At 44.6% G+C, this 144,179-nt stretch overlaps 1 protein-coding gene across 2 annotated transcripts; it reads right to left on the bottom strand.

Annotated features, from left to right (window-relative positions):
* Positions 1–42,030: 42,030 nt before the first annotated feature.
* Positions 42,031–141,802, bottom strand: LOC124612358 (terminal nucleotidyltransferase 5C). 2 transcript variants are annotated; one of them, XM_047140515.1, is made up of 2 exons: positions 141,526–141,802; positions 42,031–46,121 (listed from the first exon to the last, which is right to left on the bottom strand). In XM_047140515.1, exon 2 carries the CDS (start codon positions 46,074–46,076, stop codon positions 44,805–44,807), a length of 1,272 nt encoding a protein of 423 aa, XP_046996471.1. In that variant the 5' UTR covers positions 46,077–46,121; positions 141,526–141,802; the 3' UTR covers positions 42,031–44,804. The 2 variants fall into 2 exon arrangements, with proteins under 2 accessions (XP_046996471.1, XP_046996470.1); XM_047140514.1 differs by lacking the exon at positions 141,526–141,802 and adding an exon at positions 49,941–50,231.
* Positions 141,803–144,179: the final 2,377 nt, after the last annotated feature.

Here is a 144,179-nt window from a genome sequence, read left to right as displayed (position 1 = left end):
CAAAAATGACTGACAAGGCACAATGCATCTTGTAGAGGGTATAGTATGGACGAATTTGAATAATTAATGTCGGGTGATGGTTTTAAAGTAATTCACATGAGGTGAAAACTTTGTGGAAACGCGTCGATTTACTGGAGGCTAGTTTATCCCAGGGAAGTATTCAGAGTTTACCGTGGCCAGCTGGGGACCAGCGAAGGAAAGCGACAATAGGCAGCTAAGGGCGGCTCAAGCTCTGAGAAAGCAGTAACGGGGCGCAGCATCCAGCTGCCTTAAGATGAGTGACAGTGAGTGGGTGGTTGACCTCATGCTGGTGTACCGGGAAGCAGACGGAGAACTTGTACGCCTGTTGATAAATGTCCACCGTCCTGTTTTCAGTGAAACATGCGAGAAAGACGCGCAAAGCTACGGTGGAGCGGTGAACAGAGGCCAATATATGCGTGTTCGTGACTATGGCAACTTCACGCTGAATTCACAGACCGCAGAGCCTGAAGTAAATCAGGTGAAGAGCGACAGAATGAAATACGCCGGCCTCCAATGGGAACGTAGGTCTGAGGAATTTGAAGTACTCTCCTGGGAGTCAGAATTCCGGAAAAATTGGTGTTTTGTGCAGACGCTAACCTTGATGGGTGGTCTGGGAGGAGCTAAATAGCAGAAGTTGAGAGGAAGGGAAATTCTGTGGGAATTTGTTCACTTCCCAGAGCAGGCATTGGTCGGCGCTGGGAAGCGACGCATAATTAACGCAACTTGTGCTGCAATTGGCGTAAGTGATTTTGCTGGAGGGGAAACTGAGGCGAAGAGCAGACTGGGAGAAGTCTCCATAGTGGGTCTTCCGTTCCCAGATTGCCTAGAGTGTGGATGTGGCGTTCTTTACTCAGCTTGCCTGAACTTGGAGATAGAAAGTTTTGGTTCAGCTATGTACTGAGCAAGATAGCTAGGAGTGAATAGAGCGCAGCCTTGCAGCACCACGAGGCCGGCCGACGTCCTCACGACGACGACGCCCCGCCACGCTGAATTCAGTGATATTGCACCTGCTCTGGCTTGAATTAGGCCACTGATTAATTTGTTGGATCACATCGGCAATGTTTCCATGAGGGTTTCATGGGCCGTGGATTGGGGAATTCTTCTCGCACTTCGCATTACGCCTGGGTCAGTCGATAGGAATTAATTTTGATGTATCGCGCTTTACTCCACGTAAACGCAATTTATTACCACTGCCTGATAGGAGAGTCATGTAATGTGATGATTGACGGTCGGGAGTTAAAATAAATTTGTGCTAATTGACTGTATCTGTTCTCAATCAAGTAGTTGAAATCCCAAGTCACTTTCTTAATTAATTTTATGTTCAACATTTGCATCTGGTGTTCAATAGCTGAATATAACATCAATGTGCACCCTTTTTTAATTAAAAGTGATCAATTCTCAATCAATTAATGTCAACACTGCCACCGCAGTTCAATCAGGAGTCACAGGGCCTTATTACTTTCTTTGTGTTATCCAATATTGTGGCAGTTTTGCACTCTCTGTTGATCTGTTAGTCAATTAGCTGGGCTGAACACACGCCAAAACCAGATAAGTGATGGGTGGGGTGTTACAAAATTTAGGTCGAATTGTAAACGTAATTTCTTTTTGCCTGACATGTACTTAGTCTTGTTTTCTCTTTTCTTTTCTCTCGTGGCAAATTTTAAATTAGTATTATTAGTCAAATAGCCGACTGAACCGGTGGCGCAAGAGAGCGAGAGGATACTGAAAATCTCGCCTGGAGCACATGCACTGTAACTTAGGCAGCATTCGTGGGGTAGCAATCGTGGGCCGATTTGGGTTTGATGATAGAATGAAGCCTTTCACGACCGGATGACATTGCTGCTGGTAAACCTTTGGGAGTGTAAGGTCGTGGTCCACGAAACCCTTCTGTTGCTAACGTTTCGTCCAGAACTGCGCCTGAGATCCTCAGAGGCATTGCTCCTCTGCTGTCTTGCCGACTGGCGGTCGGGCGTCTGAGAGCGACATACACTCCTGGAAATGGAAAAAAGAACACATTGACACCGGTGTGTCAGACCCACCATACTTGCTCCGGACACTGCGAGAGGGCTGTACAAGCAATGATCACACGCATGGCACAGCGGACACACCAGGAACCGCGGTGTTGGCCGTCGAATGGCGCTAGCTGCGCAGCATTTGTGCACCGCCGCCGTCAGTGTCAGCCAGTTTGCCGTGGCATACGGAGCTCCATCGCAGTCTTTAACACTGGTAGCATGCCGCGACAGCGTGGACGTGAACCGTATGTGCAGTTGACGGACTTTGAGCGAGGGCGTATAGTGGGCATGCGGGAGGCCGGGTGGACGTACCGCCGAATTGCTCAACACGTGGGGCGTGAGGTCTCCACAGTACATCGATGTTGTCGCCAGTGGTCGGCGGAAGGTGCACGTGCCCGTCGACCTGGGACCGGACCGCAGCGACGCACGGATGCACGCCAAGACCGTAGGATCCTACGCAGTGCCGTAGGGGACCGCACCGCCACTTCCCAGCAAATTAGGGACACTGTTGCTCCTGGGGTATCGGCGAGGACCATTCGCAACCGTCTCCATGAAGCTGGGCTACGGTCCCGCACACCGTTAGGCCGTCTTCCGCTCACGCCCCAACATCGTGCAGCCCGCCTACAGTGGTGTCGCGACAGGCGTGAATGGAGGGACGAATGGAGACGTGTCGTCTTCAGCGATGAGAGTCGCTTCTGCCTTGGTGCCAATGATGGTCGTATGCGTGTTTGGCGCCGTGCAGGTGAGCGCCACAATCAGGACTGCATACGACCGAGGCACACAGGGCCAACACCCGCATCATGGTGTGGGAAGCGATCTCCTACACTGGCCGTACACCACTGGTGATCGTTGAGGGGACACTGAATAGTGCACGGTACATCCAAACCGTCATCGAACCCATCGTTCTACCATTCCTAGACCGGCAAGGGAACTTGCTGTTCCAACAGGACAATGCACGTCCGCATGTATCCCGTGCCACCCAACGTGCTCTAGAAGGTGTAAGTCAACTACCCTGGCCAGCAAGATCTCCGGATCTGTCCCCCATTGAGCATGTTTGGGACTGTATGAAGCGTCGTCTCACGCGGTCTGCACGTCCAGCACGAACGCTGGTCCAACTGAGGCGCCAGGTGGAAATGGCATGGCAAGCCGTTCCACAGGACTACATCCAGCATCTCTACGATCGTCTCCATGGGAGAATAGCAGCCTGCATTGCTGCGAAAGGTGGATATACACTGTACTAGTGCCGACATTGTGCATGCTCTGTTGCCTGTGTCTATGTGCCTGTGGTTCTGTCAGTGTGATCATGTGATGTATCTGACCCCAGGAATGTGTCAATAAAGTTTCCCCTTCCTGGGACAATGAATTCACGGTGTTCTTATTTCAATTTCCAGGAGTGTATATGCTGTACCTTACTAGAAAGCAATTGATGCAGTTGGAGTAACTAACTGTCTGCCTCATTTTGAGAAATTCTCTATCATCAGAAGCCTCTATGGCGAGAGTTTCTCAAAATTAGTCAGACTGTAAGTTACTGCAAATGCATTTATTTCTTGCTAGTGTGGTATATGTCGCTCGCAGACGACCGACCCGTTAGTCGGGAAGACTCAACGGAGGAGGAACGCCTCTGAAGACGTCCATATCGTTAGGAACAGAAGTTTCGTGGATCGCGACCTTGTACCCCGAAAGGATTACCAGCAGCGATTTGAATTTGTTCCCCGGCTTGATAGACCGTAAGTGTACGGTATCGAATTGTTTGTCTCGACTTCCCCTAACCACTGTTCTTTTTTTTTTTAAGTCATTAGCCTTCTGAATGGTTTGACGCGACCCACCACGAATTCCTCTCCTGTGCCAATCTCTTCATCTCAGAGTAGCACTTGCACCCTACGTCCTTAATTATTTCCTTGATGTATTTCAATCTCTGTCTTCCTCTACAGTTTTTGCCCTCTGCAGCTCGTTCGCGTTCCATGGAAGTCATTCCCCGATGTTTTAACAGGTGTCCTATCATACTGTCCCTTCTTCTTGTCAGTATTTTCCAAACATTCTTTTCCTCTCCGATCCTGGGCAAAAGCTCCTCATTCCTTACCTTGTCAGACCACTTAATTTTCAACAATCGTTTGTTCTCAAATGCTTCGATTCCCTTCTGTTCCAGTTTTTCCACAGTCCGTGTTTCAGTGTTAAGCAATGCTGTGCTCCAAAGGTACATTCTTAGAAATTTCTTCCTCAAATTAAGGCCTATGTGTGATACTAGTAGACTTCTCGTGGCCAGGAATGCCCTTTTTGCCAGTGGTAGTCTGCTTCTGATGTCCTCCTTGCTCCATCCGTCATTCGTTATTTCGCTGCATAGGTAACAGAATTCCTTAATTTCATCTACATCTAGACCATCAATACTGATGTTAAGTTTCTCTCTGTTCTCATTTCCGCTACTTCTAATTATTTTCGTTTTTCTTCCATTTACTTTCAATCCATATTCTGTATTCATTAGGCTTATGATCCATTCTGCAGATCATATAATTCTTCTTCACTTTCACTCAGGACAGCAATGTCATTAGCGAATCGTATCATTGTTTTCCTTTCATACTGAATTGTAGTTCCACTCCTGAAGCTTTCTTTTATTTCCTTCATTGTTTATTCAATGTATACATTAAATAGTAGGGGCGAAAGACTACATCTGGGTCTTACACCTTTTTTAATCGGAGCCCTTCGTTCTTGGTCCTCCGCTCCTGTTATTCCGTCTTGGCTCTTGTACATGTTGTGTATTACCCGTCTCTCCCTATAGCTTTCCCCAATTTTCTCAGAATTTCGAACATCTTGCACTATATTACATTTTCGAACGCCTTTTGCTGGTCGACAAATCCTATGAACGTCTGTTGATTCTTCTTTAGCCACGCTTCCATGATCAGCTGCAACGTCTCTCGTTTATTTACCTTTCCTAAAGCCAAACTGATCGTCATCTAACACATTCTCTATTTTCTTTCCCGGTCTTCTTTGTATCATTCTTGGAAGTAACTTGGATGCATGAGCCGTTAAGCTGATTGTGCGATAATTTTCGCACTTGTCAACTCTTGAAGCCTTCGGAATTGTGTCTATGATATTTTTTCAAAAGTCAGATGGTGTGTCGTTAGATTCGTACATTCTACTCGCTAACTTGAGTAGTCAGTTTGTTGCCACTTTCCCCAATGATGTTAGAAATTATGATGGAATGTTATCTATCCCATCTACCTTATATGCTTTTAAGTCTTCCAAAGCTCTCTTAAATTCTGATTCTAATACTGGATGCCCCATCTCTTCCAAATCGACTCCTGTTTCTTCTTCTATCACATCACACAAATATACCCCCTCATAGAGGACTTCGATGTGCCCTTTCCCCCTACCCGCTCTCCCTTCTGCGTTTAACAGCGGAAATACCGTTGCACTCTTAATGTTACCACTCTTGCTTTTAATTTCACCGAAGGTTGTTTTGACTTTCCTATGTGCTCTGTCAGTCCTTCCGACAATCATTTTTTTTCTATTTTTTCACAGTTTTTTACGCAGCCATTTCGTCAAAGTTCCCTGAACTTTCTATTCATTTCATTCCTCAGCGACTTGTATTTCTGCATTCCGGAATTTCCCTGAAAATTTTTGTACTTCCTTCTTTCGTCGATCAAGTGAAGCATTTTTTCTGTTACCTGTTGTTTCTTCGCAGTTGTCTTCTTTGTACCTATGTTTTTCTTTCAAAATTCAGTGATTGCCCCTTTTTCAGGATCTCTATTCCTCTTCAACTATACTGCCTACTGAGCTATTCCTTATTGCTGTATCTATAAGCTGAGTGAACTTCAAGCGTATCTCGCCATTCCTTGGTACTTCCGTTTCCCACTTCTTTGCGTATTGAATCTTCCTGACTAATCTCCTAAACTTCAGCCTACCACTGTAGGAAAAGGAAAAGTAGAGTCCAGACTGAGATTCATAGGAAGCATCGTACGGAAATGTAACTCATCCACGAAAGAAGCGGCTTACAAGGCGCTTGTTCGACCGATTCTTGAATATTGTACGTCAATCTCGGACCCTTACCAGTAGGACTGCCAGAAGAGAGAGAGTAGGTCCATCGGTAAGTGGCGCGTTTCGTCACGGGATCCTTTAGTAGGTGCGAATGCCACGTCCGGCCATCCTGATTTAGGTTTTCCGTGATTTCCCTAACTCGCTCCAGGCAAATGCCGGGATGGTTCCTTTCAAAGGGCACGGCTGACTTCCTTCCCCGTCCTTCCCTAACCCGATGAGACCGATGACCTCGCTGTCTGGTCTCCTTCCTCAAAACCAACCAACCAAGGTGCGAATGTGTTACAGAGATGCTCCAGTGACAGCTGCTACAAGATAAGCGTTGTGCATTACACAGAGGCCTGTTGTTGAAATTTCTAGACAATATTTTCCAGGAAGAGTCGCAGAACATACTACTTCCTCCCACACACATCTCGCTAAACGATCACAAAGAGAAAATTCGATAAATTAGAGCCAATACAGAGGCTTACCGGCAATCATTCTTCCCACACGCCTTTCACGAGACGAAAAGGGAAGAAAGAGCGAGTACCCCCAACCACGTACCGTCGGATGGCTTACGGATTATTGATGTACATGTAAAGAGTTACTCTTACGTTCACAACTTATATGGTGCAACATGTGCATTAATTTATATTTCCTGACTGAGTCCGAAAATCGGGTAAAATTTCTAGGGCATAGTACGAACTTCGAGTTTCACAACTTTACAGACCATCGAAAGATAAACCGTACTAAATGTAGTGAATCTTTTGACCGCCGGCGAGCATACGGCATCAGGCAAGAACCTCTGCAGTGTTCACTGGCGACCTCGCTGTAGTCGTCGTGTTAAGGACTTCTCCTCTTGTTTTCGCCATCAGCCATATCATGTGTATTACAGTGTAAATCGAAACTCGAAAGCATCTACATTCTTAATGGTGCTTACTTTTAACGCCCAACCCCCTACAGCGTAAAGGAACAATGAAAAAACTTTACATCAGCCAAACCTTGGTATTGATATTGAGATAATTCAATGATTCGTTTTACTTTATTGTCTTCAGTATCTCCCGAGCCATGTGACGAAACATAAAAATTTGTCGTCTGTTTATGTGGGCATTGCTTTAAGTGACAGGCTAAAGTTTTGATACGAATTCCAGTTTCGTGAGATCTACATCTACATCTACATTTATACTTTGCAAGCCACCCAACGGTGTGTGCCGGAGGGCACGTTATGTGCCACTTTCATTACCTCCCTTTTCTGTTCCAGTCTCATATGGTTCGCGGGAAGAACGACTATCTGAAAGCCTCCGTGCGCGCTCTAATCTCTCTAATTTTACATTCGTGATCTCCTCGGGAGGTATAAGTAGGGGGAAGGAATATATTCGATACCTCATCCAGAAACGCGCCCTCTCGAAACCTGGCGAACAAGCTACACCGCGATGCAGAGCGCCTCTCTTGCAGAGTCTGCCACTTGAGTTTGCTAAACATCTCCCTAAAGCTATCACGGTTACGAAACGAGCCTGTGACGAAACGCGCCGCTCTTCATTGGATCTTCTCTGTCTCCTCCGTCAACTCCATCTGGTACGGATCCCACACTGATGAGCAATACTCAAGTATAGGTCGAACGAGTGTTTTGTAAGCCACCTCCTTTGTTGATGGACTACATTTTCTAAAGACTCTACCAATGAATCTCAACCTGGTACACGCCTTACCAACAATTAATTTTATATGATCATTCCACTTCAAATCGTTCCGCACACATACTCCCAGATATTTTACAGAAGTAACTGCTACCAGTGTTTGTTCCGCTATCATATAATCATACAATACAGGATCCCTCTTTCTATGTATTCGCAATACATTACATTTGTCTATGCTAAGGATCAGTTGCCACTCCCTGCACCAAGTGCATTTCGCTACAATTTTCTAATGCTGCAACTTATCTGTATACTACAGCATCATCCGCGAAAAGCCGCATGGAACTTCCGACACTATCTACTAGGTCATTTATATATATTGTGAAAAGCAATGGTCCCATAACACTCCCCTGTGGCACGCCAGAGTTTACTTTAACGTCTGTAGACGTCTCTCCATTGATAACAACATGCTGTGTTCTGTTTGCTAAAAACTCTTCAATCCAGCCACACAGCAGGTTTGATATTCCGTAGGCTCTTACTTTGTTTATCAGGCGACAGTGCGGAACTGAATCGAACGCCTTCCGGAAGTCAAGGAAAATGGCATCTACCTGGGAGCCTGTATCTAATATTTTCTGGGTCTCATGAACAAATAAAGCGAGTTGGGTCTCACACGATCGCTGTTTCCGGAATCCATGTTGATTCCTACAGAGTAGATTCTGGATTTCCAAAAACGACGGGAGCAAAAAACATGTTCTAAGATTCTACTACAGATCGATGTCAGAGATATAGGCCTATAGTTTTGCGCATCTGCTCGACGACCCTTCTTGAAGACTGGGACTACCTGTGCTCTTTTCCAATCATTTGGAACCTTCCGTTCCTCTAGAGACTTGCGGTACACGGCTGTTAGAAGGGGGGCAAGTTCTTTCGCGTACTCTGTGTAGAATCGAATTGGTATCCCGCCAGGTCCAGTGGACTTTCCTCTGTTGAGTGATTCCAGTTGCTTTTCTATTCCTTGGACACTTATTTCGATGTCAGCAATTTTTTCGTCTGTGCGAGGATTTAGAGAAGGAACTGCAGTGCGGTCTTCCTCTGTGAAACAGCTTTGGAAAAAGGTGTTTAGTACACTCCTGGAAATGGAAAAAAGAACACATTGACAACGGTGTGTCAGACCCACCATACTTGCTCCGGACACTGCGAGAGGGCTGTACAAGCAATGATCACACGCACGGCACAGCGGACACACCAGGAACCGCGGTGTTGGCCGTCGAATGGCGCTAGCTGCGCAGCATTTGTGCACCGCCGCCGTCAGTGTCAGCCAGTTTGCCGTGGCATACGGAGCTCCATCGCAGTCTTTAACACTGGTAGCATGCCGCGACAGCGTGGACGTGAACCGTATGTGCAGTTGACGGACTTTGAGCGAGGGCGTATAGTGGGCATGCGGAAGGCCGGGTGGACGTACCGCCGAATTGCTCAACACGTGGGGCGTGAGGTCTCCACAGTACATCGATGTTGTCGCCAGTGGTCGGCGGAAGGTGCACGTGCCCGTCGACCTGGGACCGGACCGCAGCGACGCACGGATGCACGCCAAGACCGTAGGATCCTACGTAGTGCCGTAGGGGACCGCACCGCCACTTCCCAGCAAATTAGGGACACTGTTGCTCCTGGGGTATCGGCGAGGACCATTCGCAACCGTCTCCATGAAGCTGGGCTACGGTCCCGCACACCGTTAGGCCGTCTTCCGCTCACGCCCCAACATCGTGCAGCCCGCCTACAGTGGTGTCGCGACAGGCGTGAATGGAGGGACGAATGGAGACGTGTCGTCTTCAGCGATGAGAGTCGCTTCTGCCTTGGTGCCAATGATGGTCGTATGCGTGTTTGGCGCCGTGCAGGTGAGCGCCACAATCAGGACTGCATACGACCGAGGCACACAGGGCCAACACCCGGCATCATGGTGTGGGGAGCGATCTCCTACACTGGCCGTACACCACTGGTGATCGTCGAGGGGACACTGAATAGTGCACGGTACATCCAAACCGTCATCGAACCCATCGTTCTACCATTCCTAGACCGGCAAGGCAACTTGCTGTTCCAACAGGACAATGCACGTCCGCATGTATCCCGTGCCACCCAACGTGCTCTAGAAGGTGTAAGTCAACTACCCTGGCCAGCAAGATCTCCGGATCTGTCCCCCATTGAGCATGTTTGGGACTATATGAAGCGTCGTCTCACGCGGTCTGCACGTCCACCACGAACGCTGGTCCAACTGAGGCGCCAGGTGGAAATGGCATGGCATGCCGTTCCACAGGACTACATCCAGCATCTCTACGATCGTCTCCATGGGAGAATAGCAGCCTGCATTGCTGCGAAAGGTGGATATACACTGTACTAGTGCCGACATTGTGCATGCTCTGTTGCCTGTGTCTATGTGCCTGTGGTTCTGTCAGTGTGATCATGTGATGTATCTGACCCCAGGAATGTGTCAATAAAGTTTCCCCTTCCTGGGACAATGAATTCACGGTGTTCTTATTTCAATTTCCAGGAGTGTATTTCAGCTTTACGCGTGTAATCCTCTGTTTCAATGCCATCATCATCCCGGAGTGTCTGGATATGTTGTTTCGAGCCACTTACTGATTTAACGTAAGACCAAAACTGCCTAGGATTTTCTGTCAAGTCGGTAAATAGAATTTTACTTTCGAATTCACTGAACGCTTCACGCATAGCCCTCCTTACGCTAACTTTGACATCGTTTAGCTTCTGTTTGTCTGAGAGGTTTTGGCTGCGTTTAAACTTGGAGTGAAGCTCTCTTTCCTTTCGCAGTAGTTTCCTAACTTTGTTGTTGAACCACGATGGGTTTTTCCCGTCCCTCGCACTTTTACTCGGCACGTAACTGTCTAAAACGCATTTTACGATTGCCTTGCACTTTTTCCGTAAACACTCAACATTGTCAGCGTCGGAACAGAAATTTTCGTTTTGATCTGTTAGGTAGTCTGAAATCTGCCTTCAATTACTCCTGCTAGACAGATAAACCTTCCTCCCTTTTTTTATTCTCCTATTAACTTCCATATTCAGGGATGCTGCAACGGCCTTATGATCACTGATTCCCTGTTCTGCACTTACAGACTCGAAAAGTTCGGGTCTGTTTGTTATCAGTAGGTCCAAGATGTTATCTCCACGAGACGGTTCTCTGTTTAATTGCTCGAGGTAATTTTCGGATAGTGCACTCTGTATAATGTCACTCGATGCTCTGTCCCTACCACCCGTCCTAAACATCTGAGTGTCCCAGTCTATGTCTGGTAAATTGAAATCTCCGCCTGAGACTGTAACATCCAGAGAAAATTTATGTGAAATGTATTCCAAATTTTCTCTCAGTTGTTCTGCCACTAATGCTGCTGAGTCGGGAGGTCGGTTAAAGGAGCCAATTATTAACCTAGTTCGGTTGTTGAGTGTAACCTCCACCCATAATAATTCACAGGGACTATCCACTTCTACTTCACTACAGGATGAACTACTACTAACAGCGACAAACACGCCACCACCGGTTGCATGCAATCTATCCTTTCTAAACACCGTCTGTGCATTTGTGAAAATTTCGGCAGAATTTATCTCTGGCTTCAGCCAACTTTCTGTACCTATAACGATTTCAGCTTCGGTGCTTTCTATCAGCGCTTAAAGTTCCGGTACTTTACCAATGCAGCTTCGACAGTCTACAATTACAATACCGATTGCTGCTTGGTCCCCGCATGTCCTGACTTTGCCCCGCACCCTTTGAGGCTGTTGCCCTTTCTGTATTTGCCCGAGTCCATCTAACCTAAAAAACCGCAAGGTCCACGCCACACAACCCCTGCTACCCGTGTAGCCGCTTGCTGCGTGCAGTGGACTCCTGACCTACCGAGAGAGGATTTCCTCCGATCCATAGCGACACACATTATTGGTGCCGACATGAGCTACCACCTGCAGATGGGTGCACCCTGTACCCTTCATGGCATCTGGAAGGATCCTTTCCACATCTGGAATGACTCCCCCCCGGTATGCACATGGAGTGCACATTGGTTTTCTTCCCCTCTTTTGCTGCCATATCCCTAAGGGGCCCCATTACGCGCCTGACGTTGGAGCTCCCAACTACCAGTAAGCCCACCCTCTGCGACCGCCCGGATCTTGCAGACTGAGGGGCAACCTCTGGAACAGGACAAGCAGCCATGTCCAGCCGAAGATCAGTATCAGCCAGAGACAGAGCCTGAAACCGGTTCGTCAGACAAACTGGAGAGGCCTTCCGTTCAGCCCTCCAGAATGTCTTTCGCCCCCTGCCACACCTCGAGACGACCTCCCACTCTACCACAGGTGAGGGATCAGCCTCAATGTGGGCAGTATCCCGGGCAGCCACAGTCGTAGTCCGATCGGGGGATGCGTGGGACGAGCTGGCCGTCCCCGACAAACCCCCATCCGGACCCCCACAGTGATGGCCATTGGCAACAGCCTCAAGCTGTGTGACCGAAGCCAACACTACCTGAAGCTGGGAGCGAAGGGATGCCAACTCAGCCTGCATCCGAACACAGCCGTTGCAGTCCCTATCCATGCTAAAAACTGCTGTGCAAAGAACGTCTGAACTAATCTACAGAGAGCACAAACAATTCGACACAAAATTTAAACGGTTATTAAAATACAAGATTGCCTAGTAAACGCAGTAATGTTGCTACTTGCGCACTGCTGACACACTGCTCGGCGGCGGAGGGAGACTACGCGATTTTACACTATTCAGGTACTAAAACGCGATGCTACAACTCTCAAATACTATAATACGTCTGAAATTTATGAATTAAACAATGCAAGTACCAAAAACACGCAAAGAAATTAAAAATTAAACTATGTAGCAAATAAGTGAGCTAAGAGTATACGACTTGCTGCTGGCAGCTACTTATCCAACGGCGGCAGGGATCGTAGGTTTCAGGTTTTGGTACTGATTTTGTAGCACATCGATTTAGGGTGCTCTGTTGCACTGACCAACAGTTGTAGGTTAAGTGTATTATCAGTGATTCGCACCGGTGCGTCAGCATAGCAGAATGACGATTCACTTTCCGCTTACCTTAACTCTCATTTCCACACATTGAAAACCCTACCGAATAACTGCTCCTGAATAATTAGACTGAAGAATATAATTCACTGAATGTAATGGAAGCCAACGACCGTGCCGCAGTGGTGCACCGGTTCCCGTCAGGTCACCGAAGTTAAGAGCTGTCGGGTGTGGCCAGCACTTAAATGGGTCACCGTCCGGGTCTGCCGAGTGCTGTTGGCAAGTGGGGTGCACTCAGCCCTTGTGAAGTCAACTGAGCAGTTACTTGATTGAGAAGTAGCTGCGCTGTTCACGAAAACAGACAATGACAGGAAAGCAGTGTGCTGACTGCATGTCCCTCTGATGACACCTAAGCAAACAAAGAGGCTAAAGCGCTACTTGTGTGAGCCATGGCATCGTTATGAGGTTATAGTTTCCCTTTACTTCAACAATGTCAGAGCGTAATTGTGGCACACTGTAATATTCTACATGTATTTTTATATATGTCATTATTCATTAATAAGCAGTGTTTGAATTAAAACTGTGTTCCATCAACTTGACGTTGTCATTGTCCAATCCCAAAGGAGATCACCAAACAGTAGTATACAGAAATTCAATTATATTTACCTCAGGAAGTGTAAGTTCAAGAGGAAGAGGTATACTTAAATAGTTTTGTTTTGGTTCACATCAAGAAAACTACTTATTTCTCCCTTCCTTCATCCTCCTAAAAAAAATTTTAAATAATTCTTTAATTTTCTCAGAATGAATCCTTTCACTCTCATCTCATTACAATTGTTTTTCTGTGCCTTATCTTCGTGAAAACCTTTGAATTTCTTGACTCCTAGTCTGTATTTGTCTCTTTTGAGTAGAACCACCTGTTCAGCCAGCATTTATTTCGAAGCCCTTGCCTTGCTTGCCCACCCATTTTCTTTACCTGTTTTACTATTTCTGAAGGATGTGTGGATTTTCTTTGTAAATTTGGTTTTATTCGTTCCAAAAGTGTAGCAAGTATTTTCGTGATCTCGTATGTGTTTCATAACCCTTGTAGTCGCCGCAGTGCCTGTTCCTTCAGACAAGCAGGTATGTCCCAACGACCACGGCATCGTATCTCTCAACAACACAAGCGCTGAAATATCGTATTTATCTGGCAACACAGAATATATGTAATGAATTTACGAGTTCTGGTTGTAGACACATAGCCGGCCGGAGTAGCCGAGCGGTTCTAGGCGCTACAGTATGGAACCGCGCGACCGCTACGGTCGCAGGTTCGATTCCTGCCTCGGGCATGGATGTGTGTGATGTCCTTAGGTTAGTTAGGTTTAAGTAGTTCTAAGTTCTAGGGGACTGATAACCTCAGAAGTTAAGTCTCATAGTGCTCAGAGCCATTTTTTTGTAGACACATGGTTGGCAATAGAAGGAAGTTTGAGTGTGGTCGTGAGTCGTGCTCGGACAGCCTAAATACCAAGGCGACCCGTCGCAATAAGCGGGAAATGCGGGTTTGAGTCCCGGTCCAGCACAAATTTTCACAGTTGTCATTCCATTATACAGCTGATGGTTGCCCATATTCGCAGCTGCGAATAAATTTCATGTATACAAAATTAGTGCCTCCGACACATAGAGGACCTCTGATTTTACAGCTACATTACAATACCTTAATTTAATATCTTTTGAAAAACATTTTTAAGTTCTCAGATTTCATGTATTCTTTCCATTTGTTCAGTTATGACTCTAACTGTGTCTTTTCACTTCTTATGGTTATATTTTCACCCACGTATTTAAATACGTTTAGAAGTTAAGTTATCTTTTTTCTCTCCCTCTCTCTGTCTGTTTCTCTATCTCTCTCTTTCTCTCTCTAAGGTGCCATATATTATCACGCGATCATCCGCAAAGGATAAACAATTTCTTGCTTCTTTCGATCCGCCCAGACAGTTATTCACTATTTGTTATTCTACGTCTCTTTCCCCTTTCCTATAACTTCTTCCAGCACATAACTGAATTTTAGTAGACTCCCTGTCTCTGTCCTGACACAGCTTGGAAGGAGTAGAAACTCTGTCAAGAAATTTAACTTCATACACAGTATTTGTGAGAGTTCGCTCACATATTTCCAATGTTTTCCTATCTATTGCAAATTTGTTCACGGTTGTGAGGAGGAGACCTCTCTTTATCGAATCATAGTCACACCAATATTCAAGAAAGGTAGTAGGAGTAATCCAATAAATTACAGGCCCATATCGTTAACGTCGATATGCAGCAGGATTTTAGAACATGTATTGTGTTCGAACATTATGAATTACCTCGAAGGAAACGGTATATTGACACACAGTCAACATGGGTTTAGAAAATATCGTTCCTGTGAAACACAACTAGCTCTTTAGTCACATGAAGAGCTGAGTGCTACTGACAAGGGATTGCAGATCGATTCCGTATTTCTGGATTTCCAGAAGGCTTTTGACACTGTACCGCACAAGTGGCTCGTAGTGAAATTGCGTGCTTATGGAATATCGTCTCAGTTATGTGACTGGATCTGTGATTTCCTGTCAGAGAGGTCACAGTTCAATGTAACTGACAGAAAGTCATCGAGTAAAACAGAAGTGATTTCTGGCGTTCCCCAAGGTAGTGTTATAGACCCTTTGATGTTCCTTATCTATACAAACGATTTGTGAGACAATCTGAGCAGCCTTCTTCGGTTGTTTCCTGATGACGCTGTCGTTTATCAGCTAATAAAGTGATCAGAAGATCAAAACAAACTGCAAAACGATTTAGAAGAAATATCGGAATGGTGCGAAAACTGGCAGTTGACCTTAAATAACGAAAAGTGTGAGGTCATCCACATGAGTGCTAAACGGAACACATTAAACTTCGGTTACACGATAAATCAGTCTCATCTAAAAGCCGTAAATTCAACTACATACCTAGGTATTACAATTACGAACAATTTAAATTGGAAGGAACACACAGAAAATGTTGTGGGGAAGGCTAACCAAAGACTGCGTTTTATTGGCAGGACACTTACAAAATGTAACAGACCTACAAAGGAGACTGCCAACATTACGCTTGTCCATCCACTTTTAGAATACTGTTGCGCGGTGTGGGATCCTTACGAGTTAGGACTGACGGAATACATCGAAAAAGTTCGAAGAAAGGCAGTACGTTTTGTATTATCGCGAAATACGGCAAGAGTGTCACAGAAATGATACAGGATTTGGGATGGACATCATTAAAAGAAAGGCGTTTTTCGTTGCGAAGGAATCTTCTCGCGAAATTCCAATCACCAACTTTCTCTTCTGAATGCGAAAATATTTTGTTGACACAGACTTACACAAGGAGGAACGATCACCAAGATAAAATAAGGGAAATCAGAGCTCGTACGGAAAGATACAGGTGTTCATTCTTCCCGCGTGCTATACGAGATTGGAATAATAGAGAACTGCGAAGGTGGTTCGATGAACCCCTGCCTGGCACTTAAATGTGATTAGCAGAGTATCCATGTAGATGTAGATGTAGATTATTAAAATGTACATTTATTAGTACTATTTTTTTATATTATCATATACCAAAAAACAGTATTAATATATGTAGATATAATATCTAGAACTACACCTAAATGCAGCTTCATGATCTTCAATTCGTTTATTTAATTAATTATTTAATACGTTCGTCAGAGTTTTCGGTTAAATTTTATATTCCAAGAATAGTAATTAAACCGCTATGTAATTATTGATATCTGTTTTGTCCTCTTTTTATGAAGTAGATGTTATTAGTGCAACCTTTTAGTTTCCGCGATTGTTTCAGTATCTCAGCTCTTATTTAGATTTCCTTTTATAATCGTGCTGCATAGATCTTTATTAGATTTTAGAATTTACGCTGTGAGGCCAACTTCATGCAGGGCTTTGTTGTGTTCTAATCATATCGATGTTCGGTGGTTTTTGAATTTTCATAGAATGAAGGCATTCACGACCGGATGACACAGCTGCTGGGCGGGACATCTTCAGCGGCATTCCTCCGTGCAGTCTTGCCGACTGACTGGTCGGACGTCCGAGAGCGACACATATCTACATCTACATTTATACTCCGCAAACCACCCAACGGTGTGTGGCGGAGGGCACTTTACGTGCCACTGTCATTACCTCCTTTTCCTGTTCCAGTTGCGTATGATTCGCGGGAAGAACAACTGCCGGAAAGCCTCCGTGCGCGCTCGAATCTCTCTAATTTTACATTCGTGATCTCCTCGGGAGGTATAAGTAGGGGGAAGTAATATATTCGATACCTCACCCAGAAACGCACCCTCTCGAATCCTGGACAGCAAGCTACACCGCGATGCAGAGCGCCTCTCATGCAGAGTCTGCCACTTGAGTTTGCTAAAAATCTCCGTAACGCTATCACGCTTACCAAATAACCCTGTGACGAAACGCGCTGCTCTTCTTTGGATATTATCTATCTCCTCTGTCAACCCGACCTGGTACGGATCCCACACTAATGAGCAATACTCAAGTATAGATCGACCGAGTGTTTTGTAAGCCACCTCCTTTGTTGATTGACTACATTTTCTAAGGACTCTCCCAATGAATCTCAACCTGGCACCCGCCTTACCAACAATTAATTTTATAGGATCATTCCACTTCTAATCGTTCCGTACGCATACTCCCACATATTTTACAGAAGTAACTGCTACCAGTGTTTGTTCCGCTATCATATAATCTTACAATAAAGGATCCTTATTTCTATGTATTCGCAATACATTACATTTGTCAATATTAAGGGTCAGTTTCCACTCCCTGCACCAACTGCCTATCCGCTATACATCTTCCTGCATTTCGCTGCAATTTTATAATGCTGCACGTTCTCTGTATACTACAGCATCATTCGCGAAAAGCCGCATGGAACTTCCGACACTATCTACTAGGTCGTTTATATATATTGTGAAAAGCAATGGTCCCATAAGACTCCCATGTAGCACGCCAGAGGTTACTTTAACGTCTGTAGACGTCTCTCCATTGAGAACAACATCCTGTGTTCTGTTTGCTAAAAACTCTTTAATCCAGCCACGCAGCTGGTCTCATATTCCGTAGGGTCTTACTTTGTTTATCAGGCGACAGTGCGGAACTGTATTGAACGCCTTCCGGAAGTCAAAGAAAATGGCATCTACCTGGGAGCTTGTATCTATTATTTTCTGGGTCTCATGAACAAATAAAGCGAGTTGGGTCTCACACGATCGCTGTTTCCGGAATCCATGTTGATTCCTACATAGTAGATTCTGGGTTTCCAAAAACGACATGATACTCGAGCAAAAAACATGTTCTAAAATTCTACAACAGATCGACGTCAGAGATATAGGTCTATAGTTTTGCGCATCTGCTCGACGACCCTTCTTGAACACTGGGACTATCTGTGCTCTTTTCCAATCATTTGGAACCCTCCGTTCCTCTAGAGACTTGCGGTACACGGCTGTTAGAAGGGGGTCAAGTTCTTTCGCGTACTCTGTGTAGAATCGAATTGGTATCCCGTCAGGTCCAGTGGACTTTCCTCTATTGAGTGATTCCAGTTGCTTTTCTATTCCTTGGACACTTATTTCGATGTCAGCCAGTTTTTCGTTTGTGCGAGGATTTAGAGAAGGAACTGCAGTGCGGTCTTCCTCTGTGAAACAGCTTTGGAAAAAGGTGTTTAGTATTTCAGCTTTACGCGTGTCATCCTCTGTTTCAATGCCATCATCATCCCGTAGTGTCTGGATATGCTGTTTCGAGCCACTTACTGATTTAACGTAAGACCAGAACTTCCTAGGATTTTCTGTCAAGTCGGTACATAGAATTTTACTTTAGAATTCACTGAACGCTTCACGCATAGCCCTCCTTACGCTAACTTTGACATCTGGTACGGCTCCCACACTGCTGAGCAGTATTCAAGCAGTGGGCGAACAAGGGTACTGCAGCCTACTTCCTTTGTTTTCGGATTGCATCTCATTAGGGTTCTTCCAATGAATCTCAGTCTAGCATCTGCTTTACCGACGATCAACGTTATATGATCATTCCATTTTAAATCACTCCTAATGCGTACTCCCAGGTAATTTATGGAATTAACTGCTTCCAGTTACTGACCTGCTATTTTGTAGCTAAATGATAAGGGATCTATCTTTCTATGTATTCGCAGCACATTACACTTGTCTACATTGAGATTCAATTGCCACTCCCTGCACCATGCGTCAATTCGCTGCAGATCATCCTGCATTTCAGTACAATTTTCCATTGTTACAACCTCTCGATGTACCATGGAAATTAGCTGTAAATGGCCCCCTGGTAGCCGAATATAACAATTTCCAGTCAATAATCGGTTCATTTGGACAAGAGGACCAAGTCTATTCCACATAAACGCAGCCCACACCATTTTGGAGCCACCATCAGTTTGTACAGTGCCCTCTTGACGTCCTGGACCCATGGCTTCGTGCGATCTGCGCAGCACTCGAACCCTGCCATCAGCTATTACGAACTGAGATCGGGACTCATATGATGAGATCACAGTTTTCAAGCCGCCTAGGATGCAACAGAGATGGTCACGAGCCCCGGAGAGTCGATGCAGGCGTCGTCGTGATGGTGGCAAAGGCATTCGCGTTGTTCGTCTGCTGCCATAGCCCATTAAATCCACATTTCGTCACATTAACCTAACAGATACGTTCGTCGTACGTCCCAAATTGATCTCTGCGGTTATTTCACGCAATGTTGCTCGTCTGTGAAGCACTAACAGCGCTACGCAAACACCAGTAGAGATATTTCCAGAATGAGATTTTCACTCTGCAGCGGAGTGTGCGCTGATATGAAACTTCCTGGCAGATTAAAACTGTGTGCCCGACCGAGACTCGAACTCGGGACCTTTGCCTTTCGCGGGCAAGTGCTCTACCAACTGAGCTACCGAAGCACGACTCACGGCCGGTACTCACAGCTTTACTTTTGCCAGTACCTCGTCTCCTACCTTCCAAACTTTACAGAAGCTCTCCTGCGAACCTTGCAGGACTAGCACTCCTGAACAATAATCTTTCTTTCAGGAGTGCTAGTTCTGCAAGGTTCGCAGGAGAGCTTCTGTAAAGTTTGGAAGGTAGGAGACGAGGTACTGGCAGAAGTACAGCTGTGAGTACCAGGCGTGAGTCGTGCTTCGGTAGCTCAGTTGGTAGAGCACTTGCCCGCGAAAGGCAAAGGTCCCGAGTTCGAGTCTCGGTCGGACACACAATTTTAATCTGCCAGGAAGTTTCATACCAGTAGAGATAGTGTCCACCATAAAATCCTTAAAATCAAAAAAACTTTGGCTATGATAACATATCATCAAAGTTGCTTAAACGGGGTGCCTCTGAGCTTAGTGATATTTGTGTATCCAGTCTTTTATCAGTGGAACATTTCCTGAAAGGTTGAAATATACTGAAGTTAAGCCTTCGTATAAGAAAGGAGATAAAGAAATACAATGAAACTTCCGTGCATTTTTACTTTTGTCCGCGTTCTCAAAAAGTTTAGAAAAGTTTATATACAGTAGTCTCCTTAATCATCTGATCACATACAAAATGTTATCCAAGTCACAATTCGGATTTCTAAAGTGTTCCAATATTGAGAAGGCTATGTACACAGACAGCGAGGGCGTGCTTAATTCATTAGACAAAAAATTATAGGCTATTGGTATATTTATGACTTGTCGCAGATATCTGACTGTGGGAATCACAATATCCTTTTAAGTAAATAGAATAGTGCCGTGTAAATGCTGTTTCTCTGAGAGGAAACAAAGGGTGTCAATAGGAAAGGGACGTTTAGTATGCTGCCAGGCGTCATCCAACTGGGATCCAATAACATGTGGTGTCCCCAACGTTCCATCCATCTTAGCGTTCTTACTTTTTCTTGTGGATAATCAACGCCCTTTCATCAGTAACACTACCAGATGCCAAGTTTGTTTTGTGTGCAGATGATACAAACATTGCAATAAATAATAAATGAAGTATAGCGTTAGAAAAGTTGGCTGCTGAAATTTTCAAGAACATTAACAAATGGTTCCTAGTCAATTTTCTGTCACCAAACTAAACATACTATGTCCACTTCAGAATTTGCAAAAGGTTTCCTGCCTATATATGCCTAAAACAAGACCACAAGCAGGTAGAAGAAATTAACAGTGCTAAATTCTTGATAATAATTGTAACCGGGAGCCGCATACCACAGAACTGTAGAAGTACCTAAACAAATTTCTATTTGCTTTGCGAATGTTGTCATAGTCGTATAAAAGCAAAAAATCTAGGGTACTATGCTTGTGTATTGTGTATTTAAACTGGGGACCTAGAAACGACGGAGAGGCTTCGTCCCACCGTAGCCCTCAATGGTCCACAACCCCACAACAGACCAGATCAGACCACCCACCCCACCACCGCTCCACACCGAACCCAGGGTTATTGTGCGGTTCGGCCCCCAGTGGACACCCCCCCCCCCCCCGTCCCCCTCCCCGGGGAACGTCTCATATGAGACGAGTGTAGCCCCAAATGTTTGCATGGTAGCGTAATTATGGTGTACGTGTACACGGAGACATTGTTCGCGCAGCAATCGCCGATATAGTGTAACTGAGGCGGAATAAGAGGAACCAACCCTCATTCACCAAGGTAGATGGAAAGCCGCCTTAAAAACCATCCACATGCTGGCCGGCACACCGGACCTCGACACAATCCGCCGGGCGGATTCGTGCCGGGGACCGGAACGCCTTCCCACTCGGGAAGCAGCGCGAGGCTAGCTGGGCAAGCATACTATGCTTACTCTTCTGATGTAACTCATCAAGCCAAGCTAAAGTTGTCCCAATCCAGAAACGAGTAATACGAATTATTTGTCGTGTGGACTCAAAAACCGCCTTGCAGAGGGCTGTTTATGAATGTGGGTGCTAATTACTACTTCCCAATATATTTATTCCTTAATGAAAGTTTTCAGTAACATACTATTTTTTAATTTTATTTCTTTAAACATACAATTCAGTTCATGAAAACAGTACTAGAAATAGGAATTTTCACAAAGATTTAAAGTCACTTCCTTTGGTTCTGAAAAATATATCCACTATTGAGTAATAAACGTTTTCAATAACATGCCAGCAGCGCTAAAAATTTAACTAATAATAAAGTTCAGTTTGAGAAGAGTCTAAAGGATTTATTCGTGGCCAACTCCTATTCCATTGATGTATTTCTTAACAGAACCGACTGATGCATGTACGAGGGTTGGAACTTTAATTGAGGCAACTATTTATTTACATCTCGTATAAAATAGATATGTGTTTCAAAGTTTTACTGACCTTCAAAGAAGTCACCAGCATTGTATATAACCCGTTGCCGGCGATGTGGAAGTTGTAGGATATTCTTAGCAGTGCCAGTTGTGTTGACAGTTGAAACGGCGCGGTCTATTGCCCGACGAATTTGTAGCAGTTCTGAAGAGAATGCCGTGAAGTGTTTCCTTCAGTTTAAAAATCGAGTTGAATTTACGAGGGATTAGGTCAGGGGAGTGTAGTAAGTGATATAGCACTTAGCAGTCCCATCAGTCAAACAAATCAGTAACAGCTTGCACTGTGCGTGCCGGCCGCGGTGGCCGAGCGGTTCTAGGCGCTTCAGTCCGGAACCGCACGACTGCTACGGTCGCAGGTTCGAATCCTGCCTCGGGCATGGATGTATGTGGTGTCCTTAGGTTAGTTAGGTTTAAGTAGTTCTAAGATCTACAGGGCTGATGACCTCAGATGTTAAGTCCCATAGTGCTCAGAGCCATTTGAACCATTTAGCACTGTGCGTGCTTGAACATTGTCCTTCAAAACAATGGTCAGGTCCTGCAGAAAGCGTCATCACTTCTGTCTCTAAGCTGGTCGTAGGTTGTGTTCCAAAAATGAACTGAATAGAGACAGAACTAATGACAGTTTCTGCATGACCTGACCATCGTTTTGGGGGACAATGCTCAAGCACGTACAGTGTAGGCTGTTACTGATGGGGCTGCTAAATGCTGAGAAGAGCACTGCTGAGAGTATCCTACGACATCCACATCGCTGGCAACGGGTTATACACTATGCTGGTGACTACTTTGGAGGTCAGTAAAACTTTGAAACACGTATCTATTTTGTACGAGCTGTAAATAAATAGTTGCCACTATTAAAGTTCCAACCCTCATCTGTTATTAATAATATCACACAATGTGAATACTGCGTACAGTCTGAGTGCTGTACAAATTTTGTGCGGTAATGCCATCTTTCTAAGCAAGCGCTGTTAAACGTTTTAATTTTTTAATGATACGTGGCTACAGTAGCCTAAGAATTATCATATGCACCTAAGTGTATTGAAAATTTAATATTTGGTGACAAGTTTTATATCATTTTAAATGTAAATATGTTTAAGAATTTTTTGACGATTCAGAATCCACAAGGAGGGGGAGGAGAGTTGTGTTCAACGTCGTGTCAACAACGAGGTCATCACAGACGGAGCACAAACTCGGATTATGGAAAGATGGAGAAGGAAATCGGCCATGCCCTTTCAAAGGAACCAGATCCGCATTTGCCTTAAGTGATTTAGGGAAATTACGGAAAACTTAAACCAGAATGGCTGGACGCGGATTTGAACCGTCGTCTTCCCGAATGCGAGTCCAGTGTGCTAACGACTGTGCACCCACTCAGTCCACATCCACGACAGCAATTTCATTTTGGTGCTCTGGAAGGTACATTAGCATATCTGTTCATAGTTTGTAAATATTTATTGTGTGTTCTCGTTTCCTGAAATGTTCCACATTCCAGAGGATCTGATGACCATGGATCAATTCGTGCGAAAAGTAGGCTTGCATCTAATCTAATCTAATCTCGGTCATTAAGTGAAGGCGGTCGACCCCTGCGTTGTTCATGGTGAGAGGTAATGCCTGAAATTTGATATTCTCGGCACCCTCTTGACACTGTGGATTATAAAATATTGATTCCCTTAAATATTTATGAAATGGAATGTCCCATTCGTCTAGCTCCAACTACCATTCTGCGATCAAAGTCAGCTAATTCCCATCGTGTGACATCTGCGCCAATGCACTGCCCTTTTGTACCTGTCTACAGGATACTACCACCGTTCGTATACGTGCATCTGGCTATCCCGTGACTTTTGTCAGTTCGCTTTTCAGTTCTTGAATGTTTTGTTGTGTCTTGTGCTGCATTTTTTTTTTAAGTGTCGGAGGTGCTCCTCTTATGAGCACTATTTTCGTGCCCTAATAATTTCGTCTTCTTGTTCCTCATCAATCTGATAGATTTTTCAATTACTGCTTCTTTTTGTGCTATACCAGTTGTTCCAAGGTTTTTCTTTGGCTGTGTGCTTCTTCATGTATGTTATTCAATCATCTGTGCTTCCTTTTCTAATTCTCTGGAGCTATTTCATACACAGTATGTTTAATCGTTTCTGCAAAGTTGTTGTCAATATCTTTTGAAAACACAATTCCTTTCTCTTCAACGCATAGTTATTAATCTCTTAGTAAGACTAGTTTATTTCTTGATTTTATATTTTGGAATAAATCTCATGTGGACCGCAGTGATCTGAATAAATTTTCATCTTGTCTTAAGTAATCTTCTCTGTAGTTTTATCTGGAGATGGTGACATTGTCAGTCTCCCAAGTTGGGGTATTTCTTTTTCCTAGGTGCTTTTGCCACGAGTGTTTTCATGATTTTAAGACCACATGATTTACATATATCTGCTAAATTTGAACCAGCTGTGTTAGTTCTCTTGTGAACCAGACTAAACTAAAAACTAACCTCCGTCCGAACAGGCCTTGGAAGGCCCAACGGTGCCGACCGGCCGCCCTGTCATCCTCAGCCCACAGGCGTCACTGGATGCGGATATGGAGGGCATGTGGTCAACACACCGCTCTCCCGGCCACATGTCAGTGTACGAGACCAGAGCCGCTACTTCTCAACCAAGGAGCTCCTCAGTTTGCATGACAAAGGGTGAGTGCACCCCGCTGGCCAACAGCGCTCGGCAGACCGGATGGTAACCATCGAAGTGCTACCCCAGCCCGACAGCGATTATCTTCGGTGATCTGACGGGAAACAGTGTTACCACTGCGGCAAGGCGGTTGGCTCTTGTGAGCTACACATTTTCCAGTAACTTTTAGTATTGATTTCTCCTTATCTAGTACTTCATAATTATTGTATCGCTCTGGTGAACTTTTGACGGCCTCTTTTTAATATCTTCCCAAACGTTTTCTCCTTTGGCTCAGTTCTTTTTGTTATCTTCATTTATTGGTAGATGGCACTTGGATCCTGAGTAGGGTTCATTCTAGGATTTGGGTGTTAAAACCGAGAGTCTTCTACCAAAGCATTCAAAATAAATAATATTTTATACACATATCAATAAAAGTTTTGCATCACCCCAGTTCCCAGAACTCTTGAAGATAGATGTTGACTGTGGATATTGTATTACAGGCACAGTCCTTTTCACTGTTCATAGTTGCCACTAAACCTGCCCAAAGACGTAAACAACCACGCATGAGCAGCGCCTATTAGACGGAGGGGGTCCGACAGCCGAACAGTTCCAGTCATTGCACCAGGAAGGAGGTACACGGCTCGTGTTGTCTATAGTTCAACCAAGCCTAGACGGTTAATACCACGGTTCGATTGTTACTTTGTGCCAGGAAGGCCTCTCAACAAGGGAACTGTCCAGTCGTCTCAGAGTGAATCAAAGCGATGTTGTTCGGACGTGCAGGAGATACAGAGAGGCAGGAACTGTTGATGACATGCCTCGCTCAGGGCGCCCAAGGGCTATTACTGAAGTGGATGACCGATACCTGCGGATTGTGGCTCAAAGGAACCCTGACAGCAACGCCGCCATGTGGAATAGCGCTTTTCGTGCAGCCACAGGACGACGTGTTACGATTCAAATTGTGCGCAATAGGCTGCATTATGCGCAACTTCGCTTCCGACGTCCATGGCGAGGTCCATGTTTGCAACCACGATACCTTGCAGCGTGGTACAGATGGTCCCAGCAACATGCCGAATGGACCGCTCAGCTTTGGCATCACATTCTCTTCATCGGTGAGTGTCACATATGCCTTCAACCAGACAATCGTCGGAGACGTGTTTGGATGCAACCTGGTCAGGCTGAACTGTCCAGCGAGTACAGCAAGGTGGAGGTTCCCAGCCGTTTTGAGGTGGCATTATGTGGGGCCGACGTACGGCGTTGGTGCTCATGGAAGGCGCCGTAACGGCTGTACGATACGTGAATGCCATCCTCCGACCGACAGTGCAACCGTATCGGCAGCGTACTGGCGGAGCATTCCTCTCCATGGACGACAATTCGCGCCCCCATCTCGCACATCTTGTGAATGACTTCCTTCAGGATAACGACATCGCTCCACTAGAGTAGCCATCATGTTCTCCAAGCATGAACCCTATCGAACATGCCTGGGATAGATTGAAAAGGGCTGTTTATGGACGACGTGACCCACCAACCACTCTGAGGGGTCTACCCCGAATCGCCGTTAAGGAGTGGGTCAATGTGGACCAACAGTGATGAACTTGTGGACAGTATGCCACGATGAATACAGGCATGCACCAATACAAGAGGACGTGCTACTGGGTATTAGAGGAACCGGTGTGTACAGCAATCTGACGACCACCTCTGAACGTATCGCTGTATGATGGTACAACATGCAATGTGTGGTTTTCGTGAGCAATAAAAAGGGTGGAAATGATGTTTATGTTTATTCTAATTTTCTGTACAGGTTCCGGAACTCTCGGAACCGAGGTGATGCAAAACTTTTTTTTGATGTGCTTATTATATTTTTCTGAACTGTGAAGGCTGTTCCTAAAATATTATGATCCGACAATGAGTTGTAAAGTCTAACTGCTGGCGAAGCTACAAAAATTATATGCTTCACACCATCTATTATTTGGTTACCAGCTGGATGGCTGCTAGCAGGATGTTGTTGCCGTTGAAAAAGTTTATAATTTGTGTGTGTTACCCAGCTTTGCAGAGGGAATTAATATTTATGGTTGCCAATTTCTATTTTCTCTTAATTTCACATTACAGATGTTTTGAGCACTACAAAGCTCGAAAGTCTGCTTGCATCCCTTTCAGGGCGGTGGACTGGGTACGTACAGTAATATAATATTTTCCACCACACATTATAGTTACCCTATTTCTACAAAGTTCGTAGATATATGTCTACCACTGTTTAATATCGTTAGTCTTATTTTTAATCTTTTTTCCTTATATGTTATGGATAAATTATATTCTTCAATATTGTGTAATTAACATACAACTGAACTAAGAAAATAAGTATATGACTACAAACACGTGGGATAAGTGCACTTAGAAATTAATCTACAAAAGTTCTGCAGAAACAAGAATAAAATCCTTAGTCGTAAGATGTAAAGCATATATAGTGTCTCTCGTGCACAAAACACCATTCATTTGATATCTTGTCTTAAAAGGAGCTGTATTCAGTCAAAGTCCTAAAGGAAATCCGGTTTTATTTATTTTTCCAGTGATGTACCACACAAACGTCAAATACATTTTTCCATTAACATAGTATTCTTTTGCGATTATTACTTCGTCTTTCCGCCAGCGATCAAACCGACGATTCTTTAGCTGCGTCAGCTTACAAACAGATCTCCAATCATCACGTCTTTCTGGCTGCATCATTTCTGCGTAGGAGTTACAGTAGACTCCTTCTGTAGTTTCATCTGCATATTTCAGTTGTGGTTTTCCTCTAGTTCTTTTCCATTTACAGTTCCCTATTATAGTTTCTAGGAGCCCCTAATGTCTCAATAAACGATCAATAATCTGAAACTTTTTAGATTGTGTTCCATAAATGGGTCTTCCACTCTTTTAACTACCTCATCAGTCCATTCGATTATCAGTAAGCACCTCTTAGCAACTCCTCTCAATTCAGGCATTCCCTTATCTCAGCCCTCACAGTTCACGTCTCACAGCCATACAATGCCACATTCCAAATACACACTTGCAGGAATCTCTTCCTGATTTGCAGGATGTTACATTTTGAGGTCATCATCATTAGCAGCAGCAGCCTCACCATCATCACACCCCCACGAACCATGGACCTTGCATTAGTGCGGTGGCTTGTGTGCTCCTCATATACAGATAGCCACACCATAGGTACAATTACGCATCAACGCGCAGGAGACAGATACCAGCACTAGTAGTGGAGAGTATATAAAGTACGCTAGGGAGACGCGGGAAACGGTGCATTTGTCGTGACGCGGAAGCGGAGCGATTTATCTGACGTCCAAACAGGCGTGATCATTGCCTTTCGGGCCAAGGCTGGAAGAATTTCCGGAACGGCTAAGTTTGTAAATCGTTCGTTTGCTGCTGTGCTTGAATTATATCGTGTATGGCAAAATCGTGCTATCCAAAATAGGCGCCAAGGCGTGTGTGGTGCATCTCAGGACGTAGATACAGGGGTAAACGACGTCTGCAGAAATGTGTAAGGGTGATTAGACGTATAGACGTGCAGTTGTTGACCAACTAACCGTCCAGATGAACCAAGAGGCTAGCAACAGCGTTTTCACAGCGATCGTTCAGAGAATGTTGCTGTATAACGGGCCTTCAACGTAGGCACTTGGTTCATGTACCCATGCTGGCTGCTGTTCATCAGCGATGAAGGCTGGAATTTGCGCGCCAGTACCACAATTGGACGTGCACAGAGTCCTGGTAGATTGCCTTTCCAGTTGTTGTTGTTGTGGTCTTCAGTCCTGAGACTGGTTTGATGCAGCTCTTCATGTTACTCTATCCCGTGCAAGCTTCTTTATCTTCCAGTACCTACTGCAACCTACACCCTTCTACGCTGCCTCTACGCTGCCCTCCAATACTAAATTGGTGATCTCTTGTTCCCTCAGAACATGTCCTATCAAGCGATCCCCTCTTCTAGTCAAGTTCTGCCACAAACTCCTCTTCTCCCAATTCAATTCAGTACCTCTCCATTAGTTATGTGATCTACCCATCTAATCTTCAGCTTTCTTCTGCAGCACCACATTTCGAAAGCTTCTATTCTCTTCTTTTCCAAACTATTTATCGTCCATGTTTCACTTCCACACATGGCTGCACTCCATACAAATACTTTCAGAAACGACTTCCTGACACTTAAATCTATACTCGATGTTAACAAATTTCTCTTCTTCAGAAATGCTTTCCTTGCCATTGCCGTCCGCAGCTCGTGGTCATGCGGTAGCGTTCTCGCTTCCCGCGCCCGGGTTCCCGGGTTCGATTCCCGGCGGGGTCAGGGATTTTCTCTGCCTCGTGATGACTGGGTGTTGTGTGATGTCCTTAGGTTAGTTAGGTTTAAGTAGTTCTAAGTTCTAGGGGACTGATGACCTCAGATGTTAAGTCCCATAGTCCTCAGAACCATTTGAACCATTTTTTGAAGAGACCAGGTGAAATGTGATTCCTGAAACGGGACAGTAGACTGTTTCAGTAGCTGCATGCCACCGGACTGGATGACTGGTAAAATGAGCCAAAATGCCTTTGTTATGTTGGAAATTATCACCAGGAAAAGCAAAACTGCCATTCTAAGCGTCAGGACGTGGAGTGTTGAATGTTTTATACTTAAGCAGTTATGTAGATAGAGAATTTAAAAATAGAAATATATAGGCTGAAGTCTGATATTATGGGAATTAGTGCAGATCAGGACTTCTGGTCAGTACAGTACAGGGTTATCAACACAAAATCAAATGGAGGCAATGGAGGGACGGGTCTAATCATCAATAAGAAAATAGCAGTGCTTGAAAGCTACGACGGACAGCGTAGTGAACAGATTACAGTAGCACAAGTTTGTACGCCAGTTAACTCCACAAATGAAGAGCTTAAAGGAGTGTATGATGAGATAAAAGAAACAATTCAGATAATTAAGGGAGATGAAAATTTAATTCTGATTGCCACAGTTTGAAGAGGAAGGTAGTAGCAGAATGTAGACTGAGGGAAAGGAATGAAAGCACACCTTGTAGAATAGAGCCTAGTTTAATCATTGCTGATACTTTGTTTAATACCATGAAAGAAGGCTGTATACATGGAAAAGGAGACAACGGTAAGTTTCAGACAGAATATACAACAGCAAGGCAGATTTCTAAACCAGTTATTAAACTGCAAAACGTTGCCAGGAAAGCATATGGATTCTGACCACATTAATCTGGTTAAGAATTGCAGATTAAAAGTGTAGAAACTGCAGAAAGATAGAAATGAAAGAGATGCGACCTAGATAAATTAAAAGAGCCGGAAGTTGATAACAGTTTCAAATTTAGCATTAGGTAATGAATCACTGAAACAGGGGAAGGGACTAGGAGGAAAGATGAATGGGTAGCTTCTGTAATTAATAGTGAACACAGCAGAGGATCAAATGGGGAAGAAACCAAGGTGCAGCAAAAATCTTTTTATACCACAACATGTATTTAAACTAACCGATGAAGGGAGAAAACATGAACATTAAGAAAATAAAGCAGCAAAAGGAAATATAGACGTCAAAGCGGGTATGGCTAGACAAAAACGCAGTGAAGTTGACGCATTTATGACAAGGTGAAAGAAAGGTGTGTCCCATACGAAAATTAAGATCTTTGGATGAAAGTGAAGTACCTGTGAGAATATTAAAAGCTCTGACGATAAAACCGCACTAAGCAAAGATGGAAAAGCTGAAAAGTGGAAGAACTATATCGAGGGCCTTAACAAGTTAAACGAACTTGAAAACATTAAGAGATCGAAGAGGAAGATGATACACACGAGTTGGGGACAGGATACTGTTACCCAAAAATGTTTCAGAACCTCAGTGCCATCTTCAGTGGATTTTGCTTATTGGACACCAGTAAAATTGAAGAGATTTTAGGCTGTAACTGATCTAGCATATCGAAGCCTAAAGACAGTTTCTGTTCGTTTTTGTTCTTACCTTGATTTTACATTAATGGTTTTGCAGGACTGTCTGCATGTCGTCCTGCACTGATAGCTTGTCATCTGCAAACCAAACGATGTAAATGTAAATGTTATCAGCGAGTTAACCTGTTCCTTGATCTTCGAAGAAAACTTGATTTCCGTGTGGCAAAATGTTTTGTGTACTTATTTGTTATCACTCACGTTTTGTTGTGACTAATACCACTACTTTCTCGTTCCGAGGGCACTGCTCTCACACATTAAATCTACTTTGCGTATTTTCGGCTCTGCAACCTCCTGTTCACTTCGCAATACGTGGTGTGCACGGTGTTGTCGTGTCTGCTAACCACGTCGGCGTTCATTTCTTCCCAAGTGAGTTTGGCGCGGAATTTGAATTTTGTTTACTTTTTAGTGCTTTTACAGAGAGTAGTGTTTTCATTTAAAACTTGTTTGCCTTCCGCCATTGCCTTCTGTATGTGGAAGTATTATTCTGTTTTTACTTTGCTGTATAGGCTGTGACTGGATTTCAGTATTTCTAAATCTGTTGCTATTGTAGTTGTATGGTGGTTACGGGCTACTACGTCGTCAACAAATGTGCTAGAGATGCTGTCACATTTTATGGTTGTGAGTTGTTTTGAGAACCTTGTTTTAAAGTTCCTACAGGTTTGTCCTATGTACACTGATCGGCAAGTGTTGCATGCGAGTTCATATATTCCTGATGTGTTGAATGTATCTGTGGTTGTCTCATGTGTTCAGTTTTTTTCTGTGTTGTGTTGTCTGTCCTGTATCCTATTTGAAGTTCCTGTTTCTTCAATATGTTGCCTATTCTGTGAGCAATTTTGTTACTGTGAGTATGTGCCATTTTGTTGTTGTTGTTGTTGTTGTTGGTGTGTGTGTGTGTGTGTGTGTGTGTGTGTGTGTGTGTGTGTGTGTGTGTGTGTGTGTTTGTTTGTTTCATCAGTCAGTAATATTATGTCATTGACATAACGGTACCAGTATATAACTTCGTATTTTCTTGGTTTTATTATGTATGTGAAGATCGTGTTCTCTAAGTTGTTCAGGAATATGTTATGCCAGGAGGCCACTAATTGGTGATCCCATTGGCAGTCCCTGATGTTGGGAATAAAGTTCTTTCTTGAACATAAAGTAGTTTTGTGCTATTATGGTCTTGAGTATGGTTGCTGTTCATTAATGTGTGAGTCTGGTTTGTTACTTGTTGTTTTAGTCTTTGTATGATGACGCTGACTGTTTCATTTACTGGAATGCAAGTATACACTGATGCGACAGCTATATGATATCAAGAACTGACACGGCAAATCAGTACTACGTAAAGAGGAGAAAGATGTAAGGGAAATGTGGATGGACTACACAAGGGAAATGAAAGGTAAGAAGAAGTAGATGAAGGTGAGATGGGAGATATGATAGTGCGAGAACAATCTGGCAGGGCACTGAAAAAGCTACGCTGAAACAAGGCCCCTCAAGCGGCGACATTCCCTCAGACCTACTGATATCTTTGGGAGAGTCATGCGTGACGAAACTATTTCATCCGGTGTGGAAGACGTGTGACACAGGGGAAAGATCTTGACATTTCAAAAGAATGTAGTAATTCCAAATTGAAACATATCAGGTGCTGACAGATGTGAATGTCGTCCAACTATCACTTTACTAGGTCGTGGTTCTTGACACGGAGTTGTTTACAGAAGAACGGAAAAACTGATAGAAGCCAACTTCAGGTAACTTCAGTTCCAGTTTTGGAGAAATGTAGGGACACGCGAGGTAATATTGGAAGATAGCAGGGGTAAAATACAGGGACCGGAGCGTTACTTACAACCTGTACAGAAAACAGACGGCAGTTGTTAGTGTCGAGGCCTAAGAAAGGGAAGCGGTGGTTGAGAACGGAGTGAGGCAGGCTTGTAGCCTATCGCCGATGTTATTCAATCTGTATATCGAACGAGAAGCAAGGGAAACCAATGAGAAATTTGGAGTAAAAAATTAAAACAGTGTTGTTTGCCGATGACACTGTAATGCGTCAGAGACAGCAAGGGACTTTGAAGAGTAGTTGATTTAAAAGGACAGTGTCTTCAGAGGAGGATGTAAGATGAACATTAGCAAAAGCAAAACAAGGGTAATGGAATGTAGTCTAAAGTGACGATGCAGAGGGATTTAGGTTGGGATACAAAAAATAATGAGTTTTACAATTCTGCAGTAAAGTAATTGACGATGACCGAAATAGAGAGTATGTCATGCTGAATGGCAATGTCAGGTTAAGCGTTTCTGAAGAACAGAAATTTGTTAGCATCGACTAAAAATTTGAAGTGCTACAGGGAATGTTCTGAAAGTTTGTGTCTGGAGTGTAGCCTTACAGGAAATGAAACGTGGACGATAAGCATTTCGCACAGGAAGAGAACAGAAGCCTTTGAAAGGTAGTACTACAAAAGACTGCTGAAGATTAGATGGGCAGAGGTGTAACCGATGAAGTAGTGAGTTGTATTTGGGAGAAGAGAAATTTGTGGAAAATTTGATTAAACGAAGGGATCGGTTGATAAGACATTCTCAGACGTCAAGGAATCATCAATTAAGCAATTTACGAAAATGTAGGTGATAAAAATTGGAGAGGGAAACCAGATGTGCAACATAGCCAGGTTCAACAATATGTAGGTTGCAGTAGCTGTTCGGAGATGAAGCTTGCACAAGGTAGAGCAACGCGGAGAAGTGTATAAAATTATCTTCAGACTGACGAAGATGACGTTTAAGAAGATGGTAGAAAGTTTCTTTTAAGGTGACGGTCGTGGTGTTGCTGGTAGTGGCGGTAAATAATCATCCCGACAATGAGCTTGCGTGAGACAGTTGATTCTGAAAGAAGTGACTCATGATGACGGAGTTGGAGTTTGAATGTATCCTTTTCTACTGTTACATAACCTGTTGGTCGTAGTCATGATGAAATTTTACAGCGTAAACTCATCGTTTCTACCGCAGCTGCACATGTTATTTGCCATCCTCCGGAATGGGGCCATCTTACAGGCAAATATTAGGTTCTACTATGACAATTACTGACTGACCGAAGAATAATTCAATACCCGCATCTGAATCTCGCGAGCAGAATTGTATGACACGGTTGCTACCGATTGGTCTACTTACTCCATTCGAGATTAGCAGCCACATGGCATTTCCTGGTTTTACCCTGTCCTCAGGTCTTCTCAGCGATGCTACGAACTATACAGATGGCCAAATGGAAATCTGAATCGATGTCCTGAAGAACGCGAATCCTCCGGTATTTCAAGTACCGTTTCGTCTGGAATTTCGTGCTTTGTGTGTCATCAATATGATTGTGTTTCGCCTTCAAGCATTAAAAATTGTCATCTTTTCAGTTATTTTATTCATTTTGGTTATAGAAAGGCAACAACGAATTATCACACACTGAATTTAAAGCAATGCAAATAGCTGTTTGTATTTAACGAGTGGTTTCGGTTATGTAATCATCCTCAAAACCAAACTGCCCGTGGTGGGATGGCAGCATTGGTGAAGAATTACCTTCTAGTAGGTCCCAGTGACCTGTGTGAAGTAAAACACTTGTTACAAGTCACAACTGACGGCGTGGAAGGTGGTGTTATTTTATCGACTATGGTAGCATTTCCACCTCACTGTGGCCTTTTTTTTATTATTAAGACGGTTTTACGACAAACCAGTCACCAAGTACAAATTTAGATTTGGTCTGTTTCAAGAGCAGGTTATTTTCAAGTTGTTCTAGACTCTCAGGTTATCATCATCTTGAGTTACTCATAAACGCAGTTGAGGGAGTTGTCACACACATGATCGAATTTCTTGTTTCAATAGTAGCCATTAATTACTAGACGAGATACGATCCCATTTATGGACACCTGAATACGTTAAGAACGATGTCATGTATTCCCTCACTACAAAAGTTTGCTGCGTTTGACCGCAACTGTTATCAGCGCGGTACTAACACAAACGTTCATCCTTCCATTTTAAAAAGATATCACAATAGCAGAGCTACGTATTGCAGTTCGAAATTGTGACATCAGACAGTTATGCTGATAGGGTTATTAAAGAAATATTGTGATGAATAATCAGAGAGACTTTAGCTCTTCTGCCGGTTTTCTTCGCTGTGATAAGTTTCAGGAAAGTTTTCCACTTTGTCTATGAGAAGTTTGACAACAGGTGTTCTTGGGCATTACTGGAGAGTGGCGTGTATTTTATACAGGGCGTTCAAAACAATGTGTCGAATACTTTGAGAGGTGGTAGCACTCATCGAACCAAAAAAAGTAAATCCACTAAACATGGGTACGGAAATGCACGCTCTCTGCGATAAACAGATGTTTACAGAAGGCGTTCAACGTGGCGTCCATTCATGGTCTGAGGAACGAGAAGTCCAAGGTGTGGGGGCGCCTCCCACCAATTCTGTGGCGCTGAAATGTCTGCGTGAGATGTTTGCGCACATTGTGAGGAAAGTGCGCAGGTGCGACATCACGCATGAACCACATTTCCATTCGTTGCTGCAAAGGCATAGCCTCCAGCAATGTTGGAAATACATTAATAATGAAGCCTACATAAGGCGCCCCAGTTAACCTTTGCGGTAGCACTTATAGCCCTATTAGTCTATCGCCAAGTATGCCCTGAGAAACGGTGTTGAATCCCTCTTTCGTTAATTGCTTGGGGATCTACATCCGCCCTTTCGTGCTGGTTGTGGAAATTAGCCCACCATCTCTTGTGAACACTGCTTCATTGGTAAACAAAATATTGGATGTGAACAGTTGATCTACGGTACACTTCTGCAACAGCCATTGACAGAACCGCCGCCTGCAGTTATGATCCTGTGGTCTTAGGGCTTGAACGCGCCACCAGATAAGAGTGAGACAAGCCTACTGCTGCTGCTAATCGTAGCACACTTGTCCAAGGGTTTCTTCCACCAACGTAGAACATGCTCCTCCATGTCAGGCGTGCGGACTGTGTGGGGCCTTCCACTGTCCATCTTGTGAGGTGCAAGGGTACCTGTGTCCCCAGACGCTGCAAAAGCTTACGTAAAAGCTTATCACAGAGCACTCTGTGCTGTGAATATTTTTCCGCGTAGAGGGCACGGGCTCGCAACATACGTCCGCTTGCTAAACCCTACCAGAATATCACATCCGACATCTCACTTGTCCAGTAACAGACTTCCATTGCTAACAAGTGGTGGAGGAGAGAAAATGTAAATGTGCTACACCATCTGTACGCACAAAAAGCGAAATAACAGTAAACAAGTAACTGAATCCGCGTGTGGAAGAAGGTAAAACACCATGACACGTACCAAGGGCTGACAGTACTGTACAATAAAGCACACAAACACAACACGACGAAACCTGACATAGCCTACAACAAGACTCGAACCACCTATCTTACCTAATCGTAGATAGAGTACTGTGAGTAAGACGACATAATATCCAGCCGACACATTTGAGGCAGCGCCTGTACAACGACTGTGCAAATATCCGGAACTAAGCGTCGCGCAGCCCTTCCTATAAACCGGTGTTTATTTCGGAAGGTAAGCGTTTTCGGACCCATGTTTCGTCAACCTGTTTTTCTCTTTTCGATGAATACTACCACCTCTCAAAGTATTAGACACTTTTTTTGAACACCCTATATTTATTTCTGAGAGTTTGCGAACCCTATGAATGTGAATGTCAAACGTACGGGTCATGGTAACAGATTGAGCCGCAGCGTAGCCTAATATAAGTTCGCGCCACATTCAAACGGTCGACGTCAGATGAAAACCAGATCATCATACTAAATTTAGTTGCCGGTGGTTTCGTACGTCAATTCGATGCTATTTCCCTGATTCATAGACTGCAAGTGTGTGTGATGTTCGTCCTGGCTTACCCTGTACTTCTGCAGTACGTTTACACCCTGTGACTTTTTACGAGGGTGGGAAGTGTTATTCGTGGCATTGCTAAAGAATCTGTCCTTTGCCTTACGTGACTTGGGAAAACCTGAATTACGATGACCGGACAGAGGAAACTCCATTAACGCGAATATAAGGCCAGCCTCAACTGCATGAATCATTCCGATGATCACTATTGTACGATGTTTGATCATACACCGTTTGCATCCAGTGACTTATAAACCACGGCGTATCACTGCTCACGCCATGGACACCCACTGGTCAAAAGTTTAACATTTTACCCGTAACAATCGTTCTTCACAAGAACTACAATGACCTATTTGAGAATTATCATGGCTGATATTGTCGTCCTTCCACTTCGGAAAGCGGAAAGTGCTACGTTCAAAATGTTATTCATGTACTGGTAACGGACAACCCTTTCCTTATTTCTGAGAATGGCTTACAACAATGAAACTGGCTTTTAGTTTTATACACCAGATACATCACCCATTGTCAGATAACGCACAATTCGTGCTCACTTGAGACATTGGAAAAATATCTGAACGAAAGGACTTACGTTCTTCAGTGGTGTTTGCTGTCTGTGCGCTGAAAGACAGACTGGTACAGCATCTCTTCATCTCTACCTGCTAACATTAAGCCATTACTATAGTAGCTTCCAAGCTCTGTTGCGGAAACTTTGTACTTAATATTTACCTCGTTGTAGGTGCGACATGTGTTACAGGAAGATTTTGTTGCTCCTTCTCCGCGATACCTGAGAAGTAGTCGTTTACAAAGTTTGCCAATTTGTGAGAGTTTCAATCTCTGCACGTCACATTTTTGTGTGCCTTACAAGTTCACATTTTATGAGAGCCCTTGGTATTTTCTGTACTGTATATTTGGCCACTAAATTTTTTCGCATCCACCATTACCTTACTGTATATCTGACCTGTGATAACCTCTGATCTGGATTAGACTAGTTCTTTTGTGAAGGACTGAGGAATCTAAATGTGTTGAATTTTGTTATCGCGTCCTTAACCAATCTATTTTCCTTAGATCAGGTATAGTCGAGTTTTTGGAATGTTGCCTCAAAAATTAAACAAAATTTAGTTTCCAAATTTTTTCCGTCTACACTTCGTTCCGGGTTTAATTTGGCAAATCCCTACAAAAAGTACTGACGTTACGTTGGGAGATATTTAGGCGTGCACTTTTGTGGGACTTACCAAGTCTGTTTAGATTCGTTACCCGGCCGTAATTATCTGAGGGGTGAGGATAAAAATAATTTTTTTCCACGTCGATATCTGTAAGTACATGGTTCAAGACTTAGATGAACTCTCATACCCTTATTGCACTGTTTTCCATTTGTGCCACATCGAAAATATTCAAAACGTTTTGTAAGTTTGAAAGTAGTGAAACTGACTGTGCTGTTGAGTGGTTAGGAAACATTCATTTACTGGTGGTCGCTTTCGAAGTAGCACTTTTGAATAAACGTATGTATCCGTTACCTCCACCGCTGAGAATTACTCTGCACGCCGTTTTGAGAGAGAGTGCTTGGAGTCTGTCGTTTACGCCTTCTGGCACACTATACGAACGAATAGCTGCAGGAAATTGCTCGTACATCACCACTGCGTCACACCATGATACGGAGTTCTTTGCTAAATATCTTTCTGCCACACCAAGTACACGAATGGAAACTCCCACTTCAGTGCTTGAAGGTAGTTTATTTCCCACCTATGTTGCTCAAATTTTCACAACTCGTTGACATTATTTAACTGGTGATCTTTATATCACTTCGATACCCATGTTCTGACATCGCTATCAAGTATTAAAGAATTTTTACTTTAGAACTGAGTACGCGGCAGTCTTGGACCTAGAGCGTGATAATTATTTTACTATACGAAGAAACTTAGTAACCAACTACAGTGTGCACACACTTTATGCAACATATAAAGATCACTACAGATATACCTATTTAGCTTATGACATCTTCGATATGCCTGCCATCATTGGCGATGATGTGTCGCAGACGAATTGCGAAATTCTGGATGACCCACTGAAGTGTCGGAACATCAATGTCTGACTAAACGCCTGTTTTCAGCTCAACAATGGTTTTCGAATTACTGCTGTGCACCTTGTCTTTAATGTAGCCTCACAAAAAGGAGTTGCACGTATTCAGATGCAGAGAATATGGCGGCCAATAAAGGTCCGTGCCAGAGGCCCCTGCGTACCACGGAAGCGGAATGCAGCCCCCAATGTGCTCCTCCAGGACATCAACCACACTCCTGCTTCGTTGAGGTCGAGCTCAGTCTTGCATGAACCACATGTTGTCCAAATCATTGTCACTTTGGATAATGTGGATGAAATCTTCCAAAACCATCACGTACCATTCGTTAGTCACCATGCCACTGAGGTACATCGCACCGATTATTCCTGGCTGGAATTGCAGACCACAGATACACCCGTTGGGGGAGAAGTAACTATCATGAAATGCGGATTCTCACCCGCCCCCCATCCAAATGCACCAATTTTTCAAATCGACGACCCATCCAAATGAAAGTGAGCTTCGTCGCTAAACCGAACCATACAGCGCATACTAAATCCCATTACGCCCCGCGGCCAGTCGTGCAGTTTGAAGGTCCTAACGCAAACTGTTCACGCGTTATGACGAGTTTATTCCGTATAGTTCAATAATTGTCATCCTGTATAAGTTTTGGCACAGACCGAGACTCAGTAGCTTGTAGGTAACATTGTTACTTGGCCACATATGGAGTACAAGACGGGTTGTAATATAACAAAGCCGAACCTAAGTGCGCTGACTGCAACAAAAATGGTGAGTAATCGACAAGTATGTTGAACATATGCATAAAATAATTTTTTATCTGTACTGGTCTCCCTACAATTGGCATTGGATATGAAAATAATACGTCTTGCCTAGTGTATCTATTGGGGTATCTGCCATGATAGAATACGTCGGTTTTCAGTGATTTCATAAGAACAATGTAATTATACGTAACCTAGACATGTTATCTAAACGGTAACGGTGGTCGTAAGAGTGAGCATGTAGCAATCTACTGACCAATATCAGGTATATCAATGCCCGATTATTTCTATTAGCGACCTGTTATGTTTCAATGAAGGAAAACTCTTCAACCTTTTCACAAGTTTTCTGCTGTGAGGTATTTCACGCTGTGTTATAGCTTCATCCTTTACTCCTTTATGGGCGAAAGTTTCACCCAAGTTATTTAATGTATTTTCAAGTAGCAACTTACTAAGTGGATACTAAGTGGATACTAAGTGGATACTACGTGGATACTACGTGGATACTACGTGGATACTACGTGGATACTACGTGGATACTACGTGGATACTACGTGAAAAAAGGCATGACTGTTCAAGATTTTATTGGATAATACATTTGATGACAGACGCTAAAATTCAGAAACCTTTAACTGCCTTTTTGCATAGATTGAGATAACAATGTAGTTCAGACTTACCTTCGGCTCTAAATGCCTATCTTTTCATTCTCCGATTCATTGCCTATACGCAGAGTAACATATTGCGATTCTCTTGAGATTAGTCGTTCATAGTTTGTGCCATTGTGTACCACGATGACATGTTGACACGTCCCTGTATTTAGTAATGTAATTACGGTTTGAAGAAAGATTAGTTTTTCCATAATACACACAATGAAGTTCTGGATTCTTATCTTTTGTACAGATAATTTTAACTGATTGAATGGGAGTCTACATAAAACGTACTGAGGATTGGTTAAAAATCTGAGGTGTTTTGCAAGATTTATTTTTAAGTTTGATTGCATTAGGCATAGCGTAAACGAGCAATGAAACAGTGTATATCATGAGACTGCGCACGCAGTATTCATATTGAGGTAAGAGGAAATTATGTGCATGAACAGTGGAAGTATCCGTGATCGAGGAGATACTTTCCCCTCCGTCCGTCACCTTTTTCCGTCATGGCAATGTAAGTGGTTTAGGAATACTAACAAATATCTGGACTAGATAAGATCCAATGGAAATCATGTCTTCGAAAGCTGTCCATGTTTTACTTTCTTTCAATGGCTACGAAACTCCCAATAAATCCGAAATCAAGAATTCCTGCTGTTGTATTTAACTATTAAATCGGAGTGTTTCATACACAAGTTCTTGAGACTTGCCACCTTTGTCTTAGCGTAAACAATAGAACACTTGCGCAATCTCTCCGTATCACATGAGAGTACATCGTTATCTGAAGATATCTACAAGGCATCATCTACTCAGAACTGATTTACATTACTGGCTTCATTATCACTTTCTCCTGTGGAATTGTAATGTGGTACCGATCTACCTGTGTTCAAGATGCTTAGAGACGAGTAGTCCGGATGCCTTAATTCGAAGCATGCAGTAGTCTTCAGTGTTAAGTGCAACACTGCTTCAGCATATTCACATCTAAAACATAATGTATCACATCTACTACCTCGTCATTTGAAAGTTTTATATATGGCATCAACTTTTTTTTTTTAAGCTGGTAGAATCTAGAAGGCCTTATGTTCAGACATTAGCGTCACACATGTTAAATAGCAACATCAGGAACGTATTTCGTTAAACACGCCATTGTGTAGAAACTAATTTGGAAATTGATATACAGCAGACCTAAATGAAAGATAGTGAAGAATGAAATACCGTTTTTACGTGAACGTTATCTTTTTGCTCCCTCCCCAGGCTTGCGCCTAGTTACATTCAGCTAATGAAGTCTAATGAAAAATTAGTTTGATGTAATGCGCAATCCCGCCGTAAGGACTTAATAACAAACCCACCGATAGAAAAGCTCACTGAACGCCAGTAACCTCAATACGAGCATCTTAAGAGCTATTCGTTTTTACTTGCTACCTTTATTTTCTTGTTTCTGTGGGTGACAAAGTGTAAAGATTTACTATGTTATCTGAAGTGTTCCGTTGTCCCGTAGTATGGTGGTTGCACACACGTCCAGATAGCTTCGCTACCAAGCAACAGGATGATTAGCATAAAACGCTTTGACAGCGGCGGAGTTATTTCGAAAGACGTTAACGCTGCTATTACGCAACGTAATCCTCGCCCAGCGGTTGAGAACATTTCTCTATATGCACACTTCTCAGTACAGAACTTACAACACCGTCGGTCTTAAAGTAAACCATCACTGATGGCCAATTTTAGAGCATGCTTTTTGTAAATAGCTTAGTGGCTTTGCCCAGTGGCTTCACCAGTTTTAGCCATCCACCTGTTTTATCCACGATCAGTTGCTTCTTACCACAGTCGTTTGAAATTTAGTTCACATCTAACATAAGCTATCAAAATTCCTACTTTTTATGATTTTAATTTTGTAGCTTAATTCTAGTGAGGAACTTTCATGTCTTCAAAATTAGATTCATGCTTTATGGCCATCATAATGTAATTTCACAAGACTAGTTTTAAAGTCTGTTGGGATTTCTGGTAAGTATCCCTGTTTATTGGGCACTGCACTTCAAACTCAGTCATGTAAGATTCAATGCGAGAGGAAAGGAAGTCAGGCAGGTGAACAATAAATATGCTAACAACGTGTCAGGTTTTTATGTACTTTAATGAACTTTTTTTCATCAAAATGTAATTCCCCACCAAGTTCATGCTTACCTAAATTATTTGGTAACAAAATAATTAAGCAGACATTGGGGAATGCAGGGAGTAACATTAGTGTCAGTCGAAATTGTTCCAGTATGTTATGAAACAACAGACAAGTACACTTGCCAAAAGGACCTTAATACAGAAGATGAAAACTTTTCTTAAATCAGACAGTTCAACCTTTAAGCAAAATACTATAGTATTCTCATAGCCAAAGGCTCTTAATAGTTAAGCAAATTACCAGTATGGCAAAACATTTCTTTGCTATCTGCAAACAAAATACATCTCTTGTAAGAAATTTTTAATTAAAATAACTATCTTCTTATTGCCTATTCCATACTGCCTAAATGCCACTTTAGAGGGATTGCAGCCTGAAGTTCTACCAATCTACGTGCTTACTCTACTGAATAATGTTACACGCTCACAAAGGCGTGCAATGTGCTCCAGATATGGTGTGAACATTAACAGTCACGAGTAACGACAATTGGCAGTACAGCACACTAATTTCCTTCATTTCTCTCTCACTGACGTTCTTTTGAGCAAGATCTTTTAAACCTTTGGCACCCGATATAATCATTTGTAATACGTTGAAAGGGGGACAGGGGTTGCGAGCTAGCGCAAATCACGAGCCAGTGTCACTTTAAACACATCTGGCTTCGAAGCCAGAGCACATTACAAGCGAACTTTGAAGATACACCTTTCCTCTTTAAATAGGTAATATTGATATATACACATCGATACAATTAATTTTTTTTTACTTAATCACTAGTGATAAGAAATGCTGTTTGAAAGTTTTATTACTTTAAAGTCAATACCATGCGTAATAAACCTAACGACAACCTATAACTTCACGTCATGCAAAGAAAAAAATCTTATGCTTAATCACTCCCAAAACTTATCCGACGGTCATAAAGAAATGTTACTGAGATCTAATATTTGGAATATAATCAACAACAAAAAAGCAATATTCTGCACATTTTTCTGTCATTCCTGGTAAAGCCACGCAACTAGCAATCACACATACATAATAAAAGTTCCTAAAACTTCCAGTCACGCAAGAAAAGTGCTAACGAATTAGGAGAATTAATGTGCAATGCTCAAAAAAATACGAGTCTCACAGTTTGGGCATAATTTCACTGTGGAGACAAACGTTGACAGTCTTACGAAACAGTACTTGCAAATCTAAATTCATCTATGCTTAAAGTGCTCACACTTGGGCAAGAAATAAAAAAATTGCCGAACACCGAACTAACGGAGAGTGTGCCTCTACCTTTCTTAAGATTAATTCTAATGTCTATTGTTCGTTAACTCTAAAACGATAAAAATTCGTGTTTCTCATGTTTTCTTAAAAATTTAAAATGTTTCCAAATTACTCAGGTAGTCTGTAAAAACCATCAGCTGTTTTTGTGATTTCATGGAACTATATTTATAAATATTACTTGCGACATTTTTTAAAGAAATTCTGAACACACTCTACAGTACCCGTTCAAAGTTGCACCGAACGTATTACGTCCCGCCTCTGGCTTCGTAGGGTCACTTCACGTGGAGTCATCCTTTAAAAAAAAAAAGGATCCCTCAATCGTGAAGCTTTTGTGCACTTCCTGCAAGCACAGCCTACATCCTAACAGGCCGGTTTCCCTTTCTCCTCGCGAGCGAATTTGCTCGCCTCAGCGAGGTCAACTGGCACGTATAACCGAGCAATACGGAACCATCGTGACAGCCACACAAAGAGGCGGTTATGTAAACAGACGAAAGTTGTGCATTCCTAAGTATGGACTTTTCACCAAAAAAAACTCACGTCTCCACTATTGTAACTGGCAGAAGAGAGATGGTAAAGAAAACTTGGCAATCTCCGTGCTGAATTTTTTATGTCCCTGAACTGATCGCGGACGCTGCAAGTAACCTTTGTCAACAAGTAATTTCATACGGAAACAAACATGAGCATCAAGGGGCATAACGTATCATCACTCAGTTTACTTTGGAATACTCAACGCTTGTCTGCTGCTGTTGCTACTACTACTATACAAAACCTAATCTAAAATATCTGCAAGAAACTTTATGATTTCAAACCTCTTACCTACAATTTTTCAAGAAAACTTTCCATTACTTCAAAAAATCTTCAACCAAGTTACCAGATAAAAGCATTAAACATACTGCATATTGTAACTTCAGGCTGCATTCTACCTTATTCATGAAAAAGAAAATTGAAACTTATCCTCCTAGTAATTCAAAACAGCACAACCAGAAATTTCATTTATTTCTTTTGGAGCTTTTTTTCACAGCCACACACCAAATCAATTTAAACGAGTTGTGTATCTCGGAATGGTTTGGTCGCAATTATTTTTTAGCGTAGTGTTTTTTCCTGTTAAGTCCGTTTTGTCCACTTTTTTCGTCATTTTTCGTGCATTCATGCTATTAGAAAATATTTTTCGCTTTTTTTTATGACTCAACAGTAGGTTCAGTGCCGCAACGTGACGTGTAGTCACGGTCACGACTAACTCGTGAAACAGTTTATGGGTTTGTTTTTTTTTAGCTTCCCGTCGCACAGTTTCTGGGTACGAGGCGGTAAGCGGCCAGCACCTCCTTAGCCGGCGGAGTGCGGGGGCGGACGTCGGCCGCCGCGTTCACAGTTTGCAGAAGAGCTCCGCCGCTGCGGCTGCGACCGCCTCCGGGCGGCAGTGGACGCGAACGCGCAGCTGCGAACGCGAGCGCGAACATCACGAGGAGCAAGCGGCGGCAGCTGCGGCCATCCACGCCGCGGCGGCGCCGCCCGCGCACGTGCACGTGGGGATGACGGGCGCGTAGAACACGTGGCCGTGCCCCGTCGTGTACAGCAGCGTGGCGGTGGGCGCGGGGGCGGCGGGGGCGGTGGCCGCGGGGGCGGCCGCCTGGTGGTGCGCCGCCAGCAGCCGGCTCTGCTCGGCGAAGAGCACGCGGTAGGCCAGCTCCTCGATGAGGGCGAGCGTCTGCCGCCGCTCGTGGCCCATCAGGCACACCGTAGACTCCTCGACGACGCTGTGCAGCAGCATCAGGTACTGGTACTTGAGTTGCTCCTCGTCCGCGTCGACGAAGTGGTTCCACAGGTAGTTCTCGAGCTTGGCCCGCTGCTGGTTGATGTCCGAGAAGTCTATGAAGAAGCGCGAGCACATGTAGCGCTCGAGCGTCTTGATGTAGTCGGGCTGCGCCGGCCGGTAGTTCTTGACGAGCAGGTAGCAGTACTTGAGCAGGCCGCCGCCGCGGATCTCCTCCGGGTGCCTGGTCGCGATCAGCTTCTTGTGCAGGTGGTAGAGCGCCTCCTGGAAGTCGCCGTACACGGACTCGCCGACGACGGTCGGGTAGAAGTTCTCGCCGATGGGCAGCTCGCTGCACTCGTAGAAGAGCAGCAGCGAGTCGAGCACGATCTGGAACGAGTCGACGGAGAACTCGAACTGGCGCCGCATCGAGTCCACGAACTTGAGCTCGACGTTCTTGTGGCCGCGCGAGTTGCCGAGCGAGATGAGCGACCAGCGGTCGCCGTCGTGGTTCACCTTCACCATCTTGGAGACGTACGCCTCCTTGAGGCTGCACGTGGTGATGCGCTTGCGGCTGACGCCCTCGGGCAGCAGGTCGAACAGAGAGCCCAGCACGGCCGTCTTGACGCGGTCGAAGTTGCGCCCGCCCGACAGCTCGACGGCGAAGATGAGGTCGAGGTCGTTGTAGGGCTGCGACTCGGTGGCGAGCACGTGCGACGCGGCGCCGCCGTTGAGGCGGATGTCGCGCACGCGGACGCCCGTCTCCGCCTCCAGCTTGGCGCGCACCACCGTCACCAGGTCGCGCAGGCGCACCTCCAGCGTGGGGAAGTTGCCGCGCCCGTGGATCGACACCACCTCGTCCATGACGTCGTTGAGGCGGCGCACCTGCTCGTAGCTGAGCACCGCCAGCCGCTGCTGGCCGCCGCTACCGCTGCCGCCGGTCGAGTTCTCGCTGACCTGGCTCAGGGTCTCCATCATGTTGACGCGCCGACGACGCTCCTCGCCGATCTCCAAGGAGCCACACTGCAACCGACAGAAAACACACCAGTCAGCATCGCTGCAGGAGACAGTGCTTACTAGCGCTGCGCACGCCCGTAATCTATAGCAAGTGTTTGCGACATTAACGTCCAATGGTGGTACAATATTTTGCTGCCTTTCACGTTAATGCTGCACGTCAGTCACAATAGGGCGAAGAAACTAGTGTCGGGAGATTTCGGGAAAAACATTGTTTGCGTTGCGGAAACGGGGCTAGTAAAATAGACTTTCACGGCCGGAAATATCGTGTCCATTATCATCCGGGCTGTTATGCCGTGGTCGGTTGACGAATTCTGTGTCAATTCGCAACGTTTCGTCTCCGACTGCGGGAGACATCTTCAAGGGTGTCCGTAGCTCGATGGAAGGACCAACACACCCACTGGCTCGCTACTGACTCGCTGAGCCAGTGGGTGTGTTGGTCCTTCCATCGAGCTACGGACCCCCTTGAAGATGTCTCCCGCAGTCTGAGACGAAACGTTGGGAATTGACACAGAATTCATCAACCGACCTCGGCATAACAGCCCGGTCAATTATAACGGAAACGGGGCTGTAACATTAGAAATGGAGAGAAAAATAAAAAATACTTTGGACTAAGTTAATCAGTAACACTATCAGATCCTGGCTATTGAATCTGATCTTTGAATGTCGAAAGCACGACTATCGCTGTGAGTGAGTAAAAAATGAAAATACTTCGCAGAAGGGTGGATACATGGAAAACGTGCATGAACGGTGCACTGACAGATGAAGGAACAAAACATACACTTAGAAAACAACATGGTCGCTTTCCGCTTATGTGTCACTATAGCGGTGTCAACCATTTTCATGCTTTACCACACTTCGAAATGTGAAAGTAACATGTCTGTGTCACGTCTTTATGTCATGTATCTGGCGATTTTTCTACGTCTGAAATGTTGTGATGTGCGGCTGGTCCCCGGCGGAGGTTCGAGTCTTCCCTCAGACGTGTGTGTGTGTGTGTGTGTGTGTGTGTGTGTGTGTGTGTGTGTGTGCGCGCGCGCGCGCTTAGTATAATTTAACGTAAGTAGTGTCTAAATTTAGGGACTGATGACATTAGCAGTTAACTCCCATAAGATTTCACACACAAATGTGATGAAACAAGTTCATGATGATCCACTCCGACGTAGTTTAAGCTGGAATATGCCTATATGCCTTACAAGATTTTAAGAATGGTCGAAAGAGCGAATTAGCTATGATGTCTAAGGTGTTTTCGACTCTCAGCGCAATCAAAGAAGTCTTAAAACTAAAGAATGTAAAACATAAAAACTTTCATCGTTTGATTGGGCTGATTTAAAATATATTAATGATCCATTGTATTTTAATTGTCAAATCCTGTACTGCATGGCACGTATCTGAGGACGGTACCTAGCTTCGGAGGTTAGTGTCAGCCCAGCAGGCGTGTAACCTCGAGCAGGCTCAAACTGACGAATTCAAAAGTAATGCCTCCTATTAATGCTGTTTCTCCATTACGATACTGTTTTTCATTCCAGCACGGATATTTGTAGTTTCCTTTAGCCACGAAATTTCATGCTGTTTTACGTGATATATCTAACTGTTCATGTTATGATCTAAAATTCCGATTAGTAAATGAATGCAAAGCAGTCTGCCAGTTTGAAACTTTGCCCAAGTATTCGACAGATGTAAACCAGACTTCAGAAACGTAAATTTAAGTAAAATTTCACACTGGGAAACACCTAATAATAAAGTTACCAATATTTGTTCCATGAAAATATGCTGTCAGTGGGCTTCATTGTATACATTATTAAACATGTTGGCCCCTATGGTAAGGGCTCGTCATGTAGGATTAGTTACAATGTAGAAATAAACCACACAAGTCTTTCTCAATGTGAAATTTTAGTTGCATGAATTTCAGAATACGGGATTACATGCGGCGAAACTATGACCAAGAGGTCGAATAAAATCACCTTTAGTTGCAACTAGTTGACAGCTTTGGATTCATTTACTGGTCTGACGTGTTCGGAACTCTGAAATACTCATCAGATTGGTAACTGGTCCCTTATGCCAAATATCCTGAACGACCGTATTTGACGTTTTAAACCATCAGGTAACTGATCTCAGGACGTCCACGGCCCAGTGCAATCTAGACTGCAGCTTATGCGTACGAGGTTAAAACCTAGTAATTCTAGAAGCAATCAAACAAAAATGGTAACAAATGTAGAAATGGGCTACCGATGACTAACGTGTTCGGAGCATAGTTACCATTTCAGACTACGAACTTTGTCGAACTGAGCACTTTGCCCAACAAAACTGCTTAAATGAAAACTAAGGCAGTAAGGTTAACACTAGCGAAACCACACGCAAAGGTAACACTCCTGGAAGATTGTTTGTAATGCCAACATTGATCTTTGTTAAATTTTCTGGCTGTCCATCACGTCAGCAAAAAATTAAAGAAATGAAGGCCGATAAGGAACTACACGCACAACTGTCTTTGTCTGAAAAAATGTTTTAGAGTCATTATTACATTTGCTTGATACGCTGTCACTACAAATCTACAATCCTACTGGAAATTTTAAAACCATTCTCATTTTGATTCTTAACAATATAATGCAACCTCTTAGCGATTTTGTACGAACGTTCTCGTACGATAGCGTACAGGTTTTCATCCATTGCAGCTGGCTAACCTCTGAACATTTAGACACTCTGGAGTACTCTAAACCAAACACCGTTTTGCTCGCAAAATGAAGTGGCAAACATTACAAATGCAATTACTGTTTCAGTACCTTTAAGAAGCCGACTGTTTAACGGACTACTTCGCTGAGTCGAAAGTGAATGGAAACCTACTGACCCGTATTACAATTTACAGAGTCAACAGCTACGGAAGTAATCTTCGCACAATGCCGTGACTGTATTACTGCCTTTCTCTTGGGTACAGGACTGGGAGTAAATGCAGGTCTCCAACCACAATGCGAGGATAACGGTAACATTACGTATCGTGCCAGATAGCAAGACGCGTTCAAGATGGTGTAACATTCGTTTCATCAAGTCCTGGTTATTTGTGCAATTGTCTCTAAAAACAAAATTTGCGCGGTGGCAACAGCTGACGGCAGACAGCTCTAGGATGTTTTGAAGTCGTTTTCGCACATCCACAGCGCACTCAAGTCACTAACAAAGCTATAGTGTGTTCAGACCCATTGTCCACATGAGTTTACTGGTTTCTCGTTTCTGCTGCACTGACACAATCAACGTGAATTTCTCCAGTTAGTAAACGAGTGACAAAAGTTTGAGACCTCTTCTCGACGAGTTTCTGTAAGACTTCTGTTGATCTGTAGGTAATGAAGAGAAATTCAGCTTAAATGTAGAGTGTGAGTCGCCAGCCATGCAGCAATAGCGGCGTGAATCACAGTTCAGGCTAGCAGCACTGTTACGTAACAGCGCGGCTACGGGCCCACCACGGCGCGCGCAATCCTCTAACAGATGGCTCACAAAAAAGTGAAAAGCACGCCGCACCACGTACAGTGCTCTTAGGAGTACTGTACTAACGATGTTATGCACTAACACGAAGTAGGACGAGCGTACCGATGAGCACTCAACGAGGCAAGTCCATAGACGCGGACAACATTTTTACGGTGACGAGAAGCTTGTCTGCTGTAGCACAGGGGAAAGTAAGTTCCGCGATTATGTACAGCGTGAAGACAATGGTATTAGGAGTGTTGTTGCTTAACCGATGAAGACTCGGGAATAAATTTCTAAAAAATTTAAACGTTGCGTCACAGAAGCTCTATGCACCAAAAAATTAAGCACACGAATCAGGAAGATGAATGAGGTATGTACCGTGTTTAGTGAACTGCTCGCAAGGCGACTGTCAGCTGGAGCAGCAGCGTGCCAATTCCATGCACAGACCAGCGTCTACTGAACTAGACGCCGTAGGACGGAACGCAGTGCCTTCGTACGTATCCCAGCTCCGGCGTTGTCGCGCGCAACGTCGGAACAGAAAGGGAGCGCGGGCGCAGCAGTGGTTGTCAGGCGCGCGATGCAGCCGAGTCGGCGGACAGCGGCGAACCGCGCGACGGGACACACTAAGAGCGCAACCAGCCGTCAACCGACGTCGACGAGCGGCCGGCGGTGACTGGCTGCTGCCGCAGGTGTGGAGGCAGAGGGGCCGCGCGCTCCCCACCACCGCGCCGCCACCGCCGCCGCCGCGCCACGGCAGGCCCGTTGCCAGGCAACGCCGCGGACAGTGAAAGGACGGCCGCCTGACGTCACTCAACATGGCGTCCGGCCGCTGCCCGCGGCGTAGACGAGACCGGAGCAAGGACTCTTCAGCGGTGCAGCGGCGCGGTGCCTCACCCCCCTCCCCACCCCCGAAACTCCCTCCTGACGTCACTGCCATCTGCGGAGGCGTCGCAACAGCCGCAGCCGTAAAGGACGACACGGAAGGCTTTAAAAGATGACTCCCAGTGATAACACCTGCCAAGCACGCTGGAAAGTACCTGAAGTGGCATTACTTCACTGCATTTTTCCTATACAAAAATATGCAGGAGCATTTCGTTCGTCATAATTAGCGACGCCGGAAAGAGCTCTACAATCAATTTCGCCCTGCGGAATGCAGCGTCAAGCATGTCACATCTATTTCTGAACATTGACGACTGCTTGTCTATTCACTATCTAAGGTTGTTATGTTGGTAACGCCACGTCGCGGTCTATATGAAAATCTGATTCTGCTGTGAGAAGTCCGTGACTTGTTTGCATTGTTGGAATATTTGCTATTGTAATGTTGGATGTCAACAGCGCGTAGCGCTGCGCAGTTTGAGGTGAGCCGCCAACAGTGGTCGTACATTGTTTTCTATCAAAATCTTTCATTTGCTAACTATACCTACCAGTAGTTACTGCCTTCAGTAGTTATAATCCTTTATTTAGCTGGCAGTATTGGCGCTCGCTGTATTGCAGTAGTTAGAGTAACGAAGATTTTTGTGAGGTAAGTGATTCATGAAACGTTCAGGTTATTGTTAGTCAGGGCCACTCTTTTGTAGATATTGAAAGTCAGATTGCGTTGCGCTAAAAATAGTGTGTGTTAGTTTAGTGATGATCAGAATAAGTAAAGAGAGAAATGTCTGCTCAGCTGTTTGAAAATCAAACAACTCAGCTGTTTGAAAATCAAACAACGTAAGGGGTTTACCAGCACAGTAATTAAAAATTCTCAATTGCCCTCGTCCTATTCACCTGATTCGTCTCCAATGGACCTTCAGAACTGAACACAGTGAAGGAAAAATGCCTGCCCGCAGATACCGAACACTGGCGGCAATACTGAAATTTGTCATTCACTCGTTTGACGGTTCTGGCTTGATCACAGTAACGCGATTCCAAGTTAATAAGGCTGTAGCAGTTCAGAGTTCTATCAATCCAGTCCTCGTTCCGTTTGTAGTTTATCATGGTACTAGCTATTATTTGTTTTTCTTCCCTTTTAAAGCAGTCAGCGACCGTGTTCGGACAAGTAATACCAGTGACGTCAGTAGTCTCGGGTCAGTTTCCGATTACTCCATCTTATTTCTGGTATTAGGGTTGAAACCGGTAAACTGTTCTAAGTTCATCCAGTGCCATCAAGCCATCAGTAAAGAGTATTTCCCATAACACTTTGCATGCGAAGCAGTAGTTCTCGGGGGGTTTTCCAGAATTTTTCACCCCTGCCCATGCAGCAGTTTCCACCTACCCCCAGCGAAGAATTAACATATTTTGTGCACTATTTATACCGTCACTGAGATATTGGATGCAGCGAACAAGATTTAGAGGTACCAGCTTGCGAAATAGTTTTCTGTTCGGGAAATATTTTTGCACAATTTCTGTATGCAAGCACGTAAAGTATGTCTAATCAAGTCCATATGTGAACGAACGAACAACGTCATGTCACTGAAGTATCACGCAAGACTCCAATTTTTATCTGATAAGCAGCTCGTCTGCTCTCTCCATGGAAACTTCCCGGAGCACTAGGATACTTTTATCTTACATTTCCTATGGTACGGTGATTACTGCGCACGTTTGGAAACTGGAGAGCCGTTTATTCAACAGCACATCTGTGACTAAATACGCGGAAGTCTACTTTCAGTCAACATGCTGTCATAAGAATGTCCAAACCGTTAGTTCGAACAGTCTACGGGTGTACTGCCGTTCCATAGTGTCGAACGGGCACAATATTTCGGGCGGCAGTACACCCGTGGACTGTTCGAGCAATAAATACGCCGGGAGAAGTCGAAGAATCACAAAACTTTTGTTATTTGCTCACTTGGCACCTGTGCGAGAAATTTCATTTCATTAGCACTCCTTATTAAACTTTTAATGGGTTAGAGTTAATCTTGGCCTTTTAGACGTCTTTGACGCTGCTGCTTTTACTATTTGATGCGAGAACCCATAGTCGACAGCAGCAACAATTTCACACTTTTCCTTCTCTGGACGAGCGGCAGTAACTAAAATATTCTATCGAGTCCTGTTTATTTGTTCTTAACTCAACGAAGTAAAATCAAGGTTGGGGTTAAAATCACTTTCCTGGTACTCAGCCCATTTTTGATCTGCTCCTCTGCGTGTGGTACTTTGTTACTTAACACTTAATATTTCTATATAAGCATTTAAACTGTTCATGTGCTGAATATAAATGAACTGAATTTTGGCGAAAATTCAAATGACCAGGCAGCCCCAAAATGATTAATCAGCGGCGTAACTTCGGTGGAAGGCTACAAAGCTGGCGGGAGATAAAACTAGCAGCCGTTCTTGGAAGGCCACTGTATGAACGTAAAAGTGATTCAATGGCAGACCTTCGCCTGCCTGCTGTCGAGATAACCCTAACGGTTATCTGTCACTGCTCTGACAAGCTCTCCACCGATTCTGCTTCAGTTGGCAACGAGAAGGGCCAACGAACCTTATCGCAGATAATCCAATTGCCTCTCCGCTTACAGCTCAATTGGCAAATCTGCCATTTTACTCTCCATGCTGCATTTGCAAGACTTTCAGGACACGTTCCGTAGTGCTGGAGAGCTTCTGGACACTAGTGAAATACGTGAACTAGCTTACACCGGCAGCCCGCATTTACCCACACAAGCGTTTTCTGAACGGATTCAGTTTTTTAGTTTAGCATTTAACGAAGGTTCGCTCCCCGATCTCTTAAGACAAGTTCTGAATGTTCACCAAATACATCATTGAGTAATTTTTACCACAGAGTATCGGCTTTCCGCGGATTTTTAGCCCACAGGTTAAAGTTTCAGCGCGCGGAGGACCAATTTTCTGACGGACTGCTTTATCTGTGGCACGTTACTAAATTTATGGAATAACAGTAAATATTCCCGCGTTGCATATTATGAAGCAGAAAGTTTAGAGAACGCTGAATTATCTCGTTGCTAGTTTCAGTTTTCGTGAGAGCTGCAATCGACATGTGTTCCATTCTTGTTTGTAACGATGTTACCAGTAAATGTGTTTCATACTTCAATGTATTATTTGAATTTTGTTTTCCAAGATTGTGCTTAGCTTTTCACGATCACGCATACTTAAACACCTTCAACGAAGGTCTGAATTATAATATGCCTCGTGAGGGTATCCTGGGCGGAATTATCAACTATGTGACAGCAACTATCATTCGAATAGAAGTAGTGTAGTAAACATGCGCTCTGAAATGCATACTTCAAGAGACAAGCACTATTTCAGCAGGAGGTGTGGTTCACAGTATCGGAAACAAAGTAGTACTCGGCGCTTGAAAAGTATGCGTTTCAGAGCGTATGTTTACTAGACTTTCCTTTGAATGGTCGTTCCTCATTCCTGACTTCTGGCCATTCTTCCTGGGATACCACGTACATTGCTTTTTATTTCTATTGCTCATTTCTGTGACTAAGGATGGAGGAAGATGGACATTCGAATCCTCCCCAAGTCTTTCCAGTTCTTCGTTTCGTTTCTTATTATCCAGAAATACTTATGCATACCTCTAGAAGGAACCGCAGTATTTATATAGCGTCGTCACCAGGAACTAATGTTAGGTTAAAGACACTGGTTTCGAACTATGAAACCAACAGGAAGGTCTGACTTACAGAGTACCAGTGTTTTAAGTAAAATGAGTCATTGAATTTGCTGAAACCTTAGAAGATCGTGTTCGTAATGTCGTCGCATAGTTCACTAGGAACTCAACACTAAAAAGTGGCTAGGATGAAAATTGCTAGCTCCAATGTATCAAACGCAATTACGAACATCGCAAGCAATCGAGTGGTATCACCACGAAAGAATTTGGTGTGTTACCGTTTGTCGTCTTGACGGAACCAAATCAACAGACTAATTCAACTTCGAGGGTACTCTCAGGTTGAGGTACAGCGCTGTTACCACATTTGTGCTCCACTGGACAACACGTGAAGCTCCGCAAAGCTATTCGTGAATGTAGTGGCAGTTTATCTCCGGCGTGTACGTCAGTAGGCGGCAAGATACATCACTGTACAATTCATGGCTCCCTGGAAACCTCTACGTTAAAATACTGCGAAGCATATTCCAGGCTGGAAGTCATTAGAATGCAATTTAGGAGTTTAATTCGTCCACGAAAAAGGCTGCTTACCAGACGTGTTCATCCTATTTGTCAGTATTGCGGTAAGGATCTGACACCATTCTGAAGCTGCTTTAAGAAGAAAGAGCTAAGATCCAACGGAAAGGCAAATTTCGTCACTGGGTTGCTTAGCAAACACGAAAACTTTTTGCAGTAGACTGGATAATTGGACGTTCTAAAGCCTTCAAAAATTTCGAGTGTAGTTAGATTTCACGAAAGAAATGGGTAACAAATGAAGAGGAAATGTAAGTAAGGGTAAGAAACGAAAAATAGGATTCAGGTTATTGTACTTTCGAAGCACTGGTAGTACTTTACAAAATGTAAATTAATAGCTCCACCTGTAAAAGGAAGTTATTTTTGCCACTTTTGAACACACCACACGCAAATACGAATTTCAAAAACACGTGAGTGAACGTTAGTACCTTACAGTTCGACCCATGATCTGTCGTATGAAGAGATTGCTGAAAAGATCTGAATGAACTAAATTTTAAGTAAGTTGTACATATGGTGTGTTTTTCCGCCATGTCCTGAAGAGTGTTATATGATGACCCAGAGGAAATGACATTAGGTGGTACTGGGCACTGGAATACGTGAACGGGTGAAGATGGAAACTTATGCCGGATCGGGACTCTAACCCGGATTTCTGTTTTTATGACCGATGGCCCTTACCGCTTCGGTCATCTGGACACGGTCTTTGACACACAAATTTCCTAATTATCTATATAGTACTGGCGCAGTGCTCCTGCCTATTCACCTTGTCACTCGCAGGAAATTGCTGATTCCCGTAAGAGTTCGAGCGTGTTCGTACACTTGCACTGAAGGGATCATTGGGCCTTATCGCCCTGATTATACGTATGTCGCCTCTATTTTTCAGATCATAATCGCTTAAGGATGCAGGATCAAAAACGTTGCATTCTGTCAGGCATGTCCGACAAGATGATCACAGAATTCTAACCTAGGACGGGGCAGCATAATGATCATATGCACGAAGTAACTCTTACGGTAATCGGCGAATAACTGCAATTACTGAAGGTAAAGGGGCAGGGGCACTGGGTCACTTGTGTACGTGGTGGTTGGTGGTTTGGAAATTTGAGTGCCAGGGACCGTAACCGGATGGGCAAGGCTAACACTTCAACCGTTCAAGAATTTTGAAAAATATGTAAAAATCTGCCAATCGGTAGCATAGATTTTCTATATACCTTGACCAGGTTTCGTCACCTCTAAGGGTGACTTCTTCAGAAGGTAAGGTAATTACACGAAGAACATATCGTCAAAGACGTACCGTGTTCCAGTCCCTGTTTGGCACACATTATCATCTTTCACTAACGATGAATTTCAATGTCCAATAGCATTCAAAGTGCATTTCCTTTCGATCATAATTACGAAGTCTGTAAGCAGTTCGCTTGGAAGTCTCTGGTCCTGCGGTAGTACATTTAAGTTTTGAGCAAATAGTGCGAGAGGGCACACTGTGCTCCCCTTGTTTCCAGTGACACTAATTGGACCGAAGACCTTTCTTGCCGGACGGAGTGGCCGTGCGGTTCTAGGCGCTACAGTCTGGAACCGGGCGACCGCTACGGTTGCAGGTTCGAATCCTGCCTCGGGCATGGATGTTTGTGATGTCCTTAGGTTAGTTAGGTTTAATTAGTTCTAAGTTCTAGGCGACTGATGACATCAGAAGTTAAGTCGCATAGTGCTCAGAGCCATTTTTGAACACCCTTTTTGATATATAAACACTTAATTCCGTATTACTTTACTGGGACTATTCAGCAGTATCTAAGTACACAAGTTTCGCGCGAACTGAGGTCCTTGGCTGGGAGAGACCTGTATCTGGTCGCTGCAGTCTTCGAGCTACCTGCTGGCCGCTTACAACAGTCAACCAGCTTACCTGCGCGCTCAAAGGACCTGGGAAGTCTACTTCCGCACACAGCTACAATGTTTCACGAAAGAGAGTAGATTATACCGGACAGTCGGACTTGCCTTGTTTTCGAACTGCTGCTAGATGGCTGTTACAGTTGCAGGTAAGTTACGGGACTCGGCAAAGTCTCTAGCTAGACTGACTTCGCGTATGTTATTGTGTGTGGGCAGTATGTAATGCCATTCGTTTCGTGTTATGTGCGCCAGAAACTGTATGTTATGTTTATGGAGGTTCTTTCAAAGGGAGCGGATTGGTTCGATTAACCATAAAATGTGTCGAGCTTCGAATTTCAAAGATTGTAGTGTATATTAACGTAGGTTTTTTTTGGCGTGGGAGTGGAATCTATGGACAGTCGCGGAGAGCAGAGTACGCGGGTAACTGGCCGGTCGGCAGGCAGTGGGCGAGTGTATCCTTAGCCGCGGCGGAGCGGGCTGTGAGTGGCTGGCCTGGCGGCTTAACTGTACCTGTCCGCTTGCGCAACCCGCGCTCTCGCTCTCGCTTCGCCTGCAGCTGCGCCGCTGCACTCGTTCCACTTACAGCATCGCCAGAGCGCGCCGTCGCCCACAGCCGGCGTGCCGTTCGCGACACCAACCGCGTCTCGAGCGAAGCACGGCCCAACTGTAGACAGCTGTCACAGCGACTGTGACAGTCTGCTGAACGCAGGAACGCGAAACAATCGCTTCGGCCAGTAGTGAGACCAGACTGAAAAATGCTCGTACCGTAGTAAAAAAAGGCGGATGCGTCTTGGGCAGAGTTAGGGGTGCGAAGGAAGGGAACTAGCTTTTCGACTATCTGGTAGCTTCGGAGACGTGTAAACCAAAACAAGTGGACATATTTGCGCTTTTTTGCTCTTCAGTATCCATACCCGTGCCACGTGTAATGCATCGTGTTAAGTAGCAATATACAGGGTGTTCTCGAAGAGCGAGCAAAAATTTAACAGCACAAAGAATGCTTCACTGAGTGATCATTTTAAGTGAGAGGCGCACTCAGCATCGTGGTCATCAGCGCCCTCACGATATTTCAACAAGCTGATATCATGGTCCCCACATACGGAGCAGTTTAAGTCTGCCTCCTTTCCCATCAAATTTCGGGATGAGGCCTGACAGTTCACAAAACTTCGCCACTCTTAACACTGGAATCAATATCTGCGAGGTAGCGGGCACATCTCCATCGAGACTGAGGGCTGCCTTAGTGTCCGTATATACGAGTCACGTTGCCAGATTATGCTGCAGTGAGTGTGAGACGCCACAAACTTGTGAGTGCAGTAGAAGCAGAAATGTGTGTTCTCGCACCGCTCATCATATATTTAACAGGGGGTAAGAGGGTGTCACTGTTCTGGGGGGAATAGAATTGACTTACAAAAACCGCACGTATGTCAACTTACTTTGACTTCAAGCATCTTAAGCTGTGAAGTCTTAAACCTAGTTCCTTTTTCACTTCTAACTCTGCTCACAACACTTGCCTTTTTGGTGCCACGATAGCTTTTTTCGTTCTGGTTACGAACACCACCATGATTGACGGTAGACCGCCAGTGCTTGGCAACAAACTTACATCTTTGTTGACTGGTGACGTACGATCAGGTATAGGTTCATTTATGGTCTTTCGAACCGTGCTGATTACATCATGCAAACGGTTTAAGCCTTCACAGAACGACCATTAAGTACACGTATTTGTCTACGTTCTTAGACAATTTGAACATATTCGCAGAAGTTTGAAGTATTGAAGTGGCTCGTGTCATCTCCCTGAAAAAGTTTGGCACGTAAAATCCGAACGGTGTACATAGGAATAGTGCCATTAGCTGACCACTGAGTGGTGCAAATTACAATCTGTTGCGAAATGAATTAATCGATTATCAAATGTGTCCTGGCGCCAATTGATTCGACATTCAAATCTTGCTAGTTATACTGTGACATGGGCACAGTAAGACGTTCGAACGGATATACAAATGGTCGCTGGTTGATTCTGGCTAAACCAAGAATATTTCATTTCATCCCACGTTCATAGTTTACAGAGGAACCAAGCACGAAGACCCACAAACCGCGATTCTGCCCGCGGGTTTCCCGGATGTTAGTTGCAGCCCTCGCGCGCTCTAGTGATGAGTAGATAAACTATTCCGGAGAAAATTTAGGAACACATGAGAATATATTGACCCTACGACGTGTTTGGAATACGCACTGAAGAAAGGTACACCTATGTAATACTTGAGGATTTCGAGAGATCCAGACAATGTTGACTGAAATGCACCAATTCTGAATGTACTGCGGGCAACATGCAGGAAGCGAGGAATTGTCCCCCAACTTGTACAAAAACCTAACTTTAGTTTTAACAGTAAGGATATGGGAAGAAAGGAAGGAACAGCTGAAAAGGGAATGAGACAAGGTTGCATTTCATCCACCCCTTTTCTCGATCTGTACATTAAGCGAAGAGTAAGGGGAAACTAATTCCTCCGCGATTTTTTCTTTGAAGTTTAAGGAGAAGAAAAATATCTGAAAATTACAATATCGTCATGTCTCAGAGGGCAGACGACTGAAGGGCAGTTGACGAAATGAATAACGTCTAGAAATAAAGTTTTACGATAACCAGGGTAATAGAATTAGTAATGAGATCAGGTCCTACTGAGCCAATCAGTATAGGAGTCGAAACAAATTCGGCGAGTTTGCTATTTGGGTGTAAAAATACCTGATTGACGAAGCGAAAATTATAAACGCCAACTAGGAATGAAAAACGTTTCAGAAGAAGAAACGCTTGTTAGCATTTAGCAGAAATTTAAGCGTTGGAAGTCCTGTCAAGGTATCTGTCTTGTGTAAGTCTTATGGAAGAAGACGATGGGCCATAAGCAGTTCAGACAACTCTAGAACCGAAGATTTTTTGAAGGTGTTAAAGATTAATAAATTTTATTGTATAGGTAGTAAGAGAAATTTCGAAGTAGTCTAAATGGCTGCAGCTCTGAACATGCAGTTGTCTTGTGGCACTTAAAGGACATCCCATTTACAGAAATGGTTGTACGAAAATGCTAATGAATCAACATGTATTGATGATGTCCAAGAAAAGAAGAAATACACCTCATAAGAACAGTTCGAAAGTTTTAGTTCGAATTTCGATAAGAATGTCACATTGTCCAACATTATGAAATTTTTGTTCTACTTCATGTAGTAGTGCGTTTTTAAGGACGAAGCCCTTCGTTTGAGTAATGGGATCAATATGTGAACACAGAACTTGTTGAATGGCAATACACCTGGCGAAGTTATCAGCAAAATTTATACAGGAACACTAAGCATTTGTCTAACATCTGCCCTAGCTTAGACTTACTTGGACTCACGTTTCCTGTATGTACGTTGACAGTAAGTGCGTAGAAAATCATCTACTTAGTGAAATGTCGGCATTACTTTTTGGTACCATTGCACTTTGATGTATTCTGTTGGCGAAGTCTTCCTTCGATCAGTTGCCGTATGTTACGAACGATCAAGTAAGAGTTTAACTTTTGTTGAAAGCAGAATCTTAAGGTATACGTTGGAAGAAGAAAATCGACAACACCCATTCCCCAGAAACGACCCCGGCATTCGTTGACATTCTTCACTACCTAAAAACGCTATTTACGTTAGGAAGATTAAGTAGTCTTTGAGAGTCAGATGCGGCAAATGCTGGCGAAAGACTTTAAAAACCCTTATTTCACTGCTGATTGAAAGGAAGCTTTGGTGCAGCACGTTCAGGAAACCAGTTTAGACAGGCCCTTACAGCTACGTCTGAATGAGACCCAAACTAATTATTTTTCCCCGTGGAAAATTCTCTTCCGAAATTACATTAATAAACAGTTTCGAAACTGCACGTCATGTAACGTTTATACAGAGGCATGTTTCTTAAGTTCACTACTCCCTGTGTCGACATTAATGGTGAAACTAGTATCTTACTACGCAATAAATGAAATTTGTATTATCTCAGTGTCTTATTTAGGACATTCATTTCGGAATTTAAAACAGGACTAAAGCATGCTAAAAATGTTAAGACGCTTCAGCAAGTAATAATCACGTTCTCGGTATGTTATCGAAGTGCTTATCTGTTAACATAAAATTATAACTGCCTTTCTGGCAGAGGCTCTTTAAGGTATGTATTTGCTAAAGGAGTACCACCTGCATGATAGTGAAGTGTTACATAAAGCCTTCATGACCACTTTGGTAAGTAAATATTTTCATGTTTTACTTTCGTATTCCCTATTTAGTAACTGGTTCTGCCCCCAGCGCTGTTACTTTGTTCGGAAACACTGATAGTTTAATGAAGTAACCACATGGACAACTTACTCTGAAGCATCTTCAATGGTTAATAACATTCACTTGGTGGCTCTGTTCTTTCCGTCAAATATATTTAAGGAGTAAGAAGTATTAATTTTGGTGAAGCACGACAGTTGTGCTAAGGCTGAAAAATAAGCGGGCTTGACGGCGTCTGTGTATACGAAGTCAACACGTATACAGGGCACCATCCGTGACTTACCATCTTGTTAAGTGAACTTTCCACTTTGCTCAATTTCCTTACTTTTATGACTAATTTGCATCACCTGTCCGTTACGTCAGTTCTTTCTACCTTGTGCCAAGCAACCATATGCCAAGGAAAATGGCGCTCAGTTTGATTGGAATAAGCAATTTTCGTAAGGTCAGCACGATGTTTTTGATTCATGTCGAAGTCTGTCGTATTACCGATTTTTTATAGCTCTATATTGGTTTGTATGGACACCAAATTGTGAGCGCACTTACTTAGTCGTTCGAGTAGAGCTTGTGGCGTATTTTCACGTTACTTTCTGGAACGTCATATTGTGGTAAGACCGGCTTTCGTGCAACTTGCATCCCTGTGGGACTCTAAACATAGCCAACAGTTTTTCGGGTCTGTAATTACGTTAGAGATGATCTAACTCTTTACTCTTTGTAGTCTATGTATCCTTCCAACGTAGAGCAATTATCCACCACTTCTGAATAACTGTCAGTAAATATACCAAGTCAACTGGCTGACGCTATTAACAAAGAACCCACGAACAGAATCTACGTGGGTCACTGCACGCCGAAGTGCTGGACACGTAACGGGCAGCTCACTTTGGGCGCTTTTGTAAGCCAGTTGCAGGGTTCTCCCGCAAAAAATTACTTCCCCACTGTGACGGCTGCTCGCTCGTAAGTTAATAGACTACAGTTCGATGGCATTTTGGAAACGACCTGAAGAAACTTTTCAGCAAGGTCTATGCTTTTCAGGAACCCCCATTTTCAACGGTATAATAGCCTATTGCACGTATGCAAATTTGTCTTTACGTTACGCAACGTTGATGATTTTGTACTAGCTATATGAACAACGAAGTTCTTTATTATTGCACTACCGGAAAGCTCATTACAGAACTGTACACTTCACGTTTCTCTTATATTACATTAGAATGTATCGGAAAGATTACGCGAATTCACAACTCATTTGTGCTCTTTAGACTCCGCTGCAAGCACTTGCAAACAGGCATGGAGACACGCCATGGGCTTCACGAATGAAGTGGTCAGGGGGGAGTGAGACACCCGTAACTTCTTGTTGCCACTACACAGGCAGTCACACACGCTCAGCGCGCGTCTCCGCGTAGCACGTGATGAAGCCGGCAGTGTCCGGCGTGTGACAGTAACCCGGCTGACGGCGGTGCAGCGGCAATTGGCCACGGCCCGCACCCTCGGCCTTGCGCAGACAGGCCGGCGGTCTGCGGGTAACGGGACCCGACCCGGGCAAGGCCGCCGCCGCGGCGCAACCGCCCAGGAATGCACCTCAGCTCACTTTCACACGCAGTTCGGCTGACGCCTTAAAGCCGGCTCGCGGATGCGATAACCGCGCCGCATCAGCCCCATCCTCACGCAACAGCCAGCTGCCGGCAGCCCAACGAATACTTAACTCCCAGGCTCGTCTCTGTCGCTCGTGGTACGGTGTTGGTAGCTTCCGACTTCGCTCCGCGACACCCTCGTATTCTTTTGTGCACTGTTGTTAAGGAGGGAACTTACTGAACACAGCCGAAACGTACCTGCAAGTTCCCGAATGATCTTGCCAACTACATCTGAACACTATGCTTTTACCTTCAATTCAGTTGCAGACAGCTGAAGTTAACGCTCGGTTTCTGCCTAAAACTACTTTTTAAGTGTCAGTGCCTGTAACATAGAATCAGCGATGCTGCTGCAAGACAGACGGTTCGTGGTACACTGAGGCAATGATACAGTACTTGCTTCCAAGTTAACAGTCGACGCCGAGACTTAAGTGGGAAGTGTTAAGAGTTTTTTAGCGGCCATATTGAGATCATTGACAGTGAAAGGAAGCACGTCTAGAGTTATTGTAACGGAAATTGGTGCTCGCAGGACTGCTTTTATGATTGGTTTCAAACAGATCACTGGGGCAAAACGCAGATTTGATAGAACATATCAGTAAGTCCATTTTTGCTAATTTGCGACTCCTTTGTTTTAGGCATTATCGGTCCTTGCAGGATTGATCACATGAAATGATGGGTGCTTGAAGACGATGTCCCTGCGGTTCCAAAATGAAACCGCATTCTTAGAACATTTTTTTACTATTCGCCAATTTCTTTTATTTGTTGCTTACACTTATGAAGAATATAACTGTCGTCAAAATATTTAATGTTAAATTTGTTTCCGTATTGTTGGGACTCAAAAGGTTGAACGTGTACAAGCTTAACAAGAAGCCACCTCTTCGAGGATGGCATCGCAGAATCACTTTTCTTTATAATTAACTGAACTCTTGTTAAACACATTTCGCGAAGAGCATAGGAAATGGCATTACGATAGATGATACATTGAATAAGGAAGGTGTAAACATTTATATAAAATCCTGAACCATCTGACATTTTCTTCGTGTGTGTCAAGTCCTGCTGCTCTGTAGGGGTGTGTGTGTGTGTGTGTGTGTGTGTGTGTGTGTGTGTGTGTGTGTGTGTGTGTGTGTGATTCATAAATAACCATCTCAGTCGCTAAAATTTAGTCGAATTCTATTTCGCCTCTCAATACCGTACATTGAGCTGTAGTGAAGCAAAACAGTGGTGTTGCTTCAACACACGACAATGTAAGTTTTAGTTTCTCTGCTTACACAATAAAATTACAAGTTTCTAAAAATCTGAACTGTTACTGTTCTGTTATACAAACTTTAAATATTCATTGTAGCTTTGTGATTGGTTGCATTGACAGTCCCCATATTCGATAACAATGTGTCAGTCTAGGGAGCTTTCGTTTCATCACGGTAACGTTTCTAATTTTAGAATCCAAAACCAACTTATCAGTTCTGTCACTGTTGTGCCTAATTCAGCGTTATTCGGTGTAGACGGGGCTGAGACACATGCCAGATAGCAATCAACATGTAAATTATCGTAGTGATAGTAATGGAGCTTGCAGACATAGCGCAGGTATGAAGAGGCGTACGCTCTTTGCTACACGCTGGTACTTCGTAGCTACGTGTGGCCGTTTAACCTTTCCTGTGTCAATACGGGGTTGGTCGTACCTGCCAAGACCCGTTTCACTAGCATGTACAGTAGTGTTTATTGTCACCCACCGAGGAAGAAAGCCATCGCTACCCGCGATGGACCAATGCTTCGCTTAGGGTGGGGACACGGAAGCGCCCTCGACATTGCGTGGCTATAGGAGTCTGCATTGTTACGCACGCAGTGCCTCCTGAAATGAACCATACGAAATCAGCGGCTGACAATTTATTCTTGCGATAGATGTAGCAGTATGCAAGCTCACTCTAGCTTATCGTGCGTTAAAACAGCGACAATTTACTCTATGAAAGTAGTACCTCTTTTTCCAGGTACGCGGATCTAGCCTTTGGCGACGATGCCGATCTCGTGAACATTGACATCTGCGTTAGAAAAAAAGAGTACGTGCAATCCGATTTTGTAGTTGTGTGTATGAAGTTTATGGACAAATCAGAAAAGGTAATACAAACTTTACCAAGATGTCTACCTGGCATGGGAACTACCGGCAAGTATACCTTCTTAGTATTTTCTGGATTCCTAATGGCGTGCCTGCTCGCTCATTCAGTAACTTAATGGGGTACTTCCCTCTGTCGTCACTGTCAAACCATCACCTTAAGAGCTTTTCTAGGTTAAGAAGAACGTATTTGCACAATGTTACGTTCTTGTTTTCGATTAAAATTATTTCTACACAATACGGACGTGCACTAGGTTACAAACACCTTAGTCTTACACACTGCACACTTATGAATCCACCATTCTTACGCGTTCGCCAGACAGTCTTAAGCTTCACGGATTGAGAAATTTAAGAAACTATTTCCGCGTTCTGGCAAATCCATCATCGAACCGGAGACATTCCTTTCACATTTGGCGGCGTTAAGGTAATTAGTTTGTTGGTAAAACCTGCCCAGTGTGTATTATGTAAGCTCAACTCGAAACATGCACTAATCCTACACTTATTTTTCAGTTAATGTACTGAACACATGTTTTCGGAAGATAGCAGCTTCACTACATCCATACACGGTACAGCCTTTCACTAGTGCATGTGCCCCCACAATTTTGCACTGGGGCCACTAATGTGCACTGGAAGAGAAAGAGTCCTAGCAAATCTCTAGACAGGCAGGGACACACACATTCCTCATTTTGCATCCTGTACTTCGGTATGGCGATGTTAGTTATGCGGAAACTTTCATGCTTCAATGTGAAATGTGCTTTAAAGTTTAAGAAGTTAACTTCAGCACCTGTGTACATCTCAAAACCCCGAATAGCCAGTATCCTCTACTTCGTTCACTAATATTCCAAGCCTATTTACAGCGGCTCTTAAGCATATGTTGTCTCTCTTTAAAAGTTGTGGTTTACTGCAACTTCGGTATAGAAACTGCGTCTCCTTATTTGCTCCAACCTCATTTTCAGTTTCACAATAAGGAGTGCCTGAAGCTGTGCCATATAATGAGACTGCTATTTCTTTTAGTCATTCCCATCGGAATCAGTGAATACCTTTCAGGACTTAGTGGTTACCCTCCCAGAAGGTCGCAGCTGATGCATTATACAAACTTGTAAATATTTGCCTTAGTTACTTTAACCTACGACAGGCAGGTTATCACCTTTTAAGGCGGCACGTATTTAATTTGTTTGTACTTACTGATTTGCAGTGTCACTATACATCGGGAACCCCGCGTCGTATTACTATAACACGTTGCCAGAACCCGAAACAAAGTAACTCTGATCATTGATAAATTTGAGTACTCTGCGGTAATACATTCCCTGCAGCAGTGTAAATCTGGCAGCTGTCACGCAGTCCTGACAGCAGTTTAAGTGATCAGATCGACACGACAGCTGCTCTATTTCCGTTGCTGCCGAAAACTCATTACCGCGGAATACTCCGATTTATCAGTAGTCTGCGGTGTTTTATTTCGGGCCCTGTAGTGACGTGCTACGGGCTTTTATTTCAAACAAACCGAAATTACATAATTTTCTTCGTGGTGATAATTAGCATTTTAGAACTACCTCTTGTTTTCAGCAGGCGTATACGATTATTTTATGAATCTTAGTACTACTACTCCAGAGTACCACAAACTCTTTTCGCCGTCTTTGTAGATGCGCTACACTTCACAATTGTCCCTATAAATTCCTTCAGTTCACCTTCCACATCCGTTTTATGTATCTGTTCCGATTTGTACCCACCACTGGATTACTCCAATACGCTTAATCGCTATAGGCAGGCTTACCACTTACGTTGTTACGTGTTTTGCAGAGGCAAACGTGTAGCGCACTTTTCCTTAACATTGGTGAAGGGGGAGAAAGCTGCTCTGCATCACTAGTGTTGAAGTTCCTTCGGTATTCTTGGCCTAGTAGACATAGGATCATGCATTTTGTTATTCAGGACGGCGGAGCCTGTTCCGACATCCTATGACTGGGGAGGGGAGGTTGACAGCAGCCAGCCATCCTGCTAGTGCATGAGTTAAGTCTTGTGCCTTCTGTGGCAGATGAACTGTATTGAAGTGTTTACCATTTTTTAAGTTTGGAATTAGTCATTCGTTGCATTACTTCTCCAATACCAAAAATTTAAAATCCTGAAGTGAGTTCATGGCTGCAGGTGTGGAATTACTCGCAGTCATCTAGTTTTTTTAGTTTAGCGTCACTGTTCACTTTTACAGCAGGAGGTTGATCGGAGCAGAGAGCAGTTAGCTGACTTGAGGTGACAGTCTATCAAAGAGTGGTTACTCCAATTTGGGTGCAAGAATGGTTTCCTCTGAAATTTAATGAATTAGTCACTTGCCCTACTGGCTGAACTGTTATCCTGTTTCACCCTGGACGTGATTACTGGCTGAAGTTGCTTCCAGTCAGCTGCAGTAATCCGTTTACTGTGTATTTTTCTACTCTTGTGGTTGGATCTCGAAATGTTTCTTATCCACCGGTTGTGACCAAGATTTCCGGTACATTTCCCTCGGTTGTGAGAAATGGTTCCAGTGGACATCTCTTACATACTCTGAACCCGTATTTCCTTTGCCCCAATACCTGCTCTTCTAGCAATTGCCTGTGAAACCCCTGGCTCTCCAGTGGGTCATAACCAACTGGCTGTATCCTTATGAGTAGGGAATGGAAAGTGTGTTTAACGCCGCAGAGAACTCGTCCACATCTGCCCGTGAGTGTTAATGTTCACATTAATGCATCATCAAACGTGCATAGATTAGCAGCTAGACAGATTTGCGGACGAGACGAAGGAACGTTTCGAAATTTATAACCTATTTAAGTTAACAGGGAAATACACATTTCCAACCGCTGCAATATTGCCAGAGTTCTACATGAGGGCAAAGGTTACAAACAAAGTACAGCTACTTCCAGAAGTACAGCGGGAACTTTAATTTCAGTATGGCAGAGGAACTTCTCAGATATTCTAATACGCTGGTGCGGAACATTTACAGTGGAGAAAGTTACGCCTATTTCGGCCTCCATGTGCAAATCTGGAGTTGTGAAGGAAAGAAAGACGTATGGAAGAGTTCCTGTATGTAACGGACATAACAGGACACGGTCAGAAAAGATGGAACAAGTGAGAAATCCGTAGTGTTGATATTGCTGCAGAATTCGTTCAGTATGAGCAGCGGGGCCGTCGATTGGATGCTATACGGCACCAGATTCGCACCTGCTGGCTAACACTATTTTTTCTTTCCAGCGTAAACCGGTTTAGCGTTTACGCATTAGAGTTTCGCTGCCGTGCCATAATTTCAACCCACATTGGACCTGTGCGAGTAGCTACACTTTAATTACAACCATCCTATACATGGTTTCATTAAACGAAATTTACATTGGCGTATCAGTAAATAAAATGGACCATGATATGGGGATAATCTCCTTGGATAAGAGAGAGAGAGAGAGAGAGAGAGAGAGAGAGAGAGAGAGAGAGAGAGAGAACGAACCCAGTTTAAAAGCAATCCAGCGTGGCCGCAGTAAGCAGGCGGTGATTAACGCCGGTGAGGACGCCGCAGAGCGAACTGGGCGCCGCTGGCAGCGGGGCGGCTAGCGGGGTATTTCGTAACGTCTCATCTGCCGGCGCGCGTGCGCGCGAGCGCTGACGAAAGCGGCAGATATTCGCGCCTCTGGCTGACCGCCTGCCAGACCTGTTGCGGAGCACATGGCGCGCCAGCCGACGTCCGCTGAACGAATTGCGCCCTGTGGCGCCACACACCGCAACATCGGTGCAAGCGACGAGCTCGATTAGAATAATTAGAAACCAGTCTCAGTGACCAGTTGCGTTCACAATGAAAGCAAGTGCTCTAATATTCTTGACGCTTCATGGTTTTGCCATATTTGTTTACGAGTAAGGCATGCATAGTTTCCTACACCTCTGCGATAACCTCAGTCACTCGCGATTTAATTTTGTCTATTATTAGTAACCAAACAGCTGCCCGAGATGTCTTTTTCATGTGACCGTCACGTTATAGATAAGTGATAACTTTAGTTGTCTTGTGTCGTTTCTAACCAGTGTGGTGCTGAGTATGTTTTATACAACGTAACAGTACTTCTGAACGGCGTTGAACGCGATGGAGAGGTGTTTGCAATGCTCCATGTCTGGATATTTTACACTATATGAGCGATATATTATTGTTAGGCACAATATGAGGCCGACTACTTTCGCCTCATTATTGGTTATGGCTGATTCCAACGTAATACTTCAGTGCTTCGGTATACCATGTGAAGTTATTCACAGGTACTAAAAGAAATCCTCTGAATTTCGATTACGCGGTAAGTCAACCAAATCTCAAGGTTGCAAAGTACTAGTACTTAGGGATTACAATCACAAATAACCTAAATTGCAACGATCACATATAATGTGGGTAGAGCAAACTAAAGACAGATTCATTGGCATAACACTTAGAAGGTACAACAGGTCTACTGAAGAGACTGCTTACACCACGCTTGTCCGTCCCGTTCTGGAGTACTGCTGTGCGGTTTCGGATCGGCATCAGGTGACACTGACGGATGATGTCTAAAAAGTTCGAAGAAGGGCAGCTCTTTTATATTATCGCGAAATAGCAGAGTGCCACAGACCTGATACGTGAATTGGAGTGGCTATAATTAAAATAAAGGCGTATTTCGTTGCGGCGGGATCTTCTAATGAAATTTCGATCACCAGTTTTCCTCCTCCGTTTGCGAAAACATTGTTGGCACCCACCTACATAGGGAGAAAATATAAAACAAATCCGGGCTCGCACAGAAAAATGTGAGTGCTCGTTTTCCCGCGGGCCATTCGAGAGTGTGTAAGTAGGCTGTTTAGGTTTTTATGTTGGTAACGCCACGTAGCAGTCTATACGAAAATCACTGACTGTGCCGTGTCCAGTCTGTGGCTGGTTGGAATATTCGCTTGCGTAGTGTTCTGTGGGGGCGGAGAGAGAGAGAGAGAGAGAGAGAGAGAGAGAGAGAGAGAGTTAGTTTTGAAAGGTTACTATAAGCGGACGATCTGGACGTGTGTCCGGCGGGGAAAGGAAATTTGTAAAGATGGATGTCATGTATTGAGATATATATGACGGATTTTGAAAATTTTAAGGTAAATACGTTGTTCTCCATCAAAATCATTGCGAACTATGCCTATCAGTAGTTAGTGCCTTCAGTAGTTGAAATTTATTTAGCTGGCTGTATTGGCGCTGGCTGTATTGCAGTAGTTCGAGTAACTAAGATTGTGAGATAAGGGATTCGTGAAAGGTATAGGTTGTTAGTCAGGGCCATTTTTTTGTAGGGATTATTTAAAGTCAGATCGCATTGGGCTAAAAATATTGTTTGTCAGTTTAGTGATCAGAGTAAGTAAAGAGAACTGTGAGTAAGTTGAGTTTTACTCAGGTGTCTATCAAATAACGTAGAAGTTTACCAGCACAGTCATTAACAATTTTCCGAAGGGGACGTTTGAAGTGGAAGGGTAGGGAGACCGCTTGAAGGTGGTTCATTGAACCCTGCCAGGGATTTTATTATGAACGAAGTAATCAAGCAGATGTAGACCATCACACGCTGCGAAAATTGTTAGACAGTCCTAATTTCCAACCAATGTGTGGAAGGCGCGGTTGACGCGATCTAATATTTTTTTCTATCTGCGATCTTCAAACAAACGTCAGTAAAATCGTTTTTTGCGATTCAGCATGTTTCACTAAGGGTTAACCTGTGGTGGTCGGGACACAGCCGAGGCATCACAGGACACTTACTCCCACCATTCCAAGGAAAACATGCTCTGGCCGACTGTCACGCCCACACCACCACTACAACTCAGCGTTCGCGGCATTTGACTCATCATTCCGCCTACCATCGACCTGTGAGGCAAAATGTTTATTTCTTAGTAAGCGATCGTGGAGCCCCAAGAGGTTTGAGGTGCTACTGGGAAAGTGAACGAATACATCGCTTACCCGTACTTTTATTTCCAGGTTCACCTTCAAGTGCGGCATCGGTCGTCGGCTTTAACTCCGCGCGCAACTTGCGTTACGTGTCGTAATGGTTGCCCTTCGTTTTTGGAATGGACGTTGTGTGGGACTGGCGTCGCTCCACTGTTTGATGTCGGCTTTGAAGTTAGTTTTATAGTGTTATGTTGGCTTACTGGACTTTCGTTTGGGTAATGGTAAGGTTGTCATCGATGAACCGGCTCTGTTTCTCTGTGGACATCGGCAAACATGAGCGTTTAGCAGCCTGTTCCACGAATGCACAAACCAACAGTGAAGAAAGTTGAGGTTTTTACTATTTTTAAATGACTAATAACTGAAGTGTCATTGATATGGTAATGCTGATCAGTTTTCTGCGACCAAGATTTAAAGTATAAGCAATTTGCATCTCTTGTCATATTTACAATATAAAGAACGTGCTATCCACGGAAACTAGCTTTAGCTGGGCAGTGTGAGTTGCTTTTAATGGGCCACCTCGAATTTTGTCCAATGTTAGACCCAAGGGGGCCACTATGAAGCAGATTAAACTAACAGATTTCATTATACGTTTTCTGGTAGTCCAACTTCACATTTGACCAAACGTCAACATTTGACGAGGACTTTTCTATTTTTAGTGTCCTTTGTTTAAAATGCATGTTACTCTGTTTCAGTTGCCAACAAGAGACTCGAAAAATCAAGTGTTATGTATTCACACTTAGATGTGTGTTTAGTATCAACTGTTACGATGTAGCCCATTGCCGGCCCGAGTGGCCGTGCGGATCTAGGCCCTACAGTCTGGAACCGCGTGACCTCTACGGTCGCAGGTTCGAATCCTGCCTCGGGCATGGATGTGTGTGATGTCCTTATGTTAGGTAGGTTTAAGTAGTTCTAAGTTCTAGGGGACTGATGACCACAGCAGTCGAGTCCCATAGTGCTCAGAGCCATTTGAACCATTTTTGTTGTAGCCCATTCACGGAAACTGCTTGGCTTAATTGATAATTCCAGTTCCTTGATTGGTCCGATTAATTTATTTCTCACATATTTTATTAACAGTGATTTCTGTGTGCACTACAGTGAATCCAAAAGATCCTTTTCAACTTACACTGAAAAGGAAATTCGGAATGCAATATCCGAAGGTGTTTATTACACATGTTATTTAGGTGGCCCATTGATAGCAACATTCCCTATTTTATATTGGAGGTGGTGTTCGGCCCTCGCCGAAAATCCCTCGGTTCCCGCCGCTATCCATTTAATTTCAAGTTCTAATTGTTTAGATTGCCTTCTGCTTAATGCGGTTTTTCTCGTCTGCGTGTAGAATGTGTGACGTCATTGTCATCACATTCCGTAGCGGTGAAGTAGCGGCGTGGTGGTGGTGGTTGTTGGATGTTTAAGGGGGACTAAACAGCGAAGGTCATCAGTCCCCCATTCCAAAATCAGGCGAGCCGGAAATCTACGGAGCAGATAAAAACCAAAGGGGAGGAGACGTCCCCCCAGGCGCTAAAAGAACACAAATGCAGCAACGAACACTACAGACAAGAACAGGACAGAGGAACACCAGACAGAAAGAAACAGAAGAAAGGAAGAGGGCCGGAGACTGGTTGACTGACCACGAGATCAAAAAAGGGAAAGAGTCAACCATCTCACGGCCTACCAGAACAGCAACAGACACGAGGACAAAAGACACAGAAAGGGAAAGGCGCAGGACCTCCCTAAATCGAACCATAAAAAGGACTACCACGGATAAAATTTAAAACGTCATCAGCCATGGAGGCATCGTCAGATAAAACCAAAGCCAAAGTGCCCGGGAGATTAAAAGATTGCCGGAGTGTGCGCAGTCGAGGACACTCCAGCAAAATGTGGCCGACCGTCAGCCGGGACCCACACTGACACAAGGGGGGATCCTCCTGACGCAAGAGATGGCCGTGCGTCAGGTACGTATGGCCGATGCGCAGCCGACACAGGACTACCGAGTCCCTGCGAGAAGCCCGCAGGGAGGAACGCCACACATCGGTGGTCTCCTTGACAGCCCGCAGTTTATTCGGGGCTGTCATGCCACGCCACTCAGCAGCCCACATCCCAAGTACCTTACGGCGCAACACCAGCTGCTGGTCGCGAGCCGTAAGGCCGATCTCCAAAGCTGGGGCGTCTATCGCCCCTTTGGCCAGCCTGTCTACACGTTCGTTCCCTGGGATGCCAACATGACCGGGCGTCCAAACCAGGACCACTGAACCACCAGAATGGGCAATGGCGGAAACAGCCTCCTGAATGGAGGACACCAGAGGAGAGGAGGGATAGCAGCGGTCGATGGCCTGAAGGCTGCTCAGGGAGTCACTGCAGATGACAACGGACCTACCTGAGCAGAAACGCATGTGCTCAAGAGCGCGCAAGATGGCCACCAGCTCTGCAGTAAAAATACTGCAGCCAGCCGGCAAGGAGCGTTGCTCAACATGGTCAGAGTGAGCAAAGGCGTAGGCAGTGCGACCATCAACCAGGGAACCATCAGTGTAGACAGTCTCACAGTCCGAAAATGAGGCGAGGAGAGCAAGAAAACGGCGACGGAGGGCCACAGGCGGAACCGAGTCCTTGGGTCCCTGTGCCAAGTCCAGACGGACGGACGGCCGGGACAAACACCAGGGAGGCGTAGGTGTATGGACCCGGAAGGGAGGCAGAAGAGGGAATGACCCCAGTTCTGACAGCAGGGACTGGACACGGACAGCTATGGAAAGCCCAGACCTAGGGCGCCGTTCGGGCAGATGGAGGACCATAGCAGGGAAAAGCAGGCGACGATTGGGATGATCTGGCGAGCAATGAACGTGGGCAGCATAGTCGACAAGCAGACGATGGCGGCGAATCCGCAGTGGGGGAACCCCGGCCTCCACCAGTAGACTATCCACGGGGCTGGTGCGAAAAGCGCCAGTGGCAAGCCTAACCCCACAGTGGTGTATGGGGTCTAACAACTTCAACACTGAGGGGGACGCAGACCCATAGGCCAGGCTCCCATAATCAAGCCGGGACTGCACAAGGGCTCTGTACAACCGCAGCAGCGTGCGGCGATCTGCACCCCAAGACGTGTGGCTAAGGCAGCGGAGGGCGTTGAGGTGCCGCCAGCATTTTTGCTTCAGCTGAGTAACATGAGGAACCCATGTGAGCCGGGCATCAAACACGAGTCCCAAGAAGCGGCAAGTGTCCACCACGTCAAGCAGGTGGCCGTCGAGGTAAAGTGCAGGATGAGGGTGGACCATCCGACGCCTGCAGAAGTGCATTACTCGAGTCTTGGCAGCAGAGAACTGAAAGCCATGAGTCAGTGCCCATGATGCTGCCTTGCGAACGGCGACTTGCAGCCTGCGTTCGGCGACTCCCGTAGTCGTGGAGCTAAATGAGATGCAGAAGTCGTCGGCATACAAAGAAGGAGACACCGACGACCCCACTGCTGCTGCCAGACCATTAATGGCCACTAAAAATAAGGAGACGCTCAACACCGAGCCCTGCGGGACCCCATTTTCCTGTATATAAGAGGAACTAGAGGTGGCACCGACTTGCACCCGGAAAGAGCGGCGCAATAAAAAGTTTTGAAGAAAAGCCGGGAGCCGACCACGAAGACCCCACCCATGCAACGTGGCGAGGATGTGATGCCTCCATGTGGTGTCATACGCCTTCCGCAGATCGAAAAATACAGCAACAAGATGCTGACGTCGGGCAAAAGCCGTACGGACAGCAGATTCCAGCCGCACCAAATTGTCCACTGCAGACCGGCCCCGACGGAAGCCACCCTGGGATGGAGCGAGGAGACCGCGCGACTCAAGGACCCAACACAAACGCCGCCCCACCATACGTTCGAGCAATTTGCACAAAACGTTGGTGAGGGTAATGGGACGATAGCTGTCCACCGCCAGTGGGTCCGCACCGGGTTTCAAGATGGGGACAATAACGCCCTCCCGCCATTGCGACGGGAACACGCCTTCGCTCCAAATGCGATTAAATATCGCGAGAATGTGTCTCTGGCAGTCCCTGGAGAGATGCCTCAGCATCTGCGCGTGGATGCAGTCTGGGCCTGGTGCTGTATCAGGGTAATCGGCGAGGGCGGCGAGGAATTCCCTCTCGCTGAAAGGTGCATTGTATGTTTCAGAACGACGCGTGTGGAATGAGAACTGCGTCCGCTCGGCTCGCTCCTTTAGAGAGCGAAAGGCGGGGGGATAGGATGCAGTCGCAGAGCTCTGAGCAAAGTGCGCGGCTAGCCGTTCAGCAATGGCGGCAGCGTCCGTGCAGACAGCGCCGTCCAAGGAGAGCCCAGGGACACCCATAGGGGTCTGGGAGCCATAAATCCGCCGGATCCGGGACCACACGTGCGAGGACGAGACACGGGAGCCCAGGGAGGAGACGTACCTCTCCCAGCACTCCTGCTTACGCCGTGCAATAAGACGACGGGCGAAGGCACGGAGCCTCTTAAAGGCGATGAGGGTCTCCAGAGACGGGTGCCGCCTATGACGCTGGAGAGCCCGCCTACGGTCGCGAATAGCCTCAGCAATCTCCGGCGACCACCAGGGGACAGCCTTCCGCCGAGGGAGGCCAGAGGAACGGGGGATAGCAGCCTCGGCCGCCGAAATGATGGACGTGGTGAAAACACGGACCACCTCGTCAATGTCACCCTGTGGGGGAGACGCAATGGTTACAGCAGAAGTAAAAGCTGGCCAGTCAGCCCTGTGGAGAGCCCAGCGGGGCAAGCGCCCAGAAGAATGACACTGGGGCAGTGACAAATAGATGGGAAAATGGTCACTGCCACACAGGTCAGGATGCACCCTCCAGTGGAGGGATGGGACAAGTCCAGGGCTGCAAATAGAGAGATCGATGGCCGAGAACGAGCCATGGGCCACACTGAAATGCGTGGGAGCACCGGAGTTTAAGAGGCTAAGGTCGAGCAGAGCCAACACATGCTCCACGGCCCGACCACGATCATCGGAGACAGTCCCACCCCATAGAGGGTTGTGGGCATTGAAATCGCCCAGCAGCAAAAAAGGTGGCGGCAGTTGTGCTATCAGAGCAGCCAGGACATGCTGCGCGACAGTACCATCAGGTGGAAGGTAAATACTGCAGACGGTGATAGCCTGTGGCGTCCACACCCGAACAGCGACAGCCTCTAAAGCTGTCTGGAGAGGTACAAACTCGCTGTGAAGAGAGTTCAGGACATATATGCAGACGCTACCAGACACCCTTTCGTAAGTTGCCCGGTTCTTAAAATAACCCCGATAGCCACGGAGGGCGGGGGTTCGCATTGCTGGAAACCAAGTTTCCTGCAGAGCAATGCAAAGGAAAGGATGACGGCTGATAAGTTGGCGGAGCTCAGCTAAATGGTGGAAGAAACCGCTGCAGTTCCACTGGAGGATGGTACTGGCCATTGCTGGGAAAGGCGTGACGGGACGGGGAAGGCAGATTACGCCACTGGGTCACCCGCTGCCTCCAAGTGAGCACCTGTGCCAGTGCTTTCCATGGCGTCGGAGGGACTGGCGAGATCGAGGTCCTCAGCGGACGCCAGGATCTCCACCTCGTCCTCAGACGCAGAGGTTGAAGGTTGCGGTGGGACAGGTGCCACCGCAATGTCAGGATGCTTGGGAGCCTTTTTCTTCAACGGCTTCGCACGCTGTGCCTTGGGAGGGTCTGGCTGGGAGGGCCCCACTGGGTCAGTCTCAGGGACGGACGACGACCGTGAAGCCCTATGACCAGCGACCGGTTGTTGCTTCAAAACTTTGCGGGTATCCGCTTTGACACCGGGCAAAGCCTGGGAAGGGAGGGCCCCAAGGGACCCCTTCCTGGCTAGAGTAGCCGAAGAAGCCCTACGCTTCTCCGGCTGGGAAGGGGGGACGAATGTCCCCGATGGTTGGGGTGGTGTCGCTCCTGGAGTAGATGGAGCAACAGAGGGCGAAGTGCTCCCCACAACCAAGGGGGCCGGGTCATTTCGACATAGCTGAGAGGCAACAGTACGTGACGACACGGGAGAGGATCGGACCGCTGTTGCAGCAGCGGCATAGGTGGATGTCATGGGCACAGGATGGAGCCGCTCATATTTCCGCCGTGCCTCTGTGTAGGTCAGGCGGTCCAGGGTCTTATATTCCATTATCTTCCTTTCCTTCTGGAAGATCCGACAGTCCGGTGAGCAGGGGGAATGGTGTTCTCCACAGTTAACGCAGACGGGAGGCGGAGCACATGAAGTATCAGGATGCGAAGGACGTCCGCAATCCCGACACGTGATGCTGGAAGTACAGCGAGATGACATGTGCCCGAACTTCCAGCATTTAAAACACCGCATCGGAGGAGGGATATATGGTTTCACATCACAACGGTAAACCATCACCTTAACCTTTTCGGGTAAGACATCACCCTCAAAGGCCAAGATGAAGGCACCGGTGGCTACCTGATTATCCCTCGGACCCCGATGGACGCGCCGGACGAAGTGAACACCTCGTCGTTCGAGGTTGGCGCGTAATTCTTCGTCGGACTGCAGAAGAAGATCCCTATGGAATATAATACCCTGGACCATGTTGAGACTCTTATGCGGCGTGATGGTAACTGAAACATTCCCCAACTTGTCACAATTGAGCAACCTCCGTGACTGGGCAGAGGATGCCGTTTTGATGAGCACAGAGCCAGAGCGCATCTTGGACAAGCCCTCCACCTCCCCGAACTTGTCCTCTAAATGCTCCACAAAAAACTGGGGCTTGGTCGACACGAACGATTCTCCATCAACCCGCGTACACACAAGGTACCGGGGTGAATATTCGCCACTGCCTTCTTTAGCAAGACGTTCCTCCCATGGAGTAGCTAGGGAGGGAAACGATCTCTGATCCAATTTCTTCCCGTTGAGGTTAGACCTCGATCGCTTAGAGACTGCTGGTGGAGGCCCACCAGCGATAGATGATGTACCACGCTTCATTGCGGGTCATCCGCCCTGATGCCACCTACTCCGACCAAGGGCCCTCCCCACGGGCGCCACCCAGCCACAGCAAAGGCCACCTGGCAGGATGGCCGTTGCCGGGAGTCCTGATGCCCCAGGGAGATGGGCATCTACTCCTTGGCATACGTGGGGAGTGAACGGCGCAGGCATCAGTAGAGCGATCCCTGTGTTGTCAGGGGGCTACAACCAAGAGGGTACATGGCGACCCCACCACAACGGACTGGCTACCGTGCTGGATCTTAGGTGCAAAAATGGCCAAGGTCGTCGTCACAGTTAAAAGAAACACTGCAGAGGGCAGCGTGGTAATCGCCCAAGAGATCGAAAACGAGCGGGACACCATGGCAACGACGAGAAAGACGGCTATAGGTCTAATTGCACGAAGGATACAGTGCACCATGTAAGGTGCCCTTCCCCAATTGGCTCGCTCTTCGGAATAATTTAGATAGATGGAGGTCAAACCCGAGAGGGGACCATCACATAAGGCCGAAACGTTTGAGACTCCTTTTAGTCGCCTCTTACGACAGGCAGGAATACCGCGGGCCTATTCTAACCCCCGAACCCGCAGGGGGAGAAGTAGCGGCGTCTGGGATATCTGACGTCACGGGTAGGAGCCGACGGCCTGTAATGGACGTTCAGGTATCTTATCCTCAAAAGATAAGATAGCAAGATATTCTAGCGCAGACATTGACTTACCAGTAATGGTTTATCTCGCGCACCATTCTCAACTGCCGCAGGAAGGGCTAAATGACAGTGGTACATCAAGAACCAGCCCATACCCTCCAAAGTTTGCTCATAGTACAGATGTGGATTTTTATAGCAAAAAACCGCTGGATCGCTCTTCGAAGAGCGTCACAAGCGGTGTTCCTTACCCGTTTTTTCGTGTAGTTTGGTGTTACTTTTTTCAGCGCAAACAGGATTCTTCATCTATGTACGAAGAAGATAGACTGTGGTCATTTACTTTGCGTGATCGAGTCGTGATTTATGAACACGGGCCCAGTCGTTTACGGAACGAACCAGAAGCCCCGTGGGCCCGGCCGCGCCCCTGTTGGCAGCTCGGGCGGCACAATCTGCGCGCGATCGGACCGGCGCGGTGGAAACGCGCGGTTGGCCGCTCCTGGTACAGCTTAGAAGGGGACCGGCGAGCCGCGGCGAGGCAAGGCTGTTTCATTTCTCTCGTGTCAAGGCCGTTTAGCGGCCGGCCGCGCCGCCTGCGGGAACCGGTTCGGATTCTGTTACTTTTACTGTTACTGACTGTTGCTGTTGCCAGGGCATCCGCGGGGAGCGGCGCCGCGAAACCTGATCAGCCGCGTGATACGTGATGATACCGCGCTGCCCACTACTGGGGCAGACCCACTGGACTGGTAATCAGTTCCGACCATCACCAGTCACATCGTGTACGTGCCACACTCCAGTACACTGCTTTACGTGGACCCCTCACCAGACTCATGGCCCAGATGCTGGCGACATCGCTGCTGGGTAATCGTTAAGGACTATCTGACTTCTTGTCGTCCCGCAACTCTTCTACTTAAGCGCCTGGTGATGAAGTTAGCGAGATTGCTGAACGTATGAAGTAACCTTCTCCAATGCTCTTCCACCCGCACACATAACGTAGCTAATCCACGCTTGTGCAGTGCCACTCGACTCAACTAACACCCCTCAGAATACTGGTGATAGTTTTCGTAGTCCGTATTTGCTGGTCAGGGGGAAAAGTTCTGAAGCTGCTCATCAACGAAACTGTTTTATGTTCCTAATTAAATTTCCTACCTCTCCGCAGGGTTACGATGTGAAGTAATGTGACAGGCCCGTTCGTCGGATGCGGACCTTAAGCGTGGCGGTCCACTAGATAAGGAGTAGGGTAGGCTAGCTGCCTGCACCAGGTTTCACCCTCTCATCTACACTAAACATCAGGAGTAGAGACGTCATTGGGCAGGAAGGACAGACATTCCAACAAGACGGCTGATCCTAGCTATCTTGTCTCGCAGCCAAGCTTATACGACTTTTGTTTTAGCACTGCCGTATCCCAATACCGTAGCAGCTAAGCTGAAGTTCGGCTCAGCCACCGCTCTGGAAAAGCTACACTGGATTTCAACGACCAGGGTGTAATCAGTCCGCTTCGACAAGGCAGGTCCCTACTGGTTACTGAGCTAGACCACAAAGAGCACCTGCAGGCTGTTCCCAAAGATTGAGATCTTGCTAATCCGTGTATAGAGCTCTTTTTAAATCGGTGGCAACGCATTGCGTGGACACGTCTGGTTAGTTTATTTTCCATTAAATGCCTGAACATATGGTCATTGGAAATTTAATGACAAACATAATACATGGGAACCAAGTCTACACAAATACAACACGATGCACAAAAGTACTAATTGGCTAATTTCTTCATTCTGTACGGCAGTTTAAGCGTTCTTGGACTAAAAGCCACTGCCCCAGCACAAGCACTGATCGCTGTTCAGTTTACAACCGCGAGGCTCGACAACCTGCTGCCCCAGCGGCTGAGCTGTTGAGAACATCTTATCACACGCGTAATCAATATTGAATAGATCGCCCACTGGTTTTCCGGTTCATATTCTCAAGGCGCAAGTGCGTATGCTAATAGATTCCCTCGCATTCCACTATGCCTGATTACTCGTCTAGGGTGCCAACTCCTACAAGGCCAGTCTAGCTGCCCTGCTCCAGACTTTCCAGTTTTTATAACGGATTCCGATCTCGCGCAGACACGGCCGCCACGTACTGAAGTTGTTCCCCCACAAGGCCACTTGAGGGCGCATATCTACGGGGCGGACCCTGTCTGTGCTACGAGATTCCTGCAGCTGATCCGCCAGTGTCAGGATTTCCCCGTGTTTTTGGAATAGTCGCCTTTGCCGGTCTTTACACACATGCGAGTAGGAAACTCTGCCGGAGTTCCGCTGGGATTTCTTTAACGTCATGCATGCTTGCACCATTAAGTATCAGATTACGATTACCAAAGCATTGCACTAACATACTGTTTACAACGAATATGTAACCGACGTTCAGCAACGGAACAACGAAGAAAAGGATTTAATGCAACGACTCCTAAAACGTTGTTCAAACTTATTTCATGGAAACTTGACAGAACCGTATCTTACAAATTAACTAAAGATAGATTTACCCCAACAGGAACTATCTTCACTTAAAGTTAACACGTGCTTCTGCATTGTTAAACTTACACCCTCACTGAAGTGAAAGAACATCAATGTTACTGACTGGTTACGTTGTTTTTACTCGTGTTTGAAAGTGATGAGAACAGCCTCCCAGTCACGCTGCTCTGTTTTTTTGTAGGTTTACAATTTTTTATGTTTAGGTTGCAATTACTGTTACTGTTGAGTAAGAAATGAGTCAACTTAAACAGTACTTAAGTCTTAGACAATGTATCAGTGTCTTTAACCCAATATTTCAGAATATATCAGAAAGAGCACGCGCTCTACATTTGGAAGGGACAAGGGAAATCTTTAGTTGTATGGTCAACTGAACGATTACAGCCCATCTCGTTCGAAGACGAAACACGTCAGAACCTTAAATGCACACGATACGTCGCAAAACGGTTTCAGCTGAGTAGTACCGCTCCATACAGGGCACTGAAATTCTACAGATATGAAATTTAATCATCACATAGGCTCAGTTTTAGGTCAGATAGGTGTCAGATGTGTGTCGATTGGCGAGATATTAAGTAAACGCTGCCAATCTAGAAAGGACACTGGTTGCAAATCAGTTTTACATCCCATCTTAAGAACACGCTGAATTGAGTGAGACCTATACAAAATAGGACTAACAACAGATATACAAATGGCGATGGTCACATTTGATTCCTCGACCAAATTATCCCGTGAATTCCCATCTGCAAAATTTCTGGAACAAGTGTTAAAGTGAATACACTAATGCTTAATCCCTGTATGAAGAGGGTCTCAGGAGGAATGGTCAACGTTCACGGATTACAGAGAAGACCATTTAAATTAAGGAATGGTCTTATTAAAGATGGGCTCTAAAATGCATACCGTAAGAGCTGTGCTTCACAGTAGCTAAGATGAGCAAATCCTCGTAGCTCTTAAAGCAAGCATATTTGAAGCCAATGTCTACTATACCTTTTGCTTCCAATGGCCCTGTCGTATCTGCCCATTTACCATTCCTGCTACGACATACTCTACAACTCTCTCCTATGGAACGACGTGACTAATTACAGCAAATTGTTCCTGTGCTCTATACTGTAACAGGAAGGAACTCTGACGTATGGTACCATGCATAGTACTCTGCGCTATTCACTTCACACTGGTTTGCAGAATATGTTGACAGCATGTAGACGTATGGTCTACGGGAGATTTTAGTGCTGCGGATGGATGATCAACGAGTTTTTTTATTTGGCCTTTGAGTGTGTACTCAATTTAGCCATCGGCAACACAGTGACAATGTACACATAATTCAATAAACAAAATTTAATTGGAAAATAATTGAAAGTGTCTTGGCTTACAATTCAGTCCAATTCTGAAATATCTTCATCAGCAAGACATTATGTGATAATTTCACGCGAAAGTTAATCCACACTCTTGTACGGATTTCTTCTCAGAAGAACTGCCCACTTGACCCAGCACACTACGACAAAGGAAAAGGATTGCTTGAATAACCTGCGTCCGACCGAGGATGACCCACGACGAGCAAACTTTTGAACTGATTTCTTAGCAGTCACTCCTTGTCACTCAGTACAGGCTTCACATTTTCCTGCAACTCGGGCACGGAGGAAGGGGTTTTTAGCGGGTGTCTAACGGCCCGCTACCCGCCGACCGCATCCAATGGGGAGACGGCGTGGCGTCCTAGAGGAGCGCACAAAAAGCTGAGGCCGGCGCGAAAGCCGTGCCTTTCCGCGCGGCCAGCGACGACGAAAGTGATTAACGAGCGTGTAACCGGCGCCAGGCCGCTGCTGAATAAAGCCCGGCCGTGTTTATGTTGTAAATCGGCGGCGGCGGCGGCGGCGGCTGCGGCGCTGCTGCGTTATGCAATACGCCGCTCTCTCCGGCGCCCGCCGTTGCCACAGCGGGAACGGCAGGGCCCCGCGTGGCACTGCGCTGCTCCTTCCGTCCCGATTTCCTGCAGGTCGCTCTGCGACGGTCACCCTAACGTTATTACCTCACAGCGCCGTCCCGCGCACTAGAAGGAAACCGCCTGCCGCCTAGCACGGTTCTCCAGCTACCCAGTTTGTCCCCACTGTTCCAGGCTGGCTACGAGACACTGCTGAAGTCAATACACTTAATGCAACCGATCTCATTTCGTTACGTTACACAGGCAATATTAAGATTTAAAAACGTAGGCTTCCGCGGCCGGTGTCATAGTGATTAAAACTCTTCTGGGTGTTGCTCCGCGTCTTTACTAAAAACGAACAATAATAAACTAAAACCGACGTTTCGGCCGAATTGCAACGGCCTGCCTCAGGGCACAACTGCAGTCTTACCCTGAGGAAGGCCGTTGCAATTCGGCCGAAACGTCGGTTTTAGTCAATAATAATAATAATAATAATAATAATAATAATAATCGTTTTTAGTAATTACGCGGCATAATAACCAGAAGAATTTTAATCACTAATATTAGGATTCGCCGGCCGGAGTGGCCGAGAGGTTCTAGGCGCTACAGTCTGGAACCGCGCGACCGCTACGGTCGCAGTTCCGAATCCTGCCTCGGGCATGGATGTGTGTGATGTCCTTAGGTTAGTTAGGTTCAAGTAGTTTTAAGTTCTAGGTAACTGATGACAGAAGTCCCATAGTGCTCAGAGCCATTTGAACCATTTATTACGAGTCTCTTCGCATGAATGATGAGAATTTTTAAGGGACTTTACTGGCACATAAATTGAACTGCATCTTCGATTCAGGAGCTTTAGACAGCGGTTGGTCAAAGGTACACAATAATACTGTACCAACAGCTGTTGCTTTTGTTTTCATTAGCAACCGGCTTGCACGTTCCACCCACTTCGGTTTCAGGCCAGTTGCACGATTGACACGAAGTGCCACTCATATGTCGAAGACAAGGCACCAATATTCGTATCTGGTCCTGCAGATACCAGAACTTCATGAGCTTGTATGGTGCGAAGAGCACACATGCTTGTGGAGGTCAGATACGTACGGTATCATAAGAATGTTGGTGCCTTGTCTTATACATGCACGAGTGGTACTTTGTCATTCGTGCAACTGGCCTGAAATTGATTTGAGTGAAACGCGAAACTAATTGCCCAACAAAATATCAGAATAACGGTTGTTACATTATTATATGTTATCGCTACATGGCTGGTCTTCCATAACAGGAACTAGGCATCTCACAACGAAGAATGTTTTAATATGTGGACGAAGAGAAAGGGTACAATGTGCATGGAAGCTGAAAATATATTTTCATTATACAAAGTGTTGGAGAAAAAAGTATGTATTTTTAACGCACTAATTTATCAACTTTATACGACACAAACTTGGGAAACATACGAATCTTTCGAGCTTAGGTTACATATGTTCAGTATGTCAACCACCAGCGACACTAACTGTATCGCGTCAATTCTCAAATTCTTCCCATATTACGGTAAGAAAGAAATGGCATAAACATATTCTAAGGACGCCAGAGCGAATATCCCAGAACACACAAATGTACACCTTAATGTACACCTTAACGTAAAAGGAACGTTGGGGTCATAAGTGGAGGTGAAAGCTCAGCTGGAATCTAAATTCGAACAGGCTAGCATGCCTGAACCGAAACATTGTTGTAAACGTGTCCATTATCACATTATGGCAGCACGGATCCGGTTTTTCACCTCTTCCATGTTCTGTGGTAGTGCTAGTGTATTAACGTTGTCCTTCGTGCAACGCCACAAGAAGTAACCACAGGGCGTGAATTGCTCTGACCGTGGAAGCCAGATTGGAACTGCTAAGTCGTCGGCTGTTAGACAGTTCTACTGCTCTGTAGAGATGCATTTAGATATTTACGCACTTTACGACTTCAGGGATAGGGTGCCCGTCTTATTGAAAGACATGACATTCTCCTCGTTCAGCCTCGGCAATACCCAGCTTTGTAACTTAACTACAACTGACCGTTAACCGTGTTTTAACCGAAGAATGGCCTGTAAACAGATGGACAGCAAATCGCACTGGGTGAATCTTGAAAGGTTGCTACACTGAGTCACAGCGCCAGAGATTGCGCCAAACAGCATTATTCAGCCGCCTCCACTGGCAGTGCTTGTTCAGAAGTTGTGGTGGTTAGTTCTTTGCTGAGAGGATATTGATAGCTGTATTATTTGAGGCCATGTCGTGTGCAGTTGTTTTGATGGGCTAGACAGCAGATGTTCGAATGGAGATGTAATGATCAGAGTATTTTTAGTCAATATATATATATGAAGGCAAAAACTTATTTTTTTAAATTTCCTAACTAAAAATGCCTCTTGGTCACATGTTCAGTCAACAAGGCATCTGGCTTGTGTTCATGTATTGGACTGTAATTCGAGTTTCTATGTGCAATTATAGTATTTCAGTTTTATTTAATTAATTCAGTGTAAATGGTATTTAAAATATCTTGTCTTATTGAGGAAGAACCGTGCCAGATGCGTACGTTGAATCACACTTCCACACACAGAACAGTTACACTTGTGCTTTGTTGTTCGTAGTTGTTTCGTAGCTTTTATAGTTGCTGCGGACTTAATTGTGTTAACGGAAGCTTCCTTTCATTCTTTGTTGTTATTCTATGCAGTCAGATTGCGTACTAATACTAAGGGCCAACCGGTTACGAGACTGCGTTACCGGACAGACAGCGACTAAAATTAAAATTATTTTCATTGTATTTAATTAAGCCCCATGCTATCTCTTACGTGTTCAGTGTGTATGCAGGTGGGTTCTGTAGTCTCCAAAGTCGAAATTTTGTTTACTTCCCCAGTAAGGTGGAAAGTCCCTTCATTTAACACGATGCTTTGGCGGAAATTCTCCTGCCAATAGAATTCTGAAGCTGTTCAGAAAATATACGTTTGCGTTTGTACCCATGACGTCGAGCATTTGATATGTAACTTTTGGCTTTAGAACCGACTGACTACTGAGAACACTCCAAATTATTATTGTGGGCAGTTTTAATTCTCGACTGGCACGATGAGTTGATTTTGTACGACTACGCTGGAAAGCGGTTTGAATTCGTTCGATATTGTAGTCTAGACTATGAGGGCCACCAGTTAACTTTCCTTTACGTACATATCCTGAACTATGTATGTCCTATCCATTCTGAGGATCAGTTTGCTACCTCAAACCTGGAACGTCTTTGCGTTGCTATCACCGAATTACATTTCGCAAAACTCGGAAGCAGAAAATGATTTCTGCTGCAGAGTAGCCATTTTGCAACCTGTGACGGTAACCAAGCAAGCAGATCGACATCTAGTGGCTATGAATAACTTGGACAGGCAAGCCGTGGTGCAGTGGTCAATAGGTTCGAAAGACCCTGTGTAAGTAGTGGAAACACGGGTGCATTGATATGCAAGCAGTCGAAGTAGAAAATGTGAAGGATGAAGTAAAACGTTATGATCTGCTTTACGAATGACGCGTCACGTTTTTGTACCATTTCCTCCGCCAAATAAAGTTTCTTAATGTCTAAGAATTTTCCTATTGGTGCAGTTCACAGCAGTTGACCTTACTGACTAGTAACATCCGTTATAAATAATACTTTGGCCATTCATTCACGTACTTCATCACCAGTTCCATATTCATATATATTTAATAGTGACTGCCTGTAGGTACTGTTCTGTTAAACCAGCGCTTACGGTGGACGGTTTCTCTGCAAGCACAATATTTTTGAGTCACATGTAGCAGTACAAAGAGACGAGTATTCCGTGAAGCCTTTCGATGTGGCATACGATACAACCAGTTTCGCTGTTGTGGCGCACCACACGCCGTTGTCCAGTGACAGGTGGTGCGATCTCTGCTCTACGGCGGAGTGCATCTTCGACTACAACCACCGTGCAAGCACCTTAAAAAGGTGGCAGTGCAAAAATTCAGAGTTACGTAAAGTGCAACTGACGCCCCGAACACCGTGTCTGCTTACTGAGTCGTCACCATACCTTGCTGCTGTGGACTGGGGAACACCGAACCAAATATTCCAGCAGACTAGTCTACAAGCCGAGTAGTTCACTGATGTTAAGCTGAGAATGCTGACAACCGAAACCATAGCGATTAGCATAGAGCCCAATGATACCACAGATTACCACTGGCATCGGTCGTAACTCTCGACAAAGTAATCGGAGCATAACCTATAGTTATTACAGTTTCGCCGCAGAACAAGCCGACTCCAACAGGTGGACGATGACTAGGTGAAGCTTTAAGTGAAAATGCCTAGAGCGTGCTTTGTAATAACACCTAAGATAAATTCCTGTGTCACTAAGAAACGACTTCTGAATGATTTACGTTTTATGCAGGTCAGCGTGACAGTATTCTGATTTTGTGAAGCATGCCATTCCGCCCAACACGTATGTCTAAACACGTTATCAATTACATTTCAGGTTACGGTCGGAGGAACCAACGAAGTCTCACAGGCTGCTTAAAGCTTGCCCGTCGTCCGACTCAAATGCAGACAAACCCGTCGCCTGTACACTACTTACCTGTTGAGATGAGCTTTTCCACTTCACACGTTAAGTGCAAACCCAAATGCTGAATGTGTGCAGATCCTAGTTGCACCATTCAAGCGCTGCGACACTTTTCCATGATCAGTGTGATTTATTTCTGAAATTAAACTTCATATTTGCGCACGAAGTGTGTACGTCAATAATCAAGAAAAACCATGGTCTTTCAGTTCTGTTCTTATTCTCACGAAACTGGGGATTCAGTAGGAAAACTTAATCACCGTAGAAAGTCAGGTAACTATGATTTTGCTTGCTGCTTAGTGTCTACAGTCACGGTACCCATTAAATCCCCGAGTCTTATCATTGCACTGCGGTAGAGGATACGTAATAAAATTGCGCAGCCCTTTGGTGAAGTGGACACTGCACTTGCTATTTCTCAGTTTACAGATGCTGAAAGGTGAAAGTATCAGCGCTATTTTGTCTTCGCTCGTCTGGCAGAATGATATGCTACTGCGGTGCGGGGATTTTATTTTGTACCCCTACTGGAGATGTGCCTCTGGACCAACAAATTAGTTTTCCTTTATGTGTAGCAATAGCCCCAGCAAGTGTTTCAGTAGCAGACTTCCATTTCCTGGTTTTAACAATTTGTAGTTGAAGTAATAGTAAAGTGTTCTATCACATGGTTGAGAGATGGCGTTGCTTGCCGCCTAGGAATATGCACAGTTTTATTGAAAATGATCTGCATGATCTGTACACAATTGTCAATTTTTTATTCTTGTCCACTTTAGAAAACTGGACAATTCAGACCGAGTAACAATTACTAATGGAAGCACGGTCATAGGGATAATGAATCGTCATGGCGACATGAATGGAATAGGGCTAATACCAAACTCTCACTGGGGTGAGAAATTTAAGAATGACTGCGTGTGAGCACCTGACTGCAAATGTACTAGTGACAGAAGATTTGAGAATTTTAACACAGGCAGCCGTCTGTTTTACTGAAGTAACACCAACGCGACCGCTTTCTGTTACACAGGGTACCTCAGGCCCGTCTATTGGCAAACACTGGACCTGTAAGGAATTTCTCTACACTGACAATTGGGCGCAAGGAACCGTGCCTGTAGACCTGCTCATGCACAAAATTCCCGCTACAGGCAACTGCTAGCAGGGTTACAGCACTTTGACCGTAATCCGTGTCAGTTGTGTAGCGGTTACTTCATGCATGATCAAGTCTGGACTTTTAGTTTGATCTTAATTGCTGTTATGACAGTATAGGAATTAGTTACAGGTCCAGTTTCTGCGAATGGATGGGCTTGATGACTGTGCAACGTATCAAGGAAATTTGTTGTATTTAAAACAATACAATTTAACAAGCGACTGAAAGTGTTACCATTAATTGTATATTTACCAGCCATTTCTCACTCGCCATCCAAAATAAAAGCCGGATATGCGGGAAAGAGAATCTGGTGCAGAAAGATACGCAAGGTGGAACGTTTTTAAGATGGTTCAAATGGCTCTGAGCTCTATGGGACTCAACTTCTCAGGTCATTAGTCCCCTAGAACTTAGAACTAGTTAAACCTAACTAACCTATGGACATCACACGCATCCATGCCCGAGGCAGGATGCGAACCTGCGACCGTAGCGGTCGCGCGGTTCCAGACTGGAGCACCTATAGCCGCACGGCCGTTTAAGAGTTTTCAGTATTTGTGTACTGCTCATTGTAACAAGTTCCGAGTCCATAGCTACTGTTGTACTGAGGGGAGGATGAAAGTCATGAACAGAATTGCGTATCTTTATTACCGATTTCGGCCGAACTAGGCCGTCTTCACATATCGACTGCATGTAGACATTACCGGCATTGATCCATGTCGTTAGGTCTGTTGCCGAGGTTTTTGGGAAATTTGACATTCTAGGACCCCGTGTGTTTAACATGTTTAAACAACCAAGTCAAGCTTAAGACCATCATAAATAGCCGGCATGTTGCATTTCTCACTGAAAAAATTTACTGTTACTGAAATGTATCGTTCCGTATCACTGCGAGAGGTCGTAATGACCAATGAACACGCAAGGAGTACACGATAGAATGGTGACCGTGTCACTTTCCCTGATAATTTGCACGCCTCCCACTTTCGCGTAACGGATGTCCCGGTGAAGTGTTCTAAGAGAGCGCCGCATAGCGCCAGACGTCTGGGCGGGAGGCAGGCAGGCACGAGGTATTTCTTGCCCCACTGCGACACCCCCGGAGCTAGAAAGCTCCCTGCGCCGATCCTAGGCCGGCGTGCGGCGTGGGCTGGCTGAGGTAACGACCATCCCAACAGTGCAGGCGAGGCCCGGCCGGCGAGGCATTCCGTTCCGCCAGCCAGCCAGCCTGAGCGCGTGTTGCAGCACCGCACCGCAGCGCGGACGGACGGACACGGTTTCGCCCGCACCCCCATTCCTCGCGCCCAGCTGCTGTGCCCCGTGCCTTTCTGCACCGCGGATTCTCACTCTGCCCACTGGCCCGGCCAGCGTTTTGTCGGTTAATGGATCAAGCTAACCTGCCTCACCGTTTAAATCCGTGCATTCATCTTTTTTCAATGCTAAATTGTGGTTGCTATTTAACGCTGTGGTGCATTAATTTCACTGCACTGGAAAACTTAATGGTGAGTTCTCTGGCGTTTTCAATCGGTTATGAGGCTACAAATGCATGCAGGGCAACGCCATTAGGGAGTGTCCACTGCAGTTAACTGTGTGCATTTGGAGCCTGAGGACTGATTTAAAATGCCAAAAAGCGACCATTAGCAGCTGTCCGCTGTAGTGGACGCTATGCGCCACAGGCTTAAGGATCAGAGGTCCAGGTTCGACTTCATTTATGGACCATAGTGTTCAGAACTTCTGCCACTATGACAAAGCAGTTCGTTGAAATTCCAATATTTTTCCGGCCATCACTAATTAGCTGAATCTACGAGGGTTGCCCAGAAAGTAATAAACCCCATTTTTTTCTCGGCCGAGAACTGCTACGAATGTGAAACGTTACTTATGTATTATTTGAGGTCTCCCGACTGAGCACGTCAAGTTTCCGTCACTTCCGACAGATAGCGAGGTGCAGGACAGTTTCGTAACATCTGTAGGTTATGTATGCTACAAGCAACGTCCCATAATTGAATCTCTCACTCCAGAGGAAGAAACTGTGGGGAATATTCACAAACGCTTGTGTACAGTCTATGGAGCATCTGCTGTCGACAGAAGTACAGTTAGTCGGTGGGCACGGAGGGTGAGGTTATCACAAGGCGATTCGGCGGAACTCTACGATTGGCAGCGGTCGTGAAGACCATGCATGGCTGTCACACCCGACATGTTGCAGCTAGCTGATGTTAGGTACATTAAAGATGCCGTTTGTGGAAGATATTTCGACGACGATGAGGAAGTGATTCACACAGTGAAGCACTGGCTCCGCCACCAGGGCAAGTACTGGAACATACAGGGCATACACGCCCTCGTTTCGCGCTGGAGGAAAGCCACAGAAAAGGGCCTGTAGATAAGATACTATTCTTTCGTGTGGGTAATTCTCATATTCAATAAAGAATGGAAGAAAAAATGCGGTGCGTTACTTTCTGGGCAACCTTCGTAGTTCGGTATTCCGTTGGCCACATAGCTCTGTGGTAGACTGCTTACAGCCTGTTCTCGGGTGGCCTGGGTTCCTCTCCTGGCTGATAATTGTTTGAAACGAAGACACTTGTTTAACGAGCTTTACCATGAAGCCTAAAACCCATGTAGTTCGAAAATGATTTGTTTATATTGAACAAACTTAACATTTTCCAAAAAATCAGTACTTTATATTTGCAACGGAATAATTCCATGGACAGTGTTCCATTGTAAATAAAACCGACTTTTTTTAAAACACTGTGTTGAAACAACTCAAATGCAATTATGCTCAATGGTCCGCTGTAACTATTTGTTCAGCTCATTTATACAACCACAGAACAGGTTCGCAATGTTAAAGTTGCATCTCTTGGTGTCAACGTAAACGCCATGTCCAGAGTTACAGAATGCCGCAGTATAAGAATTGGCACGGTTACGTGAAGCTTTCCGAATTCCTCAGTTGATAAAAAAATCGTCAACTAAGACTATCGTCAGTGATGAAAGTCGTTGACGATGGTTTTTATTAACAAATGATTAAATCTTTACTTAACCACGTCCATTGTTACACTGCCGCATTATCTAACTTACGACATAGCATTTATATTTACACCAGAAGATGCAACTTAGAAGTTGCATAAGTACTCTTGTGCGTTTGTAAGTGACCTGAACAAATACGGCGGACCAGTCAACCTTTCATTCAGTTTTATTTTAATAATTTTAACACCTGTTTTTGTAAAAGTTCACTGTTTTAAGTATGAAGCAATCACGTAAGTAATTTAGTTGTGGTTGCCCCAGTTTTAAATTTATCTGTGCAAATGAAACTCATTTCTCATAATAAATGATAGATGTATGTCAATCAGCATCAATCTGATAAATCATTGAATCATTTAATTATTCGAACTGAACTGAAATATCTGAAAAAATAACGAAAATATCGGTTTTGAGCACTTCCGAAGTTTATCTTAATGTTTTCATACTTTACGGAAAATCTACATAATGCGTCTTTGTTAAAAATTGACAATTTTTCTGAAGTACCCTGGGGTATCCATAAGACAAGCGAGCATTCCACAACAGATCCAAGTGGCCCACTGAAAACTACGTTTATGGAACTGAACGTAGTCTGAAAACTTCCCTGTCTATTTTCTTGAGAATTTGAGGGTTTCATTTAACTGTTTTTAGAGACGTGAATTTTAAGCTTAACGTACTGCAAAAAATCGAAATGCTATTGCCATGTGGTGAATGATTGCGGCAATCTAGTCTAATTCCTTAATAGTGTTCTCCCGATTAATTTATGTTTCGCTTTCAACAGTCTGATCAGAAGCGATACGTTCAGTATTACTATTGGCGAAGGTATTAGATCTATAAGGAAAAAGGGAGGGTGAGGGAAGGGGCGCATCGTAATGCTAGACTCCTGTTTGTGCAGAGTATTATAGGCTGTGAGAGGTCTTCACGCTCGCCACTATTTTTATCAGTAAATAAAATAGAGGGATTCGCGTGGAACACTACGATGCATTAAAAAGGATATGAATGAGTTGGCTGGGTTGTTTTGGGGAGGAGATCAAAGAGCGAGGTCACCAGTCTCATTGAATTGGGGAAGGAAGTCGGCCGTGCCCTTTGAAAGGAACCATCCCGGCATTCGCCTCGAGCGATTTAGGGAAGTCACGGAAAACCTAAATCAGGATGGCCGGACGTGGGATTGAACCGCCGTCCTCCCGAATGCGAGTCCAGTGTGCTAACCACTGCGCCACCTCGCTCGGTTGGAAATGAATGAATGAACTGTGTACGTTCAAGAAGTGAAGGTGGTCGTACTACGCATCGGTTCAGGGGTTCTGTGAAGCCGAGGGCCAATCGAAGTTAGTGAACTAAGTGGTACCACCTCAGCACTCGTTCCCAAAGCGAGCGAGCTGAGTAAAGGCTTTCGATTTTATTAGTGTTCGCGCTGTTAAAGGTAAAATGCATCATCGGCTAGTCTTTGAGGTAGGGGTACGTCATAACTCAGCTTACGTGGCATGTCAGTATGATGAACCCTTCGGCTGTATGAAGTGTCATTCGAAGAGCTCTACATACTCATGAGTGGGAAGATAACTGCGTTGCCAGAGAGATTCGTGAGTGTCGTGTCTAACACACAACCAAGAAGACTGGTGATTTTCGAGAGACTGTGAAACTACATTTTAGGGAATTAAGGTACGAGTTGGAATAAAAACCTGCCTGCTTTTGTATTGTGTCCCCGAGACGAAAAGACGAATTACATACCACTATTCCTCTGTTAAAGAGTTGCTTTGAAGCAGGTTGCTTTTCAACTGACACCTTTCCAACTGAACTTATTGGTAGGCACCGGGACAGCAGTGACAGAAGCGCATTGGTTTCAATGACGCCAGGACGCTGGGATGCATTCCTTGGAGGTAGTTGGAAGTTACGACTATGCAGGTAATGGCGAAGTAACAGATCTGGAAAGTTTCCTCAGAACTAGCTGGTCTGACATGGCTTTTGCAGCAACAACCTCTTAAGATGACAACGGAACAGTGTCAACGCTGAATCTGCTGTTCTCTTGTTTGGATCGAGTCTTTAAATAAGACGCTGCAACCCCACTCCGCCTTATTGCCGGTGTCCTGGAACAGTCATCAAGTGACGCCCGTGTCCATCATGGAGGACTTTGTGGACAACCGCCAGCCGCCGCCTGTAGGGTAGGTAACGCGCCTTCAGACCCCACCGTTGCACCTCACTGCTAGGATCTCTTCTCCGATACAGGTGCTTCACTTAACATTTTCCTGGCGTTTTGTGATTAGTGCTTAGTAAAAATGTGAATTTTATACTGGACAGTCCGCTCTCTTCCCGATTTCGGTGCTTAAAATGCATTTGCTGTTCCTCGTTAATCTTTAATCCCAAATACATTGCAGTTAAAGAGATGAATATGGGCTCTTTCCTTTGTGATGACTGACTGCCGTGATTGTTCACCTACATACCTATCATTAGGTTAAATGTAAGGTGAAGGATTTATAGCGACTGCTTTATTCACACATGGAAGCAGTATCAAGTCCTGTGTTTCCAAGGTCAGGCTGCATAATATCTCTATTCGGTGACACTTGTTAGCGGTAGCCGACGAAGTCGAACACCGCAGGGTCTGCAGTGAAGTTTCTCGCGCTTATGATCATCAAGCGACCTTTAGATAGTGCAGTATTTTGTCATTCATATCTTATATCCTCTAGATAGTTTCCCAGATTAAATACAGTGTTTCAAAAATTGATGTGTATCAAAGGAAAGCTACAGCTAATAGCCCTTCTCATAGTTACATGCGAGAACATTTTTCTGCAAGCTAAGTAAATTCTGATTGAAACATTTTTGTAATGCTCTAAACCTAGGTGTCAGTTTTCTCAGCACATTCATGAAAGGAAATTAGGCGTGCCCCTTCACATAACTACATTGATGCTGAAACGAGTTAGACACCACAGAAATCCTTAGTACGAATTCCAGGAAGAAGATTTGCCCCAGCGTCCTTCCGAGTATCAATATGGCGCGTTAAACATCGCGCCATTCCGCACGATGCTTCTGGAAGTGAATTATACCCGAGTTTATTGGTACACTGTGAGCGATTCTTCACGCCGAAATGTGAGTGATCAGATCATTACGTCCTGAATTTAGGGTAACGCTTAGATCTGAGATACTTCAATGCACTAACATCCAATATTGCACAAAGTTAATTCATGGCGAAGAGAATCTAGTCAAATTAGCACTTCTGATGAGAGCTATTTATCTGCTCTTGATCACTCGTTAAAGCCAGGAACTGAAGCGACGCCGAAATACGTAGGCAGGGAGTACGACGGAATGAACTCGGTAGCGGTAAATAAATTCTGGGACGATAAACTTCATACCCTTCACGTCCAACCACAGGCGCTACAGGAGCATCCACACTGTACTGGCGTATTCGCATACTCTTTCTGGACGAAGAATGCTGAATGTACCTGCTAAGACGCAGTAATCAAAATCTAGAGCAAGATTAGTGGACTGTTCTCTTCGAATAACTACAGTCTTACTACTGTGTTTGTTGACTGAAGTGAACCATCTATGTTTATTGGAACCCAGGTAACAAACATGATGCTCCTGCATACGGCTTTTTTATACTGAGGTGAAAACACATGGCATTGTGATTGACATACATATGGCGGTAGTATCGCGTACAGAACGTTTAGAAGGGTGGTGCATAGGGAAAGCTGTCGTTTTTCCTTAGTTGAAAAGGTTTCCGAAGTGATTATGGTAGCACGAATGTTATTAACAAACCTTTAAGGCGGAATGGTAGTTTGAGCTAAACGGATGGAACACTCCGTTTCGGAAATCTTTAGGAAATACAGTATTCCGAGATCCAGTGTCTTGAGTGCGCCGAGAACACCATATTTCAGGCATTACCCCTCCGGAAGGACAGCGCAGTGGCTGACGGCCTTCACTTAACGACCGAGAGCAACTGGCGTTTGTGTAGATTTGTCAGTGCAAAGAGACAAGCAACAATGCGTTAAATAACCGTAGAATTCAATGTGGGACGTACGACGAACGTCTTCATTAGGGCAGTGCGGCGATATTTGACGTTAGTGGACTATGGCAGCAGATGCCCTATCTTACTGCCTTTGCGACAGCACGTCACCTGCCGAACCTCTACAAGGTTCGTGATCATATCAGTTGGACCATAGACGTTTGGAAAACAGTGGTCTTTTAAGGTGAGTCCTCATGTCAGGTGAATATAGATGTGAGTTGGTAAGAGCCGATGGTAGGGTTAGAGTGTGGCGCACACCCCCACGAAACTGTGGGCCCAAATTGTCTACAAGGCACCGTGCAAGCTGGAGGTAGCTCCAGAATGATGTGGGCAGCGTTTACAGAATGTACTGTCCTCTGGTCCAACTGAACCGAAATGGTAATGTTAGGCTACTTTGAAATTTGCAGACTTTCATGGATTTCATGTTTCCCAACAATGGAATGTTGATGACAATGCCCATGACATCGGGCCACCACTGGTCGCGATTGATTTGGAGAACGTTGAAAATTCGAGAGAATTATCTGGCTGCACAGATGATCTAACTTAAATCCCACCGAAAATTTATGGGGCGCAATCGTGACTCCAGTGCGTGCGGAACGTCCTACGCCGGCAACACTCTTATGGGCGGCTGTAGAGGGAGCACGGCTCAGTATTTCTACAGGGAACTTCAACGATTTGTTGAGTTTATGTTCTGCCAAGTAGTCGCGCTTCACGTCCGACACGATATTAAGATGTCTGTCTACCTTGTTGAGCGTACGGAACTTCAACGTGAAATAATGCAAGGGGATTGACTGTCGAAAATTTGTATGTTTCGTTACGTACCTTCGTTTCTGTACGTTTATGTTGGTGGCTGGGTGTTCACATACATGCTGAAAGTTACGTTTTTATGTTAACACTTCCGCTTTCCTAGAACGCGCCTCTTCAATGTATGAAGTATTTTAACGCGTTACATGGGTGCTAAATACTATCTGGCTTATATCACGGACATTTCTGCTGTGCTACGGCATCTGCTTTTCTCCTCACGGTTACGCAAAGTTGCGGCGTTACCCCTTTGTTACCTGCTGCACTGCATGCCTAATACATGAGCACGTGGAATACGAAGTACTTGCAAGGTACCAAATATGAGCGTCGTGAAGAAACTAGCATACCACTGACTGAAGGAAAACCCGAGGGAGCTGTGAGTCACACGTCGCCACCCACGAGCTGGGGACTTGAATAGGCGAGAGGGAACGCGCCGAGTGCGGCTAGTTTGGAGGGCGCGGCGCACGATGGCGTTGCGGTCGACACGCGGGCACTGGCGATGCGCCGTTGCAACTGCGCAGCATCGTAGTGTCACGACGCCCGAAACAACGGCTGGTTTCTTCGACGCTGTGTGTTTACATCTAAGCCGGGGAGGCGTTTAATGGCCCTCGCTGTTTTATTCAAGTGGAGCGCTGTAACACGCTTCGCGCCAACGATCGGCGTACCACAACAATGGTCAGAACTTTTTAAAATGGTTTTGTACAATGTATGAATATACCACCGGCCGTTTCAATTTTGATTCATTTATACGCGAACATTAATATCGTGGCCTATTTGGAACTGAGTTATCCGTTTTCTTCAAATTATACTCTGGGCCGTTTGAAAAGGAATCCAATTAACAGTTACTGTGCCGTCTCAACTAACGTGTGACCGAACAGGCGTTTTTGCGAATTTGGTGTCACGTCCAGGTTTTTGAATTCCCAGCAAATTCTGCTTGACACAATGTTTGTGCCAATTTGCTTCTAGCAGGCACAAATCCAGCGTTCAGTGCTGATGGGCAGCTAGGAGGTATGTTTCTTCTTTCGTGCTGAGGACGTAAGCGCTCCTGCAGTAACTTAAGGTCAATTATGGAATGAATTTGACGTCTGTAATACTCGGAACCTAAAAACGACATCCCCTCCGATGAGTTTGCTCAAACGGTTGAAAATTAAATGTCCCTTGCCGAATAGAATGTATAAAGCGATCTACAGCTCGTTTTGTAGCTGCTAAAATCCGGTAATTAAGACGGCAAACATACATTAAAACCTAAACGGCATTAAGTCAGAAAATGGTTCACTATCTGGTTGGTCGCAATAGGCGCAGAGCGGTCCGGGGTCTCCACTTATGACTGACCAACGACGGTGCCCAATACGCAGCGTATCTCCATGCGACGAGAGGGGCTAGAGTAAGCCGTCCAAGCCGTTGGAAGGCGTTTGAGGGTGCTTAATTTCTCAGAGTTTCCATACATTGGTGCTTTATGCGAACAATACAGGAGCGATTCTGCTTGGCATGGATTCGACAAGGCCTTTCAGAAGTACGTGGCACCACATACCTATGCACAGGTCAAGCAATCCCCGTAAATTGCGGGTTGTTTGTTTACGGGCACGCACCTGGCGCTCGGTATGATACAGTGGTACAGATCAGGCGGATGTGTTGGTCAAGACGATTTGAGTTCACTATAATGCCCTGCGAACCACTGTAGCACGATTCTGACTTTTGAACACTGAGTTATCCCGCTGGAAGATGTCCTCGCCACAGAGGGAGACTTCAAGCATGAAACTATGCATGTGGTGCACAGTAATGCTCACGTAGTTCATTGTTAACATGCCTTCGATTACCACCACAGATCCCATGGAAAGTCAGTTCAGTGTACATCATAGCGTAATTCGCCCTCACCGGTCTCCACATGTGGCGTGATGCACATTTCGTGTAGCCATTCGCCTGGATGACGCCGTGTAATGAGCCCAATCGTCTTATCTGGTGTAGCAAAAATGCTATTCGACAGGCGACACGTTTCTGTTGATCCACGGTCAAAACTATGCCCGCTGCAACCGAAAATGACGATGTTGGGTGAACGCAGGAACACGTTGCGGTTGTGTGGAGCTGCATATTCAACAATGACCTTTGAACGGTGTGCTCCGAAACACTTGTGCCTGCACCAGCATTTTACTTTGTCATGCATCTGCCATATACCGCTGCCTATCCTAGGCTACACAGCGGGGTATCCTCTAACCACGTTTTGTGATGCGACGTGGTGGTCTAATACCATGTGCCCTACTCGTTATTTCACCATTCTTCTGCCTGTTTCCATAGCACTCCAACAGTTGACAAGCGCCGCCATTTCAGACATTCTCGTTTCCTGCCACTGCGCCCCAACAATGTGCCCTCTGTCTAGACCGCTTATATCGGTGCATTTCCGCATTTTCGGTCCGTATCTTTGCTGTAATTACTTCCAATTCGTCTCTCTTCCTCTTGAGTGTTTTCTCTGCTGTGTCACATGCCCGTACACCACCACCACCACCACCACCACCACCACCACCACCACCACCACCCAACCTCGCAGTGGGCAATTACAATGTTTTGGCTTATCAGTGTCCATTTCCTACGTTGTCTTCTCTCCACTGAAGAACAATTCTTTGATATAATCTTAAGTGAACACATTCTCCTAGCAGTTCAGCATGTATAGAGAAGCAAGATTAAGACTTAACGTCCTCTCTGCGATACTAAGGAGGACAATCTCCATTGCCCTTTCAAAAGAAACCATCCTGGTATTCGCCTTTTACTATTTAAAGTAATTTCGGGAACCTTTATCTGCATGGCTGGACAATGCAAATGAGACGGAGCTGCTCCCAGGAAATCAGTAAAACTTTCAGGAAAGACTTGAGCTTGCAAAAACACCCAGCCATATATAACGTACAGTATACCTGTACGGTGGGTTTGCTAGCCACGACGCACCCGTTGTAGGGAGACGGCAGTGTGGAGCAGTATATGCCCGCCATTGTCCTGCTGTAAACAGTGGTGGGCGGGCTCTGAGTTGCAGGTGTTCGTGGGAAACAGACCCACCCCCACGTGCGCACGGCCGCTATGGATTCCCTCGTGCAAAGCGAATAATTGGCGGTCCAGTCGAACACGGCTCGTGACTCCTTACTGCAGCAGCTATATAGCCGTCACAATAGTATTTCATATGTCCCCATTCAGCGTGGTATGAAGGTAATAGCTGATATAACTGGGAAGTAGCATGCGCTGGCCACGTAGGCAGAAAAGAGTCATTTGCAGGTCCCTAGCGCCATCTGCCATCAAGGTAAAAACCAATGAGACCAACAGTCTTCAAATGGGAACAGTACCACTTTTCAAACATGTTACGCCATCATGTGGAATAAAGCCAAGAGTGGTGTTTGGCCATTCGTGGGCGTGTTACGGAATCCAGTAGATTCGGGCCGTGCTCTACTCTGTTGATTACAGATGCTGACCTGACATGCTTAGGGAGTTTGTTTCCACTATGTGACGCCTGTAACAAATCTGTCACATTATCGGAAGACTAAGTCCACAACAATTTTAAGAATATATCTCACTGTAACAGATTGTACGAGGGCAGTTCAATAAGTAATGCAACACTTTTTTTCTGAAACAGGGGTTGTTTTATTCAGCATTGAAATACACCAGGTTATTCCCCAATCTTTTAGCTACACAACACTATTTTTCAACGTAATCTCCATTCAATGCTACGGCCTTACGCCACCTTGAAATGAGGGCCTGTATGCCTACACGGTACCATTCCACTGGTCGATGTCGGAGCCAACGTCGTACTGCATCAATAACTTCTTCATCCGCGTAGTGCCTCCCACGGATTGCGTCCTTCATTGGGCCAAACATATGGAAATTCGACGGTGCGAGATCGGGGCTGTAGGGTGCATGAGGAAGAACAGTCCACTGAAGTTTTGTGAGCTGCTCTCGGGTGCGAAGACTTGTGTGAGGTCTTGCGATGTCAGGAAGAAGGAGAAGTTCGTTCAGATTTTTGTGCCTACGAACACGCTGAAGTCGTTTCTTCAATTTCTGAAGAGTAGCACAATGCACTTCACAGTTGATCGTTTGACCATGGGGAAGGACATCGAACAGAAAAACCCCTTCAGCGTCCCAGAAGACTAACCATGACTTTACCGGCTGAGGGTATGGCTTTAAACTTTTTCTTGGTAGGGGAGTGGGTGTGGCGCCACTCCATTGATTGCCGTTTTGTTTCAGTTCGAAGTGATGAACCCATGTTTCATCGCCTGTAACAATCTTTGACAAGAAATTGTTAGCCTCAGCCACATGACGAGCAAGCAATTCCGCACAGTTGGTTCTCCTTTGCTCTTTATGGTGTTCGGTTAGACATCGAGGGACCCAGCGGGAACAAACCATTGAATATCCCAACTGGTGAACAATTGTGACAGCACTACCAACAGAGATGTCAAGTTGAGCACTGAGTTGTTTGATGGTGATCCGTCGATCATGTCGAACGAGTGTGTTCGCACGCTCCGCCATTGCAGGAGTCACAGCTGTGCACGGCCGGCCCGCACGCGGGAGATCAGACAGTCTTGCTTGACCTTGCGGCGATGATGACACACGCTTTGCCCAACGACTCACCGTGCTTTTGTCCACTGCCAGATCATCGTAGACATTCTGCAAGCGCCTATGAATATCTGAGATGCCCTGGTTTTCCGCCAAAAGAAACTATCACTGCCCGTTGTTTGCAACGCACATCCGTTACAGACGCCATTTTAACAGCTCCGTACAGCGCTGGCACCTGTCGGAAGTTAATGAAACTATACGAGACGAAGCGGGAATGTTTGAAAACATTCCACAAGAAATTTCCGATTTTTTCAACCAAAATTGGCCGAGAAAAAAAATGTGTTGCATTACTTATTGAACTGCCCTCTTAGTTGCCACGGAAGCACTTGTGGCGTTGATCGCTAGCTACTTCCTCTTTCGAGTTGTTAATGTGCGATAACTAGCTTTAACGGGACAGCACCGCGTTCCTTGGCGAGTTGCTGTGAGCCTTTCCTTTCCCCGGCGCAGTCGCACAGTTAGAGCAGAAAGTGGCGAGCGCTGGTGCTATAGGCGGAATAGCAGGCGTGGCCGGTCGTCCTTGTGCGTGTGCGCTGCGGGTAGCCGCTCAGCCCCTGCGGAACGCCTCTGGACCGCTCTGCCCTGCGCGACGGCCTTGACCGCAAAGATAATTTTAGAGACTCCTCCCAAGGACCGCTTGTTTGTCTACGAGCTGACACGTCCTGTTCAGACCGCGCGGTTTTCCGCGTAGTTCCACAACGTAAAGGTGACTGTGTATTCCTTACGGTGCCCTGGGCGCATAGACGTTCGTGTTACACGTAGTAGGCATAGTTCGGGACTCCGCTCCAAGAAGATGCTGTAACACGCAAAAATTCTTTCAACACGTGAAGCTAGTTACTACTTCCAAACGCTCGTGCGCTCGTGTTTTAAGAGGCATAAATCCATTCCATGTCAAATACCCCACATTTCTTTCAGCTGATTAACCCAAAAATTATTTGCAAAAAACAAATTTCGAACCGAAGCACTCGTTTCCTTACTTCCATGGCGATATGTGCAGACGTTACCCGCTAAAACTTTACGGAGAAATTTTCCAATCCTTAGTTCGGTGGGCGCTCTCACGTTACAGTTTAGGTATATTTATGCTCTTTACGTAGCTGAAGTAGTCGCTTTATGGTCTTCGTCAGATTTCTGTAGCTGACTACACCAATTCCTGCGTTTACGTTGGACGCTGGGCCATCTGGTTTTGGGATGTATAGAATGTGTGAAGAGGAAACTTCAGCTGTGTGATAGAGGAACGCCGGCCGTGGTGGCCAAGCGGTTAAAGGCGCTACAGTCTGGAACCGCGAGGCCGCTACGGTCGCAGGTTCGAATCCTGCCTCGGGCATGGATGTGTGTGATGTCCTTAGGTTAGTTAGGTTTAAGTAGTTCTAAGTTCTAGGGGACTGATGACCTTAGAAGTTAAGTCCCATAGTGCTCAGAGCCATTTGAACCATTTTGATAGAGGAGCGAAATGCAAGCAGAACTGGGGAATATGAAGTTATTTTCGTCCGTGAAACTTTATTGTAATGTATGGACATTGGCTGATGTGGAAAATGTGCGTCTCAAACGTAGGGGCATACTGGCTGCAAGTATGTTGTGGCGTAACATGCAAGTTTTCTTCCTGATCCTCTTATTTGTGACGATGTAAAATTGATGCAGAACTAATCGAGTTCAGTGCTAATTGCAGTTTTTGCCATTGAGAAATAACATTAAATTCCTTCTTAACTTTGCAATCCTCTGGGCCTGCTGCTTAATGAACGTCTCTGAAGGACGTAGTTGATTTGCCTAACTAGATATGCTACTGGGAGTTATTTGAGCTCTAGACCTATCGCAGATATACAGCCATCATTTATATAATGTTCTGTTACAGACAACTTGGTAATTTCTGTACAGCTGAGATTGAACTACAGGCCTATTAATACTCATAGCAGCCTACATGGTTACAGAAATTTATCGTTCATAACTATTTGAGTATTTAGTGACTGACAGGAAAACCAACGATATACATTTACTTTTGGATGAATGAAGCGAGGGCAGCCGTTGGCTTAAAGAGCAGCAGTTCCCAAAAATTATTTTACGTTTACGCAATTTTCCGTAATTAGTCTAGGCAACAGTTGTGCCAAACAATGTGGCAGGTACTCACGACAAAGTTTAGGGGCATTTCTTGATTAGTACATGAATTTTTATTTTTTACGTCTTCACTGGAAATTAAAAAGATTTCGAACAGGTGCAAACGGTAGTCGATGTAGTGACCGTTTTCCCCATGCCCGAGAGGAGCCTAGACCTCAGGAAAGACGTAAAATTTCCAGTGATCAGTATCAAGTTCTTGTACTAGGCGTTTAATGAAGCCGGAAACAATCTCAGGACTGTTCTCTTAGCCAAGTTTCCAATCGGATGCAGTAATCAGAACCCGTAAGGACATCAGTTCTTCAGTTGCGCCAATTGGTGCCACGAATAGGGCGCACAGCCATCAGCAATCCCACGATGATGTGAAACATCAAAGTTGTAACTGCTCGAATAACATTGGTATACCATGTGGAACCAGTTACTTACAGTTAGGGAAATTCTCCGTAATGTTATGGGGCTGAGGTGTTACAAGTTTCGGTTGTAGACTGGCTTTAACACTAGGGGTGGGGGAGGCAGAATATGCCATATTGTTGGCAAGCAAAGAACTTACGACGCTGTAAGGTCCTGATCAGCATATTTTGTAAAGATAATGGGTCTTTCAGATATGCCTCATTCGTATCTATACTTTTATAGCATCTAAGTCCAAAAGAAAGGATTAACTTTAGGCTTAATCACACGAAATTAAGTCGTGTGCTTTACTTTTATAAAGTTTAGGCACTTTCATCTACGCCACAACAAATTATTCGCTGTTGAATGAAAAAACTTCACGCAATGGCTCACGTCATTTTTCACGTTCAAGTCGCTCGTAACTGCTGATCACACAGATATTACGGATCCAATATTCAGCGTTTCATGTTCATTTATCAAGTTTGTTGGGGTCTCTTCGTTCAGAGGAATTTAACAACCTGCTTTGACTTAACTAAAAAATCTGACTTTTCGTGGCTTTACTAATTTTAGTATCAGTTGTGTGAAGCCTATTACGCAGGCGTGGATACAAGGAGATGGGGTGGGAGCGGTCATGCTCGCTCCTCCTAAAAATGCAGTAGCACTATGCTAACCATCGACAAAGTGATCAAAACACTGATGTATCTTACTGTCTTATTAAAATAATCGACATCCGTGACACGTTAAGTGTGTCATTCAGCAGTTTGAAATTTAAACGATCTCAGTAAGCCGAACTGATGAGGCAGTTGCGCTGATACCGATGAGAGAGGCTTTCAGATTTTATTTGAATTTGAAACTGTCTTTGTAGCCTCTCATCCCCAGCACGAGACGAAACTTTAGGTAAAACGCTAAGCCTCTGACTACTGCCTCCCATCCATAAAACTACTCGCAAAGTGTGTTACCCCTTCAATTATTCGCGTCTTCAAACACGCTTGACTACGATGCTTTCAAGGCTACACTGGGCGGAATGTATTTGGCTTCCATGAGTTATAGGAGTTGTTGGGCAGGTTGGCAGTACCGACAGCGTCTGCAACAGCTGGCGCCGTGTGCTGTGGTGACGCCAGTGGAGGAAGCCCGGCAAGCGAGGGTGCTTCGCGGGCTTCGGCCTACAGCAGCCAACGCGGGCTGCCAGCGCCACGGGCAACCTCCAATTAGCTGCGGACGCTCTGCACTGCCTCTACTTCCTCACTCTGGCGAGTGTTTTACGAAAAAATCTGCTGAGTGCGTAAGTCACTGTACTACTCGTCTGACCTGATACTACTAAACGTAGTGTGGGCAACCACCAACATAACTTGCCTTTGAGCGTCTGGAAAAGTAAGTCCTGGCCAGGACTAAAAACTGTGTTAAACGGCATTTACTCTACTATTGCACCTGAACTTTGAAGCTTTGAAGGAAGTGAAAATTAAGTTCAGAAATGGAATTAAAAGTGCAGGATTAAAATAATTTAAGATTTCTACAATTGCTGGGGGAAAACGCACGGAAACCTGTTCAGGTTGGTCCATAGAATATGAGACTGGCGATATACCATCAGATTTTCAGATCATCCACAAAATTCCGTAGACAGGAAGTTCCGAGAAGTGCGAGAATTCTCACTATCAGTTCAGCAGGTTATACATGCAAGTTTCTGACAAGATCATATACAGAAGAATGAAAAGGATAATTAAGGGTTTATTACATTATCAGTTTGGTCTTTGGAAAGGTAATGACACTAGAGGCAGCTCTGACGTCTGCGGCTCATAGTGGCAACAAGACAAGAAAAATCTAGACAGTTGATTGATGTAAGGCAGAGGACAGAACAGCTAGTTCCCATCGTTTTAAAGAAGGATGGGGAAGGAAGCCGGCAGTGAACTTTCGAAAGAACCGTTCCAGCAGTTGCCTGAAACTATTTAGGAAAATAACGGGAAACCTGAATCAGGATGGCCAGAAGCAGGTTTGAACCGTCGTCCTCCCGAATACGAGTCTAGTGAGCCAACCACTGCAACGCCTCGCTCGCCATCTAGACACGTTCTAGTTGTTTGTCGATCTGGAGAAACAGACGGGTGATATATATAACCTGTAAAAGAACCAGGAGAGTAATAAGACTAGAACAAGGTTCAAGTGTTCTGATTAGAAATGGTTGAAGACGGGAATAGTATTTCACCCCTACTGTTCAACCTATACGTCGAATAAGTATTGACGGAGATAAATGATCAATAGTGGATTAAAATTCAGGGTGAAATGATATCAACGGTAAGATTTGCGGATGACGTTACTGAGCTCTGAAAAAGAGGTGTCTAATGTTACCAACTACCTATTGTACGTGAAAGACGAGCTCAAGCAATGAACAGCGGAAATCCGCTATGAGCAAAACCGGGAACCACGTAGTGGAGAAAGTAAATGAGTTCTACCTTTTAAGAGAAAATGCTCAAGGGAGAAGCAACTATGGCATAGCAAGCAGGCTAACCCTGCCGGAACTAGTAATCCTCGCTTAAGAACATAGTGCCGTAGTTGTCTTGGTGAAAAACCAGTACAGCCGTATACAGATGGGTATTACGGCGTTTGGAGAGGCGCGGAAAGCTAATTTAAGCGTTGAAGATTATAGTAGGCTGCTAAAGGTTAGGTGTACTCATGAGCTGAATAATTTTTGCATAATTGGCACTGGGAGAACTCTGGAGAAGAAACAGGAGAGAGTGACATTGAAGTTACCAGTGCTGCTAGAGAATTCAGTGGAAGGTATAAGTTTTAGGAGGAAGACAAATATATACATAAACTTAAGTCTTCAAGTTTCATTACGAAAAGACATTGGCGCAGGAAGTGAGAACCCTTTATGGCACATAAAACTGGACAAGGCTAATGATACAAGAGGAAATTTTATGCTGTCCACGTTATTACATGCTTGTCTGTGTATGCTCCAACGCAGAAAAATATAGTCCTGCTGATTGTGATGGTTCTCTAGTTTTCCATAGGAAATTTTTGTTTGATCCATCAGCAAATTGAACACCTACCTTTCTAGAAAGGTTTAGTTGCACTTCTTTCCTCAGATTTTATGACATCGAAGCTGAAGACTGACTTCCCTTCATTTTAAGAAGGGAAAGAATACCAGTGCCTACGTACATTAGTATGCTGTTCTCAGGAGATGGGGTGCGGTTGATCGCTGTCTGGAAGTCTATTATATGGGCCAGTAATCGTTTCAGATGTTCTGACAAACCGCCAAGAACTATCGGGCACACTAGATAGAACTTTCTGAATGTAGGTACCTGAGCTTTACCTCATACCAAATTCCGCTGTTATTCTTTCCGTTTTACATACGTAACAGTGGATTTCTGTACCGTAAGTAAGAAGCGACGAAGCTCCCCCCCCTCCCCCCCAACCCCCCCCCCCCCCCCCAATCCCCACCCTCCTAACAGCACATCACAATGTTATTCGAATAATCACCATGGTCAGTGGCCTGAAATTATAGCTGGTCTGTATTTCTAAGCATTGACCTTTTCCTAATGTTCATCCTCTGTATCTGTCTAATAAATGGGAATTTTACGACATTGTCTTCTAACAAAATGAGTTTACTGCCTGCTAACGGTTCACATATATTTTGGTCTTCGACTTCATCAGTATGCTGTGTTTCGTGAAAATAAGCGATGATGTTTTGTTTACCACATTAAGACTATATGCATGTATATCTTCTGGCGTCCGAACCTGTGGAAGATGTGTCAGTCGTATCAGTACTGGACCACGAGATATGAGCGCTACAAATTTTACACAGTTCAAAAATGATCGGACTATTGGTTATCTATAACAACTTATGTACATCGTGAGCACTCGACCACAAATAGGAAAGCTATTTTTGGCTATATGCCAACCTTTATGAACTACAGGGCTATTACTAATGATTGAAGCCATTTCATAAATTCACTGTAGCTCCTTTCATTGACATATGGTCACGACACTCTACAGATACGTAGAAAAACTCAAAGTTTTGTTCGGCTGAAGCCGCACTTCAGGTTTCTGCCGCCAGAGCGCTCGAGAGCGCAGTGAGACAAAATGGCGACAGGAGCCGAGAAAACGGATGTCGTGCTTGAAATGCGCTCACATCAGTCAGTCATAACAGTGCAACAATACTTGAAGACGAAGTTCAACAAAGATCCACCAACTGCTAACTCCATTCGGCGATGTTATGCGCAGTTTAAAGCCTCTGGATGCCTCTGTAAGGGGAAATCAACGGGTCGGCTTGCAGTGAGCGAAGAAACGGTTGAACGCGTGCGGGCAAGTTTCACGCATAGTGATGTGAAAGATTTAGTGTTTAAACCACCTCTACCAAGAAACGTGCCAGAACTGCGAGCTCGCATCAACAATGCTTTCGAACTCATTGATGGGGACATGCTGCGCCGAGTGTGGGAGGAACTTTATTATCAGCTTGATGTCTGCCGAATCACTAAAGAGGCACATATCGAACATTTGTTAATGCCTAAAAAACTGAGTTTTTGTATGTTTGTGCAAATCATTGTGAAAATATCTCAAATAATAAAGTTATTGTAGAGCTGTGAAATCGCTACAATCATTTGTAATAATCCTGTACAGCGAGCGGTAACATGAATAGCTGACATCGAAGTTTCAGATTTGCATCTGCGGAGCAAATCAGGACTATGAACTCTTCGCCTCTTAGTCATCCACTCCTGTGTTATTCGCCGACTATTTCACATTTCTATTCAGTCGAACTAAACGCATTACTTAGTTCTCGTGTGATCGAGATAAGTTATGCTTTAAATGAGCTACGGCGATTATCTCTAGCTTGTAAATGCTTCATGAGCGTCTTCCAAATCTTTCGAAACATGACTGGGTAAAACCTCACGGAAAAGGTTAAGGAAACTCATTTAACTAAATTAATAGCTAACCTTCTGGAATGACTACAAGCACATCAAACAACCGCGTATAGAAGATTGTAGGATTGCATATTTCATACCTTTTCGTCTACGCAGACCAAATTTGTACGATTTTACCATTTTCTCTTATCACCAGGAACAATGCACAGAGCATGAAGCCTCAGCTTCTTAATTCTGACCAGAGATCATCCGAACGGACGTAACGTCAGCTGGGAAATGGACCTGAAGGTTTTTCCGGCTCGAAGTATCCGTAGGCAATTCCAGAAAAAGCATTTTCATGGTTCTTACGATACGTAGCGTCAACGTGGATAATGGATGGCTCCGTCAATATAAAGCTCTTAATGTTACCATATTTCCACTGAGTAATACTAGCAAATTAAGAGAGGAAAAATCTGAACTTTCATGCTAAGTGCTGTCAAAACAACGTGAAGGAACCCACGCAAACATCTCCGTTTCTAAAGTAAATACTCTACCATTTTAATCATAGTGTCGCCAAAGCACAGCGCACATTGAAAGGAATCAGTAAATAGGGTGAAAAACTGCCAGAGTCAAGAATAATGAAATGGTAATGTCTTTGTCGAATGTACTATTGGGTAGTTATCTCTACACTTACCGATCGAGAGCTAGTCTACTTCATAAATCGAGTCTTCTGGGCAGGACCTTGCCACCGTTAGGCTACAACACAAATTGTTCTAACAGCAAGTTGATTCACTCACGAGAGTGAAGGAGGGGGGGGGGGATGTGGGGAGTGTGAAGTTAAAATGCAAGATGGTGAAGAGCAACATATATCTAAATTAATCAGTGGAGCACAACTGCCATCTGAACTTGTGCAGAAGACGTATGTGTGACTTGATACAGATGAAATGTACGGTATCTCAGGCTCTCTTATGGGTAAAGTAGGTAGCAGACTCGTATGTAAGTGAAATACTAGAGAAAAGTCATCCGCCTACACAGGAGATCCATAACAAATACTAGCGGGGGTACTGAACGTATACAGAGAAGCACGAATGGTCACAGGTTTGACCCATGGGAGTCACAGTTGCTGAAAGAACAATTTTCACACACAGTTTTTGCGAGAAAGACTACTTTAAGTTTCAAGAATCAGCCCCAAATTATGAATCTAGGAATGCAATACAACCCCTAAGTAAAGCTACCGTACGTATGGGGACAGTATCAGATTACAGTGTACAGGCATTTGTCCAGTGTCTCCTCTGAGTGGAACGTGAGAAAACCCTTTTAACTGATGCAATGGCATGAACCCTCTGCCATTCATTTCACAGTCTGCAGAGTACAGACGTAAAAAGTTCAGAAAGAACAGAAGCACCGTCAGGAGTATCATGGAGGACGTCGTTTTATCCATAGCAGCCTAGTCAACTATGAACTTTGGCCCATACCTGTGATAAGGAGGCGTACGCTCCCAAGGGGGAGACGTAACACCACTTGCATTCTCCCATATTGTGTTTAATTAGATAGCAAGCCTTAGCGTGAAGCTGCCTTGAAGATAAATGTTCTTTGAAGGATGGTGCTTGAGACGCTGGAAGACCCTTCGAAGACCCTGGATAGCTATCGCAATGTCTGTTCCACTCTGACAGCGGTCGGAAAGACGTTTGCCACCGTTTCATCGATGCGGTCCGACTGAACGAACTAAGGTGATTGCTACACGGTTTTTCGACGAGCCGAACATCTACATCTACATCTACACCCATACTCCGCAAGCCACCTGACGGTGTGTGGCGGATGGTACCTTGAGTACCTCTATCGGTTCTCCCTTCTATTCCAGTCTCGTATTGTTCGTGGAAAGAAGGATTGTCGGTATGCCTCTGTGTGAGCTCTAATCTCTCTGATTTTATCCTCATGGTCTCTTCGCGAGATATACGTAGGAGGGAGCAATATACTGCTTGACTCTTCGGTGAAGGTATGTTCTCGAAACTTTGACAAAAGCCCGTAACGAGCTACTGAGCTTCTCTCCTGCAGTCTTCCACTGGAGTTTATCTATCATCTCCATAACGCTTTCGCGATTACTAAATGATCCTGTAACGAAGCGCGCTGCTCTCCGTTGGATCTTCTCTATCTGTTCTATCAACCCTATCTGGTACGGCTCCCACACGGCTGAACAGTATTCAAGCAGTGGGCGAACAAGCGCACTGTAACCTACTTCCTTTGTTTTCGGATTGCATTTCCTTAGGATTCTTCCAATGAATCTCAGTCTGGCATCTGCTTTACCGACGATCAACATTATATGATCATTCCATTTTAAATCACTCCTAATGCGTACTCCCAGATAATTTATGGTATTAACTGCTTCCAGTTGCTGACCTATTTTGTAGCTAAATGATGAAGGATCTATCTTTCTGTGTATTCACAGCACATTACACTTGTCTACATTGAGATTCAATTGCCATTCCCTGCACCATGCGTCAATTCGCTGCAGATCCTCCTGCATTTCAGTACAATTTTCCATTGTTACAACCTCTCGATACACCACAGCATCATCCGCAAAAAGCCTCGGTGAACTTCCGATTTCATCCACAAAGTCATTTATGTATATTGTGAATAGCAACGGTCCTACGACTCTCCCCTGCGGCACACCTGAAATCACTCTTACTTCGGAAGACTTCTCTCCATTGAGAATGACATGCTGCGTCCTGTTATCTAGGAGCTCCTCAATCCAATCACACAATTGGTCTGATAGTCCATATGCTCTTACTTTGTTCATTAAACGACTGTGGGGAACTGTATCGAACGCCTTGCGGAAGTCAAGAAACACGGCATCTACCTGGGAACCCGTGTCTATGGCCCTCTGAGTCTCCTGAACGAATAGCGCGAGCTGGGTTTCACATGACCGTCTTTTTTCGAAACCCATGCTGATTCCTACAGAGTAGATTTCTTGTCTCCAGAAAACGTGGTAAATGGTTGGTTGGATGGGGTCATCAGTCCCTTTTTTCAAATGTGGTCCATTCAGATAGTGTGACATCTCAGAAAAGTCAGAACGATAAAAGGAAAGGCTAAAAAATGTAAAAGGGCAGTCATGTTGTCAATGGTAAAAACAAAATGAGGTAAGTCTGTAAGAGAGCGAACCCAACGCTATGCTAGAGGCAGGAAATATCCCACCTCTGAAGCACAAGAGGCAAGACCACCTGCGATACCACCTTGGGGTTACCACAGATGACGTGTCACTGATCTCATTTGTACTGAGATTGCAGAGTACACGAGGTGCCTATCCGCTTTCACCACCCTGAGTGGAATGCATGAGTTCTAATTAACGTTGACCAATCTGCAATCTTCTGTAGTTGTTGTCCCCTGCTCAGAAAACAGCACGTAGGTCGTGAAAAATGTAAAAGGGCAGTCATGTTGTCAATGGTAAAAACAAAATGAGGTAAGTCTGTAAGAGAGCGAACCCAACGCTATGCTAGAGGCAGGAAATATCCCACCTCTGAAGCACAAGAGGCAAGACCACCTGCGACTTAAAAGGTGCAACCGCTAGGATGTAGAAGTGCGTATGGGGAAAGGAGACTAACGAATCTTAAAAAATGATAACAGTAAAAGGGGAAGAAAAGATCTCGCGCAGGGAGGGGAGTCGGGAATATCCAAAAACGGCTTACAGTGGGAGATGCCCCAACACCAGAGAGATTAAAATCCTTGAAACCGAACAGAAACCACTTTCTCGGAAGAAACCGAGAACCAGGTCGACCATCCGGGAATCGTCAGCCAACATCAAAGGTGAAGTGCGGGGGAGTCTGTACTTAGCACGCAGAGCCAAAAGGGGGCATTCAACCAAGATTTGGGCTACTGACTGTGGTAAATGGTCTGTCAGGCAGTCACGAGGGGAGTTATGTACGTTCATGGTACTGCAGGAGGCGAAATTACTACTTGCTAAAGCCATACACTTTATAAAATTGGATGTGCGTCCCAATTCTCTTCCTAAACCACTGGACCGATTTCAAGAAAACCTTTTACTGGTATCACTTACTGCCTGCAGATAATCCATGTAGTTAAGAACCGCTAATCCTACAAAAGAGTTGGGGCGAGAAAGCAGCGTATGTCATAACGCGCGAAGAGCCATACTTTCGTCATCCAATATTTGGCAATGTGATACCTTAGAGACACCAGCAAGAAATTTCACACAGTTTCAAATGCTTTAAGAAACTGTCTTGCTGAATACAAACAAAATGAAAGTTCATCGCTTACTACTTATTCGCTCTTCATGAAGTAGAACTGCCGCATGAAAGACGACATTTTGCTTAATTACTTAGTCCTAACTGTTCTCAACGTATCTGGCATACAGGCAAAATACTACTGTGTGTTGCCACAAAATTATGTCATTGTGAAGCACATGCTTCAGGAAATACGTCAGAACGAGCGGCCTTAAAATGATGCAGCGCGAAACTAAGACGTGAACGGAACGTGTTAAATGTATGTCAAAAATGTTTGACATGTGCGATTGTGAGTTAAACGACATAAAAAGCTCATCGTTGGAACGATTGCAAATTTGATACAGAATTATAATATGGAACTAAATACTATAGGCGTGAGAACTACCTGTCGTCTCCTGTCTCCTATTGGCGCGAGCGTGATGACGTAAAGGAGCAAGGGGGGCCGGGGGGGCGATGGAGGAAGAGGACGATCAGAGAAGGGGGAAGGACAGGAACAAATAAAATAGGAATATATACGCGGACAACACCAGGTACTCATAATGGAAGTATTACAAAATATAAGAACGGAGGAAGAAAATTTGTGTTTCTACATTGACGTGATTACTCTGCTTTTCACAATAATGTGCCTGGCAGACGGTTCAATGAACCACCTTCAAGCCGTCTCTACCGTTCCACTCTTGAACGGCACGCAGGAAAAAAAAAAGAGCACAACTTTTTCTGTGTGAGCATTGATTTATTTTATTGTGATAAATTGTCCCTATGTAGGTGGGTGGCAACGTTTCCGCAATCCGAAGAGAAAACTGGTGCTCGAAATTTCATGAGAAGATCCCGTCGCAACGAGAAACGCCTTTGTTTTAATGATTGCCACTCCAATTCACGTATCATGTCTGACTATTTTCCCCATTTCGCGACAATACAAAACGAGCTGCCCTTCTTTGTACTTTTTCGATGTCATCCGTCAGTCCCATCTGATGCGGATCCCACACCGCACACCAGTACTCCAGAGCAGGACGGACAAGCGTGGTGTAGACCTGTTGCACCTTCTAGGTGTTCTCCCAATGAATCGCAGTCTTTGGTTTGCTCTACAGTTTACAGCTGCTGTTGACGGCATGGATAAAGTCTTTACTGTAACGCTAATGGGCAGTCTCGTTTTAACTACCATACATTGCCGTTAACTGAAGACACGTGCCCTTCGGCCCATAGACTTCGTTTCCAGACCACCCACAGAGGCAGTTACGTGGCAAATGCGCAGGCAGCCGGAATACGTAAGACTGCTTAAGCACCGCGTGGCATGTGAAGGAGTACGGCCGGCATGCGGTCGGTGTTACGACCGGGGGCAGCACGCGGCATTGTGCCGTGTTTACAATAAGGCCGCTGTGTGATTACCGCATCTGACGCAGGGAGGCGAGGCAGCGCGCTGCGGCCTACCCAAGGACACGGCACGGCCGATGGCGGACCCGCGCATGCTCCTAGCCAAACCCGAGCCCACGCGCGTTCCCTGTCCCGCTGTCTGCCTAAAATTAAGCTGGGGTACTAAGCTTTCGCCAGCATAACGTGCAGCACACTATAGGGTATTTGAGAAAAACTACAGGTTTCAAGGCTATGTACTCTTAGCATTTATTGCACTCAACCTGCTACAATCAGTAACATCGAATTAGAGACCAACTCCAACCGTTTTTCTTACAAGTCTTCAGTATAATTACCATTCGTCAAATGGAATCACAGGCGAGTTCTTCCCGAACTTGAACTGATGTAATTGTTGCGAAAATTATTTCTGAAGTCGGGTAGATTAGGTGGTACACTACTAGCCATTAAAATTTCTACACCACGAACATTAAGTGCTACAGACGCGAAATTTAACTGACAGGAATAATATGCTGCGACGTGCAAATGGTTACCTTTTCACACCATTCACGCAAGGTTGGCGCCGGTGGCTATACCTACAACGTGCTGACATGAGGAAAATTTCCAACCGATATCTCATACACAAACAGCAGTTGAACGGCGTTGCGTGGTGAAACGTCGTTGTGATGCCTCGTGTAAGGAGGAGAAATGCGTACCATCACGCGTCCGACTTTGATGAAGGTCGGATTGTAGCCTATCGCGATTGCGGTTTATCGTACCGCGACATTGCTGCTCGCGTTGGTCGAGATCCAAGCAGAATTTGGTATCGGTGGGTTCAGGAGGCTAATACGGAACGCCGTGCTGCATCCCAATGGCCTCGTATCACTAGCAGTCTAGATGACAGGCATCTTATCCGCATGGCTGTAACGGATCGTGCAGCCACGTCTCGATCTCTGAGTCAACGGATGGCGACGTTTGCAAGACAACAACTATCTGCACGAACAGATCGACGACGTTTGCAGCAGCATGGACTATCAGCTCAGACCGTGGCTGAGGTTACCCTTGACGCTGCATCACAGACAGGAGCGCCTGCGATGGTGTACTCATCGACGAACCTGGGTGCACGAATGGCAAAACGTAATTTTTTCGGATGAATCCAAGTTCTGTTTATAGCATCATGATTGTCGCATCCGCATTTGGCGACATCGCGGTGAACGCACATTGGAAGCGTGTATTCGTCATCGCCATACTGACGCATCACCCGGCGTGATGGTATGGGGTGCGATTGGTTACACGTTTCGGTCACTTCTTCGCACTGACGGCACTTTCAACAGTGGACATTGTATTTCAGATGTTTTACGACCCGTGGCTCTGCCCTTCATTCGATCCTTGCGAAACCCTACATTTCACCAGGATAATGCACGGCTGCATGTTGCAGGTCCTGTACCGGCTTTTCTGGATACAGAAAATGTTCTGCTGCCCTGGCCAGCACATTCTCCAGATCTCTCACCAATTGAAAACGTCTGGTCAATGGTGGCCGAGCAACTGGCTCGTTACAATACGCCAGTCACTACCCTTGATGAATTGTGGTATCGTGTTGAAGCTGCATGGGCAGCTGTACTTGTGCACGCCACCCAAGCTCTGTTTCACTCAATGACCAGGCGTATCAAGGCCGTTATTACGGCCAGAGGTGGTGGTTCTGGGCACTGATTCCTCAGGATCTATGCACCCAAATTGCGTGAAAATGTTATCACATGTCGGTTGTAGTGTAATATATTTGTCCAATGAATACCCGTTTATCATTTGCATTTCTTCGTGTAGCAATTTTAATGGCTATTAGTGTACATACCCACGATACTTATGGACCCTCTGAAGTAAAAATCGCGTGGCATCGTATGGTCTGTGAATGTGGAGGTCATGTGAAACAAGCTGTGGCATCCGGTCCCTTGCGATCAATCTAGCCGTCTGATGTAACGTCATTTAACCATTGACTTACTGAGTTAAGCCAAGGAGACGGTGCACCATCTTGCTGCCAAATGAAGTGTCATGGTTTAGCTTTTCTAAACTGAGGGAAGGGAGAGAGTTACAGTTACTTTACGGAGAAGGAAATACCCATCAACTCTCCACCACGATATTGCACGTTGAACACTTTAGGAGAGTCATTTCATCTATTTCACGGGGTTTGATGACCCCAGATGCACATATAATGTGCATTACTATTCCATTTAGGCGAAATGTTTATCACTGAAGACTACTCGATCCAGATAGTTGTGCAGCAACGTTTCGTTCGCAAAGTCGGCACGTAAGCCGTTGCGTGCAGGTTGTAGAGCTTTTAACAACTCCAAACGGTAAGTACGCAGTTGTAACCCTCTCCTTGTGAGCCACCACACATGCGTCACGAATTGCTAATTCACGACTAGTGTGCCGACAGTTTCTTGTGGCTACGCGTGAGGAACGCGATCGTTCGACACATTCTGCAGTCACTTCGTCGTTCCACACTAGTCCCTTTGCGCACAAGTATACAAGCAAAACTAATTTGCTGTATTATTTATAATTTTAAGCTGACTAATAAATCATACCAAGCCTTAAACCCGCATATTCATTTCGAAACACCCTCTATTTCCGAAAGCCGACTTCCAACGAAGATACGATCAGACGACCTACCTACGCAATTATGTCTTTTCCGAGGAGTGTGACTACTAAAATCCAGTACGTAATACTGCACGCTTCCGTGTTACAGAGAAACTTGATTGAAGTCATTGTCCCAGTGGAATATACGACTTCACACGTTTAACGATTATCCGGAGTCGGTTTGCAGAATTTGTGAGACAGGACAAAGGCCTACTGTCCTAAAAATATCCACACAATTCTCAAGATATCAAGGGCAAGTAATTATTGTACCACCAGACTGTTCACGCATTCAATTTAATGAGAATGTGAAGGACGGGGAAGAAAATTTAGGACCGGTTACTGGACAATTTGGTTGGCATTATTAACACTAAAGGAACCGGAGGCCGTTCTGACGTAGCGCTTTGTAATGGAGATAGTGCTGAGGAGGAAACACCATAGGCTTTGTCGAACAAGGAAAAGCGTTCGGCAATGTGAAATAATGGAAGATGTTTGGAATTGAGGTAATTTCGTGAAAGCTACAGGGAAAAGTAGTAATACACAGTATGTACGGGATGTGGCAGACTGAAGTGGCCCGGTGAGTGGCAGCAGTAACTGAAGAGGAAAAGCCCTACAGTTGCTTCCAGCGGGATGGACCAACTGTCCATACTGCCGGCAGACACTGAGCACGTTTACACGATCTTCACGCCTGACTTACCAGAGGTCACGTGGTCGCGACCTTAACTGGCTGCCCAGGTCACCTGATCTGTCCGCGTGCAGCTACTTTGTGTGGGGAGCCATCAAATCTAAGGTGCAGAGCAACAACCGTCTTGATCTTCAAGAATTGCAGAACATTTTGGATGAGACTTCAGCAATTCCAGCAGTCCAGCTTCGATCCGCCTTCAGCAGCTTGCTGATCAAAATCGAAGTGCCAAGAGTGACCACCTTGCCACTAAACATCTGCTATAGTCACGTTAGTATTTTATTTCCTTTCTCCTACCGTGTTTCTTTGCAGCCTGTAACTCCGTTCTCCAGGCCACTAATTTGCCGCACACAGTACAACAACCTTGCTCAGGGTAAGAAAGGTTTAAAACAGGGACGTCGTCGTCTTCTTTAGTGTTCGATCTGTACAGCGATGAAGTAATGCTGGGAATAAAGGTTCAAACGTCGGATTAAAATCCAGAGTAAAATGAAGTCAAGAATTACGAAACATGTTAAATGGAATGAACAGTTCAGTGACGATTAAGTACAGACAGTTAACCCAAGAACGACTGAACTAACAGGAAATAGTTTGAGAGAGATTAGTAGTAAATCTGTCAATACTGGTGACCACGACGTAGAATGAAGGAATTCTCTCTCGGAAGCAAACTAAGGTAACGGACGAACCAACCACAAACTAGATGTAAATTAGACCATCACAAGCGAAGAGGACATTTCTGGCCAAGAGGGCATTCCCAGATAAGAGAAGTCTTGTCAAACATGGTTTTAATTTGAGAATAGTATCTTAAAAATGGTGCTTTTGGAGAAAAGTATGGCTGAATCGTGGATTGTTAGGAAACCGGGAAAGAAGAGAATATAAGCATTTGAGTTACGGCAAGGAAGGATGTCGGCAATTAGGTCGACGGTAAGACGTGTAACGAAGAGGTGCTCAGTATCTTCAAGGAACATATGGCAGCACTGTCTAGGGGGACAGGATGAAACGACAAGCCTTAAGACGTCGAGTAACTTCCATCGTATTAGAGGTAGCTGCAGAGAGTACAAGCTGAACCGGAACATATTCAACGAATAAGGAAGATGGGTGCAAGCACTACTCACGAGGTTGGCGCAGAAGGGAATTCGTAACGGGTTACATCAAACACGTCCGAAGATTTTCTGGATACATTGAAGTGATTCAGTTAGCATCAGTAGCACTATAAAGTTGTCCGCGAACGATGCTACAAAGAAAGTATCCTCTTGACGATAGTAAGAAAATTTAGCGACACACATGCAGTGACTACCTTGGTGGGAGGACTGGTACGGGGTGCATCCAGTCTCGTGATGCCCATTGAGGAGTTGCTTTAATGAGGAGTAACAGCTCCAAGGTCTCCTAAGCCGAGAAGGGTCGGGAGGGCGGTGTGTTGATCCCACGTCCTTTCATAACGTTATCAAATGACGCCTTAGGCTGAGGATAACACGGCGTTAAGTCAGTCCGTCCCGGTTGGTGTATCAGGGTCACAACGCTGAGCTTTGCTTTGTTTAAACGTTAATAGATCAGAGCGCTTGAAACGGAGAAGACTATGTTATCCGATTACAGGATCAGTGATTAACATTCCGATCCTACCCTAGCGTTGAAGTATGTAAGTGTAATATAAAAAACATATGAAACGGAACGATAACGTCCTTATATTAGGGAAGGCGACAGAAATTCTTTGGAGTTGCTGCATGAGTTCCAGTAAAATGTGCAGAACCTGTAAATTAGCAAGGCGCTTGTGCGAACTCTACTGGATTATTGTCCAGTGTATGGATTCCGTATCAACTTCTCATAACAATAGCTAACTAACTCACGGACTCTCTACCACGATCATAGCCGGTACAATCCTAGCCCACAGTGAAGTTTAACAAATGGTCGGTAAACAAATGTAAATCCTTGGGAGAAGCACTACCTTCTCGTGAAACCCTGTTGAGCAAATCTAGATAGCAGTATCTTCCTCAAATACACGTTATCAGTATGCTGCCACCAGTTTATCTCGCGTAGGGATCGTGAGAATATGATTAGAGATTGGGGCGTGTTCAGGGCCATACACGTCATTCCTCCTCCCCCCCCCCCCCTCTCTCCGGTCAACACGAAAGTGCAATATATGATTTTCAACGATGTACCCCGAAATTCTATGTAGTAGCTTGCTGAATATGTACGTGTATATTGTTCAGCATTTGGCTTTTGCCTTTTTGTAGATATCAACGAAATAAAAGTTGAACTAGATGCTATTTGTACTGACCATTCACCAAAAATTAGACATAATGGCTGGAGAATTTAAACGTCATCCAACATGAGTTTGTCAGGATCTACCAGCACTCGCTAATAACGTTACTGAAGAAATCTAAGTCCACAAAATTATTCTCGCGAAGCGTCTAAGTTTGCGAAGTATCGGCTCAATTGATCGGCAGACCATGTTGCTGCTTTCTGTTTCGAAGTAGTTTTGGGTCCAGTTCAAGCGAAATCCGATCGACATTTACGTCGACTTGTCACCATCACCATACCTGGATTCATTACACCCCAGAACTAAAGCAACACTGTACAGTGCATTGCTTTCGATGACAGGCGAACCAAGTCCCACAGGCTGAAAGTCACGGCTTTGACTAACGGAAATAACATCCTATTAAAACAGCTTACAGGAAGGAAAAACAAGAGCACATGACACTAGTGAGATATTGGACTACTTCGACATGAAGCGGTCAACGCAGACCCGTTTGATGAAAACACAGCTTTTACTTTTTAATGTGCCAGCACATTCACCTACTGGTGTAGGCACCAAATTGCGTTAACTGCTCTCCGTATTGATGTCTCGACCTGACTTCCTGCCATTTAGTCTTTCCATAAATATGAAGAAATTTATATCGGGTATTTTATGAGGTCATCTTCGAGACAGCCGTCTTTTAGAGAGCTTGATAATATTTCTCTTAGTGATTAAAAAAATAAACTTGGATGCAACATAACCGTAAAGAGACTAGGCTGAGAAATCCCCTTCCAAAAATTATGTCTACATTCCTTACATCTTATTAAAGTAGGAGATGCTGTCATCAGAAAAGAACTGATTCTTAATGCTGAAAACATGCACTTCTTTTTTAGACTTTTCCTCACAGTTGCTACGTGCAGTGTTAGTACTGAAAATAAGCTCTTTTCTCCTGACGGTAATTTTGACAGCATCACTTGTGTGCGACCCAGGAAACGCACAGTTGAAGTGAATTTACAGACAGCAAGTAAACATTTTTCTGGCGAAGCGGACACTTGTTTTGACCTACAGATTTGAAATGACAGTTGATACATCTGCCTTGTTTGGTATGTAGAACTAACTCTTCAACGGTACTACAGATCCCTTTCGAAAAATCGGAAAATTAATCGTAACTGGTACAACAAAAAAAGCGCTACCACAGATGCTCGTAACTAGTTCACTATTTTTTGAATGTAATGGAAGGTTCCAGTACAAAATCTATCAATACTGGACTTCTACGGCGGTAGCGCGGAAGGTGCAGAAGTTCTTCCGGGATTTTCGCATGGAAGTTAAGCAATCATGAGAGGGACGAACCATCTCATGATGTAATGATTTTTCTGAGCCGTAAGAAGTTTCCTCCATACATCTATTACACGTCATTCAATTTTAAAGTAAATGTATGTGGAACCATGTGAATCGTATAGTACCTTGTCTTTGTGGTCCTGTGCTTTAAATGAAGACTGAAGACTCAAATGTAGTCCACCACTATTCTGCATTCCATGTACAGCCTTTGCCGAAAGAGGAACAATGATGAAATAACACACTTTAATCGTGTCTTACACCCATAGGTGTCTCTACAATGCCCAACTTTTGGTGATACTTTAGAAAGAATTGGATGAAAGCCGTTCGTCGTTTTTCTTGTTGCGCTGCAACTCTTAATTCCGATCAGAAGATTAGGAATATTAGCCATAGCAACGAGTTTTCTTATACTCTCCTTTCAGCACGTAATGCAGATTTGTTCTTGGCCCATTAACAGTATATCGAGCGCTCATCAGCTTGAAGTGTGTCTGACCAAGGTTCAACACTTGACGTCTGGCCATCATATTTAATAATCTTTCTATTTGGGCATCACAACTAGAGTGCAGAGCCGACGTTTCAGCCTGAATGTGGAGAAAATTAAGGGGGATATGTTCCAATCCCTTTTAAGCTCCTTACCAGAGGTGTGACAAATCTGCTTCTCTTCGAAGTCCGTTTAGGGGAATCGTATTCAAGATGGAATTCACGCATGTTATGTCTGGTTACATTCCAGTAACAAACCAGAAACATGGTAAGGTTATTCGACAGTACCTTGTGGAAGTGCACATTTATCTCATTACTAGCAAGTGATTCATACGAAACTCACTGAAATGTGAACATACTCTTAATTGAGGGTTAAAGCTTTTTCTATCTACCCCCTGAACTAATTAACTACCAGTTCTTTTGCCTCTGTCCACAGAAGCGAGTCTAGAAACTGCGGGCCGCCCTTTAAGTAGAGAGATTTAATGCAGAAATACTGCATTTTTTTGTGATGCTGTGTCTCAACCTGTTTACCTACCCATTTTATTCTAGCATCACATTCGTTTCTGGTTCGGAAACATGGTAAACTAGTTTCAGCATGGAAGTCGGGGTAACTTTTTTAAATTGATAGCTGTGATTCTACCTGACCGCTATGAAAATCAGACTAAGAGCAGCCGACCAGTTGCAAAGGATAAAGTAATCTTTACCTAGGTTTCAATAGATATAAATCTATCTTCTTCAGAAGACGGCAGTATTATAACAACATGAAGTGATATGTCCTTATCGTTTAGGCAAACATCTGCATAGTTACATTAATCATATAAAATATAGCCCTGAAAGCAGGGTTTGTCAGACAAATAAAATAGGTACATAGAAGTTGCAGGCGCTCTGCAACTTCTATGTACCTATTTTATTTGTCTGACAAACCCTGCTTTCAGGGCTATATTTTATATGATTAATGTAACTATGCAGATGTTTGCCTAAACGATAAGGACATATCACTTCATGTTGTTATAATACTGCCGTCTTCTGAAGAAGATAGATTTATATCTATTGAAACCTAGGTAAAGATTACTTTATCCTTTGCAACTGGTCGGCTGGTCTTAGTCTGATTTACGTGGAACCGTTGCTGTAGCGCAGCTATGTTTAAAGTACTGACCGCTATGAATACTTTTTTCCCTCTAGACTTTAGGTAGTTTGATACTGGCATCTGTATTTTGTTCATTCTCGTGGTACGAAACTGGCTGTGGTTTATAACTGCCCGTACGAAAGAGTTCATTTACAACTAACAGAAAAAACTTAGGGCACAGTACGTAAAGCACCTATGCCCGTCATAACAAGGCTCACGTACTCCGTTAGTAACATGTGTTAAGAGTCCAGGATAAAACTTTCAATAAAAAGCACTGAAATAATGTTCGTGTAATAGAATAGTTAACACTGGGAGTTAACTACAACTGTCTGAAAATTCTGACAGAAGTCCATGTGCGAAAAGAATTTGTTGAGAGTGCAGCTGCAACTACTAGATTGGACGAAGCATGTAACGCAAGCCGCAACTGAACTGCGTAAGCCGCATTGCGCTGACGGGTTAAGTGGATAAGCGGCGTGTTTATACTGACAGGCCACGCCACCCGGCAGAGCGCCCGTGCTAGCCATGTCCCGCTTAAGGTATTTCGTAACAGCCAAAAAAATCGATGGTAGAGTATCGGCGTGGGGGCCAGGTCGACCGCGGCGCGGTCGACAGGGAAAACTAGAGGCTTCGCGGTCCGGGCTGCACCAGAAAGCGAGAGCAACCGGCCGGCCGGCCGCCCACGGCCGCGCCGCCAGCAACCGGTTCCACATCCGGGACGTCGCCATATACAGCGCCGCCGCCGGAGACTGCCGAACGCTGGCGATCGTCGCCGAGCGCGGGCGCATGACGCGCGCGCCGGTGTTTCCCTTCCCGTCCCGTCGTTTTAACTACGGCCATCGCATCGAACGGCCTTCACGCGCTCTCGTCGGTCAGTTCCGCTCCGCTGGTATCTCACTGCTTGTCGAGGTCGCGCCTTGCCTGTAGACGATACACGAGCGCAATCCGGAACGCTTTCGTAAATCCCCACGGTAAACTGTTCCATTTCGTAATTTCCAGGTAGTCACGACGCCTAACACTCTTTCGGGTGATCGTATATGAAGTTCGGTACCGGATACGTGGGACTATGAATTTTTCCATCCCTACCTGCACATCTATATTCTGTAGGTAACTGGCAGAGGGTACTTTGTCAGATGTCCGTGCCAGTCTCTTTCCACATTGGAATGGTATGCAGGAGGTTTTGTGAATCCTTGTCACTACTGCTGTGGAGGCCTAGTTGCCACTGCCGCCTTAAGCCCAGTTTGTGAGTTCGTTAAACGATTTCTGGTGCCGTGCACCGCTAATAATTTCTCCATTTCACTATTAGACAGCTATGCCTCAGGGTCAGGTAACAGGACAGGAGAACGAAGGTTCTGCAACACTCGAACAAATTAGTTACAAAGTCATACAAACGAGTCAAAAGTTTGTATATCTTTGTGACCTGTCGAATAATCTGCAACACTGCATGTAATTTAACACAAAAAGGGCTCTCAATGACCGTACAAATAATAGTAAGTACACTTCACGATACACAGCAAATGCAATTTACAACCGTGTTCGCTTTTAAGAGTTCACTATACGGCTTGCCCTGTCTCAGGCCTGGATGGTGATCGCTAAGTGGGCGAGAGCTGGTGTTCCATCTTCCGAGTAGGGTTCTGTCCGTCGTCCGGTCACTGGCGGGTTGTACTCTGCCTGCTATTGGCCCGTGGTGCTGGTTGAACTCTCAAGTGGCGACTGTCTACAGCAATGGCACCAGTTATCACCTTTGCGCCTGTCGTGCGTTTATCCCGGCTGTGTTGTTCGGGCGACGCAGCAGGAAGAACGACTTCATGACCCACGTGAGCTCTAATCTGATTTTAGTTTCATGCTCTTTTCGCTAGCCTTGGTTCACAACTGTCGTTTAGCGTCTACCACTTTAGTTTTGCATTACCGTGAAGCTCACGTGCTTTCTTTGGACGTTTTCCACTTCCTGCATCAGTGCTGTGGTAAGGGTTACATACAGAGGAACATTTCTGCAGCATTCCCACGTACCTTGTCAGATGAAGAGTGTGGAAGATTTTCGCCGTGTTTCTACGCTTTATCTCCTCAGTCTAATCTGTTCAGCTGCGATCCGCTTCAGACTTAACTGCAATGAGCCACTTAGCCCTATCTGTCGGCGTTGCTATCGACAGGGATCTGACTGGATAAAATACTCCAGACTCCTGTCAAGAGTGATACGAAAAGAGATACATTGGGACCATGTTCCGGCTTGTCTATCACCAAACTCTGTACGCACACGGCACACTAAATCCACGAGTTCAAGTGCTACCGGTTCATTTCCCGAAGCCAGGAGAGTAGTAGATTTTAACTGCCAGTATCAGTAAAGTTTAGTACTGCAGTCACAGCGCTGACGACAGTCAAAGCAGAACTGTGCGAAGCAAACGCAAACTAAAATAAAGATTTGTTTGTAAAGCGTTTATTCTCTCAAATTAGCTAAAAATTGCGCTGAAGAGAGCTGACATACCCCGCAGGTGCACGTAAGGTTTTCGTTAGGTGGTGACCCATACAAACAATTACGCTGGTACGTTGGAACACCAGTGTTCTCTAGGCATTAGTATGTTATATGCGCTAACCGATGTATGCTGTGAGATCCTTTCAGCTAGAGAATTTTAACAGTATTTAATTAAGCGCTAAATTAACCACATGAATCTAGAACACGCAAATACCTGAAAACGTCACAATCGTGGAATGAGCGACGAGAGATCGAAGATGAACCTATAGTTTGCATTGAAGAGTTAGGGTTAGAAGAGAAGAAAGCAAGAACATGCTTACTACTAGGCTTTTAGTACTGCAGGTGTGTGAAACGCAAGAACTGACACCAGTGGAATGTTACCGAAGAGAACGATACAGCGATGGCAAGATGCCAGACACACGAGGTATACAGTTTAGACTTCGGAGCGAGAGTCGCGCAGCAACGGTGCTTCTGCGAGGCATTTCTCAGCTGCTTCGGTCACGCTTTCTAATGCAGCCCGTACTCGCCACTGCTTCGGATGACTAGTTTTCCTTGTTACGGTTACCGAAAGAGACTTCGCGAGTTCTAATTGAAGCCAAGAACTATATTCCTTTCTACTGAAATTTTATGTGTATATTTACTTTTAGACTAAATAACAGGTAGTAGATATGAGGTGTGTTAACTACGTTTTCCAGTTCATTCGTCAGCTCCTTTTGATTGGACGCCACTGGATAGCTGGAGGGCATTAATTATTGGTTTTGGAGTAGTGGTATGTTTAACGTTTCCTCGCTGGTCCAAGTAGGGCTCACGAACTTAATTCAAACTGGGTCCATCAATAGCTCTTAGATTTCGGTCGCGGCTACAATGCAATGACGCCTCCCAGTACGAAACGGAAGGACTTTTTATCTGGAGTAAATACTGTAATGAAGTTCACCTCCGTAGCGGTAGCATTACCGCCTACCACGCAGGGGGCCCGGGTTCGATTCCCGGCAGGGGACTGGGTGTTGTGTGTCCCTTTCCATCATTGACTCGCAAGTCGCCGAAGCGGCGTCAACTGGAAAGGACTTGCAATACGGTGGCCGAACTCCCCAGAAAGGGGCCTCCTAGCCAACAACGCCATCCGATCATTCATTCACTGTAATGGAAGTGTGAGTGTGAGTGATCCGATCTGCAGCTAGTGGCACACATTTAAAATGAGACTATTACGGAATTAATAGAAAGAGATTCATTTAATGAGCACTAAAGCGGTAGATACTCTTAGGAAATCCTAGCGGCAGACGCTGCAATTAAGGCGTTCTGGATCACGGTGTGGTTTACTGTTCAAGATCCTAGTGCATATGTTCCTAGACAAGTCAATATATTACTTTCTCCGTGTGTGGCGCGGAAAGACCATGAAGATAAAATTTTTTGAAACTCCAGCACTCATGGACGCTTGCTATCAAACGTCATTCCCGCAATCCATTCGTGACTGGGAAAGGAAATTCAAGTTTAAGTGCTACACGAAGTACACTTACACACCGTTAGGCGACTTTGAGAGAAGTGATCTGAAAACTCCTTTAAGGGCTTTGTTTCTCTGACAGTGTCCAGATATTTAAAAACTTAATTACTTCAAACCCGTGTATGAATTTTAACTGAACTGATTTTTTACGAATATTTATGAGGAGTACTTTCGTGTGTTTTGCACTGTACGAAAAATTTCTGAAATATACGGATAAACATCCAACTGAAATTATGTCTAATACCGGAGACGTATGCGAAAGAGATGACGGTTCATCTCCGAGGTCAGTGGAAAACGGAGACAGTGTTTAGAGGAGACAGCATATACATGTATGCATTTCAGTGAAATCCGTATTAGCCGAACACAAAATTAAACAGTTTAACGGACCAACTAACAAGTACAAAAAATGTTTTTTCTAGAACGTTTCTGTGCTTTGTGGCAAAGACGTTTGGCTATTTTGGATAAAACTTTGTACTCTTGCCTATGAGGTAATAGTGTGGGTCACCGTCTTTGTGGAACTGAGGGCCTGATTTCGTCACTACATCACTTTTGTGAAATATAGATACAAACTATGAAATTTTAGAGCGTGTACTTTCCTGAAATGTTAGTACGTGAGGTTACCAGAACAGTTCCCTAACACAGCCAAACTGATTAAGTTTTCCCCTTTCAGAACGGTGAAGTTCCTCTGAAAATAAAGAGCATGGCAAATTCGATTTACTGCTACTTTTCGACCACTGCAATTCAAGATGCCGAGTAACATTGGACAGCATATCGAGGGTGAGTCACATAAAGCGAGGAAGGCGTTCACCAGATAAGGCAATGTCGTTGATCCCGTGCAAACGAAAATGCAGTATTCATCGTAACGAATAGAGCTCTAAAAGCTCAGGAGTTACTAATTACCCGAAAGCTTCGTGAAGGAATGTGGTGAATATTAAAGTATATTACGATTAATATCTACAGAAAAAATGAACGAATTCCTCTGTCCTTTAGCATTAACATTAATCGTTTTCGATTGCGAGATTCATTTCGAAACGATGTTTCTGGGACGTGGTCCCAGACTACATCAGAGCTTACAACAACTGGTTCTGACCAGCGCTTCTTTTACTTTAAGGTGAGACTATGCTGCAATAACAGCTCACCTGCTACTTAGCTGCAAATTCCGACACTATTACAGGTCATTAATAGCCCACACTATCTGGACAATACCGTACAGAAAACTGAAGAGAAAATGTTTCACAAAATTTTTTTATGAGTATGTTGCAAAACATAACTCAAATGAAACTGCGAACACTAAATTCTGTCCAGTAATGAACACATGTCCCTGAAAAATTGTGTCTAATCTAAAACTTGTGTATCTCTCACTGTTTTATTTTAAGCATTAATCGTGTAACTGGATTGCCCTGGATATAGATTTTCTGGAGATTGTGTGTTATCCGCGTGCTGTAATTCATCTACGTACAAGTAATATTGCACCCTAGGATGACTGTTTGCGTCTGGATACTTAATTAAAATGAAGTATTGACTATCTTTAGAGAAAGCGATAAGGCATACTTTAGTTTCTGCTTTGAGTACCTGACAAAGCGTTTACAACAGTATCAGTAAGCACAGCTGGTAGTCAAAATTGATTTGATAGAATAGTGCGTATTTTCGTGGAAAGGAGTGCTTGCAGTAAGTGAACGGTGAAGACTTAACCACAGAAGCACGCTTTGGCATTCCTGTCCGAACGCCAACCGGCATTGGGAGTACTCGAGTAACAGTTTAAAGTCACGTCGGCGGAATCACAATGTTTGAGGTACTACGAAGGACACAACCTGCGGATGACCTTGCGCCAGCCAACCTTCGTGCCAGACGAAGTCAATGTCAATCCTCGACTGACATCGTTCTGCCGTTCACAGCTTTCATTCAGCAACGCGTTTAAGACGCTAACATTTTTCTTGTCAACGTGGCGCCTCTAAAGTTTCTTGGATATGGTCCATAAAATACGACCAGTTACCTATGTGCTGCTTCTTAAGTTTCAGCCTGCCGTGCACCCAACAGAGTTTTTGAAGAAATACGTAAAAGATCTGAAGTGACCGCATAATACTGACTACGGTCGTCGACTGTAAACCGGTGCGTTTAATTCCTCCCTGTACTGTCATGACGGAAGTATGTTCATTACGTCTCAAGGGCGAATCTGCGGCGATCTAAGACAGGTTATCCGCCGGTGTGCCCCACGGATGTGACGTCAGACGGATTGCGCGGCTATTTAGGTGTGGAAGTATTGTCTCTGCCATACTTAAAACCACCATACGCGACCTGACGCCCGCTCCACGTCTGCGGGTTAGCGCGGCAGGCTGATAAGCGAAGATGCTCGGGTTAGATACCCGGCCGGTCGGAGATTTTCTCCCCTCAGGACTTACATTCGTATCGTCATAATTGACATTACTATGGAGATGGCTGGGTCGGCACAGCCTCAAAGCCAGTAACTTCAAAAAAAAAAAAAAAAAAAAAAAGAGACCTCAGAAACTGATTTCTTACCGAGCTCTACGCTATGATCCATACGTTTTCCACAGATTATCCCACGTTCAAGGTATTAATTCGTGACTTTACCACATTACGTGCAGAACGTTTGTCATTTCACCCTTTATTTTCTTTATTAAACTAGCAGTAACACTTAGGAGAGCTTTAGTATATCTTATTGTTTCCCGTCAGTAAGCTGTTCTGCTTATGTTTAGTGCCGTTGCGCTGCCTTACGAAAATACATCACGATATTTGTGTTTCCCAGTTACGTCGCCTTAACCTCTCTGAAACATTTGAAATGCTAAGAACTTCCAAATTCTCTTTGAGTGCAGCCACTTCACATAACAGCAGTTAATTATACTCCGAGTCAGCCACTTATTTTTGGGCCGAATTTGTTTGGACGTTTCGAACTTCAAGTTTTCATTTTGTGTTGGTTACAAGGGAACCTTCCCATCACACCCCCTCAGATTTAGTTATAAGTTGGCACAGTGGATAGGCCTTGATAAACTGAACACAGATCAATCGAGAAAACAGGAAGAAGTTGTGTGGAACTATGAAAAAAGTAAGCAAAATATACAAACTGAGTCGTCCATGCGCAAGATAGGTAACATCAAGGATAGCATGAACTCAGGAGCGCCGTGGTGCCGTGTTTAGCGTGAGCAGCTACGGAACGAGAGGTCCTTGGTTCAGGTCTTCCCTCGAGTGAAAAGTTTATTTTCGCAAAGTTATGATCTGTCCGTTCATTGACGTCCCTGTTCACTGTAATAAGTTTAGTGTGTGCTTTGCGACCTCACCGCAAAACCGTGCGATTAGTAGAGGAAAGGACGTGCCTCTACAATGGGAACCGAAAACATTTGATCGCAAGGTCATAGGTCAACCGATCCCTCCACAGGAAAACACGTCTGATATATTCTATACGACACTAGTGACGGCATGTGCGTCACACGGCAGGAGTATGTTGCCGACCCATCTAATTTGTACACTTGACGAATGGGTAGAAAGATTCTTCTACCTTGTTCGATTTAGGTTTTCTTGTGGATGTGATAATCACTCCCAAAAAAGTGATGAAAACATTTGTCACAAACTGCAAGAAATGAACACAGTCGCACAATTTTCCCTGTGCTCTGTCAAAACATGTTTCAAACGTTTTCAAATTTTTCCGTGTGTAGACAGTCAAATCCTGCCTATGTCCAAGCAAATCTGAACATGTCCTGGAATTTTGGAGAGCGAAGTTTATTATGTGTGAGTGCCTGAACTTTGATAATCTGTATATCTGTCTGAAAATAAATTAAACTTTTCACTCGAGGGAAGACTTGAACCAAGGTCCTCTCGTTCCGTAACTGCTCACGCTAACCACGGGACCAAGGCGCTCCTAATTTCACAGTATCCTTGATGTTGCTTATGTTGCACATGGACTACTTATTTTTTTGATAGTTCCACACAACTATTTCCTTTTTTCTCGATTGATCTGTTTAGTTTTTCAAGGCCTATCCACTGTGCCAACTTTTAACTAAATCTGAGGGAGGTGCGATGGGGAGGTTCCCTTGTTAGTACTACGCTGAAGCTCTTTGGATGTTTGTGTTACTAACTGAGGCTGTTCCAACAGCGTAAGAGCTGAAGTGCACCAATTCAAATATTTCCAAATTTTTGTTGTTTGCATCCAATACTAAAGAACACTGGTGAAATCCGCTTCACATCAGTTTCATTATTTTAGGAGAGTGTCAGTGCTGCAGTGAGCTTCATGAATCTGCAAAACTATGTACGTCGCACTATACCGAAAACGAGGAAGCTGAGACTGCTCGTAAGTGAAGAGCCAGGCGGGGCGCTGCCGCTGGCCCGACACCAGATACGAAGCAGCACGGTGTGTCGGCTGGCCAAAGAGGCGACCCACAAAGGAAAGGCAGCGTGAACGGCTTTGTAACCGTACGCTGCGGCGCGACGGCGCCTCTGCTCTGGCCGGCTTCTCAGTTTCTGCCAGCGACTTGTTACATTGCGCGCTGCCCGCTCAAATTTCCTCCTCCCAACACGGAAACAAACACCGAGTCGCTTAAGCGCGATGTCTGTCAGGCACTTCTGGCTGTAACAGCACCGCGAGATAGATGTTCATTTAGGTAATGTTCGAATGCAGCACTAGTGCTGCGCTGCTTTATTCATATGGATTTAATGCCTAGGCGTACGACCATTTAAAGTCGGTTGTAGATAATGCTGACTGCTGCTTACTGGGAGATTTCTAGAAGGGTGTAGCTGATCTGTAAAGGAGACCTCATTAATAACACTAGGGTGACTTACAAGGGAACCTCCCCATCGCACACCCCTCAGATTTAGTTATAAGTTGGCACAGTGGATAGGCCTTGAAACACTGAACACAGATCAATTGAGAAAATAGGAACAAGTTGTGTGGAACTGTGAAAAAATAAGCAAAATATACAAACTGAGTAGTTCATGGCAACATAGGCAACATTAAGGACACCAGGACCGCAGGAGCGCCGTGGTCTCGTGGTAACATGAGCAGCTGCGGAACGAACGAAAGGTCCTTGGTTCAAATCTTCAATCGAGTGAAAACTTTAATTTTTTATTTTCAGTTCATGTGACAAACTAATGTTTTCATCACTTTTTGGGAGTGATTATCACATCCACAAGAAAACCTAAATCGGGCAAGGTAGAAGAATCTTTTTACCCATTCGCCAAGTGTACAAGTTAGGTGGGTCGACAACATATTCCTGTCATATGACGCACATGCCGTCACCAGTGTCGTATAGAATATATCAGATGTGTTTTCCTGTGGAGGAATCGGTTGACCTATGACCTTGCGATCAAATGTTTTCGGTTCCGATTGGAGAGGCACGTCCTTTCGTCTACTAATCGCACGGTTTTATGATGTGGTCGCAAAACACAGACACTAAACTTATTACAGTGAACAGAGACGTCAATGAACGAACGGACAGATCATAACTATGCAAAAATAAAGAAAGTAAAATTTTCACCCGTGGGAAGACTTGAACCAAGGACCTCTCCTCCTGCAGCTGCTCACTCTACCACGGGACCACGGCGCTCCTGAGCTCATTTTCTCCTTGATGTTGCCTATGTGGCCCATGAACTACTCAGTTTGTATATTTTGCTTATTTTTTCACAGTTCCACACAACTTGTTCCTGTTTTCTCAATTGATCTGTGTTCAATTTATCAAGGCCTATCCACTGTGCCAAGTTATAACTAAATCTGAGGGGGTGCGATGGGGAGGTTCCCTTGTCAGAGCTGCGTTGAAGTTTGAAATCCCCACCAGGTTTGATTGAAGGAAAACGAGCAATTCAGATGATTGCTCCTAAATGGTTCAAATGGCTCTAAGCACAGATTTAACATCTGATGTCATCAGTCCACTAGATCTTAGAACTACTTAAACCTAACTTAAGAACATCACATGCATGCCCGAGGCAGGATTCGAACCTGTGACCGTAGCAGCAGCGCAGTTCCGGACTGAAGCACCTAGAACGTCTAGGCCTCAGCGGCCGGCGATTGCTCCTAAATTTGTTAGAACCAGGTTAGATCAACAACCTTTTATTACGACAATAAAGGATACCAAGTGACTCCTTTGAGGAAACAAGATTTTTGGTTTTTTAGTTGAATACCGAACTGTAAGGTTATCGTTCCCTACATCCTGTAGGTATCCAAACAGGAGTCATCCTCAGAAGGATACCAGAGAGAAATCCAGGGAAGCCCGATTGTGAACAATATACAATCATAGATAGAAGCAAGTAGAGGTAGGGGAGGAGTAAGAGGGAGTAACATGGGCGAGCCGCCTTGAGGGAAGAACACGGTCTTTCCGTGAATCACTGCTAAGAAATTACAGAGACTGCAGGCGCGTTTGTGACAGACTGCAGAAACATTCTGCTGCCACTACACACAGTTCACTTGCAAGCCTCTGGTCCTGCGTTAGTACACACGAGCGTGTAGTCCTCCCCTTGTTTCCACTCTTGCTGATACATAAACAATCCATTCCGCATTACTTTACAGGTGCCACTCCAAACTGCCGCTAGATGGCTCTTACAGTGGCAAATGAGTTACGAAACTCACCAGCCAGCCACCAACGTGTATCTCACCTACGGACTGCCGGCCGGGGCTGCCGAGCGGTTCTAGGCGCTACAGTCGAACCGCGCGACCGCTACGGTCGCAGGTTCGAATCCTGCCTTGAGCATGGATGTGTGTGATGTCCTTAGGTTTAAGTAGTTCTAAGTTCTAGGGGACTGATGACCTTAGAAGTTAAGTCCCATAGTGCTCCGAGCCATTTGAACCATTTGAACCCACGGACTGCGAAGACTGGTCATACCTTGCGCGCATGCATCTACACGGTCTCTCATTCCTCACCCTATTTCTGAGTGGAAGGGGGAGTGACTAGCTGCGGGAGAAGGCAACCTACGCTACGCACTGGGTGTGTTTCACATTGTTATCTGACTACGAAGATCCTTTTTTCTAGTCCGTAGACGCGAAAAGCATCCTGACAAGAACACTAGGAAGAGTATTAAGAAGTACCCGTCCTCGTCTTGCTCGTGCCAGGTGGAAAACCTTCTGTAGCGTTAGGTGTCTGCTGTAATTGTCATGTGCACCTTCGCATCTGAATGACGTGTCCTCGTGTACTACTGTCCTGGCACTTCTAATCACTTAGCAGATCTGTCTGTCTTGCTTGATGTAGGAGATGTAAAACAATTTAGGATGAAAATGTTAAACAACCAGTCAATGTGTCATACTCAAAATCTAGCAAATATGGGCACTGAGAAATTGACGACTTTTAGAATCTAACGATTTCATCCCTAGTTTTAAAAGTCTACGAAACATCGTCAATAGCCAGGCGGCTGTTTCCAACCCACTCCCCAGAACCAAAATTCCCTATATACCGTTTAGTCCGACAAAATTAATCGTCAGAATATTATCTCATGTTAGTGTCAAAAGGTATCTTTTCTTGCTGACAGACGCGTTCCCTACATAAAACGGTATCATGGGTAAAATAGTTGTCTTCATTAGAGCAATCATATGTACGGCCAACGAGAGTATCATGTCTCCTCAGTGTCAGCAGAAATTAACGCATGTATGCAATTACACAGCAGGTAACAGGTGCTAAGTTTAACAAGACTAATCAAGTCATTTTATATGACTAAATCAGCGTTTTTAAGTATACATCTGATACTATGTATTGCATTTTTTCGCTGTTTCAGTTCCGAACTACCTCTATGTATGTAGAAGTTCAATACTTCCTTTGTGACGAACTGTGCCATATAGCTATGTTCCATTCGTTAAAAAGTTGTTCAACTACCGCTGTCGCCAAGAATGACAGCCAATTAATTTCCCTTGTGTTTTGTCCCTGCAGAATTCCATTTAATATCTTGCTATTGGGACGGGGGATCTGATGACGGTAAATTCATCACTATTTGATGTAAATCGTGGTATCTGAGGAGAATTAGTTTTTCACCTGTCTCCATTTATGCTAGATTTGTATAAAATTTAACAGTACCCACGATGTAAAACAATCCTAGCGAATTACACCGACTTTAGAGACTGAACTATTTGAGTCCAGACTATACAGAATCTAGTTCCAATTGGGTATCTGGTGAAGTCAATAAGCTGAGCTAGATACGTCAAAATTTGTGTGCGAAAGTGTTTTTATAACAGTCTAGGGGAAGTGGTTAGAATTAGCGTCAGTAATATACAGGGTGTTTCAAAAATATATTTCGAATGCATATATATTTATCGAACTGTGAAACTTACGAATATGAAACTTTACATATATTTAAGAACCTCTCAAGTTCAGATTACGGATGTTCAATGTGCATCAGCTACACTAATATCACATCGATACTCAAATTCCTCCCATACTCAGGCAAGCACGTCAGTCACTGATGTTACGGCAGTGCGGATCCGGTTCTTCAACTCTTCCAGGTTCTGCGGGAGTGTTGGTACATTAACGTTGTCTTTAACGAAACCCCATAGGAAGCAGTCCGAGGGTGTAAATCCGGTGACTACGCTGGAAACCAGTGAATTCGTGCAACATTTTCTTCAGGAACACGAGGGCGGCCAGAACTTACATAAACATCCTTTATCTAGAAACTGTCGATACCATCTCCGAATGTTCAGACCATTCGGAGGATCAATTTGGTACCGAAACAGGAAACGTCTTTGCACAGTGATCACGAAATTGCGCTTCGCAAACTCGAGAACAGAAAATGATTTCTGCTGCAGATTACCTATTTTAAACGTATGACGGTTACCCAGCAAAACAGAAGACAACTGGCATCTAGCGGCTATTAATGTAAACTAGACTATGTATTTGTTTCTCCAACAGCCGAGCCGAGGTGCAGCGCTCGATAGTTTGGACCAAATAATACTTTGTAATACGTACATTTTTAAAACATCCTGTATTACCTCTAAACATGTCAGTACGAAAACAAGCCACTTTAACAACCCTTTCATTCAATTTGTGAAACGATAGCTTTACGGTGAAGATCCTAGGAATTTTTCAAATAGCTACAGTAGCAAAAGATAATCTAAGGAATTTCCGGTCACATTTATTTAGCTGTATCTGCATCTCAGATTGTCTTGGGACATGCCTTACTGTATATGCGACGCGTAACACAGCACAATATGCTTACACATTATCCACAAATCTTTCGAAAAACCATTGTACACAGTTTCAGGTAACTGCATGATTCTGAATACGACTGGAGCTTGGGAAATCGCTGTAGTACGATGTTTAAGTCATTTGGTCAGAGCAGCTCTACAGCAGCAAAGAATTCCCGCTCCCGCCAAGGTCTGCGGCGCAACGCGTTTGTTTACTGTTTACACTTTCGAACCAGCGCGTGGCTTTAACTCTCCACTAACCCAATTTCACGGTAAACGCACAGAGCCGTAGGTCGGAAGCCCGGTCGCTTCCCGCACGTTTCCGTAGGTAGCACCTCCGCCTACGTCAGTGCCCTGATCCGCCAGGATCACATGCAACAGGGTCACGTGACGGCGATCGCAAACTATCGATCATTGGCACTCACGTGTCGCCGCAGCGGACGCTGTCCGCCACCGTCTGTCCACGCCTAACCACCTTAGCCTACAAGGTGATTGTTGTCGTGGAACTGGCGTGCGCCAAGGAGGGCGCAGTCGATATCTCCAGCCCTTAACGAAAATGCGGGGCATAGTCCGGATGATATCACGCGGGACGTAGTCCAGGGGGACGCTGTATCTTGCACTTATCTAGGTTTAAGTAAACTCACGACTGCAACAAGCTCTGGGTATTTGCATCATGTATCGTTAGAGTTATGAAGTAACGACACCATAAATCCAATTAACATCCTGAGACACTAGTACGTATTGTTTCTCCGTCTCAACGTGCTTCATTAAATATTTTTGCTACAACAGTTACCAATCTTAATTTTTTTCTGTTTCTGCTACTTATTCCAAGAACAACATTTTCAACTGTTGTATTTACATGGTTTCATCGTCATTACGACTGGTGGAATATATACTAAATATGCATTTCGTGCAAAGACATGTTCATCAGACTACAGCTCATGTCGCTCCTTTTATCTTTACCAAACCCATTCCAATACACTGCCGGCACTACTGAACCTGTCACGGCAATGCGATGTGTGACATCTAGCATCTGACAGCCTGATCCATGTTGGTTTTAGTATTCGTTATGGAGTTCCCTGCAGGTAGTTTTCTTTAAACTGACTACTTCTTAAGTCTAGTACTTTCCAGAAAGCTAACTTTCGCTTGAATTGTATTTTATGCTCCCTAATTGTATCAACTGTCCTGAGTAATTTGCCGAAACGACCTAGTTACTATAAAATAATTACCTGGTTATTTCTAAATCCGCGTTTCCCTGGTACATTTTAACAGAAAACTGAAGCTGCAATACCGTGCTATCTTCGTAGCTTAACAAGCTGTAGCAATCGTCGTCAAACTTTATTAGGAGCCAATATTGACATTTTAGGACGACACCTCGGGACTGAAGCTTATGGCTTAAACAGTGAGTCTACGTATTTTAAGCTATGACTATTTCAAGTAAAATATTTGATATAACATATTGGAACTGCGTGCATTTTTCTGGAGACATACACACTGACTAATTTTCTGTATCTAAGCAGGTACTATGGCCAGTGACATCGCAACTGATCATGGTTTCTTTGTTGATTTCCGGGCAAATTTTCTGGGCGTCTTCATACGTTACTACGTAAAACGACCTAGCGACTGAAGCACGCCGTTTTGAATCAGACCTTTTTATTAGCCTCAGTAGAACGAACGGTTTTACATATTTTAACTTTGTTAATTCAAAATTGTCACAAAGGGATAGAATGGCTGGTGATAGCTTTGGGTATATACACGGAAGTAAAAGTTAGTGGTCTCTAATATTTTGCGTGATATAAGGCAGTAATTGATTAGATAGAATACACTGCCATCTTTTTCCCGTCGAGTAGTGTGGCGGGAGTTTCTCCAGGTCGGACACGATGCCTGCGAAAGTGATCCATAGAAGAAACTCTCAAACTGAAATAACTATGAAACGAATTTTTAGGCGAAAAGACGTAAGTGTGATTTTACAAATTGTTACTCTTCATGCAAGTGATTTAAGAATAATATGACATCTTACTTTAGACGACTTGAAAAGTTTACTGAAAATAACGGACGTTTTCAGTCTCTCAGACAATTACGATGTATATCAGAAATCGTCTGATCATTTCTCAGCGAGCATCGGCGCTGTTCACATCGGAAAGTATCAAATGGTCGCCTTCCCCTGCCGATGTTACTACCGATTGGGAACGTACATGGGTTATTACGTTGTGACAATAACTGCAATTATGAATCACGATCACGAGTGTTTTACTAAATGTTTTGAATGTTTCCTTTTACTCATCGCATCGTATTAGCCTCAATTTAATTTCACTTTACTTGCTACGGACATGTACGACACAGATAACCGTCTATGTAACGTGCATTCACGAATCCATGATACTTCCGTCTGACAGTCCACAGTGGCAGATCGGTACTATTTGCGCAGAGTCGTGCGTCGTCAGCATTTTAAGACAATATTCCTACTCATTCCTATTACTCTTACAGTAACTGGCCTACATACCACTGCCTCTGACAAGAGCACGCAGTAAAATATTACTGTCTGGATTTTAGTTTGTTACTAAATAAAAATATACTAATAAGACGCTCCCAACGTTAGTTTATGTTTTTGGATTCTGCTATTCCTGCTGGAAGAGTTTCGTAAAATACGGCTGGAAACCGAGTTAGCATCAACAGTGACTACCACTGACGGAGGGTGTATATACTCTCGGCGCAGAGTACGTTTAGCTGAAACCACGCAGCATTTAGCTGGTTTAACAGCGCACTTTGTATTGCACTAGGACTAGCAGTCACAAATTATCTGGAGACAGTTGATCAACGGCTTTCAATAACTTAGTTATGTAGAAAACTGTTCTGAAAGTGTTTAAAATCGTGGGCTATAACGCCGTTTATCACCAACGCAAAACCATACTTGTGTCAACCACTAAGTGAAATCTGGTGACCGGTCGCCTTACCCACTTTAAGTACAATGTCCGCGACCAAACCTTTTCGAGAGACAGCTTTTAACCTAACCGAGTAAGTTTACGCCCTGCTGACTGTACGCAGCAGCCACGACACATTGCAGCAGCTACGCGCAGGATGAGCACGAACCGTACACCTGCATCTGCCGCTCGACGTCTCTTCCTGTTTCGGAAGAGCACAGGAAAACCGCAGGCGATTCACCGATGTTGCCATAACACCTGATTATTCAAGTCTGACAGGCGGCAACATCGCACGGTATTTACTCCAAGCACGTCTGGAGTTTAAAAAAGCTCTTTGCAACAATCATCGGCTCCGTTTGTTAATAATCGCCAATCACGTACATTTAACACGATACCTCTGACAACTTCGAAATGGCTTAAAAATGCGGAAGGAAGTACCCACCCAAAACATTTAAGGCTATGATTTAAGGAAGGGTGGCGAAGTTAACCTGAAGTAACACAGGAAAGCTGCGAAACAGGTAACTCAGTAGGACAGGGGGATTAAAATTTTGCGACTCTAGGAAAAAATGCTGTACCCAATACACGAACACCCTCAGTCGAAGCGCTAATATGTAAACTTCCCATTATTTCTGTTAGTTTCGATATATATATATATATAGTGTGACGATAGGGTATATCTGCGGAACATTATTAAGGCATACCAGCTATTCTTTCATCCATCTATCGTTCAACGTCAACTCTTGTATGGGCTTCCCTGTACGTTTTTATCACAGCTCGTATGACAAAGGCAACTGATTATCAGGTAACCCTGCTATTCAATTTGCTGATGGCTCCCATCAGGTGCATATTCCTCAATGGTTTGTCTTTACGTGTACAGATAGCTTAGTCTCTTAACAGTATGCAAGCAAACTTTCTGAAATGCATAAAAAACACTGCTTTGGGATTCCTTATTATAGTCTATATTTCGTGTCTTAACTTGCGACAAAATCTTATAACAGTCAAGTGCCATAGTAGATTATTCCGGAAATCGTTAACGTAATGAACCTACGACCGGCTTGAAATTAATGGGAAGCTCGATTCCTAAAGAGATTCTACGAAGAATGGAACAGAAGAATGAGGCTTACTTCACTGCTATGACAAGAAATACTTTTAGAACTAGATCCTCTAAAGTTTTCTTCATATGCGACACGTGTACCGTCAAGACAAAGATTATGTGCGACTGTCGGTTCATTGAAGATTATGACCGTCTTCCAGCAATCTGACGTTCAAGTCTACTGCGAAAATCGCAACTAGTGTGTGAGCTATATTATGAAGCTTATTTCTGCTTGAATACACATCTCGTCAACACCGAGGAAACTAGCTCGGATACGCCCTACACGAACGACAGGAAGTCAAGCACGGAAGTTCGTTATCTCTGCAGTGGCAGAAGCAGCGATAGTTATTCTCGGTACACTCTCGAAAGCCATCTTCCGGAAGTATTATACGTGAAACTATTAAACAATGCTACAGATAATGATGAATTCATACTGGAGGAAGTACTGCACTGTATGGTACCAGTAAATGTCAAATTCTAAAGATGAGCACGAATTACGCGATCCAAATATAGTGTATTACTCCTGTTTAAATATAAAGGTGTGGTTCACCAAGCATTATATCTGGCATATGATAAATGGTTTCTCATTTATTTGGCACTTCAAGTTCTAGGTCAATACTTTCATTGCAGCTGCTTCATTTTTTCTGTCGTGTTGTGACCGCATTGGGCCAATGGAAGACTGTTCGGCGAGTCTTTACATATACTGTGTGCAGACCTCAGTCCACAGACGCAGAGCTGTCAGGTTTAAGGCTAGCGGTAACCAGAGCGCTGGCAGGTCTCAAGGACGCTGCTAACAGTCTGCTCATTCCACTGCCGCATAAGCAGTAACTGTACACCCACACTTCCTTACTGCCCTTCTGACCAGCAGGGAGAAGCCAGCAAACGGACTTCACATTACATTTCAACCGACAAAGGTGGTAACTTATCCACTCTACAGTCGATATACGTATCACACTAATAATCTTACGGAAGATTTTATACGTATCTCATCTAAAATACGTAATATTAGTTCGTTAGAAACCACTGCGATAAAGAAGGATAAGATTAGACAGGCAAAGCATAACGTCAGTAAGAGATACGAGGGAAGTCATTAAGGAAATCATTGACACGGAAATACGCTTCTGTGCAAGGGAAAGCAAGTTCCTTATTAAGTATTTAAGTATTTATGCTTCACATTAGCTTTCATCTGCTTTTTAACATTCCCACTGATCAGCGCTCCGATTTCGCTACGAGCCGTCAGTTCGTAAACGACTTTTGTACTATTAGTTCAATCGTTACGATTGGAATTATTTTTCAATGCGACGCTTTAAATAAGGCTTCTGGTTTATAATCAGACTGTTTCCTATTTCTAGTTTCTAGTACAGACTAATATGCTGCAGTGCAGAAAGTTGCCACATTCTATATCATCGCTTCGGGCTGTCTTTACTACTAGCAGCTATTCAAATGCCAAAGACGCGTTATTCCGCGAGGACCATAACACTTCTAACGAGTAAATACAAGTGGAATGGCACTTCATCGTAAGTAGTATTACAAATTGCCATTATATTACCAAATACCTGCTTTGAACTATCCCAGTGTCAATGACAGGCACATGTCATCACTGCTGTTATTTTGTCGTAGAAGTGTTTAAATTTGTATCAAGTGAACAAGACATACTGTCTCAACCGCTAAGTCCAGCGCTGTGATGTGCGATGTGTACACCAAAGACTACGCAGTCTGGTGAACTGTCTTCCTACCGAATGGTTCTCTGTAGGTATTTTACGCATTAACCTGCGCGTTGGAAAGTTCTAGTCTCACGAGAAAGCCATTCGAAACACTGAACTGTAATTTCAAGCCCCAAGAAAACTAACAGGTGAAATAGAAAATCAGATCCCATCGGCAAACGCAGCCTGCGAAAATTGGCCCCCGACTGCTTTACCAGTTTAGAGTTAGTCTTTAGGTTTCCTCTTTAGTCGGCATATCATATCGAATGACCCAGGATAATTGTAGAATTAGTAAGGAACTGTCCGTACTATTCTAAATTAAGTAACCTCTAAGCTACCAACCGAAAGTTATGTAGGAATCTTACTCAGTGGAAACGCTTAAAAATGTTACGAAGACTTACTGATACGTATGATTTAAATTTGAAACAAGTAATTCAATACACTGATTTGTAAGCTGCAGCTACTCTTTCATTGGTTCACATACGCCCTAGACATATTGAGAAGTCTTTCCCAAATACATTGAGCAAAACACATTCTAATACAACGCAAGAAAATTGATGGTATATGTAAACTTACTGAAGAAACATGACCACCTACATATCAACCGCTTTATTTAGAGGAAATCAGTTTATTAGTACGTTTGCGAATATTAAGGTGAAAGTGATACAGGTAACGAGAAGTCAGTTTTCATTATGAAGGCTACGTCAACACGACCTCCGATGCCTGCATTACTTGGCGACCAATACCAGTAACACAAGAATTATCCTTGAGCCTGTATGTGGAGCAGACACAGAGTTATCTACCACCGCAACGAGATCTACAACCATGAGCGCTTTCAGCGTGCGACACTTACATCTGGTCGTGTGAGCTAGCGCGTCTATGTCCTCATAAGAGCGTCGAACGGCCAGTGAAGAAGATGCCTGTGGGTGTGTCCGCAATCCTGCGCCAGCCGTCGTACACTGTGGACAGGACAGCTGCGACCACTCAACTCGTTACCGCCGCAACAGCGAGCAAATGACAGAGCGAAAGCTGCGACACCTAGATTCCAGCGCTCGAGTACTTTAGTGTATGTGGCTGTGCCTGAACCGAAGCCTCGTTCGGACTGACTGGAGTGTGGCAGCTACGCGATCGCTGCGGCGTCGTGTCGTGGTCGCTGTTACTCAACATGCCGCGCCTGCCCCCACCAGGGGGACGCTCAGATGCCGCCTTGTTTTCTTTCCGCACCGCCGGCGGCAGCACTGACAGCGCGCCTCCGCACGCAAACAATCTCTGGAAACAGGAGCTGCTCGATACGCAACACTTCGAAAGATTGTTTGACGGTTAACACTTAACAGCTCCCGAGTGCAACCATCAGTTTGGATCCGACGAAAGTAGTTAATACATCTTTTTCCACTCGCTTAAGACTATCAAACAATTATGTTCTTATCATACGGCTATCGTTTTCGCTTGTAGGGTTAAACCCACGCAAAACCAAGGCTTTTTCTACAACACGCAATACCGAGAGGGTACTTTATGACCACCCGAAGAATATTGAAAACAAAATAAGTTAATTGTCGCTGAATTTCATTAACAACATACTTTTTAAAGAGGTACTGATGTTTAAATAATGCCCAGAGTCTGAAAATGCCTTTTAGCTCCTCTTAGCAACATCAACGCACTTGCAGTAACGTGTACTCCCGACTTCATGACCACATTAATTTTTTTAATCAGATTTAGTTGACTTTTACTCTCAAATACTTTTAAACAAATATTGAGATTTAGGTAAGGCCCTAAACCTGGAAATACGGAATACGAAATACACTGGGGAAAGTGACAGCTGCTATTGAAACCTAAATTTTTGGGTTAAATTTAAACGAAAACTTCAAAACACATATGGAATCTCGTAGAATAATTCATTAAAAGCAATAAATATTTTTTTCAAAATTTTAAAACATATAGTAACTGATGAGATTACAATATTTTCAAAATGTGGACATAAAGTAACCCTGCCCCCTTGATACTGTGAAGGAATAAAATGAGGTCTACAGATGGGGACGTGCCTAGCGGGAGACAGGGAGGGGTAAGTGACTCCCCCCAGCCGGCCGATGTGGCCGAGCGGTTCTAGGCGCTACAGTCTGGAACCGCGCGACCGCTACGGTCGCAGGTTCGAATCCTGCCTCGGGCATGGATGTGTGTGATGTCCTTAGGTTAGTTAGGTTTAAGTAGTTCTAAGTTCTAGGGGCCTGATGACCTTAGCAGTTAAGTCCCATAGTGCTCAGAGAAATTCGAACCCCCCCCCCCCCCCCAAGAAAACTTCCTGCACCACGAAACACGTACAGGTGAATTAAGCATCAACTGGAAGAGATCCGATTCATGTAGTGAATATTTCCTAAGAGTACATGTATCCAGAGTCATCTGTGATGAAATTTAAGACCTATGTCGTCGTTTATCGCGAAAATACGAATAGCTCCCTCGCACCTTAGCTCACGTGCTGAGTACGAACTGAGTTCTGCACCTGTTTTAGATTAATTTTTAACTTTATGCCATAACGGTGGGTTATGTGCTTTCTTTGTTGCTCACGTTACTCCGTAGTGCACCATAGGTATACAGAATTAAAACTTATTCTTGTGAAATGTCAGTAGTTAAGACGAAAATCGTTGCATTTCAGGTAAGAGGTCTTTTTTGTAGTAAACAGTTACTTAGCTACTTAAAAATTGTGTTTCTTCGGATAGAGCTGTTTCCCACTGAACGTGACACATAATTATGTATTTCTTATGCAAACGGATAAGACTGCCTTCTGAACGTTGATGTTAATGTTTATATGGACGACTTCAGCTGAAGTGTGCATATCTTCCATCCAATAATAAACATACGTGCTTTGGAATGTCTCCATTCATAAGAGAGAATATAGTTGAACAGAATGTTTGTACATGAAGCTATCAAAATTTCCACCATCTCACCGTATTAACCGTCAAATTTTAGTCGCCCTGGAAATAAATGGGAATAGCAGAATCCCCATCATCAGACTGAACAAATTAATTTTTTATCTGTGCGGATCTCTGCAGCTCATTGTGGACGACTCAAGTTCACAAATTTCCTGCCATAACACACGTAACTTAAATTGCATGAAAATTTGTCCATGGAAATAATAGCCTGTGTTGCTCTGTTTTCCAACGTTAGTGATGGTCCTTTCGAAATTTTATAACTACATAAAAATTGCAACATATATTTTCTTATCACTGTATGATGTCATTTACCCGGAATTCACACCGAAAGGGTTCCTTTGCCCCCTTTTTGGATGGATATTCATTTTTACTTGCTAGGATTTGACATTTAGACGAAATTTACACTCTGGGATGACTCTGGAAGCACTTATAAGAGGTTCATAATAAAAAAATACCCAATAGCTGTTTTTTTTTCAGACTGTGTCTATGTCTATGCTATCAGCTCTCCGTTTAAAAAATGTGTGTGTGTGTGTGTATGTATGTGTGTATGCGTGAGAGAGAGAGAGAGAGAGAGAGAGATCAG

Source organism: Schistocerca americana, chromosome 4, assembly GCF_021461395.2.
Source record: "Schistocerca americana isolate TAMUIC-IGC-003095 chromosome 4, iqSchAmer2.1, whole genome shotgun sequence".
NCBI lineage: Eukaryota > Metazoa > Arthropoda > Insecta > Orthoptera > Acrididae > Schistocerca > Schistocerca americana.
Note: the sequence above shows the minus strand (reverse complement) of the source record. Positions and strands in the feature narration are given on the sequence as shown.

Bases quoted from the DNA above. Each gene is read 5' to 3' on its own strand.
- LOC124612358 (XM_047140515.1), bottom strand. From the start codon at position 46,076: ATGATGGAGACCCTGAGCCAGGTCAGCGAGAACTCGACCGGCGGCAGC.